General features: G+C 34.4%; 3 protein-coding genes across 8 annotated transcripts in view; 1 reads left to right on the top strand and 2 right to left on the bottom strand.

Annotated features, from left to right (window-relative positions):
- Positions 1-22,897, top strand: part of LOC124357825 (probable serine/threonine-protein kinase tsuA) — a 24,856-nt gene extending 1,959 nt beyond the window's left edge. The window contains exons 2-8 of one of the 2 annotated variants that reach the window (XM_046809888.1): positions 1,653-1,976; positions 10,503-11,042; positions 13,373-13,492; positions 15,265-15,421; positions 18,228-18,368; positions 20,614-20,703; positions 22,549-22,897. In XM_046809888.1, coding sequence (XP_046665844.1) covers positions 1,677-1,976; positions 10,503-11,042; positions 13,373-13,492; positions 15,265-15,421; positions 18,228-18,368; positions 20,614-20,703; positions 22,549-22,625 — 1,425 coding nt within the window. In that variant the 5' untranslated portion in view covers positions 1,653-1,676 and the 3' untranslated portion in view covers positions 22,626-22,897. The remainder of the gene's footprint in view (positions 1-1,652; positions 1,977-10,502; positions 11,043-13,372; positions 13,493-15,264; positions 15,422-18,227; positions 18,369-20,613; positions 20,704-22,548) is intronic. The other variant, XM_046809889.1, reaches the window with a different exon arrangement.
- Positions 22,898-32,758: 9,861 nt separating this feature from the next.
- LOC124357824 (multidrug resistance protein homolog 49) lies at positions 32,759-105,806 on the bottom strand. 4 transcript variants are annotated; one of them, XM_046809884.1, is made up of 25 exons: positions 105,735-105,791; positions 83,589-83,645; positions 79,310-79,370; positions 77,735-77,928; positions 76,381-76,525; positions 72,104-72,204; positions 71,088-71,259; positions 68,911-69,035; positions 64,677-64,866; positions 61,467-61,688; positions 61,252-61,377; positions 60,569-60,769; positions 54,717-54,976; positions 49,715-49,803; positions 47,789-47,901; positions 46,247-46,384; positions 44,348-44,452; positions 42,459-42,620; positions 42,151-42,354; positions 41,821-42,062; positions 39,188-39,338; positions 37,658-37,852; positions 35,851-36,057; positions 34,663-34,809; positions 32,759-33,120 (listed from the first exon to the last, which is right to left on the bottom strand). In XM_046809884.1, the coding sequence occupies exons 2-25, from the start codon at positions 83,630-83,632 to the stop codon at positions 32,905-32,907; spliced, it is 3,810 nt and encodes a 1,269-aa protein (XP_046665840.1). In that variant the 5' UTR covers positions 83,633-83,645; positions 105,735-105,791; the 3' UTR covers positions 32,759-32,904. The 4 variants fall into 4 exon arrangements, with proteins under 4 accessions (XP_046665840.1, XP_046665839.1, XP_046665842.1 ...); XM_046809883.1 differs by lacking the exon at positions 32,759-33,120 and adding an exon at positions 33,221-33,454 and having other exon boundaries at positions 105,735-105,797; XM_046809886.1 differs by lacking the exons at positions 32,759-33,120; positions 79,310-79,370 and adding an exon at positions 33,221-33,454 and having other exon boundaries at positions 105,735-105,806.
- A 29,438-nt stretch (positions 105,807-135,244) lies between these two features.
- LOC124357823 (ankyrin repeat and LEM domain-containing protein 2) overlaps positions 135,245-144,179 on the bottom strand; it is a 43,797-nt gene continuing 34,862 nt past the window's right edge. For both annotated transcript variants that reach the window (XM_046809882.1, XM_046809881.1), the window contains exons 10-14: positions 143,564-143,868; positions 141,705-141,788; positions 139,402-139,510; positions 137,829-137,960; positions 135,245-135,411 (exon numbers count right to left, since the gene is read on the bottom strand). In XM_046809882.1, coding sequence (XP_046665838.1) covers positions 135,330-135,411; positions 137,829-137,960; positions 139,402-139,510; positions 141,705-141,788; positions 143,564-143,868 — 712 coding nt within the window. In that variant the 3' untranslated portion in view covers positions 135,245-135,329. The remainder of the gene's footprint in view (positions 135,412-137,828; positions 137,961-139,401; positions 139,511-141,704; positions 141,789-143,563; positions 143,869-144,179) is intronic.

Below are 144,179 nucleotides of genomic sequence, written 5' to 3'. Positions count from 1 at the left end.
TTTTTGTCATCTAAACACCACCATATTTGCACATCTGACACGAGTTTCACATTTTGTTTTTAGTTTTTGTTTAGATAGTCATAAATATCGAGGATACAATACTCATGAATATCGATGATTGTGGTGGCTGTTTATTATAGTGCAGCCCTCAATGGTCTACCTGAGAGCTAATTATTCAACCTGAGAGCCAAATGTCAACTAAAGAGCTATCTGCCCTACTTCAGAACCGACCACCTTACCCAAGAGGGATTTTCGCTATAGTATAATAAGCGGCCACCTTGACACAACAATCAAATGATTGGTATTAATGATTTTAAAACTAATGAATAATAAAATTTGTGGTACTAATTTATAAGATTCACTTCATATTTGTTGATTTTTTTTTAATGGAAAGTGCACTACTCCCAGATATTTGACTTCAATAGAGAAGACTACACTTGTACATCCTGGATGTAGGCTACGTATATGGTGAATGGAAACCTAAGCCGGTTCACTAGAACGGAAATATAGTGGTTTTTGAGAGGTTGACACTTAGTGCTGATGTCAAACAAACTACTAACTAAAAGCTAACTTGTTCAGGAGCTGACTTAACAAAAACGCAGCATTTTGTAGCATTAAAACTTACTGAGACATTCAATTGTTTAGTAAGCAGCTACTAGGTTACTCAAAAAAAGCTATTCCTAGCTCTTAGGAAATGCTATCTTTTATTCGCTCAAAACCAAGCAGTATCTTAACAAGTTTCATAGATTTGGCAAATGCTAGGTTTTATTCACTTCACCCTTTGTGCTTGTTAAATCTTGTGTAAGCGACTTTAATGATCTTGAGGGTGTCTACCCATTAATCATCTTTTCCAAAAATAGGCTGAGCATGTTTTTTCTACATCCAACTTTTGGAATATTATTTATTACTTTTTATAACTGTATTTTTGTGGCATGTGAAACAATCAAAGTCAATATAGAATTTATTATGTCTTCATCATTGGGTCTAATCACTCAAACAATTTGTGTTTAAGTAATCCTTCTCTAGAATTAAAAAATATAAATACCATAAAAAGGAAATTGAAGGTTAAATTAAAATCTTTGTATGAAACCAACCCAACAAAGTAACTTCATGAAATTGTTTGATAACCTATTTATATGCTTATAGATATTTAAAGCGTAAGGTTTTAACCAGTTGAGGCTCAAAACTTCAAAAAATAATGTATATATTGAAGAGTAACTACACAATCAACATTATTTACTTAACAATGAAAGCCTTATTGCATCTTTAATTTGACATTGCAAAGTGACAGTAATACATGAAATCTATATGTCTACTGTATTTATGGATATTTGTAAATGTGAGTAGTCCAATAACAACTGATTTTCATTTATAATCAGTTTATCGACTAGTTATTATTTTGGTTACTCAAAGTATGAAAAAAATTATTATAGTAATGTCTTATTCAGTAGGCATAAAACGTTGCCTAATTTCGGTTACATCCTTATCTGTTGAAACGATTGACTCAGGTGTGGTAACTAATGTGTTTCTGAATTTTTTTTTTTTTTTTTGCACACCAAACCTCAATGTGAAGAAGAAATACATAATGTTTCTAATTTTTAATACATAACTGCAACATCTAGAAACTCATGTTGATACTGTTACTTTTTCAGATAACATGGCTGTTAAAATACGGTATGGGAGATGATGAAGCATATGAATGTAATCACTTGTGCTTCAGTCCTAACAAAGATGAACTTAGATTTATCCCAGATTGTGATCTTATAAGCTCTGAAGACACAGACAGTAAAAACGATACCTGCATTAGAAAACCTCGAAAATTAAACCAGTTACACCCAAGAGCAAATACAGTGTTCAAACTGTTGAATTCAGTAAGAACACAGTTTGAAAATACTTGGGAAGAAGCCACATTTAGAGATGATAATGTCTCTGTGATACCAAGTTCTGATTTGGTAAATAGCATGGATTCTTATATTGTAAGTACTGGTTATCTTGTACAAGAAAAGGATAATTTATATTTGATATATAGTTTTTACACTAATCAGTGTACATCAGTCAATTTAATCTACTGTCATGCCTATTTAAAACCCGCTCTAGACCCCTGGGAATTCCTATTAATTACATTGTTTTGTAGAGTTTACCAAAATATTTGTAACTGAGTTGTTCATAAAACTTTTTGTCCTTTTTTGTATGTCTTGTCTAACAAGACAGTTAGTTTCACTGGTTACTATAATATTTTTTTAAATTGTGATCTAAAAATGCTTTGACAACTTATAGCTCTGTCAGAAGTGTGTCCAAATTACATATAGTGTTATCTACATTTTCACCATAGAATACAAAATTGTAAGGTTCATTAGGATAATCTAAGCACTCAAAAAGATTTTCAAGGTATAACCCTATTTCCCTCTCACAATTTGTTCGATAATATCTAATATATCATCACAATAGAACTACCTGGTGGACCAACTGTGGCGGCTATTATTGGTAGGCAAAGTCATTAAGAATTCATCATCACTTTTGTTGATTTTTAGTTGTTCTAGTGTTATACGATCTTCTATATCTCCTTCAAAGCCCTATTCACTACTGTATAAGGAATTATTCAATAAAATGACCACTTTCACTTGATCGTAATAACAGTTCACGTGTCATCACTGCATCTGACAGAAAAACACAACCTCAAACTATGCAGCTGGTTTCTTATTTGTTTACATTCTTTCACACAGATACCAGTGCATGTTTTAGAGTTAGTGCAGTATGAACATTATTATTATAATCAAATCAAATCAAAAATATCTTTATTTACGTTATCGTCAAGATAAGTATAGTGGTCATACAATATTACTGAGGAGAGCAAGTACAATTCTGAGTAATTTTTTCAAAAGTCTGGTTGAGTTTGCCAGCTCATGAATTCTTCAATGCTGTAGAAGGGTCGATTGAGAAGCCAGGTCTTCAAGTGACGAGCGAATTGTTGTTGATCCACTTTTTTTCAGCATCTCTGGCAAACAGTTCCACATTTTGGCGCCGATGTAACTTGGCTTATGTTCAGTGCTGCGGAGTCGGTGCACAGGAAGGCAGTAGTTCAGTGGCCCGTCTGGTGTTGTAGTGATGGAATTGCTCACCCCTTTCTGCTATGCCTGGAGTCTTGATGTGGACATACGTTACTGTTTCCAGGATGTACAGGCCTATGACTGTTAGGATTTTGAGGTGCTTGAAAGCATCCCTGCAAGACTCTCGTGGTTGGAGATTACCCAGTATTCGTATGGCTTTTTTTTTTGTTTCAAAAGTATGCGTTGCAGGTTGCCAGAAGTTGTCCTCCCCAAGCTGCTATCCTCCCATAGCGGATATAGGATTCAAACAGGGAGAAGTATGCAATCTTCGTGGGTCATGGTGTTTCCTATATTTTTTATTCGTCGTATTACATACAGTCTGGTGCTTAGCTTTTTTGCAGAGGTTGTTGATGTGTGGTGTCCAAGAAAGGTCTTGGTCAACTGTTACCCCAAGGTACTTGGTAAAGGTGGTGTCATCGGTCTCTGGTAGCCTTGGAGTTTTTTTCTACACCTCCCTAGAATGAGCTGTTTTGTCTTCTTCTCGTTCACAACTAGGTCATTGTTATGACAATATTGGATAGCCATATTCACTGCTGTGTATGCATCTATTTCTAGTTGACCAGGAGTTCTTCTGCCGAGCAAGAGCACTGAGTCATCAGCATACATGATGCAGTTGCTGTATTCCTGTATATACTTAGGGAAGTCATTTGTGAAGAGAATGAACATAATGGGTCCCAACACAGAGCCCTGGGGTACACCTCTTGTGATCTTTTTTTGTGCTTGACCTGAACCTTTTTCCGTTTCTCTATTACTGTTGTATCTTAGCTCAACCATTTGTGTGTTCGTTCCGTTAAGTAGCTGGTAAACCATGCTTTTGAGGTTCCACGAATTCCAAGTGTCATTAACTTTTTCAGAAGGTGTTCATGGTCAAGACTATCAAAGGCTTTACTATAGTCTAGAAAAATGGCAGTTGATGTGTTCCCATCTTCATGCTGATCTAGTAGGAACTCTACAAGATTAATCAGTGCTGTGGTTGTAGATTTACCAGGTAGGAAGCCGTGCTGATATTCTGTTAAGAGATTGTTGTTTTGAAAGATGTTCGAGAAGTCTAATCAGCACTAATTTTTTTCTATTACTTTGGATATGGTTGGGATTAGTGAGATAGGCCTGTAGTTGCCTGCTTTTGTGGCATTCACCTTGTTTGAACTTGGGGTACACTTTTGAAAGTTTCAGGGCAGACGGGAAAACTCCTGATGAAAAAGATAGATTAGTAATGTGCACCAGTGGTTCTATAAGTTCGTCTTGGCACTTTTTCAGGACTATGGTTGATAAGTCATCGTATCCTGCTGAGGGCTTTGACTTCAATCCACTAATAATTTTGGCAGCTTCTTCTGAATTTAGTTGGCTTCAGTGTCAGGTTGGGATGTAACTATTTTCGGTCGGAGTAAATGGTTGTTTATTGTTCAGCCATTGTTTTATGATGGTTTCTTCAGCCATGTTGACAAAAAAGTTGTTGAGATAGTCTGCCATCCGCACTGGGCTGGGACGTAACCTGGCCACCTACCTCGAGTTGGGTGAGGGCATTTTTGTTTTCTTTGGCTGCCTTTCTAAGTTTATGACATCCCAGATGGCTTTTGTTTTATTATCCGCATCTGTTATCTTAGCTATTGTGTCTTGTTGTCTTAGGTGGCGGAGTTGCAAGTCATATTCTTTCTTGAGATGGGCAGCGTGTCTTTTATGTTCCTCGCTACCAGTGGTGTTGTAAAGCCATTTTGAGCGAAAGAAGAAATCTTTGCCTCAATTTTTTGAGCATTAGGGTTGTGGAGAGTGTGTTTTATTTTTGTTTCCGCTTCTTTTGCACCTGGTATGTTTCACTGGACATGCTTGATTGAGTGCTGCAAGAAGAGTTCGGCTGAAAATTGTCATATGCTTCATTAACTTCATTGGAGTTGTATACTTCTGTCCAGATTTCTTGACTAAGGAGATGTTTCATTGTCAGTATGTTTCTGTGACTCATGTTTCTACCCCTCCCAACAAGTTGTGGTTGGCGTTTGAGTTTTTTCTTCCCTTTATGAACACACAGTTGTCCCGTATGATCTGATATGCTGGTTTCCTATTACCTTTACAGTGATTTCTTCTTCTCTGATGTTGCAGCATACACAGTCGATGGATGTTCTTGATGTTGGTGTTATCCGAGTGGCAGGGAGGTTCTTTCTATAGAGGTTGTAGCTTGCCAGGGTCCTCGATCAGTAGTGTTGTGTCGTTTTGATTTTTCAGGCAGTCGATATTTATGTCACCCATTAGAATGATGGGGTGTTGCTGAGACTGTAAGTTTTCTAGGGCTTCAGCTAGCACTTCTAGGCCAGACTCGAGGTTGTTATCTGGTCTGTAAATACCTACTATAATGAAAATTGACTTGCCCACTTTTTGCTTAATGGCAGCCACTTCACAACACCATTTCTATTGAGAGATCTTCGATAGTGATGATAGCCTCACTGTTTTTTCCTTAAGATGTTCTTTCGTGTAGATAGCTACTCCCTCCCTTTAGATGCTGTTTTCCTGCTGTAGTCAGAAATCAGTGTGTACCCAATAAGCCTAGTGTTCAGGAGTGTTTCTTTATTTTGGCCGTGTTCGGTTACAATCAAAACATCTGGTTTTTGTATTTCCAGGAGAGAATTCATTCTATTAATTTTGTTAGCAATTCTGTCTGTAATTTTGGTTGTAATATCGTGAATTGTGTTTTGCATTTGATTGGTTGGTAAAAAGAGGTGTGTATTTCTCTGTGTCTGGAACATTGAATTCATGAATACCCGAGTTTTGTAGCGCGTTCTCTTCTGTGGAACAGTTTCTAAAAAATACTGTTTTTGAACTGTCCTATTAATGGTATGTTGTGGAGGTGAGTAGTTGTCCTGGTGATTTTATTTGTACTTCCACAACAGTTCTGTTACCCTCCTGAATTGGGGTATCCAGTGGTCTTGTTATAACAGGTGGTGTTCTGTTTTTGTGACGGGGTTTGACAGACTCCCCCCTATCATCTGTTGGTCAGTTTGTCGTTTTGGCTGGAGCCTTGAGTCATACAGGTGGTGTTCTGTTTTTGTGACGGGGTTTGACAGACTCCCCCTATCATCTGTTGGTCAGTTGTCGTTTGGCTGGAGCCTTGAGTCACACAGGTGGTGTTCTGTTTTTGTGACGGGGTTTGACAGACTCCCCCTATCTTAATCTGATCCAAGTTCTTGAGCAGCTAAACGTTGTTTTAATTCATAGCCATTTGCAATGAAACGCTAAAAAAGTTCTTTTTTCCTTTTTTAGCAGGAGTATAGTTAGGTTTTAATTAGCGCATTGTTCCTCACTATTTTGTGACTTTGAGCTGCAGTTATATGTTTTTCTTTGATAAGTGGTACATCTTGAATTTGTGTCGTTAAGGCCTTAACTGCATTTTCCAAACTGTTTTGCCTATCTTTTAGCTGAGCGAGATCGATGAGAAAGCTTGAGGAAACAGTTGCAGGCTGAGTGGCGAGGTGTAGGGGTTCAGCTTGAGTTCCCTTGTTAGAGTATTTTGTTAACTCTGAATGTTGAGTTTTTTGGGAGGTAATTTTCTTTTCAAGAGTACTAATTGTATTTTTCAAATGATCTATTGTTTTGACATAAGTCATCAACTAGTTGACCTTGTTGGCTATCATGTTCTTCAAAAGATACTTTGTGCGTCCATCCGAAGTTTTTTTTCCTTTTCTAGTTGAACTTGTGTTTCAGAAATATTATGAAGCAAATCTTCTATTTTACCAATATACTTATTTTCTTCAGCTTCAAATTTAAAAATTTTTTCTTCTAATAATTCTATTTTGATCTCTAGCCTCAAATTTTTTTCTTTCAAAAAATTGTTTTCCTCTAACAGAGAGCTGCTCCTATTTTGGCAGCTGCTTGTAACTTTTTCCCCATTGTCTTCAAGGTTTTCTAAAATGTTATTTTCACTAAGACTGCTCTCTAGATCATTTATGGAAGAGAACAACAAATTTGGGATGCTGGAGCAGACGGGGTCGTTGGTGTGGCATCAACAGTTTCTCTGCAGCTGCTGCCTGCATCTCCAAATATCAATTTCATTGCTTGTCAATTTTTTAAAAAGATTTTTCTGGGATGTTCTGACAGCCTGCATGGTACCACATATTACAAGGGCCAGTGCATTTAATTCCTGAATACTTGACACCTATTGAGCAAGAGCCACATGGAAATTTTGGGGGCATTTTCCCTGTCAGAATATTTCAGTTATTATGAATGTAATGACCACGGTATTGTCAATGTTAAAATCATTCATATATTTACTATTTAGTATTAGTGAATAATTTAATGAATTATTGACCTGGTACCAATTGAGGAAGAAGACGGTACAGTTTTTGAAGGAAGGTTTTGGTTGGTTCCTCTTGTCTAGTGAATATATTAAGCGGCTTTGAATGGAGGTTTTGGCTTATTCCTCTTGTCTGGTAAAAATATATTGAAATTGTTGTTAAAATGCAATATTTTGAGGAGTAATACAGTCTTGAAATAAATATTTAAAAACAAGAGATGTTAATTTGATTTCTTGGTAGTCAACTCCTTGTCAACCAAAGGTGACAGTACAGTATTAATCTACTGCAGTCAGCTGGAGGAGTTGGTGTAGGTCGGTGCTGCTGACATAGTATGTAGGTCAGCACCGCTGACATGGTATGTAGGTCAGCACTGCTGACATAGTATGTAGGTCAGCGGCTTGTTGCGTATGGTATGGCACCAGTGAGATTGTCTTAGCGGTGATGAGTTTTCAATCAACAGCTGTTGTAAACAGTGACTTATACAAGCAACTTGTGTGTTGGCAGTTTTTGTGACGTCACTGACAGTTAGTTCTCTTTTTATTACTATTGTGTATTGAGTTAAGCATTTCTGTAATAAATAATTCAAATATTCTTTGAATTTGCCTTAAATATTATTTATGATATTTGTTTTAGGCTCTTAGTTGTGTTTTATTGTCTGGTTAATGAGTTTAAGCTACTGAGTAAGGCTTTGTGTAGCAGTGTGTCTTGTTTCTTGGAAATTTTCTTGTGTTTCAAGGTATTAAAGTCTTAGTTCTCTCTTTCTAAAGTGTACTTACAGTAGAGAAGTACGTTTTGTAGAGTAGCCAGGTAGTATTTGTTGGTTTTTAACCACCTAAACTTCACTAAAAAGAGGAGCACTATCACAGTATATGATGAATGTCCGCCATCTTGGATTTGGATCTTGGATTTGGATAACTTGGATAACCTCGTGCATGGCACCTAAAGCCTCACATAATTGTTTTTATCCAACCACTACTAAAAATAGGCTGGGATGTCTAAAAGCTGTACTTGTGACCTTGACTGTACCACTGTAGCTCTGTACCTCCAACAGTCCTCTGTCATCAGCCAACATTACCTCCTTCCCTTCTGCCTAATTAATTGCTATGCTAGCCTGTCCGTGTTCCTATACCAGTGAGATCCGTTGACATTGTCTATTTCTAGACTGTAATCTTAGTTATCACACAACAAGGGCATAGCCAGTGTGGGGTTCCAAGAGGTCCGGACACCCCCAAATTTTTTATTTTTTAACTACTTTTTTAGTAAACAATTATTATTATGTAAATAATTCAATATTACTGACATGTACTGCTGAAAGATCGTTCTCAACAAAGAAATAACTTTTTAAGGAACAAAATGGGGCCTTTCTCTGTGTCCACTACGGGAAAATATCAGTTGTCTGGACCCCCCAAAAATTTTTTCTAACTAGGTTATTGTCCCACAATTTGTGGCAATGTTTACGTTTCGGTAGATGTTAAGGTAAACCAATTTGATCATGGCCCTCAAGATGGATGGCTTTCATTTCACTGGATTCGCTACAAAACAGTCAAAAATAACAAATGAATACAGGAGCATGAAACAAAATGAGCCAATACGTGTACTGTGGGTCCAGTACTTTTACTTGGTCATCACCATTATGAAACAGTTCACTGCTGTACTATGTTGCAGTTACTGGTATGCTCATACCGTCTGAGTACAAAGAATGATACCATTCTCTCATGCCAGTTGTCACTTTCAGTATGCCAAGTATGTGCATTTGAACTATGCCAAGTCACACAGTCTCTTACTATATAATGTCATTTTCAACAAGTACAATTATTAGTGCAATCTGTATCTTAAAACCCCCTCCCCCTCTTGTCTCACCTCCACCACCAGGGACTTTTAGTCTCTTTATTAGGAATAAGGTACAAATATACTAATTTCCAAAACTATTATAATTTTTTTTCTGTTAATTTGATGGTTCTTCATAAAGGTCCGAGATAAGACCTATACACTAAAGATTAATTATTTACATTAGTTCATAACTAATTGTAAGAACTCATGAAAACCCTAATGTCACTCATATGAACTCAACATTCCTCATAAATATTTTATACAGAGGCTTGAAAATTACAAACGTTTGTTTACAATGAAGAATGTAATGGTGTTCATGTTTGCACCAATGGGGTTATGGGCATGATACAGTCAAAAGAGTTAGGATGTGAAGACCATGATTAATTATAGATTAAATGTGTATGTGACTAAGACTATCAGACAGATTTTAGTGATGTTTTGGAACAGATTGAGACCAAGGTGAAGATTACTGCTGATCTTACAGTTGGAGCAGCGATGGATGAAGCCGCAATGGGCTTTTAGTACAATATAGAACTTTTAGTACACACTTCCATAAGTCATTTTATACTTATTTTTAGTTTTTAAAGTAAAGTAAACTGGGGTCTTAATATGACACTTTGGACACCACCTGTAATTGTCAAGACACAAGACTTGTAACTTGTTTATTATTAGTACAGTGTAAATAGGAATAATCCAATTATCACGTTAGCTGTCAATATTTGTTTACTTTTCTTGTAACTGAGATTTAGGTTATATCTAACCAGCATAAGATATCCAGATAGAACTAGACAGTAAAATTTTCAGTTTTTGGTTGACGAGATTTGTTACACAAGCTAGTCTTGGCAGACAAAATATTAGCGTTGGATGGTAACATCAGTGACGGCCAGATCTGTGAAAGCCAGTTGTGTGTTTTCAGTGTGAAAAAATAAAGTGTATACAAATTCAAAAATCTAATGAGTTTCGATGTAGAGTAACTATTTGGTAAGTAAATTGCCTTTTAAAACTTGACAATTTAGGAATGGGTAGTCAGATGGGCATGGCATTTAATTACTTACATTCGACCATCATAGCAACATAACTGTTAAACTCAAATTGATTGAATCTGGAGATTTTATTTTATCTGACAATTTGTTGTTCACCTCACTAAAGTATGTAAGTCAACAATATCTACTTCAACTCCAGCAGTGCGGTGGGTGGCAGAATGGTTTCATTCAAGGTGCTTCCATCCATTTTTATTTGACATGTGTAAACTAAAGTTATATTTATGGTTTCTCCTAATTTTCAGGATCCAAAGAACAAGATGGTTCAGAGTAACAGAAAACGCAAGCGAGGAGATGCTGCTTCAGATGAGGAACTGAGTGACCGACAGGAGAAACGTGTAAAGAGACACTCCGATGATTGGAAATATAAACAAGTGAATCGTCAAGAACAAGCTCACGCTATGTCTGCAAGTGATAGTGAGAACTCTGATGAACATGTTTCAGACAAGAACCAGAGTTCAGAACGACTAAATGGGTATAATACACATTCCAAAAATACAAATGTTTGCAATGGTCACTTTTTAAACAATGAAGATAACAGTTTAAGTGAGCAAGAGGTTTATTTAGATATGAAACATTCCAATGTTTCAAATAATACTAATGAAGATGCCAATGTGAATGACCAAAATGATTCTGAGGAAGAAATTGAGAATAGTGAAGATAGTGATAGTAACAATAGGTTTATAGAACCTAGTCCATCTGAAAAGCGAAGTAGTATAGTTGGAATAAAATCAAATTCAAAGTCTGCATTAGAAAACCAAAATATAAATGCAGTTCATGAGAACGTAAGTTAATGTTATGCTTTTATTTCACGTCACTTTTTAAGAACTTTAAAGTAAACATTTTTTCTCCTACATACTTAAATCGTACATTACAGATTATTCACAGTTCTCCTTCTTACGAAGATTGTATTACTTCATTAAACCTCCTAGTTAGAAATCTGGAGGATGTTTACCCTAGGTTTACCAGTTATTCAAATCTTGGTTTTAGTCCATTTGTTACTACATATCTGTTAAATTCAAGTACTGTATTTACATTATTTGAAACATTTGTAGTATGCAATTTTGTGTGTGTAAAAATACTAAGGTTACCTGGAAATTTTACTCGAATAAACCAATATAACGAAATATTAAATGACTTAATAGTAAATATAATAGTCATTGTCATAATTCTCTATTAAGTAATTCATTGACAATAGTAATGAGTCATATTAACCTACACAATACATACGTTTCAGTCTTTTCATAAAATATACAACAAATTATAGCAAATCATGGTATTTTGATAGTTATTTAATTAAGGTTTGTAGTTGACGGGCTCCGATTCTTCTAGCCTGTAGAAAGGGTGGTTTTGCAGCCACTTTTAGATAGGTCTAGAAGGATGTTTAGATCTCAGAATACATTCCTACAGGAGTCCTGTGGGCCTAAATTGGAAAGAACATGTATCTATTGGCTTCTTCTGGAGTACTAGGACTCTTTGAGGTTTCCTTTGGAGAAGCTTCCCAAGCTTCCAGTATATAGCTCCTTAGTACATACAGTGAATAGCTTAACATTTTGTAGAGTTTGTCAATGTGAGGATTTCATGTCACTTTGATCATCTACTCCAAGGTACTATTTTTGGTGCACTCTTGTTGATCGATGAATTTCTGTCGCTCTATCCTATTTTCTTCTCAGAAGGATTTTTTGACTTTTGTTCTTGTTTAAGGACTAGGTCATTTGCAGTACAATACTGTTGAGCCATCTTTTTGCTATAAAAAACATTATTTCTAGGATTTCAGGTGTTTTATTCTGGAGAAGGAGTTTAGTGTCATCTGCATACATAAGAGACCTGCATTAGCCATAAAGGTAACTTGGCAAATCATTTACATATATAATGAATAGAATCGGTCCCAATATAGATCCTTGAGGGATTCTTTTGGATATGACCTTATTCTTGGAGCTCATTGTTTAGATTTGGTAGTTACAGTTGTTTATTCCACAACTTCAATGTGGTTGGATAGATAACTTTCAGACCATCTTAATGTACTCTCTCTTATACTAGTGTTTTGCAAGTTACTTAACAGCAAATCATGGCTCAAGCTGTGAAAGCCTTACTATAATCTAATAGGATAGCAGTTGCTGTTTCTCGTCATTCAAGGGATTTTATGAGGTGTTCAGTTATGTTTATTATAGCTGTGGATGTAGTGTCCAGCTATAAATCTGTGCTGTTCTTCTGGCAGCAGACTGTTGGTTATCAAGTGATAGCAACCTTGATCAGGTAATTTTTCAACAATTTTAGAGAAGGTGGATATAACTGATATGGGCCTCTAGTTTTCTTGTTTCATTTTATCTCCTTTGAGTTTTGTATGTACCTTAGCCCGTTTTAGCATGCTTGGGAATGTCCTTCTGCAAATGACTTGTTGATTACATAAACTTGAGAATGTGATAGCTCTTCCGCACAAGCTTTTACAAGATTTGAGGATATTTCATCAAAGCCAGCCGGTGTATTTTGGCTTTAAGGATTTGGTGTTATTTATCACTTCTTGAAGGTTTGTGGGCCAGAGGACGAGGTTTTGAACGTGTTAGTTATGAGGGGCCTCACATGGAGTTGTGCTCTTGAGTTTATTGCTAGCTAAGGCCTGTTCAGCAGAATTGCTCTGCAATTTCAAAGGGATCTGTTTTATCTCTGCCACCAATTGTAATCTTAAGTTCATTGCAGTTATGTTGTTTGGGCTGCCTTTTGCTGTTAGTTACAACCCAAACTGCTTTAATTTTATTGCTTGTCTCAGTTATATAGGCAGAGTTTTGTTGCTTTCTTTAGGGCAGCTTATGGGATTATTATTATGGGGTCATTTCATGATGGGAGAGTTTCCCTGTTAAACAAATACTTGTTTGATTCTACCTCACTCAATTGTACTTACCTGCATATATCTATTATAGGTTGTGGAATCTTTAAATATTAAATGATTACAAATATTTGTGACCTTAGATAACAGGGAAGAGCAGATGTTTAGTAATAATTTCATTTATGTTACTTGATAATTCGTCTTAGTTTAGCTGACTCCTCATCTTGTATTATTGCTTTAAATAAATTTAAAGTAATCATATTTTTACTGTAAAAAGAATTTTTTTTATAGTTATATCGAACTCCAAAAATTACCGAAGAAGATGAAGAGGAAATTTTACAGTTTTCTTCTTTGTTGAGTGAATCTCTACTAGAGAAAAACAATGTTTGGATTCTCCAATGTCCTGCACAAGTAAGTTAAACTATTTTCTAAAAATAGAGTATATAAAAGGATGATGTAAAATAGGATTCGAGACATTTGGCGTCATTGTATATTTCAATGAATAGAATACTATGTTTCAAGGATTGAAATCTATCCTTTTCTTCAGGTGTCAAAAGATTTAATACAAAGTTAAGCAACCACAAAAATTAAAAACTTCACAAAGTATAGGAATTAATTCGAACATAAAAAGTCATACCCTAGAAATCAATACCTGTGAATCTAGAGTGAGCTGCATAAGTATAAACTATATCATTACACAAAATAGGTCCACTGTATACACACTCACACACACAAAGTAGTTATATCACGTAGTGAGCTTTGATTCACCTATATACTCGTATTTAGCATTTTTATATAGTTATGTTCATGTAATATACAGATATACTTGAAATGAGTGATAATTTGATTTTTATGCGTTATTTCCTATCTTTGTGAGGTCCGGTATGTAAGGGGTAGTGAACTCCATGTAGTCGAGGCGGGGGTACATACCTACTTGGCTACAGTCATACTGAGATCCTGCGGTGCGAGGTTGCCAAATTGTTTATCGCGATGGTTCCATCACTCTCTGCCTATCCGAGTCAGTTAATTATTTTGGAGGCGATGCATCTGTCCTTGACTTTATATTTATTAACAATACACGGCTAAATGAAAATCCATATTGCTTTCATACTTAAGCTTGTGAATTACTATCACACAGTAAATTACTGTCATTATTATACACGACAGTACCAAAGATTTGGTATTATGAAGCCAAACTATAAAAGTAGTAGTTTTTTTAAACTATAAAAGTATACATGGTTTTAACACAAGGTATTGTCCATTATGTAACTGTATATTTAAATATACCAGCTACTAGTTAACAATAAATAAATGAAAGATTCAGCCATAAGTACCATGCTATTAGTTTTTCCAAAAATCAAAAATATTGTTAACTCATAGTAATGGTTAATTTATAATTTTAACCCTCTATCTGTTAGATGACTAGTGACTAGTCGCTAGAAATTGTTAAATCACCAGTCACTAATCGATTTTGCAGTTATCTATTTAATCAAATTTTACAGAGACAGACAGGACAGGTTGGCAACCCTGGCTATACCCCAATAAATATGTGTGATGTTGTGTTTAGATGGACTGCAGCGGTTTGGTGAACCAGTGCCTGAACCTGAATGGCAGTTGTCAGTTGGCTGTGAGAGCCTCTGTGTTTGAGGCTTACAGAGACAGACAGGACAGGTTAGCAACCCTGGCTATACCCCAATAAATATGTGTGATGTTGTGTTTAGATGGACTGCAGCGGTTTGGTGAACCAGTGCCTGAACCTGAATGGCAGTTGTCAGTTGGCTGTGAGAGCCTCTGTGTTTGAGGCTTACAGAGACAGACAGGACAGGTTGGCAACCCTGGCTATACCCCAATAAATATGTGTGATGTTGTGTTTAGATGGACTGCAGCGGTTTGGTGAACCAGTGCCTGAACCTGAATGGCAGTTGTCAGTTGGCTGTGAGAGCCTCTGTGTTTGAGGCTTACAGAGACAGACAGGACAGGTTAGCAACCCTGGCTATACCTCAATAAATATGTGTGATGTTGTGTTTAGATGGACTGCAGCGGTTTGGTGAACCAGTGCCTGAACCTGAATGGCAGTTGTCAGTTGGCTGTGAGAGCCTCTGTGTTTGAGGCTTACAGAGACAGACAGGACAGGTTGGCAACCCTTGCTATACCCCAATAAATATGTGTGATGTTGTGTTCAGATGGACTGCAGCGGTTTGGAGAACCAACGCCTGAACCTAAATGGCAGTTGTCAGCTGGTTGTGGGAGACTCTGTGTTTGAGGCTTACAGCTACAGAAACAAACATGATAGGTTGGCAACCCTGGCTGTACCTAGCGAGAGCAACAATTTCCAACTGCGTATGTATTAAAAAGTTTCAGAAATTTTTTAAAAATTATATAAATTCCCAAGTTTTCTGAACTGTAATATATTGATAATGAATCAACTATGCAAAAAGTAATTAAGTACCTTTATGATAAGTTTTACTTTAATTTTTGTTTGTTTTTTAATGATAACAAAGGTGTTTGGAGTTGATTGATAAACATTGTTTTTTACTCTTTACTTAATGTGCAGAATCAAATTATTATGTAGTGTTACAGTTTTCTTAATTAGGTGTTTTTGAATAAAGAGAAAGTGCCAGAAAAGAAAGAATGATTGAATAGCATACCCTTAAAGGTCATCTTCACAATTACTACTCTCATTTGTTTCTGAAACGAGTTAATCTACGTAAACGTTTTCAATTTCTAATCCACTTTTTAAGCCTTGGTACCCAATATTTGTGAAGTCTGTTGAGTTCATATGAGTGACTGGTTATAAAAATCTTGCAAATAAGCTCATCTTGACCATATCTATAGGACTCATGTATGATCGGTAATGTTAAACAATTAAAAGTATGATAATAATTTTAGTTAAAAATATCAAGGTTCTTCACTAATTTCTGTGGATGGGCTGTGATTTATTTCAAAACTGTTTCTTAACGAGCAAATTAGAAGTGAACAAAAATATAAACAAATATTTATTTAGGTCTGTTCTGAAGTTTCTGAGATTTCGAGATAAGTCAGTTAGTGGTATTAATATGGACTGGCAAAGTAAATTATTGTATCTTTTTAAGCTATAATAAATTTAAATTTTTTGTTTCATATTACATGTTTGTCCCTATTTCCAAAGTCCCTCATTTCAGGGATTAAATAAAAAATGTAAACTCATGTTTAGCACTTCATTTAAAGGGACTAGGAAAGCCCTATAACAACAATGTTAAATTTTATAAATTGGGTACACTTTTCTCAGAAACCATTGTAGCTATAGACAATATTTTTTTGTTGTGGGTTGTTGTAATATATATCTAACTACCAAGGCACGATATTAGCTAAGCTAAGGCCATCAGCATGCTCCTGTTCCTTCTCGAGGAACCAGTCTTCTCTTGTTTGTAGCTATCCTGGCCTTCGTAGTCATAATTCATCATTCGTTTTGTTAGCTTTTTTTAATCGTAAAACAAAACCACAAAGTGCATGCATCAGGTTCTGGTGCACAGCGGTGGTGAATCTGATTAGGCCTAGTGTAAGATCTCAATGCCCCAACCAAAGCTAGGCATTGTAAATTTTTGTAAATATATTTTTCTAACAATTAGGGATGTGTGTTCACAATACAGAATGTGTTTAGTGGATAAATAAAATGTTTTTTTTTTTTTCAAATGAGAAGAACATTTGAACATTACTTCTAATTTTAAAGATTTAAAGTTTGAAATGTAAGAAAATGTATGCTTTCGGGATTCATAAATATGATGAGTTATGCTACATAATTTTGTTCTTGTTCTTGTTATTGATAAATTATATGTTATTGCTAACTCTTGATGTGATGTAATACTGTTTCATGTAAGGAATAACTGTTATTGTTTTAATATAGTATGTTACCAGGGTTATGTCAATTTTCATAAAAAATGCTCTTTTGTAAGTTTTATCAGTATAAAAATAAAAATGTATTAAATAAGTCCATCAAACTATATATTGGCTGAAACTAGAGAAATGTATAAATAGTTTTTACATTGTGGAATTTGGATTTAGTACAAATATACCACTTCTGTAGGTATGGTCCCACCCTCCTAAAACAAAAAATATATTAAAAAGTTTCAAATTAAACAAAATAATTTTATTATAAAAGTATGCATAATAAAAATATTCAGATTTTAATGAAAAAAATTATATATGACAATGCATAATCAAGTAACTTTTAGTATTTCTTATATTTTTTATAAAATACCCTTGCAAAACATGGAACAGTAGCCTGCCAATAGAGTTAATTTAGTTGCCAGTTCTTGGGTTAACAATGCTCTCATACACCTAACTTCAAAGTGTTCAGTAACACAAAAACATTTTTGGAGACTATTTTACACAAAATTGTTGAAACTTGTCTGCTAAACCCGTATATATCTGTTTGACTGTGACCATTATGTCAACAAAGTATTCAAAAATACTAATCAATACTGTTTAAGTTATAATACAGGTTGTACTGTATAAAACTCAAACTCTTGCCAAAATTGCTGGTAACTACTTTGTAAATTAGATTTTGTTCATGCTCAGGATAATACTTAAACAGAAAATGAAATACTTTCTTAAACAGTTATTATACAAATTTTAACAGTATAAAAAAAATGTATATGCGATTTCCCGCTCCCTTGTTAAAGATGTCATTCAATAGCAACAAAACATTTTGGGTATATTTATTGGAGTTTATCTGGAACAGTGTGCATTATGGAATGTTTAAAAGCAAAAGTTGTGTCTTACATGTGTGTAAATATAACTGCTGTTCTAAGAAAAGTATAGAAATAGCTTCACATGTTTCTTTTGTGCTTATTCCGAAGACTTGCAGCAATGTTTTGAAATCGCACAACTGAACTTTCAAGTTTTTATAACTTTTCCTGTTTGCTTAAAATTGAAGCTTGGCAATATTGCGGTCTTTACCAGTTATTGTTTCTTTCAAATTCATTTCTCCTTTTTTCAGTAGAATTGTAAATTCTTCAGAGTATTTCTTGAAAAAATTCCTGATTCATCTCAAATAGTTTTTAAACTCTTGAGGCTCACTGTCGACCAGTTCAGAGAGTAGATTCATGTGTTCGAACTTGTTTGCAACAGAAGTAGGTTTTCGATTAATTGTTTCTTATGTTTACAGGTCAAGTTCCCATCACTGGAAATATAATAGTAGAGGAGGCAATTCAGTTCAATAGCAAAGCCAAGTTCAACATCCCTGATCCACCTTCGTGTGTGGAACTGCCTGAAAACCTGAGAACGAGACACCCGCTACTTGGATTAGGTCAGTTTCACATTTATTTATGTTTAAAGTGAAAGAAGTGCAAAACTTATTTATTTCTACGCATTGGATTCTCCTCTTTTTTTGGTACAAAAAACATTCATTCTTAAAAGTTGTTCTTAATTAAACCTACCTACATGGCACACCAGATTTCGAAGGCAATCATAGTCAAACATAAAATCCACACCAAATCTAGGATTCAGGTCTGTTATTGGTATATTCTTCATTCTGTTATTGTTCACCCAACGATTCCTGAATCACTCTTTCAATTATATCAACAATAAATTGGTATCTGGCCATGGACTTAACCTATTGAAGTAGACACCCGTATTGGTTATATGGCACCTCTTACGGACAGAATGCCGTCACATGTTACGGTATCTATATTTAACCTTATAATGCTTATGTATTGTACCATATTTATACCAGATATCATTGGAATATCCACTGCAATACTAGATGCAACTATTGTTGTATTTTCTAAGATTGCATTACCGATTGTTTTGTGATTTGTTGTCACCCAGTTTCTCTTGTTAGCTGTTTAGTTTCTTTTGATTGTTTATTATGAGGCAGTTTATTTACAGTACGTGTTACGATGGGCCGTGAAAATCTTCACAATTCGGACGTTGATACCCTTTCATTCCTTGATTGTTATTTCATTTTTGATTCAAGTGTCTGTAAATAAAAGATTACATTGATCATGAATATGCTGGAAGTTTTAACTCAAAACCTAGTTTGGGTAATATTGTGTTGTCTTCCATGTGATAAACCTAAGCGAATTTTCAAAACTGTTCCTAGTAAATATTTTTCTAAACCAAGGATTAACTTCAAACATACATCCACATTAGTAGGTTTTCATTGCCAGCTTTTTAATTTATTTAATATAATGAAAGCCCTCATTAAGACACAGAAGTAAGGAGCCAAGATCTGAGTCGGTGTGAGGAAACTGGTTTTCGCACTTTGCACCCAAAGTTGGTATACCAATTAGTTTTTGTTATAAATAAAGTTTTAAAAAAACATGTGTAAAGGTTGAAATAATAATAATAGTTCCAATAGGGTATTTTGTTGGGTAAGGCACCAGAAATAGCTAAAGTATTGAAAAAATTATATTTTCTCTCTCACTGGTTTTCTACTAGTTCTACGTTGTAAGACTTATTGTATATTTTAATTTCTGATTCATCACAGGAGCCAAACAATTGTTTGCTAGGCCTAAAAGGACTTTGTTACTGAGTCATACACGAAGTCCACTCGGTCCTGGCTCAATTACAGGAAAGTTATGAAAGTAGAGCCAACTAATAGTCTACAAACTATAATCTTAAAGTAGACTACATAATGGTTACAAATGTGTTTAAGAAATACAAATGTTAAACCAATTTATTATTTATTTTTTATGGACTATCTTAATTTGGCTAAAATATTCACCCAGTGGAGGAACGGTTCTCATTATCAAACAAAGAGCTAAATGAATCAATATTGTAATTTTCATTTTCCCCTGACTTTTCCAGTTTCTAGAGAGAAACTCCACAATCCATTCTTTTTTTAATAGAAACGTTAAGCAATAAAAATTATGAAAACTAATTCAATAGATACTCAGACCTCTGTAAAATACTTATGTAACAAATATTACATAAGGCACTGTTCTTACTTCAAATGAAATCAGCTGTTTTACATGTTCCAAAAATATCAAGTAAAATTGAATCAAATCAAGCTAACAGATACATAACATAATTATACTGGTTTTTAATTTGTATCATATAAAAGGGTTTTAAACTAAAATAAACACCCAGCAGTTATATGTTTAGTAATATATATCCTACCACTAATAATATTTACGCAGCAGATATAAACCTAGCTTGGCACTTGTACAAACTATTAACAACATATTCTCACCGGGTAAGAATTGAATGTCCGATCATTCAGACGTATTATGTATTAATAATTGATAGTTAAATACTTTATATTACATTTAATTTGAAATGTGGTAATTTATATGGTCTAATCAAATGATATCATCCTATTTTTAGTTCAAAACAATTATATAAAAATAGAATTTATTGTTGTTCATAAATTATGAATACTTGAACATAAGTTTAAGTAACTTTACTTCAATATCTAACTTGTCTGCCAATTAATATAAATATTTTATTGATGATTTCATTGTATTAATTTTTTTATGTATAAAGAAGTGTTTATGACATAATTAGAAATAAGTTGTAAAATAACACTTATATAGTAATTGGTTTTTTAGACTATGAGAAGCAGCCAAGAACTGCACCCAGACTTAGTAGTTCCCCGAAGAAGAAGAAGAAGAAACGGCATGAAAGGAAAGACATATGTGGTGAGTCATTCTTAAGGGTGCACTCTATCCCAGGCCAGAAATAGCAGTACGATGTTTCAATAATCCACAAGGAACGCTGTATGAATACAACGCTTTTCTATTTTTGAGCTTATATAAAACTCAGAAATAACATAACATTATTTAATTCAGTCATTATTAACATTCTTAATATTTGTTTTTAAGTTTGAATTCCTTATAACTGCATAATAAAGTACGTAAAAAGTAGTACAAATTATTGAAAAACTACAGAATTTTAATTTTCATTAGCCTACACGCTAAGAGTGAGAGCTGGAAATATTAACCCGTTTGTAAAGATTGGATCAATATCCAGCTGCAGAGTGAATATAACTTCAGTGGATTTTCACTTTGTAGTCTAAGGAAAATTAGCTACTCTTTGTAAATGAGTAACTGCTCATAAGCAAACTAACTGCTGCTGCTGCTGTTGTATTCAATCTCTTTTACTGTGTATATAACAATTACTTGATGTATAATTTACCTTGTCATCTATAATGCCATCAGGCAAAGCAGCTAGAAATGGATGAACTGGATCTACAAAGAGTACACACTCTTCCAATTTTACTCCTTTGAAGTTTTCACAGTACATTTATGGTGGCGCGCTCATTCTCCATACCATAATATCTCATGGCTTTGTTTCCAGCAAAATCTTTGTATAGGAGCTGTTCCACTGTTTTTGGCATGGTTTAGTAGCCTTCATTGTACAGATTTTCCCAAAATGTTATGACATTAGTCTCTTTCTATGCTTCTATTTCCAAAGTTGGCAAGTACTCTGGCCACAAGAGCCCAATTCTACTGGGTCCAGGTTTCGGTATCAAGTTTCAGTAAATTTAAAAAGGTATTTTTCTTGTGTTCAAACTCATCTGGTTCAATGTCCACAGCTGCAACATCGCCATAAATCATGGTCAGCGCAAAATGAAGAAAATTTCTTCGTCCTCTGTTCACAAAAAAGTTATTTTCTTGTCCTTGTCCAGGCAGTGTTCAAAAACAGCCTACCATTTATAAGTGAAATGACTGGCACTACTAGGGTTAATAAAATTGTATTGTTGCCTTCCATATGGATTGTTGGCATTTTTTGTGATTGTGTCATACCTATAAACCCATGCCTTATCTCAACTAATATCATCTCAAGAATTCTCCGACTAAATTGAATTTGGGGTTTATTGCATTTTGCTTGTTTGCTTAGATTTGTGTAAGAACACAAATGTCACGTTTTACAAATATAATTAATAAAAAAATAGAGATAAATGAATAAAATAAAATTATCTGCATAAAGAATTAAATTTTCTATAAAACTTCACTAAATATTATGGATCATAGCTATATTTTGTAATAAAAAAATGTCTTACTTTCAAAATTTACAAAACTAATTTAAATGTTTAAAATTTATTCTGGAAATAAAAACATTTTATTTACTTGATATGCTTATAAATTATATTATACTATAGCACAGTTCATTAGCTAAAAAAACAATAGTTCAGTCAACCAAATAGCAATAAAATTGAATTTTTTGTGAGAGTTTTGTTAAAAACTTAATGTTTTGCATATTTAATTGGATTTGTACAAGGAGGTTAGATGCAGGAATATTGAGAGGCTAATGGGGTTAGGAAATAAGTAACAATCCATGCTACTCCTTTCCTACTGAAACTCATATTCTTCAAAGGGTTAAAGTTAATGAAGACTTAAATATGAAGTTAATTGTTTTCATTAGTGTTAATATATTGTTTTATATAAGTTGCTTCTTAATTTAACTCAATTTAAATTACGCTCAGTGTTTATAATATTTACAAATATATTCCGTTAGGGATGTTATTGTTTGTTTTGTTCCAGATGTGCAGGAATATCCTGAAGAAACCAAAATCAAGAAGAAGAAGAAAAAGAAACGGCACAGTGATGATTCTAATTAAGTTTATGAATGATCTATGTGTTTTATATATTTGACAATTTTATTTTAATTTTTTAACGATCATTTTATTACAAACAACATTCTTTTAATTGGATAACTAGCATATGGAATTTTATCTCCACATTATTTAGATCTTACCAGCTACGCTATAATTTAATGGTTAGAAAATACCATCAAAGTTTGTATAGCTCTTGAGGCTATATAACAATGTTATGTAATACGTTCACTGCCATAGTTAACATTTACACATGACCAAAAGAGTATGGAAGTGTATATAATTTCTTCTTCATTTCACCTCTGCAATCTTCCTCTTTGTGTAGTTCTTTATTCTCTAACTTTTCATGCAATACTCCTTCATTCATATCTTTATTATCTTCTTCTTCATAATTCTCATTATCAGCATGGTCAAAACATAATTGTCTTACTGCAAGATATTTTATTTATTTTCAGTTTTATTCCTTTGCTGGTTAGTCTCTTTATGTTTTGGTTTGGTTACACCACTTTGTAGGATTTTTTGTATGGACTTGCCTTTATGTAATCTCTCAGAAATGTCATTATGTTCTAATTATGACATTGAAATCATTGCTTTAAGTTTTTATGACATATACCTTATGGCATATTCCTGATCCTTCAACCACAGTTCAGCAATTGATTTGTTTTAATGTTACATATTATAATATGTAATCAAACTGGAATTGGAAAAACTACATATGTTTTTTCCAAGTGTTTACTCCACAATATCATTATAGGTGCTCTTAATAACATTATAACTTTACTGGCCATCAACTCGGATCTAATCGAAGTGTCTTATTTGTTTTTACCATATATTAAAGTATAAGTCCAATGATTAACCTCTATAAATTTGTTAGCTGTGTATTCCTAAATTAAACAATCAAAAAACATACTTTTAAGTTTTTAAATATTGGTGAGTTTTAATAAAACATAAAAGTGAATGCATACTATTTGTATAGTCATAGTATTCATATTCATGACACTATTCATTGTACGTTGTACAAACTTTTGAATAAAGCGATTTCTGATTCTGATTTTGGTACTTGGTGCCGACCAACCTGTTGATATAGTAGTACATATTTCAAACTCAAAACAAATTGAAATTTACTATTCAGTAATTGTTTATCAATAAAAACTTAGATTCTCTGCTATAAAATACTATTATATGTATTGACAGAATGTTTTATTCTAAAGAATAATCACATGTTTCATAATGTTTTTATATATGTTCAAATTTAATTTCTAAATGTTATTTAGTTTAGTTATAACAAATTTTAAGGTAAATTAATTGTAAAACTCTAATTTTAGTAGCCAATTTGTGTGTTAATTTGCATGCTTTTTTTTAGTTTTTTTACAACTTTTAGGTATGAATGTATTTAACATTATTTTGTTATCTTGATTTATACTTAAAAGTATGTGGTAGGAACTTTCAAAATTTTATAACAATAACAATATAAAAGTTTTTTTGTTTCTATGGTAAAGTTTAATTTTGTCCTCACATTTCATGCTGTTCAAAGCTATGCACAAGTAAATTTTTGAGTAAAAATAAAAATATCTCAAAGCAATTAAAAAACCTTTATAGATCTCTCAAAATAGGTATGCCAGTTCAGGAAAATATATTGTCAGTTCTAGTTTTAAATCTGTTATTTTATATATGAGAGCCTTTGTACATATTCATTAATTAAAAATATAAACTGATTTTCAATCTCCAAATTGAGTTTTAACCAATTGACAAAGTATAAGAATGTAAACTGTTTAATAATACATTTTTCCTTTTTTATATTTTTGTATCATTTTTAAATTTTATAATAAAATAACCCTTGGTCAGTGTTGTCACTTTGAACCACTCACATATTGAACTCAATAACACATTTTGGACTTCATTCTAAATTATTAAAACAAATTTTCATTTACATATATTTAAACATAAAACACAAGTTTTATCTGAAGGTCTTTCTTGGATATAGGTGCCTTTTTTATTGTACCAGTGCATAGGCTTCTAACTAGAGATGATTGAGGAAGTTGAAGTTGGGAATGCTGATGGACAAGCAGTCTGATGTAGGACTTTGGTTCCTGATAGTGCAGGTTCAAATCCTATCTGTGACCGTAGTGCATTTTATCAGTATCATTGCCCTTGTACTGTACCAACTCTCCCCCTTATTCTGTTGGATAAGATCCTCACTCAGGCCAGTGGTCCATGAGGATGGGCAGAATAAGGTTTAAAAGTGGATCGCCTCTCATTTAAGAAAAAAAGGTGTTGTGATATGTGGAGCACTCTGTTGTTCAAAGCAGAATGAAGTTGTTTGGGTCCTTTATCAGGGAATCTAATTGTGTTTTCTATAGTTAAGGAAATTATTCCTTTGGTAGATTTGGATATTGAGCTCCAGCAGTTTTCTTCTTCCAATCTTTCAGGACTTGTTACCACTTATCATGTATAATTAAATCATGTTAAATTCTAATGGTTGCAGAACCCATGTTACTCCCAATAGTCACTTTCAGTTCTTCGCCTAATGAAAAGCCAATATTAATGATTTAAAACAACCTTCAACAGTAACCATTGAACAAACGTGGTTCGGCTTGTAATCTAGTATGAGGAAGTATGTCATTAGTATCCCAATGAGTGAAATGTGTGGTGCATTAGGAGCACCATTTACCAAAATGTATGCTATGGCTCTAAAATGAACATAGGATAACAGAGGATAAACATCGGTTTATCCATCTTTACAATGCTACCACAGTTTACAATATTGTTTTAGTTTGAAGAGTTTTATATATAATATATATATATATATATATATATATATATATATATATATATGTATGTATGTATATATATACACACATAAAATACTGCATGTAACTAATTTTTCATTGTGTTTTTGGAAATAAGATTGAAACAAATAATATATCAATACAGATTTGTAATTGTGTTTTCTGTAAAACAGTTCAAGTTAATGTTTTGGTATTTTAAGCACATTCACTGCAGCTCTATACTGAATGATCTTGAGTACTATGCCCTAATGCAGTTACTGCAGTCAGTGTGTTGCATGCAATTTTCATTATAACTTTTTATATGCTGTTACGCTTCTATTTGCTTTATACTTTCTAATACAAATTTTAATTGTTTGGTGAAAAACAGTTATTGTTAAATGTTGTCAATAATTTTATGTTCTGCATTTGTGTACTCCTCCAGTACTTTAGATGGAAATAAGAAATCAACAACCACTGCAGTCAGTGATATCTTCTGTGCCATACTGTCTTCTTGTCATTTTTCATCAGTTTTTGTTCTTGAAGGTTCTATTCTAAAGAGATAACTGCTTTTTTAAATGCAGTTTTTTGCCTTAATCTGGTTTGTTACCTTTCTCTAGGCTTTGTTAAATTGTTCTATAGAAAACTGGCTTGTATTTTTTTTAAAGTAAGTATTCACTGTAATATTTAAATTTGGCTGTTTCAGGTATTTTGAACTAGACATATTTTTTAATTAATTTTTTTCCTTTTTTCCAAGTTGAATGGTACAGACCAAGTAATCTGTGGACGAAACTGCATTGTCGTTTATCACTATGCATTTTTTCTTTTTTTTACTGATATTATCTGTTTATTTTCCATGTACATATGTAAATAAATAAAATGTATTAAAAGGTACATATTGAAATTTGTATCCAATCTTATCATTTATCCTGAAATGTTCTAATTTAAAACCCAGTTTTTCAAACAAATAACTACTCCTTTTTCTAGAAAAAAAAGATTTCAGAGAAATGTGCCAGTTACATCACTCACACGTCACAATTTCTGGGAGATTTTGGCTTTTTTTATCGATGAAGGTGCCCAGAATCCAAAATTACCTTAATACGAAAATGTATAAGTACATGCATCCTGTATATACATGGTGATTCACGAAGATAATGTAGAAACAGTGGAAGCTCATTCTACATGTAAAAATAGTGAAAAAGTTTATCCGAACATGGTTCTGGAAATGCTTTGCTAGTGAGTTTCAACTAGCAAAAGAGTTTGCCCAGATTTCAGCTCACCGTGTAAAATGAGGTCTCCCTGAAATTCTGGTAAGGTAGATTAAGGGAAGACATTTTTTTCCAAAATTGGCAATACAATAAGCAGCTGTTCAACAATGATATGATTTGAATTATAGAGTTTAAATCATTTTGAGAGTTTATAACTGAGTTTCAGTCCATGTGCGTACTGTTCTGTTCATAGTAATTAAGTTTCAGCCTGTGTAAGTATTGTTTTGTCCGTAGTAATTATGAAATTATTGGAGTAGTAATACCACACTTCAAGTGAAGAATATGCCAATATAGTGTTTATTTGTGGTGTATGTGAAGAGAATGCTATGGCCGCTGTAGGAGAATACAGACAATGTTACCCTTACGCAGAACTCCAAATGCTAGAACAATTAGTCCTACATTTCTTACGTTCTGGAAAACAGGATCAACTCCTAGCGCAAAGTTCCAGTATGACCGCTCTTGCTAGCATAATGTTATTCTAGAGGAAAACATTGTTGCTGTTGTTGAACATAGTCCAGGTATTAGTACAAGACGTATTTGTAAACAGTTCAGGGTTATACAAAGTAAAGTGTGGAGAACACTCAATAATAACAAGCTCTATCCCTAACATAAACAAAAAATACAGCATTTGCATCCAGGAAACGATGCCTATTGCTTGGAGTACTGCATTTGGTTAAACACTCATCGTTGACTTTTTAAGTATATTTCATTTACCGATGAGTCAGAGTTCACTCGTTATCATATCAACAATTTACAAAACCAACATTCATGGGCAGAAGTGAACCCTCATGCAACAATTAAACATAACTTACAACTTCATTTTAGCATTAACGTATGGTGTGGTATTTTATTAATGGTCAGCTGATTGGACCATTCCATTTTTCAAAAACCCTTAACATGTTAGACATACATACAGTTTCTTCAGGAAGAATTACCGACATTGCTTGAAGATGTTCCTCTTGCAACGGGACGCCAACTGTACTTCCAACATGATGGCGTATCGCCACAATTTTCAAATATTGTTTCTACCTACTTGAATCAACAGTTTCTAAATAAATGGATTGGTGGTAGAGGTCATATACACTGGGTATTCACGGTAGTGAAAAAGCAGATACCCTTGCCAAAAAAGGAACAAAGTCCCTAATGGTAGGGCCATAGCCGGGTTGCGGAGTAGCTTTCTCTTACAGCAAAGCTCTCGTTAAAAATTGGGAAAAGAGGATTAGATCTGTTAACTGAAGTAGGACCTCAGGATTAAGACAATCAAAAACGTTTATCTCTCCGTATGCTAAAGGGTGGGAAATCCTCCTATATCATAATAAAGAGGATATACAAATGATTGTAGGGATGCTGTCAGGACATGGCCTTCTTAGAAAACACCTCATGAAGGTGGATCTTAGCCAGACTGATGAATGCTGACTCTGCAGAGAAGCAGAAGAATCAGCGGAACCCATATGGCTAAGTTGTCCTGCTATAACTACAATTAGGAAAAATTTCGTAGGGGCAAATCTTCTCTGTCCAAGGATATTAGAGAACAGATGCTTTCAAATCTGATTGGCTTTTCTATAAGTCTCAGATTTTGATGACATAAATGTAAGTATAAGGGAGGCACAAAGGTCCTTTTAGGTGTAATTGCTGGGACAGTCGTCTCTTTCCCTCAGAAGAAAGAAAAAACAAATTTTAAAAAAATAATAAGAAATTGTATAAAAAACTTTTTTGCTCTTGCACATTTGTTATGACTCTTCAGGTTTCAAGATGTTCAAAGTTTATGTAAGAAATAGGAGTCTATCAGTTATTGTAGGCCTCATAGATATACCAAAGAGGTGTTTCATAATACAGGATGAGGTAAAAGATTGGTAACATCACTATAAGAGAATGGTGCAAGGAATCAACAGTCTGGAATAGTGTTTCTGTAGGTGGGGGACTCAGGAGTGCTGGCCATCTTGAAATCTGCAATCTTGGATTTTTATAGAATTTTTCAAAAAGGCAGGGTGTCATGTAGCATATAAGTCTGAATTGCTTCATTCTCAGTAATACAGTTGTGAAATGCAGAAATATCTTTTATTTCTTTTTTACTAAGAAATGCAATATATCGTCAGAGTTCAAATGTTAATGGTTTTCATAAATAATCTTTGTTTTACTGTTTCATTAAACAATAATGAGTTAAAAATCACTTTGTAACTTATTATTCATTCCATTTCACTTGTATAACATTATCTCACTCAGATTATGGAAAGGATGTTTTTTCTACAAAGTATGTGGATAAAACATAATTTATTAAGAAACTATTTTATTTTATTTTTGCTTGTTTTTCATCTTTGGTATTCATTTTATAATTTGCTAAACAAATCTAAGAAAGTATGAACCTCCTGCGTGTTTATACAAGTTCATTTAGACAGGAAATATAAATAACTACACAATGAACTAAACACTTATTTAATTTATACAAGTTTTATTACTTCCATATAAAATTTTAACATTTTTTTACAAAATATCCATTCTACAAATATATACTGTAAAATGTCTGTTAAAACTAAGGAAATCAAACCATTAAACGGAAAAATAAGGAATGTGAGATTAAACTGGGTGATTGGGGGGTTGGTGTTATGAAACAATTTCCCTCCCGCTCTATAAATGAGATGTTTGAAGAGGTGTAAAGGGTCCTGCACCTCAGAAATTATACTATTTTTGCCTATTTAACTGTTTGTTTATTATACCTTTTCAGTTAAGCACATTATTATATTTTTCAGACCAATTACAATTGCCTTTACTGAATTGAGAATACATTTGATTATATTAGTTACATAGGAGATAAATCATTCATGCACAAGGCATGCTAAGGTCCAAGTGATTATTTTAGTTCTGACACTAGGGTTTTTACAAGATCTGACTCTAGGGCTGTAACATTTAAAAATTTTTCTTTGATTGTTACCATTCAAATATTTACTACCTGAGTCCCTAAATCCACCGATAGCTCACTTTTTCCATGCATAATTTATAATATTGGCTGAGTTATCTCTGTGTAACTAATACAAAGATAATATTCAATTTATGTCAATTCCTCACTTCTAACTGCTCATAAAACATGAAATCACATTGGCATTAAGTAACATAAATGGTCTGTTACTGTATTCCAAAATATTTGATCAGTAACTGTAGAAATGTGTGCCAGAACGATGAATGACTTAAAAGGACTTTATTGGTTTCTAAATTAAATAAAACAAAACATATACTCGTTCTGTTTTAGGGTCACACTAACCTAAACCTAATCTAATGCGAGAATAGCAGGCACTCTTCCTTTAATAATGAGCAAATCACAACACTTAAATATAAGATGAATGTATGAAACGCTTAATGATTTTTAGGCATAAGGTGCTTGAATAAAAACTTAACCAACTCCATCAACATGACATATGAATAATAACATGTTTTCTATCAACTATTATAAGACTTTTGTTCTAAATAATGTTAAAATACGATCATTTTTAAATCTAACCTACATAACGATTCTAGTATGCTGAAAATAAAGGAAGCACTAGTGAGGCATTGAGTGATAAAAATACTCTTTTTACTCTAGAACACATTTCTAATCTATTAAATGGTAAAAAAGTTAAGCTAGTAACATAATACATTTACTTTAAAAGGAAAGGTTTTAAAACAAATTTGAAGAATAAGTTTTATATTGAATAAGCATTCATCACTATATATGTTTAAGGATAAGCTTATCAAAGTACAATTCTTAATCTTTATCATAAAAAAGCTTAAAGGCTTACAGAGTGGATTCTTCTTATTTTCAAATACCTCGGAAGTTATACATACCTTTCACATGTTCTGCTCTGTATTTAAATATGTGTTCAAAGAACCAAATTGTATTTGCCAAATGTGCAAAATATGAACCCATACTTTTATCAAAAAATAAACTTAAGTTCATTATTTGTAACCACCTGAATTACAATAAAAATACGTAATCAAAGGTGTATGATTTCTTTGTTTAATTGCCTTAATGCACCAAAATAATATTTACTACCATATAATTTAACTCAGAAGCCAGAACAATTTACTTATGCCTGTCTGTCTTTGCACATTATCTCGAATAGTAATTGAGTTATAGACAATGGTTTATATAATTTCACATTAGCTTCATTTCCACATAGATAACATTCAATTCAATGATGGTCCATACCCCTCCCACGGGATCTGGCTGAGCGTTAGCAAAGTATAACTGTCCACAGTAGATCCCAAACACAAATTGAGCTATTATATTGAAGGTTTTACACATTTTAAAATAACTCATTGGTTTGGTGAAATTTCTATTTTTCCTTTGTCTATTTGTCTCTCTGCTTTCTGCGGAGTACCTCAAGAATGCATTGAACTTCAAATTAGCGTCCTAGCACATAGATTGCAATATAAATGTGAAAGACTTAAATATCATGAAACGTAACAATTATGCTTGTTTTAAAATCCATTTGTACATGATATGTTCATAATTAATTTCTACAGTATAGAATAATAATATAAATGAAAATAGTTTAAAGATTTTTTTGTAATCGCTTATCTGAGAAAGGGACTTTTGTCTGAAGTTTTTAGAATCCAAATATGATACAAGTGATGAAAAATGAGGTTGTTGATTAACCTCAACAACAAGGGCTTGATTAATTTATGTATCTAGTAATTAACGAAAGAATTTGTTATGAATACATCATTATTTTGAATAAGAAATCTGATATATTTTACTTATTATTAAAACTATTCTATGCAGATGGCAAGAAAATATAAATCAATTGGATGTTAATACTTTGTTAACTAATTAAATTGCTGTTTTTATAATCACATTTGCCATATTGGAACGAAAATCTAAAATTTATTTAATTAGCCTTCTAGGATGTATTGTTATACACGTGTGATAGTTGTTACAGTTTACCATTTTTGTTTAAACAAAATAATAATCAGTCTTAAACAATACTGACAGACACCTTAACCTAGTGTTTGAAAATATTTAACTCAATGCTTTATTGATGCATTCAACATCAATTTTCAGGATACAAACATTTAAGAAAATGTTTCATCTTGCAAACAATATATAGAATTAAGTGTTTAATAATGTCTTGTAACATGTTTAAGTTATTTTGCACTGATACAAAGTACTTATAATTCCTTTAGTTTTATTTTTTCATCTCGGTTTCCAAGAGTTTAAAGACAATAAGAGATCATGACTTGTGCTACCGTATGTGTGTGATTCTGCCTCATAATAATAAAAATGTCTTAAATTTGATGGGAAACCTGTTTCTTAAGGTGAAGATTCTTAAAAATTAATTTACAAATGATATGTAAAAATTAATTTAGAAACTAGTAATTTCATTAGTTAGTAAAATACTTTCTAGATACGCTGCACATTCATTATCTTGATTCCTTCAATCTAATCAGTGACTATATTCTAAGGAGATGCCTGGCTGTTTTTCTCATATCATATGTCCAAAATGCACCCATGATAGCTAGAGCCTTGCAAAGTTAAGCAAAAAGTAGTAATCCACTCTAACCTATTAATCAGAAAATATCAGCTAGAACAATAGCATTTTTCAAAGTAAAGGAAAGTTATTTACAAAAAATTTACATTCCATTCTGTGCTTAACATTTCCTTCTTTGAAACGTATGATCTTCCAAACACAATTATTAAAGTTAGTTGATTTTAAAAATCTTACTTAACTTGAATTCTTAAGAGGAAAAGATCCCGAATAACACATTTTGTGGTGATGTATGCATTATTAAAGATGTATTTACAAAATTACTACTCTTTGCCCAACTTTGATGTTTGTAGTGTCAGGTAGTTGATTTCTGAACATCTTATTTTGACCTCCAGAATATGTCATGAAATTACATAAAATCACTTGTAGAACATTTTGTTCCCCTGAGGATATGAAAATGGACTCTGATTACATTAAAAAAAAATACTTTCAAATCCCATACAAACACAAATAATCCAAAAAAGTGTAAGTTTACTTTGTTAGAGTTAAAACATGTTGTCATGACGTTTCCATATATTTTAAACTGGTGGTGGGAAATTTTACAATGTAGTTCATTAACTGTCTCTTGTGTACCGTGTACACCCTGACTAGCTACACTGAGTCTGCAGTAATTGTGCGTAATGCCCTCCCTGGGTCAGCAATGTAGCATGGCTACCCATCTCCACTACCACTCCTCGGTTCAGCACACATATGACATCAGCATTGGTCACAGTGCTGAGTCGGTGGGCAATCACTATACAAGTACGACCAGCTGATGCGTCCTCCAGTGCTTCCTGCACCATCTGAAACATATCTCATGAGTCAGCAATGTGGCATGGCTACCCATCTCCACTACCACTCCTCGGTTCAGCACACATATGACATCAGCATTGGTCACAGTGCTGAGTCGGTGGGCAATCACTATACAAGTACGACCAGCTGATGCGTCCTCCAGTGCTTCCTGCACCATCTGAAACATATCTCATGAGTCAGCAATGTGGCATGGCTACCCATCTCCACTACCACTCCTCGGTTCAGCACACATATGACATCAGCATTGGTCACAGTGCTGAGTCGGTGGGCAATCACTGTACAAGTACAACCAGCTGATGCGTTCTCCACTGCTTCCTGCACCATCTGAAACATATCTCATGAGTCAGCAATGTGGCATGGCTACCCATCTCCACCAACACTCCTTGGTACAGCACATATATGACATCAGCATTGGTCACAGTACTGAATCGGTGGGCAATCACTATACAAGTACGACCAGCTGATGCGTCCTCCAGTGCTTCCTGCACCATCTGAAACATATCTCATGAGTCAGCAATGTGGCATGGCTACCCATCTCCACCACCACTCCTCGGTTCAGCACACATATGATATCAGCATTGGTCACAGTGCTGAGTAGGTGGGCAATCACTTTATAAAAGTATGACCGTATCAGAAAAGTTGTTTTTTATACTCGTAAGAGAGCATATAATTTTGTTTACTTGACAATTTGTCAAACACTCAAGTCCTCTCAGCTCAACAAACTCAGTTGTGTGGATCCGAAGATGTTCTCATTGAGTACGAAAGGCCTCACAAAAATAAAAACTTATATTATTGGAGAGTTTGTTTAAATTAATATATAATTTCCAATAAGAAAAGAGCTTCAAGAACGTATTCATCGACACTCAAGTCCTCTCAGCTCAACAAACTCAGTTGTGTGGGTTCATAGATGTTCTCATTGAGTACGAAAGGCCTCACAAAAATAAAAACTTATATTATTGGAGAGTTTGTTTAAATTAATATATAATTTCCAATAAGAAAAGAGCTTCAAGAACGTATTCATCGACACTCAAGTCCTCTCAGCTCAACAAACTCAGTTGTGTGGGTTCATAGATGTTCTCATTGAGTACGAAAGGCCTCACAAAAATAAAAACTTATATTATTGGAGAGTTTGTTTAAATTAATATATAATTTCCAATAAGAAAATAGCTTCAAGAACGTATTCATCGACACTCAAGTCCTCTCAGCTCAACAAACTCAGTTGTGTGGGTCCATAGATGTTCTCATTGAGTACGAAGGGCCTCACAAAAATAAAAACTTATATTATTGGAGAGTTTGTTTAAATTAATATATAATTTCCAATAAGAAAAGAGCTTCAAGAACGTATTCATCGACACTCAAGTCCTCTCAGCTCAACAAACTCAGTTGTGTGGGTCCATAGATGTTCTCATTGAGTACGAAAGGCCTCACAAAAATAAAAACTTATATTATTGGAGAGTTTGTTTAAATTAATATATAATTTCCAATAAGAAAAGAGCTTCACGAATGTATTCATCGACACTCAAGTCCTCTCAGCTCAACAAACTCGTGGGTCCATAGATGTTCTCATTGAGTATGAAAGGCCTCACAAAAATTAAAACTTATATTATTGGAGAGTTTGTTTAAATTAATATATAATTTCCAATAAGAAAATAGCTTCAAGAATGTATACCCTAGATTGTTCAGAAAAATAACCACAGACCTTTTCGCTATGAGAATCCAAAGCTGATGTAGCCTCGTCTAGAATGAGGATGCGAGGATTTCGCACCAGAGACCGAGCAATTGCTATCCGCTGTTTCTGTCCCCCAGACAGTTGAGTACCTTTCATGCCAAGTCTTGTGTCATATCCCTGCACAATTTCAGAACAAAAATATAATGCTTTGATTGAGGATAGATCATGCAATCACAAGAATACTGTGTGTAGATACATAAATAGCGCTACTACTAACTATTTTGCACTGAGTTGTGCATCAGTTAGTTGTAATTTTCAGTGCATGTAATAATTGTTAAGAATTAAATTTAAATATAACTTTTTTATCAGTTTTAATTCATACTGTTTAATGCTGTTTTGTAAAATATTTAAAATTTGTATTCTGCTGTTAGCTAAGTGAAATCAGAACATTTCAAAGCAGTAACACATTTTAGCATTGAATAACATATCTATTTAAATTAATTTAATAGTACTAGAGTATGTATTTAAATTTCAATAGTTAATAAAACAATAAACCACTTATAAAACAATAAATCACTTAAGCAACCCTAGTCTTTGCAGAGTGTATAAAAAAACTAGGGTTTCAGCAAGATTTTAGGATGCAAGTTTTAGAGGAAAAAATTGATAAGAAGTATGGTTACACCAAAATTAATTCCCCCGATAGAATTCAGTTAAGAATTAATTAAACTAATTATCAGTGCTCAAGCAGATCCCACAATATTTTGATGCAACTGCAAGATTATTCATATTTAAAATTTCTTATGGGCCACTCTATATTTTCTTGCAACTTTAGGTATAAAACAACAATTTAAAATGTATTTATTCTTGACTGTATTTAAACTTACTCATTTAGGAGCTACATCTAGTAAAGTTTTCTTTAATTAAACATTTTTGCACATTTAAGAACCGTGGTGTAAGTTCCAAAGTAATAAAAAAACGAATGACGTTATTGATAAAGTGAACTATTAGTATGTGTTTATGTTCAGCAATAAAAGAAAATATAGTCTGTTCCATAAGAAATTTATAAATTGGTAGCCAAATTTTTAAGTTTTAAAATCAAATTTTTAATTATCACTAAAAAGTATGTGAAGTACCCTATTTAAACTTTCCTGTAAAATTAGTAGTTTTTGAGGTACCAATGGTGGTACAGATAAAGTTAATACCCTGAATATACATTACCGCTGGTAGTGATGTGACAAAATTGTGCACATTAGCCATCTTTGCCGCTGTAATAATCTCGGCCGTGGTTACAGTTCTCTCATTGTCTCCGTACGCAATGTTCTCTGCAATAGTCCGGTCAAACAGTACAGGCTCTTGAGAGACTATGCCAATGCCTGCTCGCAAACGTCTCAGAGGAATATCAGTAGTGTCTTGGTTATCTATTTTCTGAAAAATATTAATTTCATTAACACTCATTCAACCAATTTTGAAAAAATCATTATTTCTTAATCCTGTTTTGTTCCTCATAAACAAATAACACATTAATGCCATAAATTCGTACAAACTAGTATTCCTCTGTTTCAAGAAATAAAAATAGAAAAATGTCAATAAGATATGGATAAGTAATGGTTCTTTTGAATGCTTTGGATCAGCTTGTTAGACAGGTACACTCATCTTTTGAGGACAAGGCCTTTGCTCCGGCTACATTCTGTGACTTGAGCAAGGCTTTTGATTGTGTCAATGGTAAAATTCTCGTCACTAAATTAAAATTTTATGGATTTTCTGGGTTTTTAATCATACCTCATTAATCGTAGACAATTGGTAAATGTCAATGGTAAGTGGTCGGAGAAAACTACTGTGGAGTGGGGTGTTCCACAAGGCTCCATTTTGGGTCCCCCTCTTTTCTTAATCTATATAAATGATTTGCCTTAGTTGGTTAATTTGAAAACCATTTTGGATGCAGATGACACTAACTTTAATGATCTTGAATTGTAGGCAAAAGATGCATTAAAAAATGCCTCAAATTGGTCTCATACAAAAGGGTTGTTGCTTAATAAGGACAAAACTAAACGAATGTTATTTAGTCTTAGGCACAATTCGGATTAATTGGATGATAGTTTCTCAAATATAGTAAAGTTCTTAGGTATTAATATAGACAAAAAATTGACATGGGGAGCTCACATTGTTTACTTAAATAAAAGACTGTCATGATTTATTTATCTCTTGAGTATACTGAACGAAATAATACTTGTAAATTACATTAGAGCTGCATATTTTACCTTCTTCCTATCTGTTTTTAGATATGGACTGGTACTGTATGGTAACTGCTCTAGGATTAAAGAAATATTATTACTGCAGAAAAAGGCTACTAGAGCTCTTAAAAAATATGAGCCTAGAGAACATTGTAAACCACACTTCTAGAACTTACGATTCAAAACTGTTATAAATGTATATGTATAAATATATATATATTAAATTTAAACATGAAATTCATAGCCATAACACGCGTAATAAAAATTATGCTGAAACTGGACAATGTCATTTAAGCAAAACCCTTAACAGTCATGTTGTGGTATCCCTGAAGGTTTTTCATTTTCTTGAAAGACAAATTAACTCATATCCCTTTGACAGATTTAAAAATAATTTCTATTCCTGGCTGTTGGAGAATCCATTTTATAGCTTAGATGAATTTTTCTAAATTAAAAATATGGATTTTTAATGATTATTGTGTTTTTGTATTCTGTTACAATAACTGTTGTGCTGTATAAGCTTAATTATTGTTAGTTTTAAGATTTTGACGTGGCTGAAATAATGAGCTGTATTTATGACTTTGTCAACGATGTTGTGTATTTTTGTGGCAAATAAAAATGATGAAATGAAATGACTATAATTGTAGACTTAAGACCATTCAGCCATTTCAAGGCTGGTGTTTAAGGTTGACATTAACATCTCACAAATATCCCGTTAAATTGCCTATTCTTGTATACCCTTAAGACCAGATCTAAAGCTTATGCTGACAGTCAGAGATAGTCCTTAGAAAACTCACTACTGAGCCAGTAATTGGGTCGTAGAACCGCTGCAGCAACTGTATGCAGGTAGACTTGCCACATCCACTGGGTCCAACTAGCGCTACCTTCTGGCCTCGTCCGATACTCAGCTGCAGTCCTTGTAGTACCTTCACCTCCGGTCGGCTTGGGTATGCAAAGTGTACAGACGAATATTCAATCTCTCCCTCCACTTTCTGTAAGGTAAGGCAAAATAAAAATCTCAATCAAAATCACATGGTAAATACAAAAGCTTTATTTCTTGGTGTTAATAATGTTCTTTAACAATTAGAGTGGTAATTTGGCTGTTTTAAAGAAAATATCTTAAAGAATCTTCTTCTTAAAGTAATGAGTTCCAACAACTCCATGGCCGTCTACCTCTCCGGAAACACTTTATGAGACTAGGACTGAGTGACTCAGAAGTTTGTAGATTCTGCAGTGAGGATGAGGAGTCATCAGACCTATCTCTGGCTGGACTGTCCAGCCATCTCAAAATATCGACTCAGGTGGATAGGAAAAGCTTTTCCCGAGCCATGTGATGTGAGAGAAGTAAACCCCAGATAGCTAGCAGAGTTCTGCTATAGCATGCAGCTTGATGGGAACTAAGAGTTAGTGGATTACAAAAGACTTCATGTCTAAGTGCAATGGGCTTGTTAGATATACTTAAACAGGAAATAAACAATTCTGTACTTACTGGTAATGAATATAATTACCAAGATGGGCATGAAATGTTCAAACTGTATGGGTGATATACATTATGGTTTACCTCAAATTACCAAATAAATTGTTTCAATACAATACTTTGCCATTCAGTTATCCCATTACTTCATTTTTCTCCATGTTAAAAATAATTATTATTCCCTTTGTATATTTAATATTACAATTTGTGACAAAATTCACGTTTATTACAGGAGCCTTATTGTGTAATAAAACAATACACAATACCTGAAAATACAATACTTTCTTTTATTTTTAGATTTTAGTAGGTAATTAATATAATTACCAAGATGGGCATGAAATGTTCAAACTGTATGGGTGATATACATTATGGTTTACCTCAAATTACCAAATGGAAGGAAGTCAATGGAAGGAAGAAGAATACAGTGGATGGGGCATGTGAAGAGGATGGGAGATAATAGAATGCCTAGAATAGCACTGGAGAAGGAGGAAGGAGGAAGAAGACCAAGAGGAAGACCGAGAGGAAGATGGGAGGACCAAGTGTGGAAAGACATAGAGAGAAGGGGACTACAGAAAATACAGGTGGATGAAGAGGAGACCTGGAACGATAGACTAAAGTGGAGGAGGCTGTGTACGACGACCCGTGAGAACGGAAACGTCTGACGATGATGATGATGATGAGTACGTAATTAAAATCTTATTAAATTTTAAGGTGTAAAACAAATGTCTGTAATTAGATTGTAATTAAGATCACTGAATACCAAATTGTGTTTTACAAATATTTCTGATATATTCAGTTGGTAGTTGATAATGGACCACTATCAATTCACAGGACATAAATGTAAGAAACAAACCGAAATGCTGTGGTCACGTGAGTATATCTGTGGTTTGCGGTCCAGAATCCTAAATAGGCGCCCCGCTGCCGTTCTGGCTAGTTGAAGGTTGGGAGCAAAAGACAGGACTTGGGCTAGCATCCAGGCTCCAAATAGTAGTGCTTCTGATACTCTGGAAAAAGACAATAATGTTTTAATGTCTTAACATTATAGCAACAGATACACATGTCAGGTAACCTTTTAACGCTCTCTTTGAACCAAACTCATGTCTTAGAACTAATATTTCTCCCCCAAATCAATTGTAATGAATTTTTTTTTAATATTGCATGAACAACATCCTAAAACATTTAATTTTCAAACAATTTATATATGCTCATTGATCGGTCATTTTGTACATTATTAATCGTTGTATTTGTTTAATAATAAAATAATGAATTAGGCTAAAAATATTTTTAAGTAAACCTGTGAGGGATCAGGTATATTTTTTTAAGAATAACATAATCAGAATCAGGTTTTCTCAAAAGAATTCAAGCATTAATATTAAAAATCTTTTAACAATGTTAAATACTTTATCTTAACTCAATACTTTGGTATCATGGCAGACTGTTAATTGAATCCCTCATTAAATGTATGCATACATAGTGTTAGACTCTGTTCAAGGTATTGAAGTTTAAAATCATATAAATCTTATTTGATTTTTTAAAATTTAATCTATAGTAAAATGATAAATTTTAAAGTTAGAATTTAAGATTTTTCCTTTGTATTAAAATTGATTAATTTACTTCAAACTAAAATACAATCGAAACAACGATAAAAATTATACTGCTCACTTGATTTTAATAACATTCAGATATTACATCTAGTTTATAGAACATCTGATAAACTTAGTCATTTTATGTATTTTATTTGAAAGGTACTTAAGCCTAACAATCCCACTAATATTATAAATGTAAAAGTTTGAATGTTTTGAGGTTTGTCCTCGAATCATGCTGAAACTGCTATACGGATTGTGCTGAAATTTGGAACAGGTATAGCTTTTGGTCTGAATTAACATTTAGAGTGCTTTTTACCACCCATAACACATTCATTTCACCAAATAAAGTCGAATTCAAATTGAAAAATTAGTTTGTTTACATTAAAATGTTATGATAAGAACGAAACGTATTTTGACAGCTGTTGACAGCTATAGTTCGACAAACTTTCTGAAACATCTGTTTACATTTGAATTTTATCAATAATAAGTAAATAGTGCTTGATCAGTAGTGTAATGCAGATAGTAAATAAAACATTAATATATAAATTTTACTCCAGATTGCGCCAGTGACGAATTAAAATCATCTAATGCATTAAATACTGTTATAAAACAAACCTTAATGAACAAAGTTATGAATCTTTTCACATAGGTTACTTTAAACTGGTGGGCTTCCTTGACATTATGATATTACATTTTAACAATGGCTTACGGAAAAACAGAGAAATGAATACTAACATACCTTAACGATTCATTCTTTCCCTGGCTACAGTCCAAAAAACAAGTGTAATGCAAAACTTTAATAACGATTATTTTGGAATGTTGCATAACCTTAATAAGGATTTCCCCCTTATACCTGAAGTACATAAGAAGTAGGTAGGACTTCCCCCTAGGTCGTAATAGGCTTTTCAGTCCTAGCAAACTCAACTATACCAAACGAGTTTGACCAAAATAGATTTCCGAGAACTATATAATTGAACGTATATAGTATCTTAATCGAGGCAATATGGCAAGTTTACCTGTGACATAGTAGGTAAGTGAATTTAAATGGTCTTAAGTAGGCACTTTTTAACCGAAGTAGACATCTCGGTCCTATGTAAGTATATATTTTTTCTTCGTCAGAACAACAAGGCAAGCTACTATGGTACTGGAAATATCTTAGACCTGAAATATATGACAAGGAATGGAAATATATGCTTTTTGACCAAAGTAAGTTTCCGAGACCTGTGTGATCCGAGATTTGTGTTTTCTTGATCGGGATAACAAGGCAGATTCAGCTGTGACGTTATGTATATAATTAATTACAACCAGAAATGCTCCTACACGTGCCAAACATGAAATAATAATTAAGTTAAAATCTGATACTATTTACCACAAACTTAAATAATATCTACCTGATGTATGCCTACTTACGTTTTAAAATGTTTGTAGGGCTCCCATCATATTACATTATAATTGCTTTTTATAAGGAGTTCGGTTCTAAAAATTGCGTGCAAAGCCGTGAGTAACAGCTAGTATATAATATTTACTTCAAAAATAATATTTAAAGACTGTATTTGTTAAACATTGTTATAACTGTTTTTATTACATTTTTGTAAGTTATTAGCTACTAAACAGTAAATAAATTGTAAAAAATCTTAAAAAAAATTATTTATTTATCAATGAAAGCAATTGTAATGGTAGGAGCTAAAACAACACTGCTCCGTCATCATCAAATTATACACAAAGAAATAATTAAGTACATTGTTTAGTATGTAAATACAGATTATGTCTTTCTTTAATTAGTACTTTTTAATATATTACAAATCTGCTACCAATGTTTGCTTGTGGTGAATAAGTTAATCAATGTAATAATTTCATAGTGAATATCGCTTTAAGTGAGAAAAAATATGATGCTAAGTACATTATAATATTTCTGTAAGGCTCGCCCTTTCTTGCGATGAGGTAACCGCCAAATCCGAGGCTGAAGGCGTAGGAAAAGTTGGTCGCCGTGTGACCAAAAGCGAACACAAGCCCACGAAACCTGGTCTTGCGTCTCAGTGACGCCTCAGCCTGGGCCAACTTGCGGTTGTAGCGGTCCACTATAGCACCTTCCTGCCCCAGGCTGTGAACCGTCCGTACTGAACTTATGGCTTCCACTGCTACCTGTAAAAAATAAATTTGTGTGTTTTATCAATTTGTTAGACTCAACAGAAGAGGCCAAACAACTTTCAAATTTAAAGTTGACATGTACCTTGGTAGCATCTTCTAAGGCTTGCTTCTCTACAGCACCCTCAGCCTCCATGACTCTGCCCTCGAGCAGGACGGAGAAGAGGATAAAAGGCACACAGATAAGACACATAACGGTCATCTTCCAGGAGTAGAAGAGTGACATGACAGTCCCGACCCCCAGAGTACTGAGACCCTGCAGCAGGGTTCCCAACTTGCTTCCTGTTGCCTGTAAAAAACTGAGAATTGTATATTTTATGTGTATATCAACAATATGCTTAGTTTGATCCACATCATAACCAATCAGATGCAACTGAAAAGTAGACCACTTACTCCTTGCACACTGGATGTATCACTTGACAGCTTAGCACAGAGACCACCGACAGAGTTCCTAGTATCGTCGAACCATGCCATATCCTGCTGCAGCATGGCTCTAAACACGTTCACTCGTAGACGAGAAGTCATTCGTACCCCAGCCATCGTCAAGCTCGATATCTGTAACACATTACACAATTGTGCAGTCTTCTTACTGGTCAGTCCAGACATTTTTTGTAAAGTCTTTTGTGTTTGAATATACAGGGTGTCCATAATTTACTCTACCGAACTTGACAACTTGATTTGGCAGGTCAAAATAATCAAGAAATGTCATGTAAAGTGTAGTCCTAATTTGCTTAGTTTACCGTCTGTTTCTGTTTTCTTTGGGAAAATAATGATAAGAATGTACAAAGCTGAAACTTTGAACAGGCTTTAGTGTAATTAAGACCTGTTTTTAAAGATTTTTGAAATAATATCATACTAGGTTTCAAAATGGCACCCATACAAAATTTTCAAACTTTAAAAGCTTAAAATGGGTGAGAACTTATACAAAATTAGTAAGAATAATGGGTTACATTTAGAGGAACATTTTGATACCAAATTTATTCCACTAAGACAAATAAACAACTGAACAGTAAAGGTTTTATAGGGTGCCATTTCTCACTTAAAATATATTACTCTCATTATTAATGTTGTCTGCTGTTTAAAAATCAGCATTAACAGATAAGCCCATTGTTTTCTTTTTTACTCATACAATTTGATTGGGTTTAGTAGCCTAGATGTTGTTTTGCCAAATTAATCTTTAAATTGTGTTTTATTTTTTTATATATTGTAACAAAATAGGCCCTACTACTATATAAAAATAAACTTAGTTGGTTTACACATTAAAAATATTATATTGATTATATCTTTAAATGAGTTGATTTACTAAATTTACTACAGAAATTTAGTATATAAACTAAAAATTTTATAAAAATATAAAAATTTAGTATATATATATATAAACTTTTATTACTTGAATTTAAGCTGATTATAACATTTCAAAACTGACACTACTATATAATTACTGTTGACTATACATAGTAAACAATCTCATTTACAATAAGCAAAACTAAAATATTAAAAGTATGTAAACTTATAATTTTATATCTAATGCTAGTTAGTGGTAATATTTATTTTCATAATTTTGCACTTTTTGATCATATTAGAAAAACTTTTATAAAAAAAATAGAACAATCATAACAAAAAGAGAGATACATACTAACAGAAGTAAGTAATAAATGAAGAGCGATTCCAAATATTTACGTAGGGACTACAGACAGTAATTTAAGTAGAGCCAACGATTACATAAAAATTTGATTATTAATCACAAAAATTATGAAAACAAAACATGAAAATTCTATTACATCTCTAAAATGTTTCTAACTAAAAATGTTGTTTATTTAACATTAAATTATTTCATACACAACACTTACCAGTATTTAACAAACCCTTCTAATTTTACATAAGTTTGCTGGTCCAATTCAATTGTATCATAATAATAATGCATATTAAGGAACTTCAATAAAAATCTAATATCCATGAAATCTAGATTTTATATCTAAAGTTTTAAAAAGAAGTATATTTGTTAATAATCATAGACATATCAATCATATTTGTTAAACACAACAATAGTTATAATATTAATTATAAATTATTGTAGTTTTAACATGAAAAAAGTTACCTGAATGTTTAGGTATTTAAAAATTAGGATCTCTAAGTTCATTTCAATTAATAGTTGAATTGAAGCAATACTGTTCATATTCAGAAACACACTGAATAATGCAGATGTCTCAGTATTAATTATATTTTTAATTGCATGATTGTGTTTATATTTTTGGAATTTACTTTTGTCTATGTAATATTACCTGTAGGAAGACACAGGTGAAAGCAATAAGACCCACAATGACGAAAGCAATCGCATATCCATTAGTTGCGGCTATTACATCATCATCATTTGGCGATGATAAAGCCTAAAACAGACAAATTATTGTTTTAATCTGACAACACCATTATTTACATTAATTTGTCAATCTGTCTCAATCCAAATAGACTTAGAAGGTTGAACACATCAGTCTTCAACCCGAACTCTAGATGATAATGTAAAATATAAAAATTAGTCAGAAGTTGATGTCTTTGCTGGATTTGGACACAGCATAAAATGCTGGAAGTTTAAAGTGTTGCATGAAATACAATGATATTGTACTCTATGTTGTCATCTGTGCGTGATTCTCTCAGGGGATTCTGTTATAATTTCAAAAGAGAAATCATATTCAAAATTCTCTCTTCATTTTGTATCACTAAAAATTAACTTCATGATGGAAATTGTTCTTAATTTAAGGTGTTTGGTCAATAAAAGGTCTATTTTTGTGAAACTTTCTTTAGTTTCCCATCTAGTATTGATGTATAAAACTAAAAAGTGTATGGATTCCAACTGTATTATTGACATTATTAGTGTGAAGCAATACGTTTGTGGTTGGGTAATTTTTTAATTTTATAGTCATAGCCCTTCGCTGAAAGACAATTTTGCTGAAAGCAGTAAATGTAGGATTTTTATTAACCCATGGGGACTTATAAGCATTTTAAAATAGGCGATTTAGGGCAGTATTGTAAGCGAACAGTAGGAAATTTGTTGAAAATGAGTTATTTACACTATGTATAGGAATTATGACTTAAGTAAATACAATGTTTTCAAATACAATTTTGAAAAAAATATTTTTTTATTAATTATAACATTTTAGAAAATTATGACATTTTAATAACATTCTGCCTAAAATATCACATATTTTACATATAAAGTGTGTCATTATCTTTAGTATAGATACAGTAAATAGTTTCCCTCCTTATCATCAGCTGTTTTTCTGTTGAATAATTTTAAGATAATACAGTAGTTTGTGGTTTAATTATTACTTCTTTAAATCCTACAATTCCTATTTCTCTTTTCCTGACCACAGGGAAGGTTGGTGGCTTTGTCTTAGAGAGCTTTATTTCTTAAATTAAAATTAATTAATACAACCAAAACTGATTGTACTATTGTAAATTAAACTGTTTATAGAAATATTTACTCAAGTTCGCCCAGTGGCAGGTTGTATAAAAAAATACTTCATATTAAAAATGTTATTTATGTTTAAGGAAGTTTGTTGGGTTCCTCCTTGGATTTCACACTCTAAACCTAGTTTTATAAAATCAACACAAAACTAGGTTGTGTGTGTTGGTATTTGGGTAAACACAAATACTTTTAATGGGTTTACCCATAGAGTAATGGTGATATCCGATATCTCTTCCACACAAAAATTAGATTACCTCGACAATTTCAATAAAATGTAGATTTATTATATTTTTCAGAATAATCCAGCATTTGACAACATAACGTAAAAGTATATCTGCATCAAAGCTTATTCTAAACAAATAGCTGTGACTTAAAAAGGTGATTCCAGCACATTCGTTAACTAAATCACAATTAATTGTTGTCAGTCAAATATTAGAACAATCTGTCTAATAACTCTCTATAAATGAGTAATATATAAAACGTATGTCAAGAAGTTAACGCTTCTGTAAACTCTAATTAGACAAAACATGTAATTTAAAGCACCTACAAAACTTCAATTAAACTGTAAACTGGTAAATTTCAAAGAAAAACACTTACTTATACTTGAAATCCTAGTCTTGTTAACTGTTCAAGTTTAGTAAAGCTGTGTATTATTCAAACACAATTTATAAACTTAAATTTATATATACTAGTCAAGTCTCGGAAGTACAAAACTCACCCCGTACATGTTCCCGAAGAAGATGGCACTGGCCGGAGATGTGCACCCATTGAGGAACGAGGCGACAGAGCCAATCAGCACGTAGGGCCAGTCAGGCTTGTTCAATCCCACAATCCTCATCACTGGACACTCGTAAAGCTAAAAAGTGACATTTAAAATACTAATAAATCTAGTAACTTTTGGAAACATTAATGGTAAAGAATAGTGTATATGATAAAGATAGGACTTTGGACAATGTGAATGTTGAGTTTAGCTCCAGTTCAACTTTCTTTTAGTGCAGCGTCTGGAATCTGACGCTGTCACAGACTTGACTCTTGGAAAAAGGTTCTGTGACGAAGAAGCTCAACTGAACTCTACATCGTTTAGACATCAGAGACACCTACACTACAAAATAGTATAGTGTAATCTAGGTGAGGAGGTATTCTCATTGTCTCATCAGGTGCACAATTGAATGCACAACAATGTTTTAGACACTATCGATAAGCACGTTGGAGCAACCTAGTTTTCTACACAACATAGTTAGGGTAGAAAAGGTAGATTCAGTGTTAATTTTGATTTTAGCTCCAGTCCACCTTCTTCTTAGTGCAACATCTGGGAGATTCCAACTTTCACACTGAATCTATTCTTCCCACCATAGCTAGGATGTTTATCCCACCATGTTTATTTAAGACCACTTATGGTAATTCTGAACTGCAGAATCATCTAAGCTATGGTCATTAATGCCGTTAACAATCAAATTAGAGGTCCTTTTTCTGGGTGAATTTGCAAGAGTTGACTTGCTAAGAGTTACTGCTCTTATCACTTGATATGGCTTGTACAGGAATCTGTAATTCCAGATTGGGCATCTATAATGTATAGCCTTTTGCCATCTCTGCAGCCAGAAAACTGATTTTTGAGCATATTGCATAAACTGCATATAATTAATGTGCGATTTAGAATACTAGACGGTATTATCAGTTAATCTTCATATAAGCAAGAGAATATTCCAGTGAGTTTCTTTTTAAGAGTTTTTAACCACTTACTGGAAGGCCGAGCTTTCAGTAAATGTCAAAAGTATACTTAATTTTAGAATATTATTAAAAGTCAATACTTGGAAGAAAAATAAAACTTGGCTGATGTGAATTGTCGGTATTGTAATTTTATGCAGTCTTATTTAATTATGTGATTTCTTTATGAAATGAAAAAGTAGATGTAAATTTTATACTTTGAATGTTAAATTCTAAATCGGTTTATTTTCCTTACATTCTGCATCCTTCTGTTAGGTTTATTTACTTGAGGATCATTCAAACAAAAAGGACCAAATTAATGAATTGTATTTATTTTTACTGCATTATTTATTTCTGAACACAAAATGTTTCAGTTACATTTTTTTTGAAACAGTGTCTCCGTTTATAAGTTGTTTTTATTTTTAAATGTTATAGATTGTGGTTATTTCTTTTATCAAAAAGAAGTGCTATTGTCAAACTTAACTGCAATATGCCATTATTTCTAATAATTTTGAGCAAATAACATAATTATGGCTGATGTAAGACAATTGTTTACCTCTTCAGTTAAGTCTGGTTTCTTCACTACATTGTCCGGTAAGCTGTCGGCCTCGTCTTGTGACACATAGCCGTTGTCATTTGTGCCGTTGTCTTCTGGGTCTGTCTTTGTGTCTGTAACAGCGATGGTGATTATAAACCTGTCACCATGCACATGACGATAACACAAGAATCACAGACAAGCTCCATAAAACAAAAACAAGAATCTGCATGAAATTACTGAAACAGCCGGAAGAATAAGGCTTGAGGTATTATGTATGTTTTCTGAGTTTCAGAATGAAGAAAAACTTTCAAAGGATCCTCTCATTGGGTTTGCATATAAACCGAGGAGAAAATTTAATGTTTAAGATAAAGAATTAACTCTGTTAGATCCGGATTTAGTGTTTAAGAATTTGATGGAATCAATTAATCATTTTCTGTTTTAACTGTTTTCAAGGTTTCCAAGGTATTTCAGCAGCCTGCTGGTACATTTAACCTACTAAATTTCATTCTTCAGTTAATAGGCAAACGTGTGACATCTTGAGCGTTTAGGTCAAACACTGTAATTGTTATCAAGAAGCTGTCCCTTCTTAGTTTAGAATAGTAGAATCTAATGTAATTGCCCTTAACCGACGTGTCACTTCAATCTGGGTAATCTTATGGATGTTCAGGAGCGGCACATCACTAACCGTAAATGTCGATATTTTGGGGTGCAAAGGCAAGGGTGGTTGATAGGTCTAGTCTACTGCGGGAGATGACTGTTGGAGTTTGGTGGGCTTTGCTCCCTAACCTCAGAGGTTCTTGCTAGCCTCAACAAGGGTGTGTCACCCCATGCCTGCTTTGGCTGGAGAGGTTGGTTCAGAGCTGGCCTCCCGTTCTCCCGTGGGGACATGACTTTGAGATTAGTGCCCTAATTCTTCCTCATGGATCTCGATAGGAGGTGGCCCCTACCCCCTAACCTTAACCCATCCTGAATATCCTGTCACTCTGGAAGCAGCACTAAGGTTTTTGTAGGACTAAGTGCAATTTATAAGCTTCTTTTCCTAAGAGAAAAGAAATGTAATGGCCCAAAAAATCAAGTTCCAGATTTTTGAGAAAATGTACATTTTAGGATGCTTTGTTTACACGAGTGTCCATCAGTATCATCAAGAAATTTACATTATAAAAAGAATTACAGTAATATGAGTACAGTGAAAGTTAAATGTCAGAATATACCACAATTATATGTAAACAGTTTATTCATTCGGAAGTTAGATTCATTATACCAACCCCATTCTTTCTCTTTAAAACCGAATTAATTATTTGGTTCAGGTGGTGTGTTGTGGGTTAACTTAGACTTGTTTTGTTTTCTGCTGACATATTTTAAATACATTTTTCCAGAATTAAATCCTGTATAAAATTTATTTACAAATTAATTGTATCGTTTCACTAGACTGTTGATACAGCTATTATTGCATTTAAGGAATTGGAAACCAGTTTTTTCCAACAACGTTGGGGTTTATTTATACTAGCTATCCCAAAACAAAGGAAGGTAGATTTCTGGAATTAGTTTTATTTATTTTTTCAGGACAAAAGACTATATATAAACATTATAACTGCCTTGTAATTTTAGTCTAAAAAGATTTTATTTAGATTAATTTTTACTCTTGAAAGCAACATATCTAGAAAATTGTCTTGTACTTGTAACACAGCTAACTAAGTGTTTAGAACTATGTTTATTCTACTTCTTATTTTCAATGATAGAATAGCCTCTTAAAATCTTCATGAAACAACAATTATATATGTTGTTCAAAAGCAAGTATGTCAGTATAAAATAGTATAATTTTACTAGAGGCGTTGCGAAACAGTGGTAAGGATTTATGTGAATAACAGTAGAACAATAGTGCTCTAGTACTGCACCAACTATTGCCGAGATAAATAAAAGTACTGTATGGTATGAAACACTTACTCTCCTCAAGGGAAGCATCAGCAGTGACTAGAGAATAATAGTGCCCTTCTAAAGCCATCAGCTCTGCATGAGTACCCTGTTCCACTAGCCTGTAACATAATAATAATAATATACATTAATACATAACAATAATATAATATAATACAATAACACCATGCCGTTGGCAATTACTTTTATCAACAATACTGTATTAAATATTACATAAAAAATCTTGTTTAGTTCTTTTTAGGTGCATATTCAACAGTTAAATTCAATTCAACAGTTTAAAACATTTACATGTACCTGCAATTACAAATACTCGACTTACGAATGTACTTTTATACCACATCTTTGGTAACTTTTTGTAAATTTGTTGGGAATAAGCTGTGTTCACGTTAACTGTAAGTTTTGCACATGTGGTAATCATTTATTCCATTGAGTATAAACTGATACATCGGAGTATCAAATAACTCCATAGAACGTTGCGAAATCTTACTAACCAATCCAAAAAAATAATTTAATTATATGTTACCATGTCACATGATGAAACGTCATATGTTTGTACAAAACGTTTCCTTCTGCAATTTTTCTTTGCCATGATGGTTACTTTTAAGAGTAATATAACATGTTGTTTTATTTTTACCTTTGATTGTGACCGTTTGATCCCAAAATCAACACCAAGATAACATTACCAAGTACCAAATTTCAAACCTCTAGGACTTTCTATCAATAGTTATCGCACAAAGGACAGATAGACAAAGACATGATTTTAAGTAGGTTATTTCGGGTTCCACGTCAGATACCGTGAAGTACCGATTGGTACATTAGCCAGCCCCTGCATCGGAGATGACGCCGTACCTATAGGAACGGCAATTATGACCGGACAGGCTATTGTGGTGGTGGCGGGTTTACTCTAAAGGCCAGGACACACATAACCGCACCGTGCCCGACACGTGAGTCGGCCGTCGCGTCGTACGGTGTGACAATTGCAACACAGTTTTTAACCTGCAAGTCCGCACATGTCCGCACCGACACCAGACCGTCGTGGCCGAACCGTGCCCGCACCGTCACCCATAGTTGAAGTTTGAATTTCGATGGGCACGGTGCTATCTAAGAGCGGCATCAGTCATAGATATAGATAAACCTATCTTCTAAGAAGTAAGGAAATTTGCTGTTATTTATGATCAATCAAGTGAAAAATATTTGAACGCTGAGTATAGTTAAGAAGTCTGGAAGAAGATTACGAAAAATGTGGAGCTTGGAGAAGGTAAGTATAAATTTGAATAGTGTTTTTAAATGTAACTTTATGTTGGTTACAGTTGCTTTCTTCGTTTAAAAACTATTTAATTTAAACCTTGTATTTTATTGAATTATTTAGTATACTAACTCTACACCCTGCGTTAGCGTACAAAATCATATTTATTGATAAAAGTATTAGACCTTTTTTAGAGTAAACTAGTCATATTTTCTTATTGTACTAAAGTTACAACAAATTATAAAACTGTTGTATATTAAGTGATTTTAAATAACTAAATTAGAATTATATAAAATCTAAAGTTTTTGTTTATTAAGAAATATTTATTATATTTATTTGCGTAAAATACGATTTATCTTGGACGTATTGAAATTACTTGATAAATGTATTCCGGTATTTTGTATGGATCACATTTAACATCTATGACGTTTTATATTGTTTTATTATTTTCACTACGGTACAGTAGAGTTAAAATAAAAATATTTTATTTCCAATAAGATTTTTAAGTACGATAGAAACCATGTTCTCTAGTATATATTCATAAATATTTACTTTATTTTGCCAATTATTATAAAAAGACTTGCAGCATGGCAAAGTCTGGCCTCACACAGTTCTTGGGTTAAAGTAATACAACAAATACCAAATATACTGTTTATAGTGTATTTTACCGAAATTCAATGCAATGAAAACACAATGAACAAGAATAATAGGGATAAAAGAAACATAACCAAGATAGTCATTTACAAATTTTACATACTAGCTGATTTTACTGCAGCATTTTAATATTTCTTTCATCACAGCGAATAATAAAAATAGCAGCATTAAAATTAGCATTCTGTATCGCAATACTTCATTTACTGAACATTTTTTAAGTATACGTCACTTCGAAATCCAACAGCAATGTGCTTTTATCTAAACCGTGAGACTGTTACTGTTACCGCATGGAAATGTGTGGCTTCGCGATAACCGAGCCGAGCCCGCACAAACACTCGGCCGACTCACGTGTCGGGCGCGGTGCGGGTATTTGTGTCCCGACCTTAATGCTGCGGCCTTGTTGAAATAAGTGCGCGGAGCCATTTTTTTTTTTTTTTTTTTTTTTTTTTTTTTTTTTTTTTTTTTTTTTTTTTTTTTTTTTGCATAACACCATGTAACTTCCATTGCAATCGTCATAACATGGAAAAGGTACAATTTTACACTCATCATTACGATGGCTCTCATTCAGAATTACAGTTTTTAATTCACCCAAATTGTCATTAATTACTAATTTCTCCACTCTAATCACATGATCAGTCAGCCAATGATGTGGTTTCCCAATCGTTTACCATAAACTCGTCAGTACCTACTTTAAAGAGCTTCTGAGATCAGTGCGGGTTTCAGACGAGTTTTAAATGCCTTAGGCATTGTGCCATTTTTGTTCGAATTTGGTCATTTGTTGACGAACTGAACTCCTGCCTGCGAAGGTGTTCATAAGCCACCGCGCTGTGTCTGGTAGTTATTCCTGCCTCTAGTGTCATAAGAGTGTACGTTACTACCTCTTATGACTTCGTATTTTGATTAGAAAAAAAGCGATGTTTCCAGAATATTCAGACAGGGAAGCGTCAAATACTGGGAGGTTTTTGAATACTGGTCTGTACGACTCTCTTTGCTGAAGTTTTGAGGAGGTGCGGTGTCGGGGCAGACGCCTAAGCTGGTGTGATAGGGTCTGGCAGTCTGGAGGTGCGAGGTCGGGGCAGACGCCCACGCCGGCGACAAGGCGGTAGCCAGTACGATGGGGTCTGCTAGTCCCCAGACGTCGGGGCATCGGGGCAGACGCTGGAGGTGACGAGGCAGCAGCCGGAGGAGGCGGGCGCCGATCGCATTGTAGGCCTACTTGTAGTCATAGGGCTGGAGTTGTGGATTTTATGCGTGTGGTCGTGTTCTCCTTTAAAATCACTGATATATTGCTGTCTGTTCTGACCAAACCGTTGCAATCTTTTGCACAACATCGCCAATGTATACCTCCTTTGGCGAGAGTTCTGTATTCTAGAAATTTATATAATTTTTCTCTAAGATGTTGTTTTCCTGCACTTTTATTCTAAATTCATTTTGTGTTTTTTTTTATTTGGTCATTATAATAATACATAACTATTTAATAAGGCCTGTAATTTTATTTCTTCCAAATATTAAATTAAAATAAATTACAATTTCAAACCAAAAAGTATTTAAGCGTGGGCTGGAATCTAGTGACTGCAATTCTTCCACTAAGTCTCTGAGCTACAATCACTAAGTAGTAACAGCGGTCCCGAGAATCAATTTCTCGCAACATTGTGATATCACTATATACTTTTCCCTACTCTAGAGTTGTAGGAGCTCTTCTGATCCAAGACATCTATACCCATTTTAGCTGTATTATATTTTATTACCATAGATAGTTTCAGTACAGCATTACCTTTCCTGTGATTCTCTCCTATGTCTTCAAAGTGAATATCATGTTTTGTTTAAATCATTCTTACATTCTTCGCATCCTTCTACTTTGACGCCACTACAACTTGGTCACCATCCTTGACAACATTTCTCTTTCTCCAATTCTGCATTTATCTTATTCCTGTTTGAACGAATGGTACCTATCAGATATGTTGAATTATCCAGAATATGTGCTAGTTCCATCGAGGAATAGTAGTTGTCTCCGAACAGTACATGGCCTCTGTTAAGATTATCCACCATGAGTTCTGTTATAATACATAATTTGTAATAAGCACTCTAAAGTTTGCTTATGTCCCCTTTACCTATATACAGTTTTAGATCAAAAGCATACTCGTTTACATCACGAAGCTTGAACAATTCCATATTTATGAGATTTGTTAGGAAGACTATTGATCCCGACGGCTCCTGAAGAGAACCATATTTTCATCAGCTCAGACCACTATGTTGTGTCTCAAAAATATACCATGATATCAAAAATGTCATTACGTCGGTCCAATTCATACAAGGACGTCAAGCACGTCATTGTATATAGTCTACGTCTAAATCGTCACTCATCTTAAAATTTTACCATCTAGTGCCTGCAAGTACAGATCAAGCTATAACAAAACTAACGACCAGCCACAATCGAAACAAACTCTCCACTGTTTTTATTAGGACTGTGTGTTACAGAGGCTAGAATGCAAATGGCGGGATGTTTAGGCGGGAGAACATAACGGAGAGTAGGGTTGCGCGATGGCGGGAAACTGTATGAATAAAATTACGAACGCTTTCTGTATTCTAACCTATAAAATACTATGGTTCTGTGTTGACCAATTGGTACGACAGCTTCATTTATATAGATCACGTAGGCTACTATAAAAACGTAAGTGCCGTACCGTTTGATCAAAAATCGTTCAATAACTATACATTATTTTATATTGAATCGGTATTAGACAATTACTTCCAATAACAAGTGAAAATAGTCGTTTTTTAGGTTGGCAATCGCAGGGATGTGTATAAAAGTTTAGATGTGGATACTTTTATGAAACTAGTGTTGGTACAAGTCAAAGTTAAGATACAATATACGTATGCAATAATAATTGGTCTTTTACTTCAAACTTACGTAGATCTAGTCTCTAAATCTTAGCAACAACATTTATATAGAACACTTTATACATAAATTTAATAATGCGATATTTATGAATTTTACCAAATGAGCCTGTAAACTGCATAACAAAATCACACACGAGAAGTTCTCATAGACAATTCCACGGTTAAGATGGATCCATGTAAATTATTATTTCCATACGAATTATTTATAGTTACCTGCCGCTGGATATGACCAGTATGCGGTCAACATGGCGGATGCTCGACAGGCGGTGGCTGACTGTGAGGGTTGTGCGGCCCTTGCTGGCCTGTTCTAGAGCACTCTGTACCACCGACTCATTGGCAACATCCAAAGCACTGGTAGCCTCGTCCAGTAGCAGTATGCTGGGGCGACGTAGTAGAGCGCGAGCGATGGCTATCCGCTGCTTCTGCCCTCCTGATAGCTGGGTCCCTCGCTCTCCCACCATCGTACTGTATCCCTGTCACAGAAGTGAATAACAAATAGTTTATTGGTTACAACATCCAAAGCACTGGTAGCCTGGTCCAGTAGCAGTATGCTTGGGCGGCGTAGCAGAGCGCGAGCGATGGCTATCCGCTGCTTCTGTCCTCCTGATAGCTGGGTCCCACGCTCTCCCACCATCGTGCTGTAGCCCTAGTCACAATGTTTCAGAAGTGAATGACCAACACAACAACATCCAAAGCACTGGTAGCCTGGTCCAGTACCAGTATGCTGGGGCGGCGTAGCAGAGGGCGAGTGATGGCTATCCGCTGCTTCTGCCCTCCTGATAGCTGGGTCACTCGCTTGCCCACCATCGTGCTGTAGTCCTAGTCACAATGTTTCAGAAGTAAACAAAAAACAGTTCATTCGTTACATCCAGTGCACAGGTAGCCTCCTCCAGTAGATACTGCTGCTGTGACTCTGGCGTAAGGAAGTCAACATACTCGACTTAAACAGAATCAGAAGGCACTACTTTACCAGACACGGAATGCACCTACGTACTGCCAGCATGCAGTTACTAGGTGGGATTATAATCTGAAGGAGGTAGATACCGCGGATGTTCCAGGACACCCTCCACCGCATTCACAGCGTCAGACTCAACCCTCGCTCTCACCTGTACCTTTATCTTGTCGAGTGTTGCAATTCCAGAACTATTCGGAAGTTGTGAAGATATTACTTCGTGCACAGTTTACAAATAAGCGCTTTTTAAAAAAAAACTTCGCTGTACAGAATTTTGTAAATGCAAGGTAGGGAAGATCCAGTCCCGAGAGTAATCAGTCAGAATTTGCAAAATTAAAAAATAAACAAAGAAAATTGTTCCATTAGTTCATCAGAATGCTCAATCTGCTACTAATAATTTGTCTTACTATACCCAATATATCACAAGGTTTAAATTTAACGCGAGAGATGGGGGGGGGGGTTAATGGCACAGAAATGTTCTGGCAAACGTAGTTATCTTCACAGTTATGAGGAAATGTATGATCATACAGGAAGCAGTTCTGAAAACTTGACGGTAGGTCACACAGCACATGGTAGATCTTGTGTAACGATCATTAGGTATGAAATGTCCTTTTCGTAGAGGAAGCGCGACGGTAACTCAATGATCTTTCAGCAGTCACGGTTAGGGTACGAATATACAGACAGCGACGTTGCGAAATTATCAAATATGTGTTATCAAGTGGGCGCGACGAATTTTTGTATTTCAATCCATGTGAGCTGTATTTCATAGATTCACATCGCGTCACGTCGATGTCTGTGTACTCGTACCTTTACAGAATGACACGTCATCACTCATAAACGTTTATGAGACGAAGATATGATATCACACTATTAGGAATAATAAGCAAGCCAAAATCTCCATTGTTTATGGTTATTATTGTTGTTTATTCCACAGGTATCATATGGCATTTCTTTCTGGGGAACTTCATCGATATTTTCTTTCAACCGAGTTTTTAGACTGCAGAAAATGGCTACGAGGGTGATTTGTGGTCTCTGAAACCGGGAGAGTTGCCGAGAAGTATTCCCTCGTGAACATTTCCTTACCCTTCCATTCTTATTCATATATTCAATTTGTGTGTTTACTTTTAAAAACGTCACGATTTAAAACCTACCCCGTGATTTAAATGTATCACCATGAATTCTTAAAAAAACAACCACACACCTTGGGCCAAAATATTGTAATGCTCTACCAACCTATATAATAATAGTGAAACCGTTTCAATATATAAAATAATTATCCCATGAACAGAGTATGTTATAATACCTTGGAGGAATTCTTGGCAGGTTTATCGTTGACGGTGTGAGTTTATAAATTGTATTTTTAAACATCTTAAGTATTTTTTTAAGATCTGACTAAATTTGAAACGGCATGTATAAATAAAATTACATGCAATATCGTTTGTATAAATATTATACGATTATGATTATGACAATGTTCCATGCAATGTTGTATTGTTAATGGACAATACAATTTGATTTGGTTTGGTTTTCATGAATACGGCATTGTTAATTGGTAATTTAAATAGTTAAAATCATATATCTAAGTTATTTACTGGCCAATTTTTATGATCTAGCCGTCGAAAGGTTTATATTTAAATTAAGCAGCTCTTATTATTCTTTAAAAACTTTCTTATTCTTATTAGTTTTTACGTTATTAAGCTTAGAAAACTCAAATATCCACCGTCTTTAAACGTGATATGCTAATATAATAGTCTAACGTTTCTCTTGATTTGAGACTGCAAGGAAAATATCTGTGCCAAATTTGAGATTTTTATCATATATACTGGTTTCTAAAATAAAAAATACACATATAAACAGACGTAAATTAAACATGTTTTTATCCATATTTATATATAGCATTTTTTTATTTGCCTTGAACCGAACAAATCTCCAAAATATTACCGGAGTGTTCTTAAACACCCTGTATAATAATATATATTAATAATAATTATTATTTTCAATCTTAATACTTGTAAAAAATCGATCATTCAATGGGTTGTTTTCAATGTATTAACAAATAAAGGCATGGAATTCCAACAAAAGTAGGCTACATAGGTGCTGTTTTCGATTCATGAATATATTTTAGTTATATAATATTTCCTATAGAATCTTTGTACTTTTCAGGATCAATTGTGGTGTAAGCCAGGATATTAGCATTTCCCAAACACGAAGAGCGCTTTATTTTATCCGGAATTGTAGAATGAAATGACTCCACCAACTTAAGATTTTTTTATCTCATTTACGATCGCACATAACAGTGCCATGACACTCATGTGGTGCCTGCGAAGAGCCAGCAGTTACTGGGTTACGTGAGTCTGCAGTATTAGTGTTTTGGCTGTATCTTTTGCTTTTGCAGAAACACATCTGATTGACGGATATTTTCCAACAGATTCTTACACAAAAATATTGTTATATTTCCATTATTATACTTTTTACGGACTCAGTATCGTTAAATTGTTGATGAAGTCATAAGCATACCTGGTCCAAAATCCACCAGACCTATATTTTAAGATGGGCAGATATCTAGAGCATACTCACCATTGGCAACTTGCTGATGAAGTCATGAGCATTGGCGTCGCGTGCTGCCTGTTCCATCTCTGCCCTGGTAACTTGCAGGTCGCAGAAGATGTAGTCCGCAATCTTCAGGTTGAATGATACCTGCTCCAAAGATCCACCAGACCACTATGTTAAGATGGGCAGATATCGAGAGTTATACTCACCATCGGCAACTTGTTGATGAAGTCATGAGCATTGGCGTCGCGTGCTGCCTGTTCCATCTCTGCCCTGGTAACTTGCAGGTCGCAGAAGATGTAGTCCGCAATCTTCAGGTTGAATGATACCTGCTCCAAGATCCACCAGACCACTATGTTAAGATGGGCAGATATCGAGAGTTATACTCACCATCGGCAACTTGTTGATTGAAGTCATGAGCATTGGCGTTCGCGTGCTGCCTGTTCCATCTCTGCCCTGGTAACTTGCAGGTCGCAGAAGATGTAGTCCGCAATCTTCAGGTTGAATGATACCTGCTCCAAGATCCACCAGACCACTATGTTAAGATGGGCAGATATCGAGAGTATACTCACCATCGGCAACTTGTTGATGAAGTCATGGGCATTGGCGTCGCGTGCTGCCTGTTCCATCTCTGCCCTGGTAACTTGCAGGTCGCAGAAGATGTAGTCCGCAATCTTCAGGTTGAATGATACCTGCTCCAAGATCCACCAGACCACTATGTTAAGATGGGCAGATATCGAGAGTATACTCACCATCGGCAACTTGTTGATGAAGTCATGAGCATTGGCGTCGCGTGCTGCTGTTCCATCTCTGCCCTGGTAACTTGCAGGTCGCAGAAGATGTAGTCCGCAATCTTCAGGTTGAATGATACCTGCTCCAAGATCCACCAGACCACTATGTTAAGATGGGCAGATATCGAGAGTATACTCACCATCGGCAAACTTGTTGATGAAGTCATGGGCATTGGCGTCGCGTGCTGCCTGTTCCATCTCTGCCCTGGTAACTTGCAGGTCGCAGAAGATGTAGTCCGCAATCTTCAGGATTGAATGATACCTGCTCCAAGATCCACCAGACCACTATGTTAAGATGGGCAGATATCGAGAGTATACTCACCATCGGCAACTTGTTGATGAAGTCATGAGCATTGGCGTCGCGTGCTGCCTGTTCCATCTCTGCCCTGGTAACTTGCAGGTCGCAGAAGATGTAGTCCGCAATCTTCAGGTTGAATGATACCTGCTCCAAGATCCACCAGACCACTATGTTAAGATGGGCAGATATCGAGAGTATACTCACCATCGGCAACTTGTTGATGAAGTCATGAGCATTGGCGTCGCGTGCTGCCTGTTCCATCTCTGCCCTGGTAACTTGCAGGTCGCAGAAGATGTAGTCCGCAATCTTCAGGTTGAATGATACCTGCTCCAAGATCCACCAGACCACTATGTTAAGATGGGCAGATATCGAGAGTATACTCACCATCGGCAACTTGTTGATGAAGTCATGGGCATTGGCGTCGCGTGCTGCCTGTTCCATCTCTGCCCTGGTAACTTGCAGGTCGCAGAAGATGTAGTCCGCAATCTTCAGGTTGAATGATACCTGCTCCAAGATCCACCAGACCACTATGTTAAGATGGGCAGATATCGAGAGTATACTCACCATCGGCAACTTGTTTGATGAAGTCATGAGCATTGGCGTCGCGTGCTGCCCTGTTCCCATCTCTGCCCTGGTAAACTTGCAGGTCGCAGAAGATGTAGTCCGCAATCTTCAGGTTGAATGATACCTGCTCCAAGATCCACCAAACCACTATGTTAAGATGGGCAGATATCGAGAGTATACTCACCATCGGCAACTTGTTGATGAAGTCATGGGCATTGGCGTCGCGTGCTGCCTGTTCCATCTCTTGCCCTGGTAACTTTGCAGGTCGCAGAAGATGTAGTCCGCAATCTTCAGGTTGAATGATACCTGCTCCAAGATCCACCAGACCACTATGTTAAGATGGGCAGATATCGAGAGTATACTCACCATCGGCAACTTGTTGATGAAGTCATGAGCATTGGCGTCGCGTGCTGCCTGCCTGTTCCATCTCTGCCCTGGTAACTTGCAGGTCGCAGAAGATGTAGTCCGCAATCTTCAGGTTGAATGATACCTGCTCCAAGATCCACCAGACCACTATGTTAAGATGGGCAGATATCGAGAGTATACTCAACATCGGCAACTTGTTGATGAAGTCATGGGCATTGGCGTCGCGTGCTGCCTGTTCCATCTCTGCCCTGGTCACTCGCAGGTCGCAGAAGATGTAGTCCGCAATCTTCAGGTTGAATGATACCTGCTCCAAGATCCACCAGACCACTATGTTAAGATGGGCAGATATCTAGAGCATACTCACCATCGGCAACTTGTTGATGAAGTCATGAGCATTGGCGTCGCGTGCTGCCTGTTCCATCTCTGCCCTGGTCACTCGCAGGTCGCAGAAGATGTTCTCCGCTATCGTCATGTTGAACGATACCTGCTCCAAGATCCACCAGACAACTATGTTAAGATGGCCAGATATCTAGAGCATACTCACCATCGGCAACTTGTTGATGAAGTCATGGGCATTGGCGTCGCGTGCTGCCTGTTCCATCTCTGCCCTGGTCACTCGCAGGTCGCAGCAGATGTTCTCCGCTATCGTCATGTTGAATAGTACCGGCTCCTGACCCACCAGTCCTATCTGGCTTCTCACCCACCGGAGGTCCAGGTTCTTAAGGTCCACTCCGTTCAGTGTCACCTACCAATCATGAAGTCATTGGTTTAAGCATTAAAAGAGGAATTTAGACTAAATGTAAAAACTAAACATTCTACGTATTACCTTTGCCAACACTATAACAAAATAATTCCTAGATATTTTCAGTATTGTTCTTTTTAGACATTATAAGTTTTTCATCTCAGTGAAGGCAGTGAAAGATATAATGTTGTGCTGTTTGATTTGTGGTTTTAAAACCCTGTAGTTTCATACTTCACTCTATACGTGTTCTTATTTTCATCTTTTGTTACAAATATCTTTAATTCATTTTATTACAAAAGCCGGCATGACATTTACTTATTTTACTCGTTATTCGTAAGGAAGGGGGCTATGTTACCTTGTATAGATAGGAAGACATACAATTATCAGAATGTGATGGAAAATGCACAAAGAAAAGTTATGTCATAAAATTGTTGCAAAGACAACAACTGACAAAAAGAATTTAAAAACTCTTAACCTTCACTTACAGAACCGCTGTCTGGATCATAAAAGCGCTCCAGCAGTTGTATGGTGGTAGACTTCCCACTTCCAGAGCCCCCGACTAGCGCGACACTCTCTCCCGCTTTCACCTTGAAGCTGATACCCTTCAGTATCTGCAACAGTGATGCGTTAGAAGTATTCAGAACTAATGGCTGAGACCAAAGGCTACAATAGAACTTCAATGTGTTTATTTAGATGATACCTTGACGTCAGGCCTGGCTGGGTACGTGAAGTGGACATCTCTGAACTCAATGTCTCCGAGCTTGGAGTCGAGCTGTAAGCCTCCAGTGTTGATTTCTATGATAGGCCTCCTGCTCAGAACCGTCGTGACACTCTTGTAGGCACCTCTCGCCTTGGCGAATGCTTCCAAGTGTGGTGCGCAGAGACCCAAGTGTGTAGCTCCTGATACAACTCCGAATAAAATCTGTAAATGCGTCAGTTACATTCGAAAAATTAATAAGGCCGTTCAATTACAAAACTATATCCGTTGGAGTCTTTTACATTGTGCCTTCACATTTACCCAGGTATTTTAAAGTCATTTCAAACATGTTATTCATACTTATGGCGTTTCTAAATTGTCGTCCATGACCCAGGGACAGATGGTCCAAAAGATCTGGGCGCGTAGGCCGGCCGGCTGCCTGATGGCAGGGGAAGGAGATGAGCGTCTTTTCCAAGAACTTTGGGCTTTCTCTTAGAGCCCGTCCTTCGGTATTTCTCGTGACCTAAGAGGCAAGAGCTGGTATATTTACTGATCTATTCAGTTGTCTTGTGGTTATATTAAAATAAAAGGTGTTCCGATTGTTCAGTTCTTTTAAATCGATCACAGAATCAAAGCGTACGTGAGATCAATGTTTTGTGGATGGCTAGTACAGCCTCGGCCGCGCGCTCAGATCCCTTGGGCCATCTATACAGTAGCCTGTTCTATTTTAACGATGTAAAATAAAGTATAGTCGAATAGATATAACTTCCGTATCGGCGTGCTGGGGCGTTCTGACGTTGGAGTGAGAGGGAGAACTGCCTGGTTGGCTACCTGACCAATAGGAGCGAGGAGCGTCTGACGCGGTTTGCCATAGCAACAGGCACTGTTGCCACATCGCCCGCGGCGACCGCTTCTCTGCGCAGTCCTCAAGTGCTACACTAGAGTGACTACTTCGAGTTTACTGCTAAATTTGTTGTCTGTGTTCGGTGTTTTTGCTGTTCGTTGCGAATATCAGGGTGTGAATGTGTGTGTTTTATATACTGTACGTTGTACATTAACTATCACCGTAATGGAAAGAAGAGGAGGACCAGTGCTAATAAAAGAGGCCGCCCTCGCGTTCGCCCAGTGAGACCATCACCATACACCAAAATCGGCCAGGGCTCTGCTTTGCGCAGTCAGTCACGAGAACTTGTGGTTAAAGTCCGGAATTTTTTTCAGCAAGAAAAGGATAACGGGGCTATTTTAATACCAGTAGAGAAAGTGGTAGAAAGATCCGCAGCTGCGCTAGGCATAAACAAAAGCACCGTAGTTGCAATTTGCAAGGAGAAAGAACGTTTAAATGGGGTTGGTAATACGACCTTACAGACTCCTGGGAAAAAAGGAGGAAACAGAAAACCGTTACTGCCTTAGATGGTTTCCAACAGGACGCTATTCGCCGTCATGTATATGGTTGTATTATGAGAAAAGAACATCCTACTGTAAAAAAAACTGTTAGTTTCATTAAGGGACGCAAATTTGTTTAGAGGCAGCATTTTTTCTCTCAAGAGTGTTTTAGTTACTTTGGGGTTTCAATACAAAAAGTTGAATAGGAGGAGAATTTTATTAGAGAGAAATGACATTGTTGCTTGGCGTTGCCGATTTCTGCGGGAGGTGAAAGACTTAAATTTTGATAACATAGTGTGGTTAGACGAAACATGGGTAAATACCGGCCACACTGTCTCTCGAGGATGGACTGATGACACGCCTGAAGGAACATTAGCCGCTCCTATTGGCAAAGGTGGTAGGCTGATTTTACTGCACGCTGGTACATCTGGAGGGTTTGTTCCTAATTGTTGCTTGTTATTTGCTTCAAAGCAAACCACAGACTACCATGAAGAAATGAACCATGACACTTTTTTCAAAATGGTTCACAGAATCACTTCTACCTAACCTTTCTACTCCATCGGTTATTGTTATCGACAACGCCCCATACCACTCCAAGATTTTAGATAAGGCCCCAACGCAAGGTAACACAAAAAGCGGAAATTCAGGCATGGCTTCGCGAGCATAACATACAATTTGCAGAATATTTTACAAAAGCCGAGTTGTTAGAAATATGTGAAATGAATAAACCACCGGTCCCCAAGTATTATAGATGAGATGGCCAAAGCTCAAGGACATAAAATTGTCAGACTCCCACCTTACCATTGCCATTTCAATGCAATAGAGATGGTTTGGGCACAAGTTAAGGTACACGTTGCCCGGAACAATAAATCATTTAACATGACTGAAGTTAGGAGGTTAACCGAAGAAGGACTTCAAAAAGTTACAACCGTAGAATGGACGGATATCGTAAAGCACACAAAAAAATCTATTTTAGAAGCGTGGGCACAAGAAGGTCTCATTGAAACAGCAGTAGAGGAAATGATAATTCACGTGAATGGAGATGACAGTGACAGTGAAACTAGTGACCTTGAAGATTTTGCTGACGAATATAGAGTGCAAACTGACCAAGGAACACAGGAAATATACGTCAACAGAACGTATGCTGACGAAGCAGATGATGACGATGATGATTTGGATGGAATAAATCCACTGCTTATAGAAGCGTTATCTACTGTAGACAGTGGTCTTCATCACCAAGCGCTCTCTATGCCCCGTATTCGTTGATGATTGCTGCAGTTGGTTAATTCTCGAAAATCTGTTTGCTACCGACATCATGCCCGCTGTTTGATAAGTATATAAAAAGTCTTTAAAATATAATATAGATAAATATGCAAATATTTAAAAAGGTACTAATAGTTGAACGGACTGAAATTACTGCCTCGACCATCAGCGCGGGCTAAGATACTTAAGTGTTGCTACGAACGAAAATGAACCATCGAGATAGTATCTTCCAGTAAAGTTTAAAATTTCTAGAGACTAAATTTCTCTTTTGAAAAATAAAAACAAGTAATATGAATTCGGTGTGAGTGAAATAACGAAAAAGGCATAGATTGCTTGTTATGAGTGAACATTGTATGCTGTATGATGTTGACCTGCCGCAGCGTGATAAGCCTTATTTTTATGTTATTTATGTTCATTTACATGTAATCTTTAGAACCTTTGTTATTAATAGATTCCAAGTTAAATCTCACAATCTATATTGGTTATAAAATTGATCATAATGGCGGAGACGTTCTGTAAAAGAACCAGTTGGAGGATAATTTCATACTAATGTTAGTAAGAACTTACAATAAGGAGCACTCCAGGGGTGTAGACGGAGTCCGGGCGGTCCCTGTCAGCCAGGATCAGAGGAGTGCCGTACCAGAATGCCAGAGAGTAGGCGAAGAACACCAACATCCAAGAGATGCCGCCGCCGAGCCCCAAGTACAGTCCACTCCGGATTCCTACTTTCTTGGCCGGAGATAATTTCTGTTTGTATCTGAAACAATAACAAACCAATACAACGGTGTATCGAAGAACGCGATAAAATATTTTGTTCGCCTCACCAGCCACTAGAGCAAAGTAGCCTCATCACAAGTGTTACTATGTCACATGATACAATGGCATACGATTTTACTGTTTGCTACTAGAGCGCAACTATGGTAGGAAGAGTTGATTCAATGTGAATGTTAAGTTAAGCTCCAGTTCACCTTCCTTTTAGTGCAGGGCACAGTGAGGCAAACCCCCGGTTTTGCTGGCAGAAACAAAAACATGAAACAAAAAATATCTAATTGAAATATGGTAGTTTTTCATCATCCCCACTACCCATAGTATGCATTCCATAGCAAGATAGGCCGTTGAACCCCACCAAACCTTCGGCACAAAATCCTTTAATATCGCTTTAGCGTGTCTTGAGTACTGAGAGTGAGTTCACTTTTATTTTCTGTTTGTTTTAAGTTGGCCTGTTATCTTAAAAGTTGCGTAAAATAATTTTAAAGCATGGATCCGTCACCTTCAGTTAATTTAAAAATATGAATTAATGCTTGATTTAAAAAAAAAAATTGTACATATATCTTTGATGTGTGAAAACAGAACTTCGTACAAAAGTAAACATTTTTTATGTTTGTTTAGATTAAGCAAAGGTTATTAATAGTAAGCTTCCCTATGTGTTCCAGCTTACCTTTTGGTAAATTTATGTAGTATGAATTATTTATATTGTGTGTAAAGTTTAATTGGTTGCGCATACGTACGCCTTGAAAATAAAAATAAAATACATAATACTATAAAATCACTATTTTTAAACATAACTTATTAAAGGCTTATTTAAAATCTTGATTAATTATTTTGCAATATTTTAGGGTTATTTACAGATTATCTAATGAGTCACTAAGCTTAAAAGTCTTCTATATGCCTCTGCTACAAAATTAATACATTGTTACAAGATTAAAGTCAAATGAACTTTTGTTTGGAAAAATTAACTTGTATTCATTGGTGAGGCAATCAAGGCATTATAAGGTTGAAGACCAATTTTATTATTTAAAATCACACCACGAAAGACATCAATTGTTTCACTGAGGAACAAAGAACGTTATCCAATCAAATGTTTCATTTTAAATCTTATTTTAAAGAAAAGTGGATACAGTGTGAAGGAAAGGCAGATAGGTTTATTATGAAAAATAAAGATTGGCTAGAATATCGCGTATATAAATAATGAATATCGCGTTTCAAAGTTATGAAGCGTGAAGTCAGGCTGGTACTCTACCAGGACGCCCTAAACTATAAGAGTAATACATATAAAATAAGTTCTGATCGAACAAAACGCGCAAAGATTTATAGCAATTGAGACAACAGTATTCGCTATCAGAATTAACGCTTGCGGCGCAGATGAATTTACGAGCCTCTGGCCATTCAGTGACATCAAAGTTAGTCGAGGACATCACAAATAGGCCTGAATTAGCGACGGGTTGTAACAGATGTTATAATGAAATACGCCACAAGAAAGATGACTGTAGAAGATGCTTTGTTAACATCTGAATTGTAACAACAAAAAGAACTGTAAGTTCGTGATTAGTTAATTCTTTGCGTCCGATTCCAGACGCTGCACTAAAAGGAAGATGAACTGAGGTCAAACTTTACATTAAAATATTCAGTTTGTTTATTCCGAGGTTTCATCTTTCCTATCATTGTTAAACATAAGACAAATGTAAAATGTTATGATTTTAATTTTAACCATTTACCAAAAATTCTATTCAGTTCCTCTTTGGACCAAGAGAACTCTGACACAAAAAATGTGGTTCTGTCTCTTTAGGCCAAATTTGCTTTTAAAATGTTAAGCACTTATTAAGTTTATTTACGAACTGTAATAACTCCACAATCTAGTTTTGATAATAATGGCCCCACTGACATAAAAATGTTTCATCTATAAAATCTATTCCATGTTGTATCAGTCAATTGTATCATAAAATAGATTTCCATCGATTATTTCCTCATTAGTTAAGAAATAGAATTTAATTAACTAAACCATGTCATTTGCACTCGAACAATACATTCTGCTAAAGCCATGAGCATTAGTTTTATGTTTGACCTCATAAGCCAGCGCTAATAACTTCAAACTAATTGGACTAATTATACAGTTCCATTACAGGCATACCTTATGTACTGCGTTAACGCAAACAGGGCAACAACCCATAAATGTATTAGATTTCACAGCTTGATGCAGAGATAAAGTGGGATCAGTTGTCACTGGCTAATTTAGATATTTTGTAAACAAAAAGTAGAAACAATGTTGCTAGTACAAATTGTTTATGCTCAACTTTTTGGAGGTTAATAATTATAACAACTTTACGTTTAGTCTCTTATTTGGTGTAATTTTAAGATAACTATAAAAACCCCACGCATTTTACTGTATGTTTAATTTTACAGTATGCAATTTCTATTTATTTAAACATCAACAAATCATTTTCTAGTTATTAAAATGCTTGTCAGTTTCTCATTAATTTATTACATATTAGGTATAACATATTTATTTTTAAGGGGCTAGTAATTATTTAAAAACATTTTAAACGTACATTATTATGAAACCAGTGAAGGTTCTTTTTTATATTGTTATTAGTTAGTTTGTTTATAATAAGGTAATATTCATGTCCAATCTAAAAACTATTACCACTTTAGAGTTATAATCTTCAAAACTAAACAGATCAACATGTGTATGCTGAACAAAACTAGATTTTGTCAAAAAAATTACCCAAACATTAACCTATATAGTCTTTGAACGAACTTTGCTTCCGCATTCTTCTAGTACCCTAAATAAACATTACAATTCATTAATCATTGTAATGCTTGAAGTGGTAAAATGCTCGTCCGGCAAATAAGAGACCCGGGTTCGAGCCCCGGCGGAGCAAGTACCTTTAGTGATTCAATTTTCATTGAAAATTAGATCAAGCTATTGCCCCTTATACAAATTTAATAAATGTTAGAAGTCATTTGACAGATATTTGGACTCCCGATCATATGTCAGTTTGCTTATTTAACACATATTTGATGGAAACTGTCAAATGCAAAATAATTGAATCGTAACCAGTGGGGCTATATGGTGAAGTGGTAAAATGCTCCCCTGGCAAATGAGGGATCCAGATTCGAATCTCGGCAGAGCGTGTACTTTTTGAGATTAAATTTTTATTGAAAATTAAATCAATTACAAAATTAATAAATGTTAAAAGTAGTTTGACTGGTACCTGTCTTCCGATCATATGCTAGTTTGCTTGTTTTATGCACATATGTGACAGAAACGGTCAAATACAAAATAATTGAATCGTAACCAGTGGGGCTATATGGTGAAGTGGTAAAATTCTCCCCTGGCAAATAAGGGAACCAGGTTCGAATCTCGGCAGAGCGTTTACTTTTTGAGATTAAATGTTTATTTAAAATTAAATCAATTACAAAATTAATAAATGTTAAAAGTATTTTGTATGGTGCCTGTCTTCCGATCATATGTTAGTTTGCTTGTTTTATGCACATACTCGTATGTGACAGAAACGGTCAAATACAAAATAATTGAATCGTAACCAGTGGGGCTATATGGTGAAGTGGTAAAATGCTCCCCTGGCAAATAAGGGAACCAGGTTCGAATCTCGGCAGAGCGTTTACTTTTTGAGATTAAATGTTTATTTAAAATTAAATCAATTACAAAATTAATAAATGTTAAAAGTATTTTGTATGGTACCTGTCTTCCGATCATATGTTAGTTTGCTTGTTTTATGCACATACTCGTATGTGACAGAAACGGTCAAATACAAAATAATTGAACCGAAAAAAGTGGGAGCTCTATGGTTTAGTGGTAACATACTTGCTGTAGAGACCCGTCGGAGCAAGTATTTTTTGCAATTAAATGTTTATTGAAAAATAAAACAGTTTATAGCCATTTATACACATTTAATAAATGCATTAATCATCAATACTAGTTTTCCCTCATCATATATCACTTTCTTACGGAAACAAAAAAATTATTGTTCTCCAATATTTAGCAGAAAAAAATAGCACAAACCTGTCAACTTCCTTCTCTTCTCCACCAAAAGCCATAACAGTTCGGATGTTGGAGAGCACCTCCTCCACCACAGCGCCTGCGTCACCGTAGCTCTCTGTCTCTTTTGTCGTCAGCAGTGTTTGCACCTTTAAGAAGGACATTTGGCTACAGATAAACTTGCAATACTAAATATTCATGCTAAGATATTAATCAAATTCACTGTACTATACCATTTAATAAACCTCTGTACTGCTTCTTTGTCTTAAATTTAAAAATCTGAAACAGTTCTTTTTAGAACAGTTCAACCATAAGACGTAATCCTTAAATAAAGCATTATAAAGACTTCCTATCGTTATTTGTCATATTATTTATATTTCCAGTATCATATTGCATTATTTACATAGTTCTTATTTTTTATTCCTTTATATTGTCAAATATTTATTTATTTGTAATATCATAATTTTGTATACAGTGTGTCTTAAAAGTGCACACCCCCCCCCCCCATTTAATAATTTTATTGTGAATATAAATGGAGTGACTTACTTTGGGGTATGTTTATAAGACCAACTAAGGAGTTTTTTGACGTATAAAAATTTCTTTCCCCCTAAAATGGTGTATTTTTCGGGTAAGTAAAAATGTTTAAATAGTAACCCCTAGTAAGTGACCCTAGTAAGGGGCTTCGGTTAGACGAAACAAAACCCATTAAATGCCATGTTACATTGATTTTTGTTGTTTCTTATAATAACTTGTTTTATGATTTGTTGTCGTTTTAATGTAACCAGTGAGTGAATGTTTTATCTGCCTTAAAATAACTACACCCGTAGAACATGGACACGATGGCAGACGCCACGAATGTTGTCACGAGATACGTGAAGATGCCCACCTTCTCTCCTATCCCTTCTTGTATCTTGTCGAGGCTACTGCAATGTTAAAATACTTAAGTGTACATACTCACCCTGGCGACAAGCACGGTGACTATGACAAACACAGGACATATGGCGGTCATGACGAGAGTAAGCTCCCACCCGTAGAACATGGATACGATGACCGACGCCACGAATGTTGTCACGAGATACGTGAACATGCCCACCTTCTCTCCTATCCCTTCTTGTATTTTGTCGAGGCTACTGCAATGTTACAATACTGAAGTGTACATACTCGTCCTGGCGACAAGCACGGTGACTATGACAAACACAGGACATATGGCGGTCATGACGAGAGTAAGCTCCCACCCGTAGAACATGGACACGATGACAGACGCCACGAATGTTGTCACGAGATACGTGAAGATGCCCACCTTCTCTATTATCCCTTCTTGTATCTTTGTCAAGTCTACTGCAATGTTACAATACTTAAGTGTACATACTCACCCTGGCGACAAGCACGATGACTATGACAAACACTGGACATATGGCGGTCATGACGAGAGTAAGCTCCCACCCGTAGAACATGGACACGATGACAGACGCCACGAATGTTGTCACGAGATACGTGAAGATGCCCACCTTCTCTCCTATCCCTTCTTGTATCTTGTCAAGTCTACTGCAATGTTACAATACTGAAGTGTACATACTCACCCTGGCGACAAGCACGGTGACTATGACAAACACAGGACATATAGCGGTCATGACGAGAGTAAGCTCCCACCCGTAGAACATGGATACGATGACAGATGCCACGAATGTTGTCACGAGATACGTGAAGATGCCCACCTCCTCTCCTATCCCTTCTTGTATTTTGTCAAGTCTACTGCAATGTTACAATACTGAAGTGTACATACTCACCCTGGCGACAAGCACGGTGACTATGACAAACACAGGACATATAGCGGTCATGACGAGAGTAAGCTCCCACCCGTAGAACATGGATACGATGACAGATGCCACGAATGTTGTCACGAGATACGTGAAGATGCCCACCTTCTCTCCTATCCCTTCTTGTATCTTGTCAAGTCTACTGCAATGTTACAATACTGAAGTGTACATACTCACCCTGGCGACAAGCACGGTGACTATGACAAACACAGGACATATAGCGGTCATGACGAGAGTAAGCTCCCACCCGTAGAACATGGATACGATGACAGATGCCACGAATGTTGTCACGAGATACGTGAAGATGCCCACCTTCTCTCCTATCCCTTCTTGTATCTTGTCAAGTCTACTGCAATGTTACAATACTGAAGTGTACATACTCACCCTGGCGACAAGCACGGTGACTATGACAAACACAGGACATATGGCGGTCATGACGAGAGTAAGCTCCCACCCGTAGAACATGGACACGATGACCGACGCCACGAATGTTGTCACGAGATACGTGAACATGCCCACCTTCTCTCCTATCCCTTCTTGTATTTTGTCGAGGCTACTGCAATGTTACAATACTCAAATTAATAAAGGCATAAAATTAAAATTATTATGCTCATGGCAAATTAACTTGTTGATAAAAAATATTGCATTAAATTATAAAATATAGTTCTTTTGTATATTTTTCCACTAGGATTGAGAACACTTGTTGAGGTCCATTTATAACATATGAAGTAAAATTACATAATTTAATTTTCTTATATAGTAAATTAAATACTATTGCTTCATTATATACAGGGTATTCATTTGAAACCTTCAAACTCGTTTTAAAAGACTTATAGCCCAAGTATCACAATTCTGAAAACTGGAGTGTATAGTACTAATCGGTGGAACTAAAAGAAACAAATATTTTTAAAATGGGTGCTCACCTCTATACGTTTTGAGTGCTTGACCAGTTTAAAGTACTTATTTTTGAAAGAAATTGAGCTTGAAGTGAGATAAAAACTTTCGTAATTTAGCAAACAAATCACCTTTTCTTTAAAATAACTCAAAAACTACTAATGATACGCAAAGTTATGTAGAGTACAAAATTGTAGGTTTTTCTTTTGTGAAAATTTTAATGTTTTATTTTTTTACAGGGTAAAAATTGAGTAAGATATGGCTGTTTAAAGCTAAAAGTAACCCAACCAAAAACTTATCACACAATCTTAAGTAAGAAGTTTTAGCATGAATGTTTTCTCTTCTAATGCTGAAAACCAACTATACTGTATAATATGCTGTGTAATTACTAGAAGCTTATATCCATCTGATAATGCTGCTTATACCCATCGTTACGAACGGTACCTGGTGTACCATAAAATGAAACTAAACCTGTAATAAATATAAGATTTAAATTGAGCACTTACTCGGTGAATTTGGATGCGAAGGCACCAGTGTTCTGGGTGTCGTGCCAGGAGATATCCTGGCTCAGCACAGCTTTCAAGAAATGCCTCCGTATTCTTCCCACCTTACAAAATATATTTCGACATAAATAAAGGAGCAGTTTAATCCTTGTAATTGTGAGCCTTGGTTGCCCTTTGGCTCGATAGCATCTGAAATCTTCCAGGATGGGCTCTGCGATAGTCTTGATTAAGAATACGCTGCAAGTTGAAATAGCTCCATTTAACGAACTTTTACATTATGTCAAAAACACAAACTATTTTAATTAAATGAAGTGAGAACTTTCACTTATAAACAAATGCTCTCTCATGACAAATATTTACATTGATTTAATTTTCAAAACTAGACATTTTTGTACGACCGATTTAAATATTAAGTTTTGGGGTCGCAGTGTGTTTACTATAAATATATTTGAAGCAATACGCCATAATGAGTTGTAGATAACACGGTAAAAATTGCCTAAAAAAGAAAGGTTTGTCATTTCGAAGTTAAGTCATATTCGTAAAAGATTCCATATTTTAAACTATAAAACTATTTTTTTATCAATGAGACAGGTACAAGGTCAATGAGCATGTTTTAGTTTATTAATTTCCAGGCATGGATTAAAACCACGTTTTCTGTTTTCGGCGTTCATTTGTGAAATTTCTTAGTGAAAAAATAAATAATTATGAGAATTATATCTTTCCTTCTCAGTGTATAACGATAATCTAAACATTTTGCAACAATTCAATGCCAAATTTATCTTTTTACTATAATTTAGATTAATTTAAGATTTTAATTTAATATTCTGTTTACACTATTTTTCTGGTAACGAATTTCTAAATTTGCTTGACTTGAAGCTCTTGCTATTGCTATCCACACACATACCCTCCCCGACCCTGAAGAAAGATGATAAACTACATCAGTGCAATTTAATTTACTTTCTCTTTCCAATATATATAACCAAACCAGCAGTTACCCGCGGTTTCGCACGCAATTTTCTGTTGAAAAATTGGACAATATATCTATGTATTCTTTTTCTATGACATAATAAACAGTCTAGAGATAATTGATAGTCACTCAAAGCTATTCCAATCTCCTGATCCAATTTAGATTTAAGTTTAAAGAACAGAGGTTTGGAATCCTGAAGTCGTAAAGTGAAACAGTTTTTATAAGATTAGTATTTTCCTTACGCATTCCATGATAATTTATTGAAGTTCTTCGATGGCTTCAGTAACAATAAGAGTTAGCCTTTTTATCCCAATGACGAAAGTGTATCGTGCAAAAGTTGCTGCGGTCAATATGGGTCAGTTCTGGTCGTTTAAATTCACTCACGGTCTAATCTATTTACAGTTCCACAATTGATTTAGTGCTGTTGCACTAACCAAAACAATGGTCTCATATGTTGGTTTCGGAATCTAACTTAGGTTAAATTTTGATAATTAAGTGATTCTGATATTTTTACCGATCACTAAATATGTATTAGGGGTATATGCTTCAAGTATTAGGGCAATATTATCTCCATTTGCTTTTCAATAACTACAGTAAAAAGGCCATAAACAATGTTAAAGTAACTAACCAGATTAGATTACGTTATGTGCAAACATTCACAGCTTTATACAATAATGTGGTTGTTATAACAGCGTATAAATAGCATTTATATTGTATTAGATGGATTATTGATCATTGGTGCAATCTAAATTTAAAATTAAATAACTCCGTATTTGCAATCTGCATTACACTACTGATTAAGCACTTTACAATAATTCAATATTTACTAAAATTTAAATGTAAACACATGTTTCTGCCTCTTTGATGAACTTCAGCTGAAAGTGTTAACAGCTGCTAAGTATCAGTTCAATTTATATTACGTGTCGTAGCACAATCTGCCGGATACAATGTAAAACACTCCTATATCATAACATTCGAATGTAAACAAACTAATTTTTAAATTTGAATTAGACTTTATTTAGTGAAATGATGGGTGGTAAAAAGCACTCTAAGTGTTAATTCAGACAAAAAGCTATACCTGTTCCAAATTTCAGCACAATCCGTATAGCAGTTTCAGCGTGATTCGAGGACAAACCTCCAAATATCTAAACATACAAACATCCAAATATCCAAACATTCAAACTTTCGCATTTATAATATTAGTGGGATCCATAATTTGTTATCTAACCCTAACAGTAACCTCATTCTATCACACCACCTAAAATAAAATCTAACAAGTTAAGTAAGTATAATGGATACCAGCTATAAGTAGAAAAAGATGTAATGTGCACTTTAAAAGGATTAGGTTTACTATTAGCATACGAGTTTTATTGCACCAAATGTATTCACTGCATAAATGTAGTTTATCATACAAATACATTACAGGGAACATATATAGGTCAAGGTTACACGCTTCGTTGACGAGGCCGCTGTTTATTGTGTTTATGTGCCTCTTTGCCATGTTTCTCGTAAGGTTGATATAGGAGGATAATTTTTACTCGCATAACTAATTAAAATACGACAGGTAATCAGCATTAAAAAAAGTGAAATGAAAATTGCAAAATAAGGTTAATGAATACAAAATCAACGCTGTCCACCAATCAATCAATGATATCTTTATTCAATTTATAAATTTTGTATAATTAATAGTGTCAAAGTGTAGTAACACAAACTTTCAAACTAATATGATCTAAGTGATTTAAGGTTCCTTGATGCTGGTCAGCTCATGGAATTCTTTAAATCAGTAAAGAGCATGATCTGTCAAAAGTCTTTTAACTTGTATATAAATTTATTGTTGTCATCTATATAATAATTAAAATTTGGAATTTCAATATAAGACTTTTTTCCTTCATAAGAACTTTTATTTTTTTTAATTCTAGGTTGTGATGTTGCAATAATAAATTATTTTTGTTCCTAGTATCATCACGGACGTAACCAGCGAGGGGTTCCAAGGGGTTCGGACCCTCACAAACTTTCAATTGTTTCAACTACTTTTTTAGTGAATGATTATTACTATTTAAATAATTCAGTATTACTGACATTTACTGATGAAAAATCGTTCTCAACATAGATACGGATCAAGAGCTTTTTAAGGAACAAAATGTTGTCTTACTTTTCTGTCCACTTTGGGTAGTATCAGTTGTCTTAACCCCCACCCCCACCCCACACTTTTCCTGCCTACGTTCTTGAGTACCATATGAATGATTTTGACTGTGCACAAGGAATTTGCTATAATTGTTTCTGACATACATAACTCCAAAATATAAAGACCATACACTGTTAATATTTTTAAATCGGCAAATATAATTTTTACGGTATCATAGTTTAAATTAAATATTGTTCTAATAGCCTTTTTTGTGCAATTAAAATTTTTGTTCTCAATTTTAGTAGTATTTTCTCCATACACACAGTCCCATATGTAATATTAGACTGTATAAATGCATGATACTGCTAAAATATGTTCACCTAGGATTAAACCGTAATGCGTGTTCCAACCCCTGTAAGTTCTTGAGATGATCGGCTTTACTAAACTCGGCGATTAGTGTGAGGCCCGAGATTCTCTGCCAGATTCCTCCACTACTTCAATAAGTGTAACGCTTAACCTTAGCGAATAACGCTTAAACTTAACGATATAAAGTTTACCGGCCGAATAAACGTACCCGTACCCCTGTACTAAATGTGCTTTGAACTATCCACTGTTTATAAAATTATATATAAACCGTGAGTACCAAAACTTATGCACACTAAGGGATCTTGGAAACCATAAGATATTAAAGGTACAAAGTTGTGCTTAATAACAAGACCAAAAACAAAGTGGATAATTTAATTATTGGTTGCGTCGTTCACTCGCTGCGCTCAAAAAACTGTTTTGGTCAAAATATTCAAACTGTCACAGTTATATTATTAGTACCCACATGTAACGTTTTTACATGAATTTTGTATGACATTTTTTTCTATTTTTTAACTATTATAATTAAACTTTTTTAAGATCAGCAAGCGCGTGGAGTAAAGTTTGAGTCGACTTTTTAAAGTGCAACGATCCGTTTTTTTACTTAATTAAAAGAAATTAGATTTTTACCGATAAAAAAAATAAAACGTGTGTTATACTTTCCTTGTGATTTTCTTCAAATAAATAATAAAACCCCGTTCTGTTAGTCCAGACCATAACTAATAACTTTTTTATTACTTACTTTTGTTTTTTTAGTAAATTATTATTAAAAAAACGAAACATATTGTGTAATTTTATTGAGTATAACATAAAAGGCTTGCTTACCTTCCTATGCGCGGAGTAGTTCAGTGAGTATATGGAGAGAACTGCACAAAGGAACTGCGTTGCCGCCAATGAGGAACTGGCCAAGACAAAGGCTCGGGAGTCATCAAGGAGTCGGTTCATGCGATCCTCATAGGTACCGCTCGAGCTGTGGACATAACGACGTAGTTCTTTACATTTTAAATTGCAACTGAAGACTGTCAAAAGTAAGTAGGTAATTTTTAAGAAGATATTCTGAAGACATGCAAACAATAACTTCGTCGATGGATATGAAAGTACATGATATTAAATCTGTTGGTATTAATATGTCAACTGGTTCATTGTTCAGAACATTTTTGTATAATAGTTTGTATGCTTATTAATATATATTTGTTATACTAACCAATAGTAATGGTGCAGAAGAATTGAGTTAAACCAACTGAAGAATTATTGCCGTTCCTACTACTGGTTTAGTAAATTCACAAGTCTCCCATAGGTTCTCATAGGTTCTCTAGGTGAACCTAGCTATGTTTCAACTTGTTTTAAACTAAAAATTGCAAGTTCTCACATCAATTTATACTCCTATATTTATCGTGTTGAACTCAAAATAGCAATGGCTAATGCCAATGGATTTTTTTAGATTTAACGGGTCTGTGTGAAAAATATCGAGTGCGAACGAACGTCTTTGTACTTTTCTATATTTAGCGTCGTAGACTAGGAAATATTGTGTGCTAACATCATTGAATTTTTCCAGATTAGCGGGTTAATCTAGTAAATAGCGAACGCTAACGTTAATGCATTTTCTATAGTTTACCTTCTTAATCTGGGAAACATCGAGTTGTAACGTTAATAACGTCTTCTAAATTTATCGTGTTAAACTAAGAAATGTGGAAAGCTAATGACAATGGATTCTTCTAGAATTACTTTCTTATTCTGGGAAATAGCGAGTTCTAACGTTGATAAATTCTTCTAGATTTAGCGAGTTAAACTGTGAAATGTGGAGTGCTAATGACAATGGAATCTTCTAGATTAGCCAATCTGATAAATAGCGAGTGCTAACGTATTCTTCTATATTTATTTTCTTAATCTGTGAAATAGCCAGTTCTAAAGATAATAAATTCTTCTAGATTAGCTTGTTGTTCTGAGAAATAGCCAGTGCTAACTTCAATGCAATTCTTCTAGGTAGCGTGTTAATCCGACAAATAGCGAACGCCGGCGAATTCTTATAGATTTAGCGTTTTCTGAAAAATAGTCAGTGCCAACGTTAATTCAATTCTTCTAGGTGTAGCGTGTTAATCTGATAAATAGTAAGTGCTAACGCCAATTTATTCTTCTAGATTCAGCGTTTTAAACTGAGAAATGCGGTACGCTGACGTACTTGGTGCTTCCTCCGCCGAAGAGCTGCAGTAGGAAGTTATTGGAGATGATAGTGCCATTCGAGTGTCTTGCGATCATCAGGTTGGTCAATTCTGCATATGCTATGATGATGAAGGGGAACAGAAACCCCATGAGCAGAGCAGCCAACACTCCCACAGCAAAAAACAGCTGTTCATGGACGGTTGACCACTGGAACTAATCAGCAACAGAGTTGTTAAATACATTAACAGCCTTGTGTATTATCAATACCTTGTAAATATAGTCACTAACTCATCATTTGGTAATTATATGACATTGTTAGAGCGTCTGAACACTCCAAAACAGTGTTAATTTTAAAATCAAGCATTTTCAAGACAACACAAATTTCACAATAAGCATGAACACCAAAATAACAGGTTTGACAGGTGTACGAATTTCTTAATTCAAAGAGAATTATATCATACAATCATATATTAGTGTGCCATTTCCAAATCATACTTCAAACAAGTGCTTAGAATCTTCGGCCAAATTTTACTTTGTAGCCCAAAATTTGACTTTCTTAAAAAAAAACTCTAAAGCTAAACAATTTTATACAATTTTTACATTGTTAACGACTGCTAAGTATCATATTTTTTCTGCCGTTATCAGTGAAATTATCAGAGTTGAAAATGTTATCGTTATAAAGATAGTGGACTTGCTACTGGTCAGGTGGGTTTGGAACTACTATTTTTTCTATTTTGTAGCCCTTTCAGGCATATTTGCTCAGACCGTCTATAATTTCTCTCTCGAATTTTTTTCGTTGTCGCCATCAGTTTGGAGGCATGAGTGTTAGACTATTAGGAGACTAGAAATAATTGCTATTCTAATTCAACCATAAGAAATGTTTTCTTGATTTGCATTACTACGTCAGTAGTTTTACATCGTTGTGTATCTATAGAAAAGGGGTTAGGTATATTTGGTGTAATATACGGCCAGTATTTGACCGAAAACTCATAGCATACGTTAAATTATAAGAGTATTGCTGTTTCAAAGTATCTTAGTTCCCACAAAAATATGACTACGTTAACTATTAATATTTTTGCTTTATTCAGACATTTAAACTCAAATCTTGATTATTCCAAGGTCACAAAAGCAGTATAAACCGAATACAATACATGTATGGAGAGTAACCACTATACTAGTAACGACATATTATAACCAACCACCACCAGAACACATATTTAGAAATGTTACCTTGCCTACGTGAATGGAGAGTAACCACTATAGTAGTAACAACAGATATATTATAACCAGCCACCACCAGAACACATATTTAGAAATGTTACCTTGCCTACATGAATGGAGAGTAACCACTATAGTAGTAACAACAGATATATTATAACCAGCCACCACCAGAACACATATTTAGAAATGTTACCTTGCCTACATGAATGGAGAGTAACCACTATACTAGTAACGACATATTATAACCAACCACCACCAGAACACATATTTAGAAATGTTACCTTGCCTACATGTATGGAGAGTAACCACTATAGTAGTAACAACAGATATATTATAACCAGCCACCACCAGAACACATATTTCCAAATGTTACCTTGCTTGTTTTCACCCTTCTCTTTGTAACGGAATCGATTTGTTGGGATATTGACGATTTTCTGAAATGAGTACATATTTTAAACCCTTTTGTTCATACAATACAACTTTAAAAAATTGCTTACTAGCCACAGCAAACATTCTTATTCCTACATTTCATTATTCTTATAAATACAATACAGAAAAATGTCTGAGATATAAAATATGCCTATCAATCTGCTTTATTACAGTAGTGTTTAACATAATATCTTTCAACAAGAATGATGCTGAAAATATAGTGGAAAATTCACTGGATTCTCTCTGCATTTTTAGCTGTAATCAGCTTATTTCTCTTTCTATGATAGTTTAATCTGTGTGCATCAAACTTTTGCGTTAAATGTTAGAATATGGTTTTGATACAGAATACATTTTTGTAAGACTTCTAGGTTCAAATACTTTGTATTTGTATGTTACCGACTTTTTTAATGGCCCAGGTAAGACGGAAGAGGTTAAATGTGGTTAATAATATTTGAATTGAAACAATTAAGCAAGCCATGCAATTTGCAAAGTAAATTGTTACCAACAAAAAGAAATATATTATCAATACCATAGCTTAAATGGCTACCAAAATATCATAGCTTTTTAGTCTATATATATAAAAATGAAACTGTTCGTGTGTAACAGCATCACTCACAAACGGCTGGACGGATTCGCCTAATTTTTTTTTTTAATTTGTTCGTCTTGATCTGTAGAAGGTTATAGGATACTTTTTATCCCTTTCCCGATTCAGGATTCCGCCCCACTGGTTACAGAAATACCCGTAAGAAATGCATTGCAGCAAACATATGTTATTAAGTGAAAGAGTCTTTTCAAATTTTTAATCAGCTGTTCTTTGTAAACATATATAATGCGACAAAAAATATATTTATATATAATTTAATTACTACACTTATAGTTTTAAAGCATAGAGTAAGCTTAAGAGAAACGACAAATTTTGTTTAAACTGTTTCTGCAATCACTGTTAAACATAGACTTTACTATCCAGATAATACAATTCAAATTTGACGTAAAAATTCACCTTTAACTGCAATATTTATTTAATATAAACCATGCTCATGCTTGATCAGAAGAGCAATGCAGATATCATAATTACTATCTTACGTTGGCTACAAATATAAAGAATGTTATAAAATCAACCTTAGTTGTTTTTTTTTTGACAGAAGTATCAGGAATGTGGTACATACCTTCATAATGCGCCCAAGAAGCTCACGAAGGAACGACTATCAATTATCTCAGAAATGTTTAGAATGTGATAGAAAATGAATAAGTGAATATAGTGTACTGTTTTCAACGGGAAATTGCGTGCGAAGCCGCGGGAAACTTATTGAAATGCGCAGCGAAGCGCGCCGGGTCCGCTAGTTGTTTGATAAATTATAAGAGTATTGCTGTTTCAAAGTATCTTAGTTCCCACAAAAATATGACTACCTTCAGAAATCCAAAAGCCCTGCCTTTGGCCTTGTGGGGTCACTACCGAAACCTATTTTTAACGGTTTGCTTTATTTAAAAAATGTAAATCTATATATATATATAAATGAAACTGTTCGTGTGTAACAGCATCACTCACAAACGGCTGGACGGATTCGCCTAATTTTTTTTTAATTTGTTCGTCTTGATCTGTAGAAGGTTATAGGATACTTTTTATCCCTTTCCCGATTCAGGATTCCGCCCCACTGGTTACAGAAATACCCGTAAGAAATGCATTGCAGCAAACATATGTTATTAAGTGAAAGAGTCTTTTCAAATTTTTAATCAGCTGTTCTTTGTAAACATATATAATGCGACAAAAAATATATTTATATATAAATTTCTTTACACTTATAGTTTTAAAAAGCATAGAGTAAGCTTAAGAGAAACGACAAATTTTGTTTAAACTGTTTCTGCAATCATAATATATAAAAATGAATGTTTGTGTGTTTGTCCTTTATAGACTCAGAAACTATTGGACCGATCACTATGAAAATTTGTATTTTTCTATGTAGAAGGTTTATACGCAATGCCCATTGATGTAACTAACCACCAGGCTGTACTGCAAGATATAAAAGTTATCAAAGCGCCTGCACATTATAAACTGCAATTACAACACAGTAGTTACGTATATTAAAATATCCAAACACTATTTGAAGGCAAAGAAATATACGGGCAAAGCTTAAGAGACGCGTGCGAAGCCGCGGGAAACAGCTAGTCTAGTATAATACTCATTACCATTACATGTTACTACAATATTTTTTGTAAACAACCAAGAGTTATCAAACCAGCTGTTCCAACATAACATGGTAATGAACTTGTGGTTCGATGTTGTTTTTTGAAATGTTCTTTTGTAGAAATATTAACAGATTAAGCTCATTCCGGTGGCCGAATAATGCATTTTGGATTTAATTTCAGGCATTTTTTTCCAAACTGTTCCATATCCACAGAAATATATTTTCTGAAATAGCATAAATCCTATGAATAATTTTAGACGAGGACTGATATTAATATGTCTTTCTCCAAAGATAAATAACAATCACTGGATTGCCTTAAAAAGGGTAATAAGGTTTTGTACTATGTTGGAACATCCACTGTTGATATAGTTATGGTAGGAAGGGTTGATTCAATTTGAACGTTTAATTTGGTTCCAAAAAAATGAAGCTGAACTGGAGCCAAATTCAACATTCAAATTGGATCAACCCCTCCTACCATAGTTACGTTCTATGTAGAAAACCCGGCTGCTCCACCGTGCTTAGAGATCCTGTCAGAACCATCGTAGTGCACTCAATTGTGCACCTAATGAGACAATTATAATGCCACTTCACCTATTTATAGGCATATCTGACGTCGAACGATAAAAAGGTTCGTATTAAACTTCTTTGTCGGCGGCTTTCTTTAGATCTCTTCAAAGGAACATGACTCCAGATTCCAGGAGTCAAGTCTGAGACAGCGTCAGATACCAGGTGCTGCAATAAAGAGAAGGTGATCTGATCTAATTCGACATTCAAATCCAGTGTTGAATATAAATTCATTCAGAACACTAGATAGGGAAACAAATGAAACCAATAGCTTTTAAGTTTTAAATGTGTTAAAATATAGTATTCACTAATACTTTCTTAAAATTCTTAATTTGTCAATAGCAACATTCTCTTCCATTATTTGTAGACGCTGCTCTCTCTCTCTTTTTTTTTTTTTTTTTTTTTTTTTTTTTTTTTTTTTTTTTTTTTTTTATCTAAATCCGGTAGCTTACGCCATTCTTCCCCAAAGGATAAGATATGCTTTTACTAAATGTATACCTTGAGAAGTCATTTTGCATGAATACTAGTTTGGAACATAGTATTCTAACAGGATAATGTTTTATTTGGGACAGAAGGATGGTGGTCGATAAAGAAGTACTTGAAACATCACTTGTGTTTAATCTAAATTTTTTAGAGGAAAAAGATTTGTATGGGACATAAAAACTGGACATTCAGATGCAGCTCAGCCATTTTTATGGTTATATACCAATCATTCGATTTTCGATTGTTTTGGGATGAGGAACAGTTTGGAACACTACACGTCATATATTATTGATATAAAAACACGTTTTGGAGCAACAAATTATACATTCATAAAAATGGATTTGAATCATTGTTTCTCTGACCGAATGGTCTGTAAGCTGTGTATGAGTGAAAAAATGTTTCGTTAAATTTGAATATTAAGACAAGTTTACTATGCTATATTTAAACTATTCAGAAATTATTTCACACATTAAATCACATACTTACAGTTCATGAATTTTAAACGTCTGATGCAACACACGCCAATATTTATATTGTGTGTTAAATATTAATAAACAAATATCTTCCTTGTTGACAGAATAACTGTTACTATTACAAAACACGCAAAAAGAAAAAAAAACGTGAGCAGGGCGAAGACCCGTGTATGTTAAATTTAACTAAGATATTAGGGGTTATGGTAGAACAGCTCTAATAAATAATATAATTTTATATTTATTATTTTCAATTTATACAGGATTCAGTTTATTTTACTGTAAAAAAAACAGTTAAATTAATCCATATAAAATAATTAAAAAGTCAATTTTACATATATAATTCCTATGCAACTAGAATCCTTTATGGGTCGTTAGTACCTTTCAGTTCATAGCTTGCCAAAATTTATATTATTTACTTGTATCAAAGTAAACTAAATAAGTTAATTCAATGCACAACTGATTGTGCGTTTAAAATTTCGTTCTGTCACAAATTACTACATACTACATTTGCTTAACTTACCGTTTCATGGAGGAACGTATACCGGACATGCTCCAGTGTACCATCTTGTAATACCATCTGAAATAATTGATTATAATATTACTAATATGTGTGGAGGAACATATACAGGACATGCTCCAGTGTACCATCTTGTAATACCATCTGAAACAATTGATCATAATATTACTAATATGTGTAGAGAAATGTATGCCGGACATGCTACAGTGTACCATCTTGTAATACCATTTGAAATAATTGATTAAAATATTACTAATATTTGTGGAGGAACGTGTACCGAATATGCTCCAGTGTACCATGTTGTTATAACATCTGAAATAATTGATTATAATATTACTAATATTTGTGGAGGAACGTGTACCGAATATGCTCCAGTGTACCATGTTGTTATAACATCTGAAATAATTGATTATAATATTACTAATATTTGTGGAGGAACGTGTACCGAATATGCTCCAGTGTACCATGTTGTTATATCATCTGAAATAATTGATTATAATATTACTAATATTTGTGGAGGAACGTGTACCGAATATGCTCCAGTGTACCATGTTGTTATAACATCTGAAATAAATGATTATAATATTATTACTAATATTTGTGGAGGAACGTGTACCGAATATGCTCCAGTGTACCATGTTGTTATAACATCTGAAATAATTGATTATAATATTACTAATATTTGTGGAGGAACGTGTACCGAATATGCTCCAGTGTACCATGTTGTTATAACATCTGAAATAATTGATTATAATATTACTAATATTTGTGGAGGAACGTGTACCGAATATGCTCCAGTGTACCATGTTGTTATACCATCTGAAATAATTGATTATAATATTACTAATATTTGTGGAGGAACGTGTACCGAATATGCTCCAGTGTACCATGTTGTTATAACATCTGAAATAATTGATTATAATATTACTAATATGTGTGGAGAAACGTATATCGGACATGCTCCAGTGTACCATGTTGTTATAACATCTGAAATAAATGATTATAATATTATTACTAATATGTTTGGAGGAACGTATACAGGACATGCTCCAGTGTACCATGTTGTTATAACATCTGAAATAATTGATTATAATATTATTACTAATATGTGTGGAGGAACGTATACCGGACATGCTCCAGTGTACCATGTTGTTATAACATCTGAAATAATTGATTATAATATTATTACTAATATGTGTGGAGGAACGTATACCGGACATATGCTCCAGTGTACCATGTTGTTATAACATCTGAAATAAATGATTATAATATTATTACTAATATTTGTGGAGGAACGTGTACCGAATATGCTCCAGTGTACCATGTTGTTATAACATCTGAAATAAATGATTATAATATTATTACTAATATTTGTGGAGGAACGTGTACCGAATATGCTCCAGTGTACCATGTTGTTATAACATCTGAAATAATTGATTATAATATTACTAATATTTGTGGAGGAACGTGTACCGAATATGCTCCAGTGTACCATGTTGTTATAACATCTGAAATAATTGATTATAATATTACTAATATTTGTGGAGGAACGTGTACCGAATATGCTCCAGTGTACCATGTTGTTATACCATCTGAAATAATTGATTATAATATTACTAATATTTGTGGAGGAACGTGTACCGAATATGCTCCAGTGTACCATGTTGTTATAACATCTGAAATAATTGATTATAATATTACTAATATTTGTGGAGGAACGTGTACCGAATATGCTCCAGTGTACCATGTTGTTATAACATCTGAAATAATTGATTATAATATTACTAATATTTGTGGAGGAACGTGTACCGAATATGCTCCAGTGTACCATGTTGTTATAACATCTGAAATAATTGATTATAATATTATTACTAATATGTGTGGAGGAACGTATACCGGACATGCTCCAGTGTACCATGTTGTTATAACATCTGAAATAATTGATTATAATATTACTAATATTTGTGGAGGAACGTGTACCGAATATGCTCCAGTGTACCATGTTGTTATACCATCTGAAATAAATGATTATAATATTATTACTAATATTTGTGGAGGAACGTGTACCGAATATGCTCCAGTGTACCATGTTGTTATAACATCTGAAATAAATGATTATAATATTATTACTAATATTTGTGGAGGAACGTGTACCGAATATGCTCCAGTGTACCATGTTGTTATAACATCTGAAATAATTGATTATAATATTACTAATATTTGTGGAGGAACGTGTACCGAATATGCTCCAGTGTACCATGTTGTTATACCATCTGAAATAATTGATTATAATATTACTAATATTTGTGGAGGAACGTGTGTACCGAATATGCTCCAGTGTACCATGTTGTTATAACATCTGAAATAATTGATTATAATATTATTACTAATATTTGTGGAGGAACGTATATCGGACATGCTCCAGTGTACCATGTTGTTATAACATCTGAAATAAATGATTATAATATTATTACTAATATGTTTGGAGGAACGTATACAGGACATGCTCCAGTGTACCATGTTGTTATAACATCTGAAATAATTGATTATAATATTATTACTAATATGTGTGGAGGAACGTATACCGGACATGCTCCAGTGTACCATGTTGTTATAACATCTGAAATAATTGATTATAATATTATTACTAATATGTGTGGAGAAACGTATACCGGACATGATCCAGTTTACCATCTTCAATACCATCTGAAACAATTGACAGGGCCTTGCGTGTTGAATTACAAAATCTACGAATTGGAATTGAATAGTTTTTGAGAGTTAATCTCGTCTATGAGTTATTATTTCATATATATATCTATATTTCATCACATTTATTAAAAATTTACATAATTATTTAAAATCGTGAATATCTGATATTGAAATTAAGTTAAAGTTTTATTGAATACAATTATTCGTAGTTATATATTTTATAATTATTCATGTAGCTGTAGGAACAAATACACTTTTTATGAAGATAAAAATTTAATCCTACATGGAATTTACTTTTTCTCTCAACAAATTGATAAACCACTGCCATTAGCACACATAAATCCGTGATACGTGTGTCATTACTTGAGTATAACTTTTATTTGTTAACTTCAATAAAACACACGATAATTTTAAAAATATAGGTAATTTCATCGTTTTTTTAACTGATAGTATTATAGCTTATTCTTATCTCTTGATGCTTAGCGGCAAATTCGTAAAATTCTATTCATTAAAATCTAAGATAAGAATATCTAAGACACATATTAGAATTTACAAATGTTTCCAAGTTATAAATTTTGTATTTCCCCACATTTATTATTTTCTTTATTGCCTCCTTTCAAATTTTAGAGATTGTTTTGCTAACTTACGTGCCAATTACGCTGGACTAGGCCATTTACGTCACAAAAATAATTCCAAAAGATGCTACTAAAATTTTTCAACTTGCTCATGAATGTAAATATTCAAAATTACTCATTTTAAACATTACCTAATTAATGTTTTTAAGCCATTGGAAGAACCAGTATAAACTATATTTATTATCACTGTCTCAACTGGGCTACCAGTTGATCATGCATGATATTTGTTAAGTTGGCGCCACTGTACACTAAATAAATGTGGACTAATTGAGGAAAAAGATAAGGAACACAACCTTAAATGCGTTGACTGCGATATCAATTGTGGCATATGTTGTTGTATTCTTTGTGTTGTAATTGTATGCAAAATTATTGCGGTTTATTTGAGGAATAAGAACTGATAAGGGTGGCGTGTCGGAACACGTGCGAACCTACCGGTCTAATCACGCGATATTACTCGACCTTAACCCTGTATTGGTTTGAAGGGCACATTAAGTTGAGAGTCAAACTCGGCATTCGTGAAACAGAAGTGACGTTAGGTTGTTGGGATAAAATGAGATACTAAAGTATTCTGAATCATTAATAGAGAGAGATAAGATTATGACGAAGGTAATATTGTGTTGTGTAGAGTACTAAAGTATTAAGAAGTTTTCGAGGAACAGTTAAGGTTAAGATGTCGATAATACTAAGAATCGATTTTGGTGTTCAGTGTAAAAGAACACGTTAAGTTGTTGTGATGCAAAGAGATACTAAAGTATTCGGTATTATTTACATAGAAAGAGATAAGATTGTGACGAAGGTGATCTTATATAGCCGTGATGTAATAAAATACTACAATATTGTGGAGTACTTGAAAAGAGATAAGATTGGTAGGTTAGGACACGAGCAAACTGCCGGTACGATATCGACCACGCGAAACAACTTGACCTCCATTTTTAGTTTCCAGGTGCACGTCACTAAAGTGAGTATCGATTTCGGTGTAAAGCGAGGGAGAAATGATGTTATACTCACCTAATGTGACAGCGAACTAAATATTGTGCATTTTTAGAGGAAAGACGAAAGGTTGGCGTGTTAAGTCACATCCGAAGCTCCCGGTGTAAACTTCAAACATGCGAAACAACTTGACCTCCACATTTTGGTTTCCAGGGACACGTTACTAAAGTGAGTGTCGATTTCGGTGTAAAACGAGGGAGAAATGATGTTATACTCACCTAATGTGACAGCGAACTAAATATTGTGCATTTTTAGAGGAAAGACGAAAGGTTGGCGTGTTAAGTCACATCCGAAGCTCCCGGTGTAAACTTCAAACACGCGAAACAACTTGACCTCCACATTTTGGTTTCCAGGGACACGTTACTAAAGTGAGTATCGATTTCGGTGTAAAACGAGGGAGAAATGATGTTATGCTCACGTGATGTGACGGCGAACTAAATATTATGGGTTTTAGAGTAAAAACAAAAGATTGGCGTGTTGAGTCACATCCGAAGCTCCCGGTGTAAACTTCAAACACGCGAAACAACTTGACCTCCACATTTTGGTTTCCAGGGACACGTTACTAAAGTGAGTATCGATTTCGGTGTAAAACGAGGGAGAAATGATGTTATGCTCACGTGATGTGACGGCGAACTAAATATTATGGGTTTTAGAGTAAAAACAAAAGATTGGCGTGTTGAGCCATGTATGAAGCTTCCCGTGTAAACCTCAAACATGAGAAACAAATTAACCTTCAACACTTTATATGGTTTAAAGAATTATATGTGAACTTCAAAATTAATGTGGCAGAGCGGATGTTATGTTTTCTTGTTATAATTGTGTACTAAAATATAATTGATTGTTTGAATAAAGCTATACAGTTCGCGTGTTAAGACACGTGGAAATTCTGAGAGTGATACAAGGTTTTTTAATCGTTACACAATGATTCACTATATTTTCGTGATTTTTGAGGCAGAAGTTAAAGGTAACGTCTTCCAAATCAGGCCTATTCAACAGATTTAAGATTTATTTTCAAAATTAGAAATGATACTACAAAAAGTGTCTCTGAGTATATTAACACCTTGAGTGCCAACGTCTCACGCTACTTGGCACTATCTAGATTTTATTTACAGCCTGCACGTGATTCTGGCACTATAAGGGTTAAACACTGAAGACAATTGGTTTGAGATCTTGAAACACTACAATATAGTGCTTTATGTTGGAAGTAAAATATTAAATAAAAATAATAGTAGTGTATTAATTAATAATACAATTATACACTTGTATACGGGTTATCTTTTACCTATCAAGTAAGATTCATGCATTATCTCTTGAAGTAATCTGAAAAATATTTTATTAAATCAACGTAAAAAAATCGTGAGAAAAATAAATTTTACCGCTCCTAACATGACGTAATTGAAAAGTAAGAATATTTATTCGAGTGAGAAAGAAATATGAGGGAGGCATCTTGAAACTTGACCTTCCTGTTGTTTAAGATTTTGTTGCCGGGGTTCTAATACATCTGTCACCGTCACAATATGAAATCTGGTACAACACATAAGAAAGTAATTGTTTTCATTGCATCTTGGTACATCGTAGTCGAGCTAAAGTAAGTGTTGATTTAGGTTAAGGGCGAACGTACGAGGAAATAACCAGATTAGATGCTCAATACACAAGACAACTTGACCACCACCCTACAGAACACCCACAGGTACATTGTAGCCGAGCTGAAGTAAGTGTTGTGTTAGGTTAAGGGCGAGGGTACGGGGAAATAATCAGATTATATGCTTAATACAAGAGACAACTTGACCACCACCCTACATAACATTCACAGGTACATTGTAGTCAAGCTGAAGTGTTGATTTAGGTTAAGGGCGAACGTACGAGGAAATAACCAGATTAGATGCTCAATACACGAGACAACTTGACCACCACCCTACAGAAGACTCACATGTACATTGTAGTCGAGCTGCAGTAAGTGTTGTGTTAGGTTAAGGGCGAGGGTACGAGGAAATAACCAGATTAGATGCTCAATACACGAGACAACTTGACCACCACCCTACATAACATTCACAGGTACATTGTAGTCAAGCTGAAGTGTTGATTTAGGTTAAGGGCGAACGTACGAGGAAATAACCAGATTAGATGCTCAATACACGAGACAACTTGACCACCACCCTACAGAAGACTCACAGGTACATTGTAGTCAAGCTGAAGTGTTAATTTAGGTTAAGGGCGAACGTACGAGGAAATAACCAGATTATATGCTCAATACACGAGACAACTTGACCACCACCCTACATAACACTCACAGGTACATTGTAGTCAAGCTGAAGTGTTGATTTAGGTTAAGGGCGAACGTACGAGGAAATAACCAGATTAGATGCTCAATACACGAGACAACTTGACCACCACCCTACAGGAGACTCACATGTATATTGTAGTCGAGCTGCAGTAAGTGTTGTGTTTGGTTAAGGGCGATCGTACGAGGAAATAACCAGATTAGATGCTCAATACACGAGACAACTTGACCACCACCCTACAGAAGACTCACATGTATATTGCAGTCGAGCTGCAGTAAGTGTTGTGTTAGGTTAAGGGCGAACGTACGAGGAAATAACCAGATTAGATGCTCAATACACGAGACAACTTGACCACCACCCTACAGAAGACTCACAGGTACATTGCAGTCGAGCTGAAGTGTTGATTTAGGTTAAGGGCGAACGTACGAGGAAATAACCAGATTAGATGCTCAACACGAGACAACTTGACCACCACCCTACAGAAGACTCACAGGTACATTGCAGTCGAGCTGAAGTGTTGATTTAGGTTAAGGGCGATCGTACGAGGAAATAACCAGATTAGATGCTCAATACACGAGACAACTTGACCACCACCCTACAGAAGACTCACATGGTATATTGCAGTCGAGCTGCAGTAAGTGTTGTGTTAGGTTAAGGGCGAACGTACGAGGAAATAACCAGATTAGATGCTCAATACACGAGACAACTTGACCACCACCCTACATAAGACTCACAGGTACATTGTAGTCAAGCTGAAGTGTTGATTTAGGTTAAGGGCGAACGTACGAGGAAATAACCAGATTATATGCTCAATACACGAGACAACTTGACCACCACCCTACATAACACTCACAGGTACATTGTAGTCAAGCTGAAGTGTTGATTTAGGTTAAGGGCGAACGTACGAGGAAATAACCAGATTAGATGCTCAATACACGAGACAACTTGACCACCACCCTACAGGAGACTCACATGTATATTGTAGTCGAGCTGCAGTAAGTGTTGTGTTTGGTTAAGGGCGATCGTACGAGGAAATAACCAGATTAGATGCTCAATACACGAGACAACTTGACCACCACCCTACAGAAGACTCACATGTATATTGCAGTCGAGCTGCAGTAAGTGTTGTGTTAGGTTAAGGGCGAACGTACGAGGAAATAACCAGATTAGATGCTCAATACACGAGACAACTTGACCACCACCCTACAGAAGACTCACAGGTACATTGTAGTCAAGCTGAAGTGTTGATTTAGGTTAAGGGCGAACGTACGAGGAAATAACCAGATTAGATGCTCAACACACGAGACAACTTGACCACCACCCTACAGAAGACTCACAGGTACATTGCAGTCGAGCTGAAGTGTGTTGATTTAGGTTAAGGGCGATCGTACGAGGAAATAACCAGATTAGATGCTCAATACACGAGACAACTTGACCACCACCCTACAGAAGACTCACAGGTATATTGCAGTCGAGCTGCAGTAAGTGTTGTGTTAGGTTAAGGGCGAACGTACGAGGAAATAACCAGATTAGATGCTCAATACACGAGACAACTTGACCACCACCCTACAGAAGACTCACAGGTACATTGTAGTCGAGCTGAAGTAAGTGTTGTGTTGGGTTAAGGGCGAGGGTACGAGGAAATAACCAGATTAGATGCTCAATACACGAGACAACTTGACCACCACCCTACAGAAGACCCACAGGTACATTGTAGTCGAGCTGAAGTAAGTGTTGTGTTAGGTTAAGGGCGAACGTACGAGGAAATAACCAGATTAGATGCTCAATACACGAGACAACTTGACCACCACCCTACAGAAGACTCACAGGTACATTGTAGTCGAGCTGAAGTAAGTGTTGATTTAGGTTAAGGGCGAACGTACGAGGAAATAACCAGATTAGATGCTCAATACACGAGACAACTTGACCACCACCCTACAGAAGACTCACAGGTACATTGTAGTCGAGCTGCAGTAAGTGTTGTGTTAGGTTAAGGGCGAAGGTACGAGGAAATAACCAGATTAGATGCTCAATACACGAGACAACTTGACCACCACCCTACAGAAGACTCACAGGTACATTGTAGTCGAGCTGCAGTAAGTGTTGTGTTAGGTTAAGGGCGAAGGTACGAGGAAATAACCAGATTAGATGCTCAATACACGAGACAACTTGACCACCACCCTACAGAAGACTCACAGGTACATTGCACCCGAGGGTACGAGGAAATAACAGATTAGATGCTCAATACACGAGACTTGTACATTGTAGCCGAGCTGAAGTAAGTGTTGTGTTAGGTTAAGGGCGAACGGGTACGAGGAAATAACCAGATTAGATGCTCAATGCACGAGACAACTTAACCACCACCCTACAGAAGACTCACAGGTACTTTGTAGTCAAGCTGAAGTAAGTTGATTTAGGTTAAGGGCGAACGTACGAGGAAATAACCAGATTAGATGCTCAATACACGAGACAACTTGACCACCACCCTACAGAAGACCCACAGGTACATTGTAGTCGAGCTGAAGTAAGTGTTGTGTTAGGTTAAGGGCGAACGTACGAGGAAATAACCAGATTAGATGCTCTATACACGAGACAACTTGACCACCACCCTACAGAAGACCCACAGGTACATTTGTAGCCGAGCTGAAGTAAGTTGATTTAGGTTAAGGGCGAACGGGTACGAGGAAATAATCAGATTAGATGCTTAATACACGAGACAACTTAACCACCACCCTACATAACTCACAGGTACATTGTAGTCAAGCTGAAGTGTTGATTTAGGTTAAGGGCGAACGGGTACGAGGAAATAACCAGATTAGATGCTCAATACACGAGACAACTTGACCACCACCCTACAGAACACCCACAGGTACATTGTAGTCCGAGCTGAAGTAAGTGTTGTGTTGGGTTAAGGGCGAACGTACGAGGAAATAACCAGATTAGATGCTCAATACACGAGACAACTTGACCACCACCCTACAGAACACCCACAGGTACATTGTAGCCGAGCTGAAGTAAGTGTTGTGTTGGGTTAAGGGCGAGGGTACGAGGAAATAACCAGATTAGATGCTCAATACACGAGACAACTTGACCACCACCCTACAGAACACCCACAGGTACATTGTAGCCGAGCTGAAGTAAGTGTTGTGTTAGGTTATGGGCGAGGGTACGAGGAAATAACCAGATTATATGCTCAATACACGAGACAACTTGACCACCACCCTACATAACACTCACAGGTACATTGTAGTTGAGCTGAAGTAAGTGTTGTGTTATTTTATGGGCGAGGGTACGAGGAAATAACCAGATTATATACTCAATACACGAGACAACTTGACCACCACCCTACAGAAGACTCACAGGTACATTAATGCGCTTATGTTCTAGACTCTGGTCTTCTCTTAAACGTTTCTTCTCACTCTTTATTGGATCGGGACAATTACTGACGCAAGACTCCCGTTTTTACTGAACATGGAACATTATTGTAACTTGTTATGGTGTTATATCGGTCCTGCTCTATACTTATACCGTATTAAGAATGTTCTACTAATAGTAGTAGTGATAGATAATTTAGTCTGGAGTTGACCAATGATTTTGAAGTAAATCACATTAACAAGAGTCTAAAACTGTGTAATATTACACATTAATAAAACAATGCATACAAAACCGATCTATTTCCCCCTTTTCAAACTATTAATGTATTTAAATTATTGGCTGAGCGTTAGCTAAACCTATCGCTCGAGGAGATGACAAGTTTTCATTTCTGACGGTTTGTTTATATCCCTATGATATCTCTATAACAAGATGACCTAAAGAATTGAAATTTTTCAAGAAGCTTCATTTCTATGTAAGCAATATCAAATTGGAATATGGTGCATGTCACTCCATGGGATTTGGCTGAGTGTTAGCGAAAATTTGTATATTGGTATTATGGATAAGCATGATGGATATGAGTAATTTGAAGGAAAATCAAATTTGTAAACAGACATAATACAGTCATTTTATATTTTAATATGTGACATAGAATTATCTATCCGCAAATCATACAGAAAAAGATTTTTCTGTATTAATTAAATTTATAATGAAAGTTCATTTCAAACTAGAAATAATGAGTTCGATGAATTATCAATGCCACATCGAACACAATCGTTACAATCATCGAATTTGGCTGAGCATCATTGAAGTCTATCAAAAAAGACAAAGAATGTCTGATTTTTACCAGGAGAAGTTAGAGCTAAGAAGTCCTCTCTAAAACTTAAAACTGGGGACCAACGGCTTAGAGGTAACTTCCGAACCACCACCAATGGGCGAGCAGGCGGGCTGCTTGCAAGGACAGGATCGCTCAGCGGTCACCCATCCAAGCAGCAGCCACGCTCGACGTTGCTTGATTCGGTTGTCTTGCGATAACCGCCCTACCCGTTAGACCACGCCATTGGTCTGTCACTCGGTAGGCTGGCACAACTTCCCTTCTGTCTGCCTGGGGGCTGTAAAAAGTTTTTTCCTGTGTGATTGAACGGTAGTTGTTTCTGTCCACAGGACATCTCGGAAATGAAATGAAGTTGAAATTGTGAATGCTCCAGCGAGGCCTGTTGCACGATACGTGATTTGGCATACTTCTGTAATATTGTAGAAAAAAATTGGAGTAACGAGTATGGATAAACTAAGTTTGTTTTTCAAAATCCTAAATGGATTGTACTTTGAAATTGTGAAAACTACTCACTTTGATAACTACATGGAAGATATAAAAAATTTCAAATTTTTAGATGTACAATCTATCGTTTGTTGATAATATAGCACAATGCCCTACTCATTAACTTATCTTTATTACATATAACGACTGTAGTTAGTATTATTATTTAAAACTAGCTGTTTCCCGCGGCTTCGTACACTTTTCGTAACCTTTGCTCGTGAGTGAGCACTTCTGGTTTAAGTGAATTATATTTCCAACGCCGATGTAGAGTTTACCTTGCTGCCACGATCAAGAAAATCTGCCAAAAGTGTATGTTTATAGCCATTGTACACGTATATGTACTTTATTATAAAGTGGTCTAACACTCAAGCTTAGGCATTTCTGGTTAAGTTCAACAAGAAATGTATTTAAAGGCAAATATACATCGAAACTTAGCGCCTTCAAATAGTGTTTGGCTATTTAATACATATACCTGTACGTAAATGTCTCGTAGTTGCAGTTTATAATGTGCAGGCGCTTTGATAACTTTTATATTTTATAGCGCCGCCTGGTGGTGAGTTACATCAATGGGCATAGCATATAAACCTTCTACATGGAAAAATACATATTCATACAATTTGTTATGATGATCGGTCAAGTAGTTTCTACGTCTATAAAGGACATACAGACAAACATTTATATCTATTTAAAAATTGATTATTCAAAAGTAACCTTATTATTATTATATCTTCTTATTATTGTTATAAAATAAAATAGATTTATTCTACTCGGCATTTTTCTTATTACATATTATTTGTCATCAATTCGCACGGAAAACGGAAACGAAAAAACTCTCCTGGTGAAGCTAAATAAATAAAGGGCAGCTTTCACACAAGGACGCCTAAATTAATTATATTACTCACAGCTCCCTGACACAGAAAGTGGGGTAACTTTCCATCAGTAGATACAATGCTGGCAAGGTGCCAACACAATGGTTGGTGGAATGTATTAGTTCCACGCGATTGTTGTTTACTGATACAAGCCTCCCTGTAGGGCTTTGAATCGATGGATCGACCCTTTCAAGGACTTTGAAGTCCAATAGATATTAGGTTCTCACTAGGAATTGATCTACTTTTTGAGAGGATGTTGGAAACAGGAATCTTGATTTAAATTCCTATGCTGCAAGTATGGAGGTATCATTAAGTACTTAAGTACGTTTTGGGGGATTATTTACATACAAATTGCATCATGTTCAAACTACCGCCGCCTTGTGAATTTAAAATTTTCATACTAAACACTCAATTTTAATATGTATAAAAATGTCTTGTATAACTAATTCTGAATATACCGCGTTACCTCCAAATTTTTAATCAGTTGAATATGTTCCAATATATTTTGAGTATATGTAACACTCGGGGGTATTTATAATGGATTTTAAAGTTGTCTCGCTCACCCTAAATGGGATTTTATTTAAATATTTAAATTGGGATACCCACTGAGTTATACATCAGATAAATTACTTTGATAAGATAAAAACAGAGACACTAAGAAATCCAATTGAAAGCAATGTCAAAGTGTGTACCGTTTGACTAGGATAAAATAATAACTTCAATTAGACGCCACCTTAGATTGTATCAACTTTGGGCCTCTAATTTTCTCAATTATTCTTTTATTATCAAGACCTCAAAATTAGATATCACAGAATGGACGGTTACTGTGGGTGAAGGCAGAAGTAACACTGTTTTGAGAGAATATCCGATGTATTTAATGAACATTTAAATCATTCCAGTTAAGAAAGTTTGCTTTTAACGGGTACCTTCTGAGGTAAAAATGTGCGGAGCCGCGGGGAACAACTAGTAACCTCTGTTTGATATTTTACTTGATTCACATCAGTGCTTTTGAGCCATAAGACGAACTATGTAGTTGTAATGGATGGTGTGGTTATGGTTGAGGTTGGTGGTAGTGTTGTGTGGTTGGCTTCTAGATACAATGTGAGCATCATGTACATCAATTGCTATGTCTGTGTTGATAATAGTCGATGCCGTCTTAAGATACTTGCCTTGTAGGCGAAAGGCCTTAAATTTAATTATGTAGTTGTAATGGCTGGTATGGTTGTGGTTGGTGGTAGTGTTGTGTGGTTGGCTTCTAGATACAATGTGGGCATCAGATACATCAATTGCCATGTCTGTGTTGATAATAGTCGATGCCGTCTTAAGATGCCTGCCTTGTATGCGAAAGGCCTTGAGTTTAAATAAAGAAATTCTCCCTTCATTATTTTCAAACGCGTTTTCTGTATTTCATTACTATGTCCGTGAAATTTTAATTAATTTAATTTATTTAAATTCATTTTTTCATGCCATTGTTTTAAGTGTTTTCTATAGCTAATTGCAATTAAATTAATTAAAACTAGAATTAAAGAGAGTATGGACTTTACGAGTGTTCAACGCCTATGATACATCAACACGTTCAGTTTTAATTGGTACTAAAAAATTCTACATCTTCATATTTCCCATGTTTGCACTAACGTTTTTTAAGCATGACCTTCGGTTAGTCAGTATAGCTATATCAGATAACATTCAGTTAAGCAGACAACATTAATTGCCTGTTATAAACAAACAAAAGGCCAGCCGAGAGTGAGAGTCCAGGAGTCATTGCCATTGTGACAGAAGACCGTAACCGGGCGGAGGACATGCGAAATGAGACGCAGTGGGCTACATACAATGATACGTAGTGGCGCACTTTAATTAAGTATCATTTCCAAAAATAAGCTCTGACATAATGAGTTCTTTGTTTGATGTTTGTTTACGACAATGGAGGGATTGTGAGGGAAACAAGAGTTTTTCCGGACGTTTGCGATCGTTCAGTAATAAAAAAGTCTTGTTTAGTAATTTACCTGAAGAAGAGATCAGATTGCAGATCTGAAACGTAGTGTTACTGATTGTATTGTATCACTAAACGACGGCAAATGTCCGGAAAATCCTGTTTCCCTAATGAGTTCTTTCTCATAACAAAAAACAAGCGAAATCGTGCCCTAAAAACGTATACTGAGCCGAGAAATATTTGTATATATTTATTATATTAGTCAGATTGATCATAAAGTCCAACACTGCTTATTTTTCAACGTTTTAAATGAAAATGAAATTGGGAGCTTTGCTGTATTTTTCTTAGAATTGCATCTAACGCTGATCGCTTTGCAACCTTAGTTTATTATTGACAAAACGTTCAAACTAAATTGATGTTAAATTTAGCATTGATCCTGAATATACCGAAAACATGGTTTTTCCCCCGAAATTCTTATTTGATATCCTTTCTGTCACTACTAAGTAAATACGAGAACACTGAAGTGAACAAAACATTTGTTTTATTATTAAAAACTACTAAAAAATATGCAAAGAGATATTAACCCTTCCTTTAACATGTGTACATTTAGATACATCACCCTAACTATATACTGCCGGTTGTAAATGAAAGTATAGTAAGTGGATTGTTGTGAAATAATGTACAAAATAAAAAATAGAAATTAAAAAAAATACAAAAAATTACAAAATTAAAAATTCAAATTTATGTTAAACATAATAAACCAAATAACGTAGAACAATTGTGTAACACAATTAAAAGATAACTTTATAGTTATATAATAATGACATGTCAAAATATTAACATGATATAGTACGTATTATATATATATATATATATATATATATATATATATATATATATATAATAATATTTTTGTTGATATATTTGCTTATTTACCTACTGTATATCTCTTGAAAATGTCTTAAGACGAAATATAGAGAATTTTTATGTTCTTTTCTTCTATTCTTTTCTATTCTTATTGAAGATATATATATATATATATATATATATATATATATATATATATATATATACATTTATGGATCCGTATTAATTTACTTTAGATTGTAACAGTTAGTAACGGTATTGTTATTGGTAAAAGAATTCAAATATGGTTGTTTGTCTACTAGTAGTATTGACTTTTCAAAATGTCCATCCAAAACGTGCACTTGGAAACGTTATCGCCATCTTCGCCTTCTTTTTGGAATTGGATGAGAGCCAAGAGTGCGTCATGAAATGTTGACTCTGGGTCCGGCGGGAACTCGGTTGTGGTGTGCCAAACTGTTCCAAACGCGGAACTATCGTAACGAGTTCACAACAGCCGTGTAATGATGAATACATTACAATTATCTTTTTACGATGAGCACAGAAAGCAAAAAGTGCATAAGAAAGCAGGGGATAAATGTAAATTATTTAATTACCGATAACGTCCATTGCACCACAGGCGCGTGCAGTTCTTACAGGTAAAGTGGGATATTAATGATTTATAATCACTTTAAAGTAGATAAGGAGCTTAGCAACAATATTGCTTACGAAATGTGTGATCACTTTCAGTCAGATACTAGTATATAGGATTTAAATGGAGTGTTCAACCTCATTTTACACGTCTTTATGTGCTTTTACATTTATACCGTGTGTCTATATGTAACATGCTTTGAGTGGGAACGAAAAAATAGTTTTTAATGTTGAAAATTTATTAAAACTTATTCAGTATTATTGCTGTAGATTAGAATATTAAAATAAATTTGGTTTGCTTGTGTAATTTTACTATCCTAAAACAACTAAAGGTTCCATTTAAAGAAATGGGTTAAGCTAATCTGCAACCATTCTCTTATTACTGTGAGGAACATTTTTTGAAAAATTTTTATAACAGGCTGGATGAAATGTCTATTGTAATTGTTGTTGTTATAGTGTGCAATATTAACTATTCCTAACTGTTAATACAGTATTTGTGACTTGAGAACATAGAAGAGAAGATATTTTTCAAATTCAAAAACTTGTTATGGTTTGGTCTGCAATTTTGAAATGGTTAAATATTGATATAATAAATGGCACCAAAGCGTTTTTTTGCCCATTTACTATTTGGGGAAAAAGTTACGTTTATACTCTAGTAATTATAAGCAACAGCAATAATAATGTTATAATTTCCAACATACAAAAAATTAATTCGAACTCAACAACTTTTAGAAGTAGACACATTGACTAAATGGAAAAAAAAAAAGACGTGTAAAACGAGCTAGAATATGATGACACCATCTACTTCAAAACCCGTATCTGACTGAATGTGGAACACATATTTCTTGTGTATTTCAGATAGATTCCCCGTATGTAATTTAGGGGATCTAAATTTTTCCGTACGTATTAATTCTAACTGTCTCCCTAAGATTTGTTTAGGATACCTTAACAACCTCATCCTGTACAGTATTGTTCGATATGAATATATATTTTTTTAACATATCCACGTCAACTGTTTCTTAATATTTCTTTCAGCTTTTTTAATAATAGTTACTTTGATATAAATAAAACATACCCCAATGAAAGACTTTTTAATGGAATTTTAAACTGTTAGTTTTTAAGAATAGTATGGAGATACAAGTAGTTTTACGATGTTTTTAACCTCTGTGTGGAAACATTTTGAAAGATTTCAATTAGTTTAGTCTTATAAAAGTTATGTGCTTACCTAAGAGAGAATGGGAATAGAGAGCTTAGCTTTACACGTTTTAAAAAAAGGTGGATTCTAAAGTTAAGCTTTACCAAGAAGTGGAGAACTTGTAATATTACTCATTTCTTTCCGGTTACTTTCGCTGTTGTATTCATACCCTCTACTACAAAGTTTTAAAAGTTACAGAAATACACGGTTTCTAACACTAAAGTTTTGTTGTTATCATAAAGAAGGTGTTATAATTCTTAAGATAGTTGGAGATCACTGAAGAAATATTTTCTCTAGACTGAACCCAAGATGGATCCTTGAGGAACACCTTGTGTTGTAATTAATGATTTTAACTGTCTGGATGATTCCATTGAATAATCACTTCGGATTATCCTTTCAAGGTCAATTTTTTACATTTCTCTTATAGGTATTCACTACCGCAATGGTCCAGTTTCCGTATATCATAATTGAGACCAAAAAGGCCAAATTATTTGCTGCAATCAAGAAACCTATTGTAAAATTACCTAAGTTGGACCACTATATTGTCAACTAGACGAAAAGTTAGTTGTTATAATACATTTTCATCTGCTTCAGGAAATCATGTTGGATTTATGGAAAAAGATAGCAAAACCTTGTGAAATATACAAATCTTAAACGCTACTTTTTCGTTCATTTTTTAGAAAAATAATATCAGAACAGTAATATCAGAAGTTCTCTAAGGAGATCGTATGATTTTATATTTTTGTATTTACGGCTTGAAGCAATTAGTTAAGTTGTATTTGTAAGTTTTAATTGTATTCGCTACTGTTAAATGCATATAGATGTAAATGAAAACTAAGTGAAAATATGCCCGAGTTGAGCATTGTGTACAGACTGGATGAGGTTCGCCCGATTTATGTTCAGAGTCCTTATCATCACCCTCTTCTATTGTTGACATGTGGTGTTACTTAACCAACAGTATAACCCTATACTTACGTGTGAAAATATAATAAATATTAAAAGGAATATTTATTGAAACCGTCAATGAATATATTTTTAGAAATTTAACAAATACTAATAATAGCATACGACATAGTAAGTATTGTATACAAGCATTTTGTGAACGTCACAGAAAGTCTAGCCAACACAGAAATGATTCAAATGTTATTTTTACCGAAAAACTTTGTTATGACAATTTCAGGGCTGGACAATTATGATCAGAACTTACACTACATTTGACGCTATATAAAATATTTTATTGGCGATAGCCTAATCACTCTTTGAAGAAAAAAAAAATATATGTAATCATAAGTCATGAAAATCACGTAATTAATGTCCTTAGGCAATGTAAAAATTTTTTTAATTTCTTTACTTTTTTATAATTGAGCACAAATTGCTATTTATATTGTAAATGCTGTCAATGTAAATGGTATGTAAATGGCTGTTGTAAATGTAGTCTTAAAAATTTATGTCCTTAGGTGATTCAATCGATCTTGAATTGTATCATTCGGATCTTTTGACTATGTAGTTAGTTCCTTGTGACTCTTTTCACAGTAAGCTCTAATTAAGGTATACCTCAGATAGAAGATGACAGATAAAGACAGCCGAAACAGTAACTTAAGACAATAATAAAACTTTGCTTTTGACTTCAACTTTGGATAGATCATGGAAATATTATATTTCAAGTCCAAGTTGGGGAATACAGTCATGTCGAGACAGGCTGGTTGTAATGAATACCCCCGCCCCGTAATGTTCGGTCACACGGAGTACGCCGTGCCAGGCAGGGTGCACGGTTCTTGTGCTCACGCAAGCCCGACTATTTGCAATTACTCCCCAGTCAGTCGAAAATAGCTTTTGTTCCGACTTTTGCTTCACAAGAATTTCAAACCTAGATATGAGTAATTTTCCAAATCCCAACTCAATACTAGAATCAAATCAAAATTTTGAATAGAAACTTTTACGGTATTGTTGGCTGAGCGTTAGTGAAGCCTATGACTTTTAGAATTGGAAAACGTTCATTTCTGTATCTCTGTCCGCACGTCATTTCGAGAACTAACTGAACTACAGGTTTGATTTCATACACGAGGCTTCATTTCTGTATGTGCAACATCAGGTTCGATTATGGTACATGTCACTCACTCCATGGTATTTGGCTGAGCAAAATGTTTGACTTTGGTCATATGGGTTTGGCCATGATGACAAATAGCAGAATAAACAAACTAAGTACAGTCATTTGACATTTCAAGATGTGACAGTAACACATGTACGTAATGTGTTTGCTTTGTTTGATTGGTCCGTAAGAGTTTCCTTACGCTCTGACAGTTCCTTCCATACCCTGTTTATCTATCATTTTATATGTATATGGGCTACAGATTTAGATGATAGTGCAAGTACCTATATTGAATTTTGCTGTGCTATTTTGGAATAATTTAAACGTCCGCAATTTTAAAACGGTTAAAAGGATTTTATTTTATCTTAACTATTTCAAAAGAATATTTTTTTTTATATAAAAACATACACAGGAAGATAGACGGAAAACTAAAGTTTTTATGACATACCTTCATATCATATTTTTATGTGTAGAATAAACTCCCAGAGTATTGGGCCTATTTTACTGAACACCTTGTATACAAAGTGTAACAAAACTCTACACAAACTTTGGGATGTTTTTTTCGTGACCCAAGAGGAGCTAAAATCGAAGTACAACCGATGGTCTATCTCTTTTCGTTTACGTCTGTTTGTCTGTATACATTCTGAACCGTACCAAATTTGAGTTTTTTTTTATTTTTACTGGTGAAATAAAAAATAAAAACAAATACATAGAGTGAAAGGTGCTTAAAGAAAAGAGATAACTTAGAGTACAAGTTCTCTAAAACCTATTGCAACATGTTTATGTGTGTACCAATTAGTGTAGTCGGGTGTACTTTCTAATGTAAACATTTTCACGTTTTCAACTTCTTTAAGAGCTCTAGATGTTTACTAAGGGAGGAATCTATAAAATTCAGTCCTTAAGTGTGGTGTATAGTAAAAACTAAGTTGATGTGCATGTTTCCTACTTAAAGTTGACGAAGGGGATCTCTGACTCTTGTTTGTTTTCTTTCGAGCGCTGTCTGCCCATGAGAATACAACTAGAGCTATACTGTGGTTTCTCAAGAGAATAAAGAGCCTAAAGTGGCGTAAAGTACAATATTGTAAGAATATTGACATGCCCCATACCAGTCGATTCATTCCGTCTAGTTATATATTATTACCACACCACATATTCCTACATGCAGTGTGTATATCAATAAAATAAAATGTAAAATAATAATTCTTGCCAGGTTCGAAAATGAGAAAATGAGACCAGTTTAAGTATTACATGTTGCAAATATATATATATATATATATATATATATATATATATATATATATATATATATATATATATATATATATATATACATTTATTCTCTTTTATTTTCTTTTCATGCCAAAATAATAACCCAAATATTGGTAAACTCTTTATAAATTTTCGTACATCTCAGCGTACTTCTTCAGGCGTAACATTGAATATTGTATAACTATTTACAAAACTGAATTACTAAACTAACTACAAATATAAACATATACTACAAAAAAAGATAACTGAAATTGAATAATAAAAAGTGAAAAAAATTATTTGGCTTATATATTATATACAAGCTTATATAAAATGTGCTTGAGGCGTAGCAACCAAAATTGAATTTCGCTTGAACTGTGATTTCCGTTTACTGAAAATCATAAAATATACTAAGTGACTTTCAAGTTATCTCAACGGTAACCAAAATAACAATGGGTTTAAAAAAAAATACTTAAAGAAAAGTTCAAAATTTAAATAAGCCTTCCGTTGGTATTGCATAGAAGAATATAAACATATACCAAGTTTTCTCATTTTCATTACTTGTATTTCTGACACAGAGTTACTGAACTCTGTGACCGATTTGTACAGTTAAAGTGTTTAAAAAAGGTATACATTTGTACATTGACTGCTCTTTCTTGAACTATTTGCTATTAAGTACAGATGCCCACTTATGCCTATATTGGAAACTGAGTTTGAAGAATGTTTAAGAAAAGTTGATTGACCTTTTTTGATAACGGTTAATATATGTAATAGAGATCAGGCAATTCCAACCCAAGGGTACAAAATCAAGATGAATTGTGAGTGACCCTTACCACCACAAATATAACTGATCCAAGAGATGGATGGAGACATTTGATCCCATCATTAAGAGCGCAGTCTCCTTTTAATATTATACAGCGAGATATCTTGGAGTGTGGAGGTTTGAGTCTACACCTTGAGGACAATAAATCGCCATTTTCAATGTGTTTAATTCCACTCTTTAGAGTACCTAAGCTTATGAGCTTTATACAGCAAAATAGTTTGGGGTGTGAAGATTTGAGTTTGCACACCTTGAGGGCAATAAGTCGTCAATTTCAAGGTGTTTTATTCCACTCTTTAGAGTACATAAGCCTGTGGGCTTTATTTTGAGTCTACAGCTTAAGGACAATAAGTCGTCAATTTCAAGGTGTTTTATTCCAACTTTAGAGTACATAAGCCTGTGGGCTTTATGCGGCAAGATAGTTTGGGGTGTGGAGATTTGAGTCTACAGCTTAAGGACAATAAGTCGTCAGTTCCAAGGTGTTTTATTCCACTCTTTAGAGTACATAAGCCTGTGGGCTGTATGCAGCAAGATAGTTTGGGGTGTGGAAATTTGAGTCTACACCTTGAGGACAATAAGTCAATTTCGAGGTGTTTAATTCCACTCTTTAGAGTACCTAAGCCTGTGGGCTTTATACGGCAAGATAGTTTGTGATGTCAACATTTGAGTTTCAACACCTTTAAATTCTCGCAGTAACCATAATACTTCCAAAAAGCGGCCTTTTATCCATGCTCGGGAAGGCATAAAAGTAAACAAGCTTTGAATTTGGTCCACTGCGACGGAATGTGCTTAGGTAGAGTTTTATCTTAACAATTTATTTTGGGAACTTTGCATAAAACCCAAAAAAGATCCTATAAAGTTGACCGATGACAATCATTAAGAACTTTTTTTATTCAATTTCTATCCATGTAGTAAACGATATTATTAGTTACACGATTCTCTGTTTTACCTTTAGGTTTGTGCTTAGGACAGTATTATTGTACTGTTGCTATAGTAAAAATGATATTTTAAAATGCCTTGGTTTTTTAATAAATAAAACTTTGTTTGCAGTAAAACTATTTTTTTAAACGTTTATTTATGAAACATTATTTAATATTAATTGTTGAAGAAAATATTTATCACTTTATTATAACAAAGAAATCTCTTCTGTGAATAAAAATATATAATTGAGAAGAGTTAGTGTCGGTATGTGACGTACCTAAGGGAGCGAAGGGCGGCGTGAAGACAGCGTCCAGTGCACGCAGCGGCCGCACAGTTAGGACAGACAACAATGGTGCAGTGCCCCAGTCACTCCGCGCACGCGCAGACCGCCGCGGCCGCACGAGCTATCGACGCGTCGCGCGACTCACCTGCCTACCTCAACTATCCATATATTATATCTCGTACTGCTGCGGAACTATTTTATGGTTAAGGGATGGGTTAAACGAGTCGGTAAAGTCGGTTGTTTGCTATATGTGAAATTGAACGTAATACAATATTAAACGATATTCTTTTTATATCAAACTAGATTATATTTCTTTTTATTACTATTTGGATTATACTATGAAAGCTGACATTTATTCATTCCAAAACGTAGTACTGTGACTCGAACAGCAAAAATATTCCCGTAAATTTATTACAGTAAATAATTTTTTTTATTACTTTTTGTCTAGTATTTTGTAATAACAACATGCCTATGTTTTATATATAGCCTTGCATATATATATATATATATATATATATATATATATATATATATATATATATATACAAAGTGCCCCGAACCTATCTAATATTATTTTCAGTATTATTCCTGGGCCAAATAAAACGCAAAATACCATATTCAAACTTTTTTTAAATCAATAATTACCCAAATGACCACCATATTGTTTTTTCCACTTAGTTATTTTTTATTTGAGAATAGCTTGTTTTAATAGGTTGAAATTCTGTATATACCTTGTGTGTTTAATTACAAAAAATTCAAATTTATTAAAAAGCTTTATTTTTAACCAGACGGTTTCATTCATCTTTAAGCGTAAACATTTTAAAAACGTATAGTTAAAAAAGTCATAATCATAACATTTTAGTTAGAAAATTTAATTACAAATCCAGTTATACTAAGTTTAACAAAATCAATTGATAAATAAGGGAGATGATGCGCTTTTAAAAAACTGAGTACTAAACTCTATCTACTGACAACACGTGAGCCACAACAATCAGCTGTTTTAATTTTGTTGCTCTAATCAGCTGATTATAACGTTACATTGTTAAACTGTGGTCATAATATCCTTATCTATTGCAGGATTTAGGTTTCTTTTGAATAAATTAAATAGTAATTTTTGTATAATCTTTATTATTTGTATGTATATAATAAATGTATTTGTATAGTAATAAACTTTATTATTATTAAGTCACAAACTTTATATATACAAAACAAGGTAGAAGTACGCCATACCACGTGTCGTAACAGAGTTCGCTGAAAAATGTTAAGTTTCAATCTATGGCTATTTTTATTCTCAAGATGTCCTGCGGACAGATTGACCATACAGAACATCATACAAAAATGACGATACTTTTTATGAAATCTTTCTTAACACATCTTGCCACATGATACATTCATATTTTTGTTATTGGGTTTCATACCAGTGTCTAAATAATAAAAGTCTACACACCAAGTCACTATAAAATGATGTCGTATGTGTTGGGATAGCTAAGCTGCATGTGTTTTAATCTTATTATTATTATTATTATTATTACTGTTGTAATTTCACAGGTTTGGATCTCTGTGGCATGACACGTGTTTGGATATATCTGTTGTATGTCACATGTTTGGATATCTGTTGTATGTCACATGTTTGGATATCTGTTGTATGTCACGTGTTTGGATCTCTGTTGTATGTCACATTTTTGAATCTCTGTTGTAATATCAGAGGTTTGGATATCTGTTGTATGTCACGTGTTTGGATCTCTGTTGTATGTCACATGTTTGGATCTCTGTTGTATGGCTTATGTTTGAATCTCATATGGATGTATTGAGTTTACTTACAAATTTATTTTTTATACTATTTTCTCGGTGCAATCATGGTTACCGTAAGACCAAAGTAAAAGTATTTGCTAACGCTCAGCCAAATCCAATGGAGTGACATTTACCATCTCCGAACTCACTGTTTCTATATAAAAAAGAAACGTCGTGCACAATTTCAAGTCTATAAGTCAGTGCGTTTTCGAGAAATTGTACGGGCAGAAAGACAGTAAAAAATAGTTTCCGACTTTTTTCCAACTCCGAAAAAAGGGGGTTGGAAAGAGGGCTACATAGTCTTTGCTAAAGGTCAGCCAATTAAGAACCTGATCCTACTTAGGAATACGAATATACTCAGCCTACTTTTCATCTCCGATATTTAATACAATCGGTCCAAAATCAAATATTCTCATAATAGTCTCACTTATATTTCAATATAATAACGTACAGCACGGTTTATATACAAATTTCAATTTTAAATATGAATTTCAATTCACTGCATACATACAAATAATGAAACTATTTTATGACTGTCCACATTACATGCCTGAATTTCACTCGCTGATGGGAACAGTTTAACGAGTAGGAATTTCAGATTTATAGATGTTGTGGTGTTTTACCAGGTAAAACACCTCGTAGTACTCAGCAGTAGGATGATGTAACAAACCAGGTGGCTGACACCAGCGACAGACGCGTCGATCTTGTGTCTAAAAATAACAACTGGCATAGATCAGTTTGTTATACTCGATGTGGCTACTTAAAGAATTACATAGTATATTAGGATAAAAACTTACCACTGTAAGCTTATCTCTTTTATTGTTTATTGCTAGTCCGTGAACATTATATTGCAACTTTTACATAAGTTAGAAGTGCTGTTTTCATAAAATAAATCTTAGTTTGTAAAACTACGTCTTTGAAGCAAAAATCTTGGAGTAAAAATGTTGTAAAAATTCAACAACAACTTTTTGAGGTTAAAATTACTTTTAATATACACACCTTAAAACGACTAAGGTCTTTTTAATAATATGTACTTAATGTATGCATTGTGTGATACCTAACACTTATTTATGTATGTTTAAAGCCTTATACTTGTAGTCAAGCACAGAACACTTTGTTTTTAATTTCGAAATTCTAATTTAGTTTAGGGCAGTTAACGAACAACAACACAACACTCAAAGTAAATAAAACTCTTGTATCCAATTTTAAATGTAACAAACGATAATCTATTCTTCGAAATCTCACACTCAATATCTCGCGTTATCTCCTCTGGCTGAGATAACTGCTTAATTACGCTGTGGCATGGTTCTTGTGCGCCTTCGAGGCTGTCTTGAGGCAACCGCGCCCATTCTTCTCGTAACGCCAGCTCAAACCAATGTCCTGGGTTGGTTTGGCCGGCTCCAGATACTTATCCCTACTTGATATCAGACGTTTTCAATTGGATTTAGATCTGGACTGCAAGGTCACTTCAATACTGGTATGTTATGTACGTCCAAGTACTGTCTTGCATATATACAAAATCTTGACCTGCTCGTTTTGCTCTCGGACGAATATGTACATCCAACACCTCACTTTACGTTACCTCACCTACGTAACGTTGGGCTGTTAAACTACCGCCTAAGGTCACTAAAAGTTCTGTTTGATCATTAATTCTTATTCCGTCCCACACTAAATTGAGCCCCCTCAAGAAGTCTAGGAGTTAGGTACCAGTTAACAAACTGCTAATGTTTTCTTCTTCACACTCGAACATTACTGTTATTACCAAACATTGTAAATTTTGACTCGTCTGTGAACATTCCTTACTCCGTTGTCTCAACTGCTAACGCTTATGGTCTCTTGCGAACTACAATAACGTGCGGTCAATCGCGTCACTTGGACTGATCTCCTAGTCCTCATTACAGCCTCCAGGAGTCGATTCTTACAGTTTGGTCTGATATACGACTTCCAGTTGTTTGACTAAGGTCATTTTGAAGTTTTCTAACAGTTTAAAATCTATTACGAAGTGCATCAACTCGTAAACATTTGTCTGCCATGTGCGTGGTTGATCTCGAGAGACCTTTTCTTGGTCTTCTGCGAAAAGTTCTTTACTCTTGGTACTGGTTTCACAATCCCGAAACCACTGAATGACTCACGGCTAAGCGTCTGCCCACATCCCGTTGAGATAAGTACAAGCGTCCACCAAAGTGTTCTTCTCAGGATCAATGTAGCTGTCAGCAAATTCAGCATTTGTTGTCGGCCAATTTCTTATTACTTCAGAGTACTCTTTGTACTGATTTGAGATGCATTAACTCAAATTCACAATATGCTTTAACCGTTTTATCGCTACGTTTTCCTGATGGATAGGCTGGAACTATTGGAGGTTGAACAGCTGCCTGCGACTTTGACATGAACCACTTAGAAGGAGGAATAAAACTGTTTATAGTAGAGACTGCTTTAATACACCCTTTATTTTATCTTTATAAACAAATCATAATTCTGTAATTATTTGAAAATAGACCTAGTCTTTTCTTGGAACATTTTTAACCTTTCTCTTATGGTAAATGCATTTTTGTAGTAAAATTTCGTCCAAATTTTGAAGTCGAGAACGTTTGAAGACAATATTTCACTAATTTTGAATTTATTAGATATTGATGTATTGGATTGAATGAGTTCTGAGATCTCGTTTAATGTGTATATGCGGCCAAATACTTTGAGATACTCTGATATGGTACCAAAGTCTCGATCACACGCTATGGACCTGTGCCCTCGTACAGAGTATTGTGTCGCTTTCTTGGATGTCCTGGAATCGGTTAGAAAAAGATAAATCGAGATGCCTGAGTTTTATTTTGGCCATTGCACTTGTCACAGAAGAGCCTCAATTCTGTATAATTTCACATTGAACAAACCTCATTGAGTCCTCCTTTAGGCACTACTTCGTGACATAAATAAAGATTGGTAGTGTAGCTTTAATGTTATGTGTACCAAAAACGTTTACAGACAGTACAGTAACGTAGATAGTAAAGCTCTACAGGGATTTTTGGCAGTATTGTTTCCATAAAGTTAAATCCCAATATTAAAACTTTAGATTCTGCTTTAGCATTGAAATGATTCATACTTTAGACCCGGGTAGAACTTTCCTTGCATTTTCTATTGTGAACAGCAAGCTCAGATTCAGCCGGCTTGAAATAAGGGTATCCTCACAAACGCAGACATTCAGTCCGAATCTATAGTTAAAAAATCACGGTAAAATCTCCAGTAAAAGGATTTTCTGACTTTGAGGTTGGGGTTTGTTTCACTAAACAGTTTCCACATATGCTTCATATTGAGCTCTAGAGATAAAATACATTAATAGAACAACACGCTTACAAACATCATCAATTTACACAACAAAGTGAGGTTATAGTAAAAGGGCGGGAGTCAAATCTAAGCGCAGCTGGCGTAACATTTCCAGCTGACTCGCGCCGTTTCAACAAAAATCAAGAATTTACTAACTCTCTTTTAACACAAACCACAAAATTTCGCTATTCATTGTGCTCTTACAGTTGCACTTAGAAATGTCCTTTTAACACAAATCAACGAGTCTATCATCTACACATAATAAATCCTAACTCATGTAATTCAATTTCGTAAAAATATTTGCATACGCCCTTTAAGAAAAGTCCAATTTGCTTAAATTATGCGTTAAATGTACAATTTCCCAAAAGCAGAAATCATTTAAAAAAAAGGTATCACTTCCTAAAGCTTTAACTCATCTACAACTGTACAGAATTCACATTGTTATCTTCAACAGTTGTTATCCGGGCCTTGTTAAAAATTAGCAGTATTTGTAACTTCAAGTGGGTGTAATTTTTTTGTGGAATTATAAAAAAAAACATTAATTTCTTCTGTCTTCAGGTAAGGGTTATGACTTTAAAATAAAACGTTATTCGAACCAAAAATCGATTTTGTCATGGTTGCGTTTGACTAAGAGAACGCAATATATTTAGAAAAAAATGATAATGTAATGTGTGTTTTTTGTGTCTTTAGTGTGTGTGTGATAAGTTGCAACAGTAAAGAGCTCTGTGTGCTTCCAATGTGGTATCATTGATCTGCAGGCGCACTAAATACTTAACACACGTTTCGCTAAAACAATAACAATTTCAGATATCATTCCAGACCAACAGAATATTTTACCCAAATTGTGATCTAAGTTACTTCAATCTTCAAAGATTGGGGCACACTTGACCTTTAGATTGCAAATCCAATAACAATGCTCTCAGTTTATGGATTTCAATATTTAAGCAACACAAAAGAATGAAATAAAAACGTTTTAGACTTTGCTTGTATGGCTTTTTTAGTTGTTAAAAAATAAATTTCCACAAGTTACCAGTGAGTCCATAAAGAATTGTTATAAACAATATAACTATATTATTTATACCAATTAGAACCGAGTCTGGCAAAATTATGTTTAATATGACGCGAACAAGTATAAGTTTCGGTGGGGTTCATATTTAGTGTAAAATATATCTCCCTCATTTATTTTAAATCACAGACCCAATCATTTAAATAATTTTAAACGGGCGTATTGACTTCGTTATACGTGTTTTTTTTTTTAGATTATAACCCTTTATATAAAAATATAATGTTTAAAAAAAATAAATTTTTAGAACCATTTTTATACTTTCTCATCTGTAAGAATTTAAGATATTCGGCTTCCATACATGTACTTTTTTTAAATAAATTAAAAAATCAGTGATCACAAAGGCATTATAATAATAATTTTGTACACATAAATTTTCAAAACTGTTAAACCAAAATATTTAATTCGATGTTCCCCGAAATTGCTTTATTCATGAAATTGCTATGCACATAAAATTGATATATCTTCAAATTCTCTACAAATATTTGTAAATATATTAGTATTTATTTGTAAAATGGGGGGGAATAAAGGAGGGATATGATATTACATCTGCCTCTAAAATCTAATGGGAATGTAGTCAAATTTGTTTCGTATCAATGAAAAATATATGACGAATGTTGTAGATAACTACTAGAGAAATATATTCAGAATTTGAAATTTTCTCCTTATCCGTAACCATAATTTGAACCTCTTAATCTATATTTACATAACCATCCAACAGTAATATTTTGTAATTGATTCGAATCTACATCGATTTTACTATTGATAATTCTTTTAAAAATTTCTAATTTTTTCTTCATCTTCTGTGTCTAACGTAAATGAATCTGATTCTTTATTATTTAAAATATTTACGCTATTGTAAAAATTGGATTTCTACAAATTCTGTCTTATATTTGTGATGTAAGAGATAGTATAAATTTCCTCTTACATTCTTAAAGTTTGATTCTGCGTTTTCTTTTATTAATAATTGTAAGATTTTTTTGTTTCTTTCTTCATCTATTTTTATTTTTCGATTTGTAATCAATATAATGCGTTTTCCATTTATTTAGGACCCGTTCTCGTTGTCTTTACGTTGCACGTTTTAAGTTTGCGTTTTACATATTTCGCGTTCACGTTTTACGATTTCACTTTTACGTTTTCACGTTCACATTTTTAAGTATATGTAATTTAAGATTTTTAATAAACGTTATACATTTACTCTTATTAATTCTTTTCTTAAATAAAGAAAAAACATTCAAAAGCCATATTGATATACATAATTAAATTTAAATAGAACTGTCCAATAAATTCAAAGAGGGAATTTTTCTAATGTCTATCGAATTTCCAACTATAACCCTACAATATTATTTGAGAAATTTTCAACTTCCAAGGAGGTGCGTGTCTCAATAAATATTGGGAAGAATTGAAGTAGGCAACATTCATGCCATTAACTTAATTTTTAATATATAACATACTTATGGGTTGAATTCCGAATTCCTTTCTTAGTAGACAACTAGAGCCTTTGAAGAATATTTGTGCCAGGTTTCATAGTCCAAAGCTTTATTTATAATTTCCGTATATGATAATTTGTGAGCACGAGTAAAATATATTTTATTTAAAATAGTATTGTTGGTTTTAGTTCAAGATCACGTCGATCAATAAAAAAATCTTAAATGAACAGTGTTGAGAGTACACCTCAATCATTCAAGATAGTGATTCTTTAAATTAATCTACAAAAATAATAATACGTTTTCACTATAGCATAGTCAGACTAGATTCGTTTATTATATTTTATGTAAACAATTAATTATTATTGACATATAATGTAGAGCTTCTGAAATGAAAATGAGAGTTGCTGTCTCCCTTTGAAGGGATTTGCAATGAATGGTTCACAGTCGCTTTATCAGGAGTATCTCTCTCTTCTTTTGTGTTGTTACAACACAGGGTCGAATTATGCGTACTCATATCATACGCGTTGTTGTTTACTTTATATTGTAAATCTTCAAATCTTCTTTTATTACAGAAAGATCTGAATACGTGTTGATGTAGACACTGCGATATTCAATGAAAGCTTGTTTTATACTCATCATGAAGTAGACTCACTCGCGGTTAGAATGGAACTGGAGTTTGTCATTATGTGTTTGTTTATACAAAACCTCTTCCCCTCCCCTCATGATTCCTATATATATATATATATATATATATATATATATATATGGTCAAAATTTTGACGTTATACTTATATTCACTTTAGTCTTGTTTGTTTCATTAACGATTCTGTTTAATATAATTATATAGACTTACAATTCTTTGCAACTTTTAACTGATATTTTTTAGTAATCCTTTTAGAATCCTTTAAGTAAACAGGATTTTCTCCGGTTGGAAATAAGTTATATTTAGTTGGTCGGTGCGTACATATTGTGACGTATTCTGTAGTTTAGTTTAAATGATTATTGTTTAGTTTTTATTAAGTTAATTTTTTATAGTTAGTATGGATGGAATAGATACTCAACATGGTTGTTGTGGTTCCTGGCTTATGCTTGCCACAACGCTCTGGTGTGTTTTGTTTACTTTTACCTAGATTGTTGTCATGCATTAGTTTAGTGATTCACATGAGGAAGAGATAAGATTGTATATCTCGAAACGTAGTGTTATTGATTGTATTACATCACAGAACGATGGAAAATGTTCGGAAAAATCCTGTTTCCTTCACAATCCTAACTATCGTCAGTAAGAAACTTTGAATAAGGGCTCCTTTAAACTGTTCGAAATCACAACTCTGTTAAGAAATATTCTTTTATTTTAAATGGAAACAACTGAGGTAAAAAAGAAACAGGACATTCTGTCATCGTGTTTGATATTAAACTTAAAACTCTGTTATTTCTTACAAAGTCGCCGATGGATTCTTATGTTTAAAATTACATACTACGTTATTATATCTCGTATTACAGTCATACTACGTATCGATTATTAGACATAACAGTCACTACACATGTATTAATATATGAATATAGTTAGATTTAGAAGCATACAGCCAATAGCATTTTATTATAGCCATATATAACAATGGTTCTGTCTGTGTATATTACTATATCACGGAGCATATAATACAGTCCATACAGTTTATACTTTCCTTTCATTATGCGGGTATTTTACATCAATAGCTAGCTAACCAAAATTCTTTGGGCCTCTGGATGCCAGTGAAATTTATTTTGTTAACGTATTTCTATACATATAACAAAATATAACACATCTATATATATATTTATATATATATATATATATATATATATATATATATATATATATATATATACCACAAACAGTGTGAAAAATTTAAAAAAGGTTCTTTACTAATTAATACTTATTTAACCAGACTTAGATTTCTATTAAGTTATATCCAATCAATTAATACCGCAACAGTAAATAAGATTAAACATTATTGATAACTGGTGGAAATTCATCTCAATATAAGGAATTATTTTACAATCTCAAGTAAATGCGAAAATTTTAAAAGCCTTTTATATAATCCCTGAATAATCTTTTACAAATATTCAGCTATATCAATGAATTCTACAAACTTCGGAATTGAATCTTGTGGTTGGAGGTTATCATAATACTTGTTAATATATTGCTTGAGCTCAGATCCCGGTCATAATCCTAAAAACTTCTAGTCTCAATCCGTTCCCTGTAGCCAATACAATTCTCTTCCAACTAGACAATAGTATTTCTTCCAACTGGAATCGAGAACTAACTGTGATTAAGATACTCAATGACTATAGGCCTATTCAGTTTCACATACGAGAAATCACGTATTGATAACGTGTGGAACCTAAACAACATTAAAATTAAATAATATGTCCAGGCTATTTACAATCGCAAAGTAGGAGATAAATATTATATTATCATATAACCTTTCTGGAAGTTAAAAGGTTGAGATTTAAAAGCTTAATAAAGGAAAATAATTGGAAAATCCTTAAATTATAATAAAAATTGCCAAATTTTAAACAATTTGGACAACTGTAACATACAAATCGAACTGTAACTAATTTAAATATAACCCTTTAGCTGGTATAATAGTCAATGGTACCGTTAACACTAAAACTATGAAAAATAAACATTTTGAGATATTTTTTTCAATAGCATAATATACTATCGTATATTAGTAATCGCAAATCCCTAGAAAAAATAAATATGGCTTAGGAGAGTATAGTCTCTTTGAAAATTTATATTCGTCGATGAAGTTCGTATGACAGTTTACAAAAGAGTGTATTTTTATTAAAGAATTTAAGCCATCTTTTACAAGAAAAAGTGTTTTAGTCTTTAAAGCATGCCTATTAGTTGAATTAATAAAACCAAAAGTAAGGTAAGGAGGAGTAGGAGTTGTAAATATATTCTGTTGGAATGTACATGCATGTGTGTAAGCAGTAACCATTTGAGCTCGTAGGTCGCACCCACCACGCCTTATAACAGAGATAGAATACGCCGTAACCTTGTCGTCCTGCGAAGAAGAGTTTGAGTCAATAAGATAAAATTCTTTTATTGTTTAATTTGCCAAACAAAAAGTAAGGTAAGGAAGAGTTGGAGCTGTAAATATATTCTGTTGGAATGTACATGCATGTGTGTAAGCAGTAACCGTTTGCGCTCGCAGGTCGCACCCACCACGCCTTATAACAAAGATAGAATACGCCGTAACCTTGTCGTCCTGCGATGAAGAGTTTGAGTCAATAAGATAAAATTCTTTGATTGTTTAATTTGCCAAATCGTAAGTTAGGTCCTTACCAACCTACTCCTCCTTAGGAGTAGGAGTTGTAAATATATTCTGTTGGAATGTACATGCATGTGTGTAAGCAGTAACCGTTTGCGCTCGCAGGTCGCACCCACCACGCCTTCTAACAGAGATAGAACATGCGGTAACCTTGTCCTGCGAAAGAGAGTTTGACTCAATAAGATAACATGTCCTTGATTGTTTAATTTGCCAAACAAAAAGTAAGGTAAGGAAGAGTAGGAGCTGTAAATATATTCTGTTGGAATGTACATGCATGTGTGTAAGCAGTAACCATTTGTGCTCGTAGGTCGCACCCACCACGCCTTATAACAGAGATAGAACATGCGGTAACCTTGTCCCGCGAAAGAGAGTTTGACTCAATAAGATAACATGTCCTTGATTGTTTAATTTGCCAAACAAAAAGTAAGGTAAGGAAGAGTAGGAGCTGTAAATATATTCTGTTGGAATGTACATGCATGTGTGTAAGCAGTAACCATTTGTGCTCGTAGGTCGCACCCACCACGCCTTATAACAGAGATAGAACATGCGGTAACCTTGTCCCGTGAAAGAGAGTTTGACTCAATAAGATAACATGTCCTTGATTGTTTAATTTGCCAAATCGTAAGTTAGGAAAGGAGGAGTAGGAATTGTAAATGTATTCTGTTGGGACAGCTAAAAAGTTAAGAAATCAGTAGTAAACATTTGTTTGGGCAGATTGAAGGACCAAACCTACAATGCAGGTGGGATATAGAGTTAATAGCTATCACAGACCTCATGTAAGTCTACCGACTCCTCAATGTCTCTGATGACATCCCAGTAGCCTGTTTGTTTCTGAGCCTGATTTAACAAGCAATGATTCCGACACTTGTAAAGCTATAATGTGTAATTTGCGAGTCGATTAAATTGATTGAACAGGTACTCCAGGGCCGTAATCAGTTTTTGGCGGGCCCACCAAAAGAATATTCGTCCTGGCCCCTTCATGCCACGCCACGTCCGCCTACACGGTCCCGTCAATTAGACTGCCTGGGCCGCGGTAAAATTGTCGGAAAGAACCGTTTTGAGTACGAGCCTGCGTACAACCAATATAGTTTAACATTTTCTTCAAAGATACATCAGCCAAAGTTTACATATACATAGTCAATAACATATATTACATACGAGTTACACACATTGTTATGTTACCAAACAGCTCATAATAGAACTCTACAGCTTCTATGCTGCAAAACTCTATTATTTTTTTAACATCTTTTTTACACTTACATGGTTTTTGTGATAAAATTTCTTGACCACGTCCATTGCTCTAAGATTATTTTCACTACTAGCTTTCAATTCTTTGTTTAAAGTTTGTTATTGACGATGGAAGGTTTGAAAGGATAATAGGATTTCGGATATTTGCCATCGTTACGTTTGTAACATATAACATTGGCAAATTTCTGAAATCCTACTTGCTTTCAGTTCCACTTCAACACTTGGTCCAGAATTTCCCAGATTTGACAGATATACTAAGAAGGCTTTAACTGAATTTTACAAAACTATTTTCTAAAAATACCAAGTTTTGTAAAGATTAGTTGATTTCTACTAGTTGTAGTTCGGTACATTGTGTTTTGGTTAAATCCGGATTCCATATGATCTTGCTTGTCTTAAACTATAGGATGTGATGTATAACTCAAAAATGACATTTTTTTAAATACTGAGTTTGGTAAAAACTCCCCTCATTTATAGTATTACACCATCACAGGACAGAACGAGATGGTTGAATGTTGCAACTATAACAGATCTCCTACTTTAACAGATTTGCCATGATCCTAAATTATCACCCCATCAGTTAACCTTGATCAATCATGACAACGTTCAATATAAACCGCGTCAATCACCAATATGGTCAGTATTACCATTGATTGGTGCAGCCTCTATAATATCACTTCACCAAGCACTCACACTTAACTAGACTATCAACACTTCACACTAGTCTTCAAACCCTCACTCGACATTTAACAAACTAACAGACTTGAATTTAATTTTGTCTAATTTAATTTAATTAGTCTAAATGTGTATTAGTCTAAATAATATAATTACACGAACATGTGGACACGATGCTCAAAAAGTAGCACTCGAAGGAACTTAATTTTAAATGAAAAGTTTTAAATTCAACACTTAAATGTATAAACATATTTCCTTGTCAAAATATTTGGGCAAAAATAAGGCACATAGTGCAAACGTTTTCATGAAGATCAATCACCTATAGAGGTTTAAAATGGGGTTGCAACCCCTAGAGGAACCATCTTTTTTTTGTTTTTTTTTTTAACTTCCCGATATCCTAGAAAGATGAAATTTTTAACACGTGTCATGCTCCCAGCAGAAAAAGAAAAGATTTTTCGTAGAGATCGACCACCCACAGTGGTTGAAAAGTGTTACAAACCCTTATATATTAATTTATTTGCTTTCCTATGTCCTTGGAAAGTGAAGTTTCACTAAAAAGGTATCATGGTATTGATGAACCTTAATTATTCTATGTTATTAACATTTGACGAATAATTTTATTACTTTATAAATAAATATATATATATATATATATATATTATATTTATAAATTAACGAACTTTTCGATATCAAGGAAGGTTGAAAATTACCCATGTAATGCTCTTGTCTTAAATAAGAGAACTAAAGCATTCTCTTGAAGATAAAATACCCATAGTATGGATCGGAATGGGGCTGCAACCCTTAGTACAACTATATATTTGTTTTTCAACTGCCCGATGTGTTAGAAATATGACATTTTTACACATATGATTGTGCCTTATCCTCTCATTTTATTTTGAGAGGACAACGTACAATTTATTATAGGGCTGCAACCTCTGAAGAACGATATTTTTATTTCCCCATGTACTTTAAATATGAAATTTGAACGCCTGTGTCTCCTCTCAAGAGAAACAGTGAAGATTTTTAAGTATCGTCTTTACCCATAACCCATAGGGGTTAAACAAGGGTTGCAATCCCTACAAGAACCATATATTTGTGTTTTTCTTTTTTAAACGCATGTGTCATCCAATTCTTGTTTAAACGCTTCTTTGGCTTATTTGCGCGACAATTATTTATTTTGCGATGTTTGCTCCAACATCAGTTCGCTTTGTAACTTTAGAAGCCGTCTGATAGCAGACTTCTAGAAATTAACAGATAAATCGTAGTTCCAAGAGTTGTTTTAGTTTCCTGAAAAAACAACTGTCCGGTCCTCCATCGTCCCATCTGCTTTTTACCATCTCAAAATAAATACTTTACATAAGATTTTTAGGCATATTTTATTCATTCTACATACTGTGAACTATGAACAGGTAATACTCGATATTTAATAACAAACTAATAAGAATAAAATAACGTGCGCTAAGGGAAGACCAAGTAATATGCCTCCTCTCCTTTACGTGTCCATTTTAGCCACAAAACGTAAATACTCTAAATACTCCCTCAATTAAGCTGTTTTAAATTTTGTAAAGAGGAAAAAGAATACTAATAATTAATGATAGATTCAGTGTTGTCATACATTGTTATGTTAACAAGAAACTCTGATAATTCGATATGACAAAAACAGAACAACCCAAAATATTGAAATGTAAGAGATAAACATTCGTAATAAAAGATAATTTGTTTTACATTATATGCAAGGATAAGTTACGCCATCTCACTATGTAACTTCTAAACGTTATTTAAATTTCAAAGCTTGTCAGTGATATACAGCTATTGATGTTGGCAGAAATTGAATATGGATTGGATGTTCCTAATAAAGCAACAAGCTTGTACATTCCTCCTTGGAACCACAACTAGGTGAAGGTAGGCGCGGTATGTAAAGACAAATCGATGCCGTGATGTATTGCAGACATGTCAGCCAATATGACCTCAGCTTGTCACGTCAGCGGGATCGTAACTCGGGTCGAAGTCACGCAGCCGTCCTTCTTCACTCGGCTTTGTACATTCCTCGTTGAAACCACAACTAGGTGAAGGTAGGCGCGGTATGTAAAGACAAATCGATGCCGTGATGTATTGCAGACATGTCAGCCAATATGACCTCAGCTTGTCACGTCAGCGGGATCGTAACTCGCTCGAAGTCACGCAGCCGTCCTTCTTCACTCGGCTTTGTACATTCCTCGTTGAAACCACACAACTAGGTGAAGGTAGGCGCGGTATGTAAAGACAAATCGATGCCGTGATGTATTGCAGACATGTCAGCCAATATGACCTCAGCTTGTCACGTCAGCGGGATCGTAACTCGCTCGAAGTCACGCAGCCGTCCTTCTTCACTCGGCTTTGTACATTCCTCGTTGAAACCACAACTAGGTGAAGGTAGGCGCGGTATGTAAAGACAAATCGATGCCGTGATGTATTGCAGACATGTCAGCCAATATGACCTCAGCTTGTCACGTCAGCAGGATCGTAACTCGCTCGAAGTCACGCAGCCGTCCTTCTTCACTCGGCTTTGTACATTCCTCGTTGAAACCACAACTAGGTGAAGGTAGGCGCGGTATGTAAAGACAAATCGATGCCGTGATGTATTGCAGACATGTCAGCCAATATGACCTCAGCTTGTCACGTCAGCGGGATCGTAACTCGCTCGAAGTCACGCAGCCGTCCTTCTTCACTCGGCTTTGTACATTCCTCGTTGAAACCACAACTAGGTGAAGGTAGGCGCGGTATGTAAAGACAAATCGATGCCGTGATGTATTGCAGACATGTCAGCCAATGTGACCTCAGCTTGTCACGTCAGCAGGATCGTAACTCGCTCGGGATCACGCAGCCGTCCTTCTTCACTCGTTTTTGTACGATCCTCATGGAACCACAACTAGGTGAAGGTAGGCGCGGTATATACCCTAAAGACAAATCGATGCCGTGATGTATTGCAGACATGTCAGCCAATATGACCTCAGATTGTCACGTCAGCAGGATTGTAACTCGCTCGGGGTCACGCAGCCGTCCTTCTTCACTCGTTTTTGTACGTTCATCTTTGTCTACGGATAATTTAATTTATTATTTATACTGACTACAGTCATATATTTACCTATAAACTTAATTATGAAACTCGGATTTTCTACAACTAAAACTAACAAATACATACATATTGAATAGTGGTTCACAATGTCGCTTAACCCATTATAAAACCAAACGCGTTTTGTTATTAATAACAACGTCTTAATAGAAAGATAGAGAGATAAAATTTGAAACAATTTGTTTACGCTCTTCTACTCTCAGCAGACAAAGTAAAAATCTTTAGGAAAACCAAGCATCCATACGGATTGAAAAAATCATACCCCAGAAGACCTATAAATTAACTATTTTGCTTTCCTACCTCCCAGGGAAATTATATTTCGCCAATAAATTAAGATCTTTTGATATTTCTGAATTATAATTATGCCATATCAACATCGTTGACGAATAACATTATATTGACAACCTTATTGATATTAACCTTATATCATAAGGTTTTGTGTTTATGATATAATTATAAGAAAGAAGTAGACGCTTTTTGTCCGAAGTAGACTTTTGTTCTACGTAAGTATAATATTCTCTCGATATACGAAGTAAGGTACCGTAAATACCTTAGACCGGAGGTAGATTATAAGGACTGTAAGCAGACGCTTTATGGCTGAAGTAGACTTCTCAGTCCTAAGTATATGTATATATATATATATATATATATATATATATATATATATATATATATATATATATATATATACTCGTATTTTCTTGAGTGGGGCAATAAAACCAACGTTACTACGGCACCGTAAATACCTTAGACCGGAAGTAAGCTTCTTTCTGACTGAAGTACGCTTTTCACACTCAGGCTAGTGTCACATTATGCGTATTTGTCGGCGACTGAGTTTAAAAACTCTTACCGTGAAAGTAAATGGGACCGGAAGCGTTTCGCAGTTTTTTTTATTTAAACTATTTGTTTTTTGTATTAGTTTTTTATGTATTATCGAAACTGTTATGTGTACACCAAATTCTATAGACTCATTTGTGTACACAACATGTCAAAGAATTATCAGATTTTTAAATGTAGATTAGTATGGTTGTATTTAAAGGTTTGATGGGCATTTATTACTAGTTTCATTTTACTTCATTGGTCTATTTATTGTAAAGTAACAGTATTTGCACAATATTTCTTATAATGCAATTATCAAACATTCTTTTTTTAATTAACTTTTGCAGTTTAGATCCTTTGTTGAGCTTGGCTAAAACAACTGAATGAGACGCATGTAATATGCGGGAGGCAAGCACTACAACTTATGTGGAACGGACTATACTTGATGTTGCGCAACTACGTTTTGAAACTAGTCGTTATTTAATATAAACTATTAGACACAATTTTCGTTTTGAATATATAAATTATGAAACTTTCTCTTTTTAATACCTGGACGTTTTGAAAAAGTACTATTTGAAATAATAAATCTACCAAACTGAAATAAAAAATAGAAACTTTACATTTTCAATCTTCCCCGCATAAATCACGGAACTGGCATTTTGTAAGGCGCACAAGTATGTATGAGCTGAACGCCAAATCATTTCTTTAAGTAAAATCTCACAGCAGCGCCTAGTCTGGTTTAAGGAAGGAATACATTTTCTTTATTTATGAAGATGTTTATACAGCCAGAAAGATTGGGGAAAACAGAAATAAATAAAAATTACTGAAACTTTATTTATTAGTTAAATACCACTGATTAGGTTCAGCTAAAATTTAGAAATGTTATCTTTTTAGGTTTAGAGTGGAACGTAAAGATAAGGTTTCTGTCGATAACGGCCTGATTGTTCGGCTGGGGGACAACGACGCAACAGTTTACTTATTTTTGTTGCTGTGTGGTGTGTGGAATGTGGATGCAATCGAAGGTAAGTGAGACGCCCAGAACCAAACTGTTCTTTATCCACTTATTTCAAGAATTGAGATTCTAATTCTTAATGTTTCGTAGGATATTTATGTGCTAAAACGTAATATAAAATGTAGCTTCAGTTCCAATGTGTTACTTTTACTACAAACCAGATTCAATATGGCGCCGTATTTATTTTTAAAATCAAAATTTCTTTTATTCTAACTTGCCTGCAGAGGCCCTAGGCCACTCCAATTCCAAAGTGTGTCTTGCCAAAACATTTTTGATGTCACGTATGCGAATTAAAAGTCCTATTATTTCTAACATTCTTTGATATTTTGGTAAACCTGAAGGTCCGGTTTTGTAGTGTTACAACTACTAAACAGCTGGCTATGAACCATTAATAATTCAACCACTAATATTTACGAGATTTGTTGCTATAAACATACCCTGTTTGCATGTAGCTGTGTGGACTCTATCTCAGAGTTAATTAATTCAGAAAGAATATCTCTTATCCATACAAAAATGGCTTCCTCAATTTCCAAAATGTCTCTTTTCGATCCATGTTCTAGTTACAAATTGTCCTTTCTCCAATGGTTTTTTTCTATTTACAATATATAATATTCATTACTATGAAGTTTTTTGGGAATTTAAACACCTTTATCCTTGATACATGCATGGTTAATGTTGTAAGTAAATTAAATAACAATTTTGGTAAAAAAAATCAGAGTTCCCAAGATAATTATTTTTACATTAAGCTCAATACTGTTACTACTTGAGTAAAATGGTTAATGAAAGGTTGGTAATTTTTTTGTAAAGGTCACAACAAAAGCGTTTTTGACTATGTATCAAGCCTTGTCAAGTAAAAGATCATACATTTTTTTAAATATCTTATTTAAGAAATTTGCCTGTAAAAAAATTAGATTTTAGTTGATTTTCTTGTTGACGATTTTTAAAACAAAATATGTTTTAAAAAAACCCATTCGAATATTAAGTAAAATTAACAATATCTATTCACCGTTTTTGAAGCAATTCAAAGATATCTCTGTAGTTTCTATTTAGACACCTGTTAATGCTAATGAGAGTCTCTTGTTTATTGGGTTTTCAATCGAAGATATACAATCTTGAACAGTGAATAGAACTGTAGGTTCTAAATAAGATAATCTGTTGTTTCAGATGACCTGAGGACTGACTGGTAGCATGTAACTAAAGCTATCCTAGCTAAAGCGATCCTTGTTTATAACATACAAAATATTTTTAAATATGGAATAGGCTTTGTACTTACAATGATCCATATAATTTTATTAGTCATGTCTATTAACCATTCTAGTCATCTCGTCAGATATTCTTCCTGAGATGACATATATACTTACGAAATGTATTTCGATATACTTACGAAACTACTCATAGTATGTCTCCATTCGCTATTATATTTTTTAGAGTTCAATCATTATAGCGGAAAGTTATTATTACTTACTTTATTTTTTTACATAAATAAACTGATATTTTGCACTTTTTCAGATATTGAAGAGGCCACTCCTGTCATACTCACAAAAAAGGGCTCTTTTTGAATCTTTGATGCATTCTTCTAAAGTCAGGTTGGAAGATAAATTGATGGACTTCAAGGATGAGCTAATTCGTCAACCAAACTGTCCAGCAAGAAAAATCCAGGTATTTAGATGTTCTTACAAATGTTTCAACAAATACAATAGCCTAGTTCTTTTATAAATAGTACTTAGTTTGAAAAATGTCATTCACATTAGCTTGATGAATCTTTAAATCTGCCAATATGGGTCTTTAAAAAAGAAGAGCATCCAAAAAAATAGTTAAGTGAACATGGAAAACGTCGACACCTAGGCTTTAAGACATTCATTTTCTGCTGACCAATTGCTTTAAGCTGCTCAGATGAGCCAAAGGGTACAGGGGAATACTAAGGTTGCAAATGTAATCAAACATATAACAAAAAACCCTGAAAAAGCTATGGAGATACAACAGGCCTTGAACCTATCCAAGAATACTATTAGTAAGAATGAAAAAGTTTCACCAATTGAGGCTTTAGTAATGATTGTGGAAGATACTCTAACAGTGAAGCAATACAATCACACTGTTTCAAGGATGTTTGAGTACCTAGACGAGGTTATATCAAATAAATATATTATACCGAGGAGAGTTACAATTTTGAGTTAATTTCAAAATTAGGATGTGATGGGTCGTAACAAAGTACATATGAGCTAGCTTTCACAACTGAAAATGCTGAAGATAGGCATATTTTTCAGAGTTCACGCATTCCTTTGCAATTGACTACCGTACTAAAATTGGCTATAAGAAAGAAATTATATGGTAGATCCTGTATCTTCTTACTCAAGATATTGTTGACCTATTACAATCCAAACTGGATTGATGAAAACTCCGACGTAATCAAGGAAGAAATTGATAATATTGAAGATCAAGTAAAAAATTTGGAGAAGACTGCCATACCCATTGCAGAAGACTCTGTTTTTCATATAAAACACACTTTGGTTTCAACCTCAAAAGAATTAAAATATTTTATATATTAAATGAAGAAAATCCAGACTTTAAATTTGGCCAATCCATTTTGTATGCCAAAATTCGTTTTCTTGATACTCTGTTGTTCTCATCATACAAACTGCAAACAAAGAAAGAATTCCAGAGAAAATTTTGGGAGGAAATTAATTTAACAGTCGACAAACCCAAATTTGGGGTTTGGAAACACAAGATAATACTTCTCTAAGGTTTTTCACTGATTCTGAAAAGTCGTCAAAAATCACTGAGGTCAACATTAACCTAATAAAAAGCTTAGTTGTAGTTTTGGAAGATATTTCGAGTGGTTTTAGTGTCGATGTTAAAATGTTTTCAGAGTACAACTCAGATACAGCCAAGTTGTATGCAAGGTTCCACCTATGGCAGCCTATGATTTTAATATTACACAAGATTTTAATACATGGGTCTACTGTTATTTCGCATGCGCTCTACCTATTGGCCAACTAACTATCTTAGGAAGCCGCTAAAGCCAGGAACAAGAGCTTCCACACATTCCATGAAGATTGTACAAGGCAATTATAGAGCAAAGAGTGCAATACCGATATGTTATAATCTCAAACCAGCAGTCGATCTGAAACTCAAAAGATAAGCAAGTCCTTTTGCCAGAGGCCTTACAACAGCTAAGATCACCCAGCACGGATTAAGATGACACTGACGTTACCTGTGATGGTGCAACAGAAATATGTTAAAAGGCTAAATAATTATGCATACTGCTTGATAATTCAGATCTCATCATGCACCTAATTGTCTCAATAACTACTAATAAGTAATACTTTCTATTTGCCTTCAATATATTTTATATACGATACTACTGCAAGCGTTTTTAAACTGTGATACATTTACTTATACTTTAAAATACAGCTTTTTATTGTGAAGTTTTACTTAGAGTATATAAATGCAATACGACATTACTTTGCTGTATTTTATTTTAATTGACAGATCAATTTCATGATCATTAATGTTGTTACAATATCTTCTTTTTTTAAGTGTAATGCTTGATATTCAGGTGACAAAACATTTACCTCTGTTCAGGTAAAAAAAATTGATGACATTCAACATCACCTATGACAATTTCAATTATAAAGTTAAGTTTTTAGTGGTTAAAACAACAGAAAACCAACAAACTACTCACCATTATTATACCTTAAGCACAAAAGTTTGATGTAATGATAAACTTATGAACCACTCAAGCAAGCTAAGAACACACTAGAAATAAACTGACACCTCACAGCTGATCTCAAAGGTAGCAATACTGATAATTTAAGTAAAATATTTCATTGAAAATCACTAAAAAGGAAAACAAATTCCCTCTAAACCCAGCAGAAATACTTTCTTGTATTAAGCCTGACATAAATTACAATAAAACACTGCAGTAAGGTTATGCCTTCCAGATGTGCAGCACGCAAATAATAACAACTCAGCATCTGTGCTGACTCTGCATTAGCTGGCATTCCTACAGCGCCTACCTCAACCACAACCAAATTGACAAGGAACTTGATTATTCCTTAAAACCAAATACAGTTATGGTATACTACTTGTATTCACATTTTCCAACAAAAAACTGATTACAATTTTAACCTAGAGAATTAGCCAAACTCTCAACAAAAAACTAATAACAATTTTTTTACAGTTTTAATGTAGAGAAGCAGTTAAATTCTTGACAAAAAAACTGAAGATCTCAAACTTGATTACAAACTGACAAAAGTACGATTATAAATCAGACATAAATTTTGACCAGAGGAATCAGACAAACCTTTATTAAAAAACTTCAAACTTATTTTCCAAACAAAACTAATGCAGTTTTACATTATTCAAATTATTTACTACTGGAACCAACCAAACCAGCACACAAAACACTGAATCTTCTGTTTTTCACCCAAAGCCAAAGCTTACCTAAAAACTGTACAACTGTTTTAAAAATTAACCTAAGCAGCCTTCCAAAGCTTTAAAACAAAGACAGTACTTTTAAATAAAACCAATCCATACAGACAAACCAGACCCATCGCCCCTTCATTTTGCTGATGCAACTAAGGTGCAGTAGTGTTTTACAGGTGTGACCCAGAAAAGTGAAGGCATTGTCATTTTTTCCTTGTCAATCAGCTTTATCAGAGTGAAATATAAAGGCATATTGTGTACAGGCAATAGCAATAGTTGGTTCCAATCTAAATTTTCAATATAAATCCAGATAGCAAAATCAAAAAGCTTGGTAAAATATAAATAAAGACTTGGCTGTTTATAAATTGTAAATTTAATAAACGTATCACTAGCCATGCACCAGATATTCTAAAATGCAAAAAGAAAGTTATTTAAGAAAACATCCTAAATTCTTAAAAATTCAGAAGCCGATTTTGAAATATTCTTTAACCTGACAATTTATTGCAGCTGGTGATGAATTATCAATTGAAAATATTGAGAGCTAAATAACGTTTCCACTAAGAACAAAGCTATAAGGGAAGAATTTTATATATGATTTTCTATGTGCCATATATCACAAACGGCTACAATTTCATTTAAAAATTTACATAAAAATACATTTGAGTAAGCAATTCAAAGTTTCATTATAAATTCTCTCTTATGAAGAAGTTGATTTTGTTGGTTGTCAACACTTAACCGACTGTAGCCATTAAAGCAGTTTTTTTTTTTTTATGTACAAGTGAATGTTGCAACTTTCACATTGTTAAAAGATTTGTCCTTGTATAAAGAAGCTTATATCTTTGCCTCTCTTCCATAAAGACCAACCAATACCCAACACAATCACAAAGGACAATTGTAGAAGGTATGGGTTTTGTTAGGCTTCCATGCACCTTCATCATAGAGCTCTCTAACAATCATTATTCCTGGTGTTGAAGGTTGCTATTGTTTAGAAATATCTTTCAGTCATATTGTTAACAACTCTGCCACTTCTATTTTGAATTCAAGAATGTCCAGGCCTTCTAAGTGAAGAAAAATTTATATTAGCTGTAAATAGATGCAAATAGTCATGAATTGCATTTTCTTGAGTATTTAGAGATTTTTTTGTTTATAGTATGTTGTGCCATGCTCTGCATGAACTCCACTAGGCATTTATACTTGGTGTCAGATAAACATGGCACAAACACATTTTCATTCATAAAACAGTTTTAATACAGTAATCTGATTAGGTTTGAATTTATAAAGGATATAACTTACCTTGAAATATGTTGAAAAATAAGAAATCTTTGATAAGTTGAAAAATTGCAGGGTAGCTGAGATGGCAACAATAACTGGACAACAATCCACTCAGTAGGTGGAGGATTCACCACCAGAGTGCTCAAATCTCCTTGTGGAATGCACCATATATGGCACTCTGGTCGTTTAGAGGTTAAAATTAATCTGAAGGGGATGTCAATTAGGTAAGTTGAAGTTTTAGTTTTAGTCAGCAGAACTTATAGAAATGTTTATTCGATTGTGCAGGGTTATAAACCATGAGATGAGTGATAGATCTGTGGGGTTATATCTTCATTCTACTAAATAAGGATTTTTGTATGGTATTTAACCCTTTTAGTGCCAAGGTCCTGTTATCCGGATGTCTAAAAAAACTATGCACAAAGTGCCAACGTCACGAAAAATCATTAAAATCACAAAAATAAACAATTTCTTATTTACAAACTTTTTTTATTTATAAACATGGTTTATCATAAAAACCATGATTATAGTATATGTATGATTTTATCACAATAGGATATATGACAATGATTTTTAGAACAAGAGTCTGGACCAAATTTGGCTAACCTAACACACGTTACACCAAGGTGTCCTGCCGGAGGTCCTGGACGAGATAAAAATCCTTGCACGTATTTTGAAAAAATTCCCAATGATAGGGAGATGAACTGCTGTATTTTGCTGTATTTTTAGTGCAGCCAGCACAAAGGATGGTAGGAACAGAATAAAATCAACATTTATGTGCATAAAATGCAAAAAGTATGTGCATCCCAATTGTTTTTCTTTTCATCCTGCTGTTTTTTGTTTTGTAAACGTTATCTCACTTGGAAAACCTAGATAACTATTACAATGTATAGTTACGTTAGTGTGTGTGTTGTTTAGTTTTACTTGTATGTTTGTTAATTTTATCTGTATTTTCCCTTACCTTTATATTTTGTGTAAAATCACAAATTCTTTCAAGACTTACAAAATTGTGCCATTTGTTAGATTTCTAAAACAATGCCGTAATTCTTTTATTTGGGAATATTTTACATCACATTTTAACAGTGTATTCAAGTGAATTTATTGTATATGTTACCCGGCAAAGTGTAAAATCAGGCATTGTATAGAATACCTAGGCATTCTATACATTGCCAAAAGTAAGCAGGCAAAGTGTGAAATTTTAAACATTTTATACTTTGCCTAGGCATTCTATATAATGCCTGCTGGAGTTCAGGCAGAGTTAAAAATCTGTCTGTTCCATTGTTTTCAAGTTACAACGTGCTTGCCTCACCTACAACCTCCGCCCATCCCCGCTATAACGCTGCTCTCAGTTCTGTTCCGTCACGCCACAGTATTGTGCTAGGCCTACGCTTCAGTTCTGTTCTATCGTGCCACTGTATTGTTGCTTGAAAATGTCACAAGTGTAGTATCAGTAGTTCTAGTGATCGTTTATCGCTAATGAAACTTCGTTTTAGTGCCGAACTTGTAAACATTCGGAATGCAAAGTGCTAAAAATAGTGTTTTTTTGACTGAAGACGACTATAAGAAGCTGGTGTTGGAGGTCGAAGATGCCAAGGCCAAGCCCAGAAAGGAACCTCGTCACTACTGGCTACTCAACAGGTATGATGTGATGATCGTAGAAAATGTGCAAAAACTAATACACCCATTAAAACAAGGAGACAGTGTTGTAAAAGTTTATGTCCCACGATTCAGATTTTATTTACTGTTCTCCATGAAGCTCATGTAGCTATTGGTCATGGTGGAAGAGATCGAATGTTAAAAGAGCTAGATATTAAGTACAAAAATGTTACACGTCATGATGTTGAGCTATATATTAGTTTGTGTGAGCCATGTCAGAAGAAACAAAAGGGTTCGAAAAGAGGAGTGGTAGTAAAGCCCCTGATTTCATCAGAATTTAATTCTCGTTGTGGAAGTAGATTTAATTGATTTCCAGTCACAGCCCGACAGGGATTTTAAGTTCATAACGGTCTATCAGGATCATTTGACAAAATTTGTGATTTTTAAGCCTCCTCAAAACTAAAACCGCTGAGGAAGTAGCATATCACCTAGTTGATATTTTTACTCTCATTGGAGCACCAAGTATATTGCAGCAGTCAGAAAATGGAAGGGAGTTTGCAAACAAAATAGTTTACAATTTAAAAGATTATTGGCCTACGTTAAAAATCGTTCATGGATAACCACGTCATTCTCAAAGTCAGGGTAGTGTAGAACGTGCAAACCAAGATATTGAAAACATTGATTTCGACTTGGATGCAAGATGAAAAAACTGACCGTTGGAGTGAGGGATTGAGATTTGTGCAACTTATGAAAAATAGAGCTTTACATTCAGGAATCAAAAGAACGCCCTATGAGGCTCTCTTCGGCTGTAAAGTAAAGGTCGGTCTTACAACATCTTCTCTGCCTAGAGACATTTTTGGATTCCATTAACAGCGAAGAAGATTTGGAAAGAGTGGTTAATAACATGCACAACACAACATAAACACAAAAAATGTCAAGTTTTAGAACCTACACTCCAAACCGATCATAACACTTCAGAAGTTAATGAGGCAACCGTTGATGTCTCGGTCAGTTCTAAGCCTTCTTACAAATGTTTAGCGTTTGTTTGCAGCAAACTAATGAGAAACAAAACTGCACAAAATGTTTAGCGGACATACATATTTCATGTGGCCATTCAATTCAGGGGGGTGATGATACTGAAAAAAACCCTGTTGTGTGTCCCTTGCTTTAATTCGGAAAATAGTGATAAAGAGAGGAAGAGGTCAAAAGCTTGTCTTGAAAAACAAGCTAAGAAAATGAAAGCTAATTCCGATAAAAAGTTTCCCCCGTCACCAAAGGAGTCACTGTTCGTGTTCCAATTCCTGACGTTGACAAAGGAAGAGGTGACGAGAAATATTCTGGCAGTGGTCATGGATATGACAGAAGATGGGTTTTACAAATTAGGGACCCGCCAACGGAGTTTTGAAACAACTGTACGCAAGGTCACAGTTTACAGTTTTCCAAAAAAGCCTAGTTCGAGTAGAAGACGTGCCTGATCAAGAAACAGGACTTCGTACCGTTGCAACAGCTCAGTCAACAGGAAGCGGCCAAGGATTTTGTGAGATGCACTTGCAAAACTAAATGTCAAACCAAACAATGTGCTTGTGTTAAAAACAATCGAAAATGCAACTCGAAGTGCCTTAGTTCTCTTTCCTGCTGTAACAAGTAATTTTCTTAAATTAATATTTCACTTTTTAAATTTTACTCTAGTAAAATATGAGGATTTTCAGATCCTATGTTTAATACATTTCATGTTTGTTATTTGCAACAAACAATTTTTAACAATGTTGTTTCATTTTATACTTTGCCTGCAAAAACTTTCGACATTCTATATAATGCCTAGCATTGTACACAATGCCTAGGCAAAGTTTTTACAATTGTTAAGAAATAAGTTTATTTCATACTTTGCCTGGATTCACTCGACAATGTATAACAATGCCTAGGTATTCCATACAATGCCTGAATTGTACACATTGCCGGTAACATATACAGCCCACCTATTTTATTTCAAAATTAAAAAACCAAAACCTTTTTCATGTAAAGGTTTTTTTAATAAAAAATATTTTAATTTGAGGCACGCTATTTTTGTATTTCATACCAATAGATTTAATTTTTAAATATAATTATAATAAAAAAATTAAATCATTACATTTGTGTAACAAATAACAGGTACACAAATTATTTACCAACACATTGCAAAAATGAATAGAAACCTCAGGTACTGGCAGGTACACACTGTAATAACTGTTTGGCACTGGTAAAGCATGAATTTAAAAATACCTATGGCACTTAAAGGGTTAAAGTATCCAAATTAGAATAATATTGCATTCATAGGATGGGCTCAACAAAGTTTTAAAAGAATGTTTAGTTCAATAAATATGTAATACACATTACGTAATTTGTTTATCCCACCAAGTTAGTTTGTCATCTCTGCTTATAAGGCTATTTAATTTGAATTAAAGTTATTTTAAATTATTACACAACACTTTATTTGACAATTTTGAATTAAATTGTCCCCGCTCACACTAAAATTCTTAATTATTACATTTTAGTAAACATTTAAAATAGTTCTTTAGTGTGGAAATTGTGATAAGTAATGTAGAAAGAACCATGGGGGTTCTTGGATACATAAGTTTTATATCATTATATGAATATTCTTTATTATTCTGATACATAGCATTATGTGTAACGTTGGTGTTGGCTTATTAAGAATTTATAATAAAAATGATGATATGTTTAAGGATAAGTTGATATTTTTTTTTTTTTTTTTGTTATCATTTCAATTTTTAGTTTCCAAAATTAGTTTATCCCCACTTGGAGGCCATTTGTTCACTTGGTACATTCTCAGTAAGGGGAAAGATGAAGGGTGAGGTTAACTGGGATTGTGTTTCACAATTTGACCAGGATGTCCTCTGATTCAAGAAGCCTGATCTAGACAAGAAGTAAAGACCAAATAATTACATGGCTTGAAATGGAGAGAGCCCAATGGTGGTGTAAGCCAAATTTACGCATAGCCTGAAGTAATATGTAAAACTTCAGGCTACTTAGGGTTAGATCCCTAATAAATAGTGTTTTTTAGTGAGTAACCTGTGGGTTCCATCCCACCGCTTAGAGAATTTGTGGTCACCTGTGTGCATAAAGCATTTTTCTGCCTCTCAATTGCAGTGTGTGGTTTGCAGTTAGGGATAATTTTTTTAATATGAATTCTGGTAACAGCTCTTTAAGAGCCGGCTGTAGTGAAACTATTTTAAGTTTTACCCTATAAGCACAATGTTACACCCCAAACACTTTTAAGCTCTTATCTAGCTGTAGTTTATGTCTCATTTTTAAGACATAAACGTATGTAGAGTATTTTTCTAAATATATACTTTTTTAGTAATATGTAAACGATAAATCCCAAAATATTTTATTATTTATTTCTAAATAACCAATGAGAATATGGAAAAATATAAAAAGGCATTTGGATGTGTACTATTTATAATAATTTTAAATGAGACAATGATTCTACCACCAAAAATAAGAGTGTAATTGTGTTTTAGGTTTAACGTTGTTCTTAAAGGGCTAAAATCTAGATAACTGCCAGTACAGATATATTTTCTAAAGACAAGAAAAATAGAATATGTTGTTTGATTATTTCACGACAATTTGTGTGCATTTGACTCATAATTTTGGAGTAATCAGGCCAAAATAAAAACTGTTGGAGGTTATGAATTTGTTATGGTATGTACATGACAGATGATTGAAGGATATAACGTGTTTTTATTAATTACAAAATTATATTTCAACAAAAAATATAGTCATAATCATTAAAACATGTCACTCCTTGAAGTTACACCTCATCATATACATACTGTAAAAAATCATATTTTTATCTTCAGCAGTTTTTATTTTGGTATGATTAAAAAATGACCAGAACTTCTTATCAAACGCCTGTAATTTTTTATGGAGAGATAAAATTATTTCCTTTTTCTAGTCTTCAGCAAAAATTAATGTACTGAAAATCCCTGGCCCTGCTCCTTATAATCTAATTCTGTTTTATTGATTTTACAAAAACAATGTTTACAGTTGTAAAACTTATGTTCAGTTGTTAGAATGTCCATAACCTGCCATGAGGCCGGAGAGATATTTTGGTATAAGTCTAAACTAGTTTTACCTTCTTGCGCCATATCTGCATTTACTTTCACACAATTTTTGATCAACGTGTTTTGGGTCATTATTCCTTTAAAAACACAACTTCAGGAGTTGACTAATATTTAATCATCACAGACATAAACAAAATGGTCATGTAAGTGATGTTTCACTATAGATGAAAATATCTAACAATATCAAAATCTACATGTGAATAAATGCCTTATAAAATATTGCCAGTACATACTGATACTATCTAGTACATAAAAAGTTTTCTTGTACAAAATTCATGTGAACTAAGGGTAGATATGTAAATAAAAAATCCTGGTAAAAGTATGAAAACCAAACAAATCAAAAATATATTCAGTTTATAGATAAATTAGCCAACAATAATAAGGATGACCCCAACAATGTCAGTCAGAGTTAAGGCTAGGAGATCGATGCCACATGGGTGAAGAATCTGCGAGGGTAGATTTGTGCTTTGGACTCATCCAGCTGGAACAAAAACAACAACATAAAACACATCATTCATGATAGCAAATTGAATGCTTAAAGTAATTTTTAATCCTAGAATCACACATAAATACTCTTTTTCTAGATAAGAGCATTTGTATTCTAGGGTAAGAGGTATCAAAGAGAAAAAAAGGATGCTTAACCATTTTAGGGTAAGTGGGTGATATGACGCCGCAGATAACATTGTGAAAAGGATAGGGTGGACAATATCTAATCCTGTGCAAAAATGACATGCGGACAATCAACCATCCACCTATATAATACTTCATATTTTCCTTAATCTGATCCATATACTTATAGTGTGTAGTACTTTTTACAAGGTTTGTTAGAGAAGTATCCAAACTTCTTTTAATGGCCAATTATTAAGATACTCAGATAAAGTAGTGTTTTACGCTCTTCAAAATTTAAGTAGAAAATGTCAATCTGGCAGGCCTGCAATGGTCAGAAAAAGGTTCATTTTCAAATTTTCATTTAAAATTTCACAAACTGCAGATTTTTAGATGGCAAAACCATTTGTGAAATTCCGTACAATTTAATCACAAATTTGTCAATTACCGTACAAACAGTTTCAATGTTTGCAAGATTTCTGGCCGCTCCACACATAACTGTATCAGAGAGATTACAGTATCTGTGAAGCAAATTGGTCAAATTTGTGACAAAACCTTATACTAAGGTTTCCCCTTTCTTTCCCTTAACCTACAACGAAATAAACCTATCCGTGTTTAACACCATCATCACACAATTAGATAAAGAGATTTAAAGTTGCCACATTAAGGGTCCTATATAGGATTGGATGACACTAATTTAACATTTATTTACGTGTCTGATGCTTGGTTTTGTGTCAAACCTAAGAAAAAACAGGTCGTGTGCTTGTACAGTGCAACTTAGCTCTCGATTCCTCCAGTATTTAGTAAAATTTGAAAAACTGATTTAAATATCTTAGTTTAGTATAATTGGGATTTAAAGCACAAAATACGCCTTCTACACCTTTATTAATTGAAATAATGCATACCTAAATATTTAATAAAAATTATGCATACCGTAAAATTTTTACAAAATTGGTTATCCTAAAAGGATCAAGTATCTTTGATAAAAAGAAAACAATGCTGGTGTTTGGACAAAATAATGCTTATAGTGGCACACAGAGAGGTATATCGAAACCTCATGAAAAGTTATCCTATATGTCATTGACAACTGGTACTGTCTAACTGTGATTGCTTGTTTACATCTATGAATGTTAATCTAGTATTTTGTCTGTGCAACAAAGACACATATTTCTGTTTCCTGCCTGTGGTTAGGAAAATAATATATTTATTATTTACAATAAATAAAAGATAAATAAATATATATCTTACAAAGTTATACATTTTGCATGTAATATATTCTACGGTTGATTTTTCCCCCCTTAAGTTATGACCAGTAATGTATTGTTGGTATTGACTCTTTTGGTTACATTGCAGTCAAAAATCTACTGCTGGCCCTTAACACATTCGCTGTAGCAGGCTTGACACAATAGTGCGCTAGTGTTGCAGGGCTGGAAGTCCAGACCCCCTTCCACCTGACTCATCGCCTCAGTGAGAGTCCAGTGACGGGTAGAGAAGGTTATGCTGCTTACCGCGTGTAGTGCCGGTTTCACTATTTCTTTTCATGCTAACCCTTCTCGAATCACCATCTTGGTTCATTTTCTCTGTTGTGTGTTTAGTGTATCATAACTTGTATATGTAACAGTATCTAGTCTAATGGAAGATGATATTGAGAACTCATTGAACACTTGTTTTCTAACAGAGAAGAATCCGATTCAAGTTCAGATAATTCTCTGACGACTTGTGTGAGAGCGGATATTGTTGTTAGGGGAGAGGAGTGAAAAGATTTTTGTAATAAATATTCTTTGGTGCTAATAGGGATAGAGGCTGAAAAACCAGCAGAGCATTGAATATTGGACCGGCAACATTGGTGATCGGCTGAACATCTTCAATGAAAGTTTTGGACATCCAAACATCATTTTTGGGTGAGTAAAAGCATTTGTATTTTTTCCATATTTTACAGACATTGTACAGACAATGTACATACGGGGGGGGGTACAGACATTGTCATATTTCCCGCGCAGTGAGTGTGTTAAAGGGATAATACTTAATATAAGGTTTATATCAAATCAGGGAAACTATTTTTGGAATATTTTTATACTGGTTATGAATTTACCAACTTAAAATAAATAGCTAATGTGGTAAAATGTTAAAAAAAAATTATTATTGGATATTGCACTAGAATTTTTATAGAACGTTATCTGAGGGAATCATATGCCAAAAATGTTAAACATTTCCAATGTGTCTTAGAGCTTCTTATACTTAACTTAACTAAGATCTATGAAATGTTTTTATCACTACAGCTATAAAGGTTACCTCTGTCTCTCCTGGTCCGAATGTAACAGGACGAGATGTCGCCAGCGGCAAATGTTCGGGAACTTGGCCTTGTTTAGCTCGCTGCCTCGGATAGCCTCCATCACAGACATGTCCAGCTTGCTCGGTGTGTTGCTACAAGTCATACAACATTATTTGTAATGCATTTCTTAATTGTTAATATCCCTACCCCTTACGAATTACTGCTTTTCAGAAATGAACAGTTTCCACTCTGATCAAGACACTTGTACCTAGCGCAGACTGTAATTAATAACAGCTAAACATGCATAGTGTCTGCTAAATAGCACTGACAAGTTAACTTTTTATACAAACATTTTAACCATATTTGCTTGAATAAAATTCAATTAAACAGTCATGTCAATAAGAAATGTTGATTTCAATACATTTTAGTTTTTTTTTATTTATCTAATAACTAACGTTGTTGACATATTTAAGTATTATCAAAAATCCTACAAGTTTTACTTTCTTTAGTCTAATTCTCTAAGAAATTGATAATGGTAAATGTTGAGTTTAGCTTCATTTCACCTTTCGCTTAGTGCAGCAACTGAAATCTGACACTGACAGGGACCTGACTCTTGGAATCAGGAGTCCACATCTAAAGAGATACAAAAGAGTCAGTGACGAAGAAGTAGAAAGACAAACTCTTTGCATTGTTTCAATATCAGAGACGTCTGGACTACAGTAGCCATCCAGTGCAAAGCAAATGAAGAGTTTTTCTCGTTGTCCCGACAAGCTTTTATCTGCTTTCAGGACAAGATTTATGAAAAGAACAAAATCAAAATATAATATGAGGTCTATTCAGTTTAAAAATGGCAGAACAATGTTCATGATCAAGAAAAGAGTCAACGTCCAAGCATTGTGACTGACGATCTGGTTGCCAAAGTTGAGGAATTGTCTGGAAACTTTGTTGGCAAGGAAGATCATGGCAACAGTTGTCTGGGACAGGCAAGGTGTTCTTATTAATTTTCTTGATTGTGGTGCAAAAATAAACTGGGCGGCACTGCCAAACATTTCAAAACCTTAGGAGAACTATCCAAAACAAGTGCTGAGGAAAATTGTCATCCAAAATTTTGCTTTTGTATGACAAAGCCCGACCTCACATGGAAAACCGTACTCAAGAACTTTTGAAATTGTTCAACTAGGAAGTTTTCCTTATTTCCCCTTACAGTCTTGATATCACTTTAAGTGATTTTCACTTGTTCCTGAAAATGTAGACCTAGCTAGCAACACAGCATGTTGACAACGATGAGGAGCTCCAAATATGCACATCACTGAATGGTTGAGATCACAGATGGCAGAATTCCATGGCACAGGAATTTGAAAGCTTATCCACCACTATAATAAGTGTCTGAATTTGTATGGTGATTATGTAGAAAATAAGTATTTTAGTTCCTCTTTCACATGTATACAATGAAATGTTTATCTTGTACTTGGTTATTTTTTAATTCCAAAACGTTCCTAACTTTCTGAATAGCCCTCGTAGTACCATCGAAAACGAAAACACCATTTCTTACAAAGGATTGTCACAATAGTGTTTAATGTGAATATTACTGACCCGCTGATGTAAACATCCGGTCCCTCATCTGGACTCTCCATAGCTTGGTCATCATCTGAGCGTACTCCGGGGGACGAGGGGGGAGTAAAGAACTCACATTCACTGGTGTCTGAAAACAATCATCACAATAATAATATAGTATACATATCAATCAAAGATTGGTTCTAACTCTTCAAACATTTAAGTCAGAGTGTTTTCATGATGAAGTGAAGTCTTAACTCTCCACTGTAACTTGAAACACAAGACAGCAAAACACTGTGTAAATACATCTGTAGTTCTAGAAACATCCGCGAGAGTGTATGGCTGATTTTGCTTGAGAAACGTTGGAAGATGGAAAAGACATTTTTCATACTTCCACATTTAATTTTTTTTTTAGCGATTTTATTAAAAATGTCTTTTCCATTAAAACATACTCACTTCCATCAAGAATACAAACCAGAAAACGTTGGAAGCCACAAACTTGTGATACAGTATCGATCCGTTTTTAAAACAAAACAAACAAATGACCAGCTCGCCTGGAGTTGCTCATTTTTTACACCTATAGAAGTGTCATCTATTTCAGTCACCTGTTACTAGTGATATTCGTGTCTGTTGTTTATGAGTGTTTCTTTTGGTAACATGCTACATTTTTTATTGTTGAACCAAGTTGATATGGTTTTACATTATTGTTTTTAGTTCTGATTTTGCTTTGTGTGTGGAATTATTAGAGCCCAGTTGATCCGAATTTTAACAATTTATCAATGAATACATCATTTTTAAATGATACACAAATTCAAGATTTAGATGGTGAAGTAAAAGGGCAAGAGGCATTCTTATATGAATTACAGTGAAAGTGACCAAGAAATAGACAATGTTGGGCCTGTGACAAAAATAAAAAATGATAAGTATACTTGTTTTTTAAAGAAAAGTGCTAAAGGATCAACTTAACACGTCAGGAAAAAAGAATTTTTGTTAAGTAAACATTTATTTTTTTAAGTGAAACTACTGACTCGGGTTTCCCAGCTGGTGGATAAATTTGTAATCACTGTATAAATAAATTTCTTTATTGCCGTAATAACAATTTTTACAACATTGCATGGCATGTGTCAAGTCGTGTAGGTATTTAAATAAAATAATATTGTAATGTTTTACAAAGTTATATGTAAAACTAAACAAATAAAAGAAAGCACTTAAAATTTTAATTCTCAAATAAAACAAAACTTAAATAGAGAGAACATTATGGTTTATCGTGTAGGCCTAAAGTCTGGCACCCCCCACTCAACGGTTGTACCAACTAACCTCCCCGGTCCACGAACTCGCCGACGGAGTAAAAGGCCCCTTGCACCAATAGGTTCCTTAGCTTCCTCTTAAACAGTGGTTGCCCATTTTCAGCCTGTAGCTCAAGAGGCAATTTGTTGATAAGTTTGGCCCCGACCTCAGATGGCAGGGCTTCGAAAGCCCGGAGCCTGTGCTGCGCTGGTCTTAATGCATCCCTCCCTCTAGTGTTGTAGTCATGGACGTCTCTGCCCCGCGTTACTTCACATTTGTAACGACAGTCTCGTACATGTAGAGGGATGGGAGCGTTAACAAATCGAGACTTTTGAAGTGCTCCCTGCAGGATTCTCTCATTCCTATTTTCGAGATTATTCGGATTGCTTTCTTCTGCAGGACAAAGCACCTTTGGAAGTGGGTGTTTGCGCATCCTCCCCACAACGTTATGCCATAAGACATGTGTGGGTATAGATGTGGTTTAATGTAAATGAGACATGATAACATTAAGTAGTCAAAATTTTTAATTTACTCTGCTATAATTAGCTGTTATATTGTTGTGCACAATCTTATTGAGATCATTTTAGACATTGAAAATATGTTCGTTCAAGTATACTGAATTACTCCAGAACATGTTTATTGAAAAAAACACTGACATTGACAGCCATTTTTCATTTTTAGTTGAGATTGTATCGAAATTTTATGTACAATAATTTTGGCCGTCGCAAACCTGTTAAAAAATAAAATAATATTAAACAAAAGTTTTTTTATCTATCTATAGCAATTCATTACTCACTTTTGTCAGACATTGTCATTTAAAATATTGAACTAGTAATAAATTATCTTAAGAGTCATTTGTACTTGGTTATCACTTTATCAAGAAAGAGCAATATAACCAAAATCAGATAATAAATTTGATATTTATCAACAAAGATAAATATTATGCAGGCAAAACCATACAATAAGAATGACCAAATCACTGAATACCAAACCAAACTCTACCACGTCTAATTATTCTGGTACAATGATACACGTAAGTTGTTACGCCAAAGTACCTGAAGTGTCAGACTCCTCCCCTGAGCTGTCAGCTGGAGCAACACCTGGCCTCTCCTCCGTCACTTTACAAGGGCCAACTTCATCTGCAAAAAAAGTTTCAATAATTTCACTGACTCTACTCGAACCATGAGTGAAACAGTACTCACTAAGCACTGTAATGAGTGAACTTATTGACAGTAGTTATGTCAATAAGTTTCTTTACACACGCACACGCACACGCACGCGCACACACACACACACACACATATAATATATATAAAACATTACATTGTTTTTCAAGAGTTCTAGTAAACATAAGTTACTACTCAGTATCAAATGTACAAGTATTGGTGTAAATACTATTTTACTGTGCTATAATGAAAAAAAAAAAAAAACAGGAGAGCTACGCCATCTTTAGTAGTCTGGACAAGGGTGGTCAATTTCCAGAAGGACCTTATAGATTGCTTTCTGCGGTTTGTAGAACTATTGAAATTCTAAACTGGTTGGCCTCATAGTATACTTCCAGGGTGTACAAAACGCCCTTGAAGCTTAAGTGCATGATAGAAGACATGCAAATAATAATGATACAAAAGTAATTTAGTGGGTACATGTTTGTGAGCCTAGGCAGTAAGTTAGTTGTCTTTGCATAATGTAAACAATTTTAGATAAGTGTTGGATTATTTCTGACTTTTAGACATTTCTGTACTATTTGTACTTAATTTAAATACAACTAAAATATGTTATTACGAGGTCTGTCCAAAAAGTATCCAACCGCCGACCAGTAGGCAGCCGCGGCGTAACCGACCTGCTCGAACCGGTTATTGGAGGGAAGGGGCGAGCCTACTCCTTTCCATATTAGGCATTGAATAAGATCCGGTCACTCAGTGAGTCACAGCGCTCTGTTCCGTACAGTACTGCCGTGTGTGTGTGTGTGTCGCACTTCAATATGACTGAACATGTTGAGGAGCGCATTTGCATGAAATTTTGCCAAAAACTTGACCATTTAGCATCAGAGACGATTACTATGATACGGAAAGTTTACGGTGACGTGTCTATGGGCGATACACAAATAAAAGAGTGGTTTAGGCGGTTTAAAAATGGCCGCATATCAGTGGAGAGTGATGACCGATCTGGCAGGCCTTGAACGGCCAGAAACACTGATAATGTTGAACGTGTTCGTGCAGCAATTAATGAAAACCGTCGATTGACTGTCCAAGAGCTGAAAGAAGATTTAGGAATACCAAAATCGTCAGTTTGTAACATTTTACACAAAGATTTGAAAATGAACCGTGTTTCTGCAAAATTTTCCGTGACTGGATCCTGCACCACGAAAATGCGCTAGCTCATTTCTCAAATCTTATTCAGCGTTTTTTGGTCAAACACGACATCAACCAACTACGACAGCCTCCCTACAGTCCTGACATAGCCCCCAGAAGTCACAGGGGGCTATGTCAGGACTGTAGGGAGGCTATTTCCGAAATTAAAAATTCCTTTGAAAGGAAAAAGATTTGACAATGTTGAACAAATAAAACAAAATGCGACGAAGGACCTGTTAGCCATTCCACAAAATGAATTTAAGGAGTGTTTCCGGAAGTGGGAGATGCTTTGGAATAAGGTAGTGGCTTGTAGAGGGGAGTACTTTAAAGGGGACCAGATTGCCGTTGCCGCCGAGTAACGTCAGTTCATGCCAGACGTCACGGTCGGATACTTTTCGGACACACCTCGTATATACGCATTAGCAGGAGAAACTCTTGTACAGGTAAGAGGTTTAGTTCTTGGAAACCCCCACATAGAAGGATTAAATATGAGAGTTAAATTATGACAATAAAAAATCTGAATATTTGTTAGTAAAAATTGTAAAACAAAATAAAAAACTTACAAAACTCATCATCCTCGAATTTAAGTTTCTTGTGCGCAAGTTTCCTGCGAGAGTGCCTGTTGGTGGGGAATGTGCAAGAGCAAGAGTCAGCGAGCGCCCACACGTCTGCACACGTCTGCTCGCAGGTGAGGGGAGGCTGTGGTTGCTGCACTCCAGTCTCCAGTGCCGTCAGTATACTGCGGGCCACACAGATCACGGTGCCGTGCAGGTACTGGCGACCACGACGATCCAGCCTAGGACGCCGCCAGTATGGTGAGTCCCCAACCTCCTCCTCTTCCTCTGACGAGTAACAATCCTCAGTTTTCCTGAACAGAAAAAAATATCTTTAGCTTCTAGATAAAAAAAAACAATTAAGATTTAAAGGATCCAATTTGTAGAATAACGAGTAACAGATCTAGTGAGATCCTTTTTGGTGTAATCTTTGACAGATAGAGGTGACAACAAGTTTTATACTTTAAGTAAAGCGACTGTTGTCAAATTGGCAAAGCTAGTGTGCTCAAAATGTTATTTTTAGACTTGTCAATGAGTCTAATAAAAACTATTAAAAGAAAGAGGTTATGTATGAGAATGAGAGAAAGTAGGTACCACATGCATGATAACATACTTTTTCTGCAAA

The sequence above is a fragment of the Homalodisca vitripennis genome, chromosome 3 (genome assembly GCF_021130785.1).
Source record: "Homalodisca vitripennis isolate AUS2020 chromosome 3, UT_GWSS_2.1, whole genome shotgun sequence".
NCBI classification, from domain to species: domain Eukaryota; kingdom Metazoa; phylum Arthropoda; class Insecta; order Hemiptera; family Cicadellidae; genus Homalodisca; species Homalodisca vitripennis.
The sequence above is the reverse complement of the archived record's forward strand: the minus strand, read 5'-3'. Positions and strand labels throughout refer to the sequence as shown.

Excerpts from the sequence above, each read along its gene's own strand:
- LOC124357824 (XM_046809883.1), bottom strand. The coding sequence starts at position 83,632 with ATGGTACACTGGAGCATGTCCGGTATACGTTCCTCCATGAAACG. Across the intron at positions 64,867-68,910 it reads GAAGAGAAGGAAGTTGACAG|ATACAAACAGAAATTATCTC; the intron begins GTTTGTGCTATT and ends TTATTGTTTCAG. Across the intron at positions 44,453-46,246 it reads TCTTCGGGAACATGTACGGG|GCTTTATCATCGCCAAATGA; the intron begins GTGAGTTTTGTA and ends TGTCTGTTTTAG.